Source organism: Cricetulus griseus, chromosome 2 (assembly GCF_003668045.3).
Source record: "Cricetulus griseus strain 17A/GY chromosome 2, alternate assembly CriGri-PICRH-1.0, whole genome shotgun sequence".
In the NCBI taxonomy this organism is placed as follows: domain Eukaryota; kingdom Metazoa; phylum Chordata; class Mammalia; order Rodentia; family Cricetidae; genus Cricetulus; species Cricetulus griseus.
The window spans coordinates 53713432-53830260 of NC_048595.1; the positions used below are offsets into that span (position 1 = coordinate 53713432).

A 116829-nucleotide genomic window follows, 5' to 3' on the forward strand; every position below is an offset into this window, starting at 1 on the left:
CACTGCATGGGACAGTGGCCCCCTGGCAGGCTTTCCTGCTCTGTTCCCACTTTGTCTTCCAAACATTTATGTCTCAGTCAATGTTCTATTGCTGTGAAGAGACACCATGACCACAGTGACTCTTTTTTTTTTAAAGATTTTATTTATTTATTATGTATACAACATTCTGCTTCCATGCATATCTGAACACCAGAAGAGGGCACCAGATATCATTACGGATGGTTGTGAGCCACCATGTGGTTGCTGGGAATTGAACTCAGGACCTCTGGACGAGCAGTCGGTACTCTTAACCTCTGAGCCATCTCTCCAGCCCCAACCACAGTGATTCTTATAATAGAAAGCATTTAATTGGGGTTTGTTACAGGTTCAGAAGTTTAATCCATTATCATCATGGCAGAAAGCATGGTAGCACGCAGGCAGACATGGTGCTGGAGAGGGAGCTGAGAGTTCTTCATACAGATCAGCAGGCTGCAGGAAGAGGGTGACACTGGGCCTAGCTTGAGTGCTTAAAACCTCAAAGGCCAGCCCCAGTGACACACTTCCTCCAATAAGGCTACACCAACTCCTACAAGGCCACACCTCCTAATAGTGCCATTCTCCATGAACCTATTGTGGTCCATTTTCATTCAAACCACAAATTTCTCACCATCTTGTAGCTTGTTTCTGGTTTTGTATGTTTATTTCTCTTTTCTCTCACAAGAAAGTAAGTTCCATGAAAGTGATGATCTTTTTATTGATTTCTGTCACCAGTTCCCAGATGAGTGATCCACAGCAGCAAGTGGCAAGGTCCAGACAGTTAGCATGAGTCCTCGATCTGCAGAGATTCTGAGTGTTGAAGATCTGCCAAGGCAGCTCTAGATGGTTGTGAGTGAGCAGTGGGAAGAAGCCCAGGTTGTCTGCACTGGGTGTGAATGGAAGGATTTGGAGCTTTGGGCTGGAAGATTTTATTCGGAGAACCCTGGACAAAATCGCAGGAGCTAAGGTAGTACTGGGCATCAGGACTGAAGATCAGAGGTAACATGTTTTATCTTTAGGGCATCACCCTCTTTGGATATATAAAATGAGGACCTGGCACACATACTTTTAGTCACTATTTATATTGAAGGGAAATTGTGGTTAGAAGATTGCTGATGCAGTATGGCAAGTGCTGTGAGACTTGGGAAAAGGACCTTCTGTGGCTCCTCAGTGATTGACACACCATGTTGTCTAATGGTCATTTACTATAGTGACTATTAAATGAAATTATGGAGTTGGGGTGTACTGATGAACTTGACTGATAAGATACATGCTGGGCACCTGAGTTACAGCCAAATAATGGTCCCAACCTCTAGGACCTCATGGCAAAGAAGAACATTGAAGTACAATTAGGCAATGACAACATGGTGTGCCAAGGACTGAAAGGCCACAGAAGGTCCCTTTCCCAAGATTCATGGCATTTACACTTTGAAACTATAGTACCCTTTACTCACTTAAACTCTGTCTATTCACAGGAATGGGAGTTCCCAGAATGGCTTCAACCTGTCCACTGTAATATTCCCAATATACAGTAGGTACTCCAGTGTCAGCTCAATGAATACTTGTCAAGAAACATATATCATAAGGATGCACACAATAATGCAACTATCCAGGCCAGGAATGTGGGATAATAGTAACTCCATAGTTGAACATTGTTCAAATTCTACTAGAAATGTCCAAATTATGGCCCATGGGCCACACATAGACAAAGACATCCATGAACACAGCCCAATACAGTTGTAAACTTGCTTAAAATATTATGGGCTTTGTATTTTTTTCCAAATTTTGTTTTTGTAACTCATTTCTTCAGTTTTCAAGCATGAACTTTGCATAGAACAACACCATGTTGTACTTTCAAAAGGTTCAAAATGCATGCCAGATTTTCTTAGATGCTATGGGAGAAAGGACTAAAGTCTCTCAATTCAAGGAGTTGCCAGCCCAGAAAGGAAGGTGGATGAGAACTAAAATATGAGTTCCAGTGGATGTCTACTAAGGTGAGGACATCTCATGGTGCTTTGCAAATGTGGAAAGGAAAATGCCATTTCAGGAAAAGGCCACATAGTGTTCCATCTTATCCAACCGTGGAAACAAGACATAGTAAGGAGAAAAAATGAAGGTTATGGGGTAAAGATAGTGCAAATATAAAGATAATTGGGGCTCAGACCCTGGAGAATTTGGATGACTATTTCAAACTTCTTCACTCACCATTTATTAGATGCTGACCAATCATAGGTTGGTGAAGAAGAAAGCAATATACTATGACCCCAGTTTTAGAATGGTAATGGGATACCAGTATGGACATGCTGGGGAAAGAAAGGAAGACAGGTGGATCACTTGGCACTTGTCTAATCAATCACCTCATAACTCAGGCCTAAAACAAAGGCCAGTTTGTTGTTGCCCATATTCTATGAGTCTGTGGGTGTCTCTACAGCCAAATAGTGGTTTGCTTACCCATGGGTATGGCCTCTCCACTGAGACAGTGGGAGTGAGTGGGTCATATGTCTCTGATTATTAGACTTCTTCTCAGGGCTACCAAGACAAGCAAGAGAGAGCAAGTCCTCATACAGTGGTGCTTTCAACTTTTTGATTCATGTTTCCTAGTGTCTCATCAGCCAAACAGAAGCTTCTAGCACAGAGCAACAGACCTACCTGCCAGTAGCAGGAATAACAAAGTCATCCAACAAAGTGGGTACACAAGGATGGGATGAATTTGGTGCTTGTATTTAGGAGACAGGTTTTTATAATGAGCTCAGAAAAAAAAACTGTTGCTTAAATTAAGAGGCAGCATAATAAATGGAAAGATAATCAGGATATATTTGAGGCATATTTGGAAGATTACTGTGAGGGAGAAGAAAGAAATCTGGATACCTCATGGTTTTTGGCCAGAGTTACAAGGCAGATGTTTCCTTGTACCAGTGAAGGGAACTGATAGGAGAAGCAGGTTGGAGTTGTAAACACATTCCAGTTCAAATCAGTTCTCCTAGGCTATCAGAATGTGCTATCTTCCTTACTTGGAGAAATGCTCTTTTCCTCATCTACTTTCCACTCAGGTTACATGGACTAAATGGACAGTGTGATGTCTAATGTGATCCCGCTTTCCTAACCATGCTGGTGATCCAGTATAGAAAGCTTATCCAAAGTGGGCCGATGAGAGTGCCCATCAATATGCAGCTTGCCAATCAGGTCCATCACCTCCAGCTATGCGGGTCATGTTTCTATAGCAGCATATGCAGCCGAGTGTCCTACACTTCTGTAGAACTGTAGATACCCAGAGTGTGGTACCTTCTTCAGATCCTGCAGAAGAGTTTCTGCTCTGCCAGTCCTCGTGACTAGTCTAGCAGTGCCTCAGACGCCATGATAAATACGCTGATCTCTCCTAGGAATTGTACCATTGAAGCACATCAGGAAGAGGATGCTTCCAGTTTTGTCTTAGAAACACTATAGATGGGACTCTGTAGATATCTATTTCTAACTCTTATAGAGGAATCTGGTGCAACAACTAATGGGGGGGGGGATTGCCCAGAGCTACAACCACTCTTTCAAACAACTATTCTCTTCTTATGATTTGAAAGTTGAGTTTAACCATGCAGTGATGGAGACACCTTGAATCCCAGCACTGGAGAAGCAGAGGCAGGAGGATCTCTGTGAGTTCGAGGTCAGCCTGGTCTACAGAGCAAGTTCTAGGTCAGACTCCAAAGCTACAGAGAAAAAAAAGAGAGAAAGAAAGTTGAGTTTTTTCCCTTCAATGTTGAGACAGTCTTGTATGTTTCTGATTTAAATTCTCTTTTGGTTCTTAGAAAGTTCAGTTGTAAACAATACAGTTTTGAACAATAAAAGAAAGAAGTTGCTGTGCTCAGATTTGGAAAGAAGGGAATGGGCATTAAGGATAGACCTAAAGCTGAATTAAAAGATTACCAGCATCAGTTGGATGAGTCCTATGATGGAAGCATCCTAGCAGAAGGCACAGACTTCAGACACTGGAACGGATGATAGTATTTTGGGCAGAGCTGACAATCTACAACTCTTTGGGGTGAAGGAAGGGAAAATGCATTCCTCAGTATTGGGCATTTGTTGAGCAGTTACTCATCCCTCTAAGCACCAGGGACTCAGCAATAGATCAGGGGATGTGGATATGGATAGTGTCTAGGCATTGCTGACTTATAAACTAAGTAGTGAGTGCCCACTCAGGGCCAAGAACTACATACAGCACCGAATAGACATCCAGGCAGTGGGGTCCAGCAGGCTGCTGGAAGGAGAGTTAAACTAGCATTCCAACTGAGTCAACTCATTGACGTTATTTTTGGGAGAGAGTAATTAGAGAAGTCTCCTTCCATAATTTTTGTCCTTTATACATGGGCTTCGCTAAGGACCTGAAATATGATGATTCTTTGGTTTGTGTTTTTGGGAGGTGGACAGGTAAGAGCATAGCTTTAGGAGTCTGTGGAGGTCATCCTGCCTTTCTGCCCATATCATTAGGTAACTGACCTTGACCTTGAATGAATTATTTAGCTCACATAGAATTCATCCTTTTTGTACAGAGTAAAGACACCCCATGCTAAGGATAAAGGAATGACGTGTATAGAAAAGCAGACACAGGACCACAAACAATTGTTTATCACCTATATACCCAATTCTGAATTAAAAGAGTACCATCATCAATTCAATGAGGCCTGTGCAAGAGGCTGTTCTTTGAGGCTGTCTGCTTGCTGTCCTCTGAAATTCCAGCTTCCTGAATGGCAGCAATGGGCCTCATGAACTATGATGTTCTTGGCAGCCTCCACTCTGCACCTCACAGCCAGAGGCTCACAGTATTATTTGTGGTGTGAGTTACAAGCAAGGGAAATACCCCCAGAAAGCAGGGGAGGAGGGAGAAAACATTGTAAAAGTCGAGAAAATTTTGTTGCCTCCTTAAGTGATGGCAATTTGCTGAACACCTGAGCTCCACAGGATGCTTGGGGGCTGACTGTGGCTTTGTGCTCCAGGGCTCTTGGTCCAGGGTCACATGTAGGGGACTTTTCTTACATTAAGAAAAAAAATCACAAAAATCACTTCTTTTCACTACTAATGAGTACTTTGCTGCATCAATGGTAACTTTGTTAGAGGTTTGGGGGGAAAGTTTTGGGTTTGGGGGTGGTTTTATTCTGAAGGTTGCTACATGAAGTATCTCCCAGTCATTAAATGTATTCCAAGCCCAGCAAACTAAACACTTTAGAGGGCTTTAAGGTCTTAGCCTCCAACCATCTCTTCACACTGATGATAAAAATCAAGGAATAGAGAAATTATAAAGCATGACCAACACTGTACAGTATGTTGTGATAGGAAAGACACCAGACTTAGACCCCAGGCCCTTGGACTATGAAGAACTCTCCAGCAGCTTTTGAGGTAACTCAGAGGTGACATTTCACCTCTAACTATGACTATACACCCCCCTGTGTTGACACTTTTGTGGCAGTAACTTTGAAAGCTGCCTTTTATAGCCCTGGCTTGGGAAGGACAAACACTGTTATCGGTAAAACAACACAGGTGCCTCATAGAACTGGAGCTAGGTAAAGCTGAGCAGGAAGCAAGACCCTTTGCACAGACAGACATGACTCAGTCACTTGTCTGCAATCTAAAGGGTGCTGAGACTCAGGGAACAGCATAAGAGGGTACCATGCAGGTGACAGCCTTGACTTTGGGGCCAGACAAGATGGGTTCCATCCCAGTGATTCTACTCATCTACCTTGACAAACTCCTTGACAAAGCTTCACTTTCCTTATCATCAGAACTGTGGTAACAATAGCTCAACTGCAGGAGTTCCATTTCAGGAGCTCAGTAGTCACCATGCAGTTGTGGGGCTGTCACCAAAGTTGTCCTGGGAAATGGGATCAGGGTACTAGGATACTGTTAGTTCTGGATCTCGCCAATCATTGCCCACTAGAAGTAGGGGGTTGCTCCAAGTTTGTCCAGAGTAGGTGGCTTCCCTCTCCTCCTTGGTCTTCTTAAGCAAAGGATTTGGCCTCCAGGCCTGAAGCTTCAAGCTTCTCCTAACGGAATCCCAGGGAAGGGCATGTGTACCAGATGAGAGGCAACAGGTAGGATGATACCTTACATTAATGAGGATATTCAGAGATAAAAAGCCTTGGGTTCAAATTATCACACACCCACTCAAGCATTCATCACTCCCTGGAATCTTAGTTTTCAATTCTCTGCTCTGTGCCTTCGGGTCGACATACTACAAGAAGGAAAGAATCGGGACAGCACAAAGCATTTGATCATCTGGAAGAATGGGAAACTTCTGTAGGTAGGGAGCCAATTCTTCTCTTGCTTTCCCCCTTTGCTTCATTAAAGGGGCAATTAGCTGTAGACAGATAGTTCTATTTGAACCTAGGTAAAAAGATGTTGTATTTTGAAGAAACACCCCTTGGAAGTCTAGAGAGTAGAAGAATGGGGTATCCGAAAGACACTTTGGAAGAGTTCCTGGAAGAGCATGGAAGTGAAACATTTAAGACCTGCTGTCCCCTAGACGCAGCAACCATCATTGCTGTGTGTGAGAGCAGATAGGGTGATGATGATAGCTCAGTCTGTTGAACACCCTCAGGGCAATATGCACAATTCTTGACTCTTGGTATTTAGTCACCATTTTAACATGAGGAAATGGAAGCACTGTGACATTAAACAAGTCGCCAAGACCACCTGAACTTAAACTAGGTTAAAATCATAGCCATCAGGGTCAGAGCCACCCTGTCCTGCCTCCTCAGTGCAGATGGTGTTGGAGTCTCACAGGGCATACCCACACCATTCAGCAAGGAAACCAAGCCTCTGGAGGGTTAGGTTCCCTCCATGGGGTTATACAGAGGGAGTGGGGTTCCACTGAATGCTTTCCTTTCCCTGACTCCAAAATTATTTCTTGGGGCTGGGGATGTAGCTCCTTTAGTAGTGTGTTTGTCTAATGTACATAGAGGCCTGTGTTTCATTCCCAGCATCATATAAACCATGATGGCACATGCTCATGATCCCAGCACTCAGCGGGTAGATGCAGGAGGATCAAAAGTTTAAGGTCAACCTTGGCTACTTAATGAGTTGGAGGCCAGTGTGGACTACTTGAGATTCTGGACTACTCTTTGGCTATCTCTTTGACTTATACAGAAATGACTGGGTTGGTGCCTAAATCTTTTCTCTATTATTTTCTAACTTCAGTGCTATTCCTCCCCTAGGATTAGAGAAATATGCTGTATTAGACCTCAGAGACCACCCCCACCTAAAACCCATCCTGCAACTTTGTCAACTCTGCTCTACTTCAGGTAAAGGAAATCCAGGTCCTGCCCAGAGAAAGTGCATTGTCACTTTAGTTATTTAATGTTCTAAGTCCTCAGTAGCACACCTGAAGCTCATGTTAGTTCCATGGGCAACTATCCCTGCACTGTTATCAACTGATACTCTAATGTCCAATTTCCTGGCTCAAGAATGAAGGGCTATGGGCTGGTCCTGCTTTTTCAAATTGTTGTAGTTAAGCCAGAAGTTTATGCAGATGAGTAGAACTGGAACACTGTCCTGCTTGACCTGGATTCTCCTCAATTCCCTCCAGTGAGGAAGGCCTATGCCCCATTCATCCTCTGGCTCTAACATGGTGGCATGGAACAGTTGAATGAACTGACAGTAGACTTTGTTATCTGCGTCCATCCTTCTAGATCCAGAAGGAAAAGAAACATTGGTGGCCAGAGTTCAGTTTGGTTCAGTTCTCTGGCACTATGTGACCAAGTCAGATGTTCTCAGACCTGTTGCAGTGACCTTTCTCCTAGACTCTGTAACACAGGCTATTCTGGCTCAGGTGGGTGACAGTGCACTGTTGTGATTGCCCCACCCTTTCCCATGGGCCCTTGAGCCAATCCATCATTAGTTTCCCACACTGAGTCACAGCTAAGGTGAACTTCAGACCTGGGGAGACAGCAGAGCTGTCCTGTTGGACAGGTGTGTCCAGGGATCCTTCAGGTCAGCAAAGACTGCCAGGGAAAGCCCTTGGGGGTGGGGAGGTGGACAGGGGCAAGTACAAACATGTCACAATGGATCCCCTCCCCCACAAGAATGTTCAAGGCCAAAGAATGTCCACATCCTGGCATTGTATGTGGTAGGGTCTAAAACAGAAGTCCCCCATATTCATCCCCAGAATCAACACCTTAATTGTTGGTCTTGAGCATATTATGTCTTGACTAACCTTCTAGCCTTCACTCTTTGAAACTTCTTTGTAACAGTGCTGAGTAGGGCTGGCAATGTCGCTCAGTGGTTATGAACCCTTGCTGCACCCACATTTGGCAGCATATAATTGCCCATAATCCCTGTTCCAGGACATCTGATGCCATTTTCTGGTTTCCTTAGCGCCACACATATACAGTGCACTACAGATAAGCAGGTATACAGACTTGCACATTAATTAATTTTAAAAAAGAATGTTGAGGAACTTGACAGCCATGTCTGCTCTTTTAACAATTCCTCTTGTGGAAACTAAGCTGAGTCCCATGAAAACTGTTAAGCAGTGCCCTTACTGATCTAAACACCTCCTGCTAGACCCCACCTCTTTAAGGGTTCATACCACCTACCAAGCTCACCACTCTGGGAACCAAGTATGGAACACATGAGTTCAGGGACAAGATCACATCCAAAGTATAACAAGTGGCATTCTGAGAAAATGGTCCACTGTCTATGGCAGAAAGCTCATCATGATCATGAGGTTTTGTTCTCTCAACACACAGAAGCCTAACAGGAAGTGATCCTGGGTTGAAACAGCACTCTCTGGTAGCAGAGGCCCAGACTCCTCTTCATGTGTTGCTCTGCAATCTTCAACATGTTTTCAACTTATGGGTACTTCAGAAATAAGGAGGAAAGACAGATTAAAAACAAGTAAGAACACTTCTCAGGAGACTGGAGAGAGGGCTCAGCAGTTAAGAGTACATACTGCTCTTGCAGGTGACTCAAGTTCAGTTCCCAGCAAACACATCAGGCTACTCACGTTCATCAGGCCTTTAACTCCAGGTTCAGAGGATCCACTGTCTTCTTCTGGCCTCCATGGGCACCTGCACCCAAGAACACACACACATACATAGAATTTAAGAATGAAATATTTTATTCCACTCCTAGGCATATACGCAAAAGAAGCACATTCATATAACAAGGACATATGTTCAACCATGTTCATAGCAGCATTATTTGTATGTAATAGCCAGAAACTGGAAGCAGCCTATATGCCTCTCAACTGAAGAATGGATACAGAAAATGTGGTACATTTACACAATGGAGTACTACTCAGCAGAAAAAAAAAAACAATGGAATCTTGAAATTTGAAGGAAAATGGATAGAACTCGAAGAAATCATTCTGAGCGAGGTAACCCAATCACAAAAAGATAAACATGGTATGTACTTACTCATATGTGGACCTGCTTTATGATACATAGTGGTGACCTGCTTTATCAGAACTGTTTTTAATGATGTTGCTCAGAATGGTTTCCTTCCAGATGATGATTGAGAAGTTAATTAAAAAAAAAAATGGTGCCAGGTACCACAAGGGTAACAGAACTGTGCTGTTTTTCTGGGGTTTTGTTTTTACTTTTTTTTTTTTTAATGGAGAGTGCTGAATGTCTCTACAATTTTGTTCAAATGACTGCAGAACCTGGAAAAGCTGTTGCTGCTATTGATGCATAACATACTGCCATTATTGGTATATTATATATATATATATATATATATATATATATATATATATCACCCATTTTGTTCTAGAAATGTTGAACTTAATTTTTTCCCATTTGTACAGGGATAATGCACTATATTAAATATGTAAGGTCTAAAAAAAAAAGAAGGGATTTTGAGAGTCCATCCCATATGAAGGGATGCTCTCTTGACCTGGACACATGAGGAAGGGCCTAGGCCTGGCCCAGGATGATGTGGTAGACTTTGGGGAGCCCCTTTTGAGGGCCTTACCCTGCCTGGGGAGTGTTGGGGGGAATGGCTATGTTCAGGTGGGATGTTGGGGGGAGGGGAGGGAGAGGGAGAAGGGATTGACATCTGAAGCAAGCTTGTTCCTAATTTGAACTAATAAAATAAAATTAAAATTAAAAAAAGAATGAAATATTTTCAAAAATGAAAGAATCCTTGCCATAATTTATACAGACCATGCTCTAGTTAATTTCCTCTTGCTGTGATAAAACACTGTGACAAAAAGCAAGTTGGGGAGGAAAAGGTTTATTTGACTCATACTTCCCAGATCACCACACCCATCACTGAAGGAATTCAGAGCAGTAGTTGAGGCAGAAACCATGGAGGGATACTGCTTACTTGTTTGGTCTTTCTGGCTTATACAATCCCCGATGACCTGCACAGGAGATGGCACCACCCACAATGGGCTGAACCCTCCTATATCAATTATCAATCAAGAAATGCCCCCCAAGGACCAATCTGATGGAGGTAATTTCTTACTCCTAGTTCCCTCTGTCCAGGTGACTCTAGTTTGTTTCAAGATGACAATAAGAACTAACTACTATAGACCACTTCTTTGTAGGTCCCATGGACAAGAACTTAATTATAGCAACATCCAGGTTTAATGAGGCCAGGCATCACAGTTTACTTCCTACAACACATGAGAAATCAAAGGTGTTAGTGTTAAGAAGACCATAGACATAAATGCCCATTCTCAGAATCTACCCTACTCTCCAAAATAGATTCATGATTGGTCAAGTCGTGTGCTTCTAACATACTCTTGGGACTACTGTAGAGAATATCAATACATGTTGAGGTAACACAAGGAACTGTTTATTAAAGACCCAACTTCTAAAACCAGATCATCAAAGAGTCTCGTATTGGGAAAGTTCCAGTTGTGTGATCTTGGACCTGTGGTGTTAGGCAAATCTTTGTATCACTGTAATTCCATTCCATAATAGCTAGCTGGTGCTAAAAAAAATAAAATTACCTTATCAGATTGCAGAGTGGTTTGCATGTCATCTTAAGAAATGCCAAAAAAATTAATCCTGATATTTGATTTAACCCAACATGCCTAAAATTGTATCGATGTGCATAATTGAACTTACCAATGAGATAATGACATTCTGTTTTGTATACTAAGAAATTCAATGTGGATTTTATGTCTGGATTCCAGTCACATTTTATATGTTCAGTAGCCACAGGTGGTTATCAATTTAGATGGTGTGGGTGAGGGCTACATTTTGTTCTGTTTTATTTTGTTTGAGATAGATCTCGCTATTAGCCTAGGCCTGTATAGCCCAGGCTGGCCACAAACACTAGATCCTACTGCTTCTGTTTCCCAGGGCCGGCACTACCACCCTCGGCTAAATGACATCTAACTTAAGTGCCTGTGTTGGACACCTCCCCTAGCTCCCCAGATTTTCAAAGGAAGAGTTAATCTTTGCCATGCAAGTGTCTGTTTACTTAGCTTGTCCAAACAGTTTCTTGATAATATGTAGAATATGTGGCACCCCCAGAGCTTAACGTAGCACCTCGCATAGAGCAGACATTTCAATATACACTTGTCAGACAAATGTTATTTATTTTTCTATCCCCAGTGCGCAGTCCAGTGCCTGACCTTCAGTAGACGTTTAATAAACTCTTGCTAAATGAATGAAGTAATGCCCCCGTGTTTTAATGGTAAGTGAATTTGCAATTTGACAGCAGGTGAAAGGTGGGCCGTTTATGGCAGAGGAGACAATGGTACCTTTCTAACCGTCCAAGTAACACCTGCCATTAAGTCAAATTTCCTTCACTGCCTCCTCACTCTCTGGCAGAACTGGTGCCAGATGGGAAGCCATGGGCATTCACATTGCAGTAAAGACACATCATGCCTGGCTACCATGATAAGTAAGCATTATCTAGTTCCCATAAACAAATGAAATCAGCTCCTAGCTAAAGCCCAATTTTGCCGTTCTGTTGTATTCCTTTCCCCACACATCTGCCTCACTGCAGTAAATGATGAGAGACTGTAAACAGTCCCGACCTCCATCACATCAAACTCAAAGGAATTTTGAAAAGTGCCAGTAGTGATCCTCGCAGAGAAGCCTCTCAGCCTCAACACAGCCCTCCTCATCTGTTTCTAACCTGCCCATGTCTCTGGCACTAATACCCATTTTCTCCCCTGTAGGTTGACAGTACTGACATGTGCTTCTCTAGCCAGGATGCTGCAGGATGCTGTGAACAGAGCCTCCTGCATGCTGTTCTTGGTGAGGGGCAGTGAGTACTGCTCACAGCACCCTGGCTCTGCTCTCCTGAATGATATTCACACAGTGAGACTGAGCCTCATTTTTGTCTAGACAACTAGCCATAGGCCCAATGAGTTTTTAGACTTGTGTAGAGCTTCCCACCCACCCCTCCTTATGGATGACTGAAACACAAACACTATTTAGAGAGATCTGAGCCTAGTCATCCCTTTGGAGCCTGGTGGCAGGCCAGAAGGCTAATCACAAAGGCTGCATTCAGCTGCAACAACAGAGGCCTGATGGGCAGGGGCCTGCTCCCAAACATTCTTGACTGGGCTTCTGGGGGAAAGGTGTTGCTGGCCTCCAAATATTTGTTGCTCTGTTTCTATAGCAACCACAGTGACCATGGTAAAACCCCGAAACTGTGCATCAAAACGGGAGGTGCTAAGTAAAGACTGACAAGGAGAAGGATTTCTTCTGGCCTTTTCACTCTGTGCAGACTGAAGGCTTTTCCAGGCTCCTTTCAAGGTATTCAAGAAAACTTACTTGGCTGCATGAAGCCTACTGTTGTTCTGACAAGAGAACTACAAGACTGCACCCCTAGCCCCCAACTGCTCGTAGGAGTCTGTTTATTGCCTAATGAGTGCATTCTGCCAAGTGTGCTCACGTTGGTTCAGGCATAGGACAGTACCAGTACCAGCACCTCTTTCTCCACAATGTTGGGAAAGTCACTTGCTGTCACTGAACTCTTTCTGCAGCAAAAATATTCAATGAAAGCCAAACTGGTAAATGGAATGCCTACCCTGAGATCTATGCTGAGTTTATAAAGCACAAATAAGCTGGGTATTGTCCCAGGATGCCATGAAGCCTCCCAGGCAGAGCTGTAGCAAATATGAGGTTGGATTGCACCACGTGGCATGCCTGGTACCCAGTGGGATTTGCTATACCATAAAAGTTTATTTCCCTACTTCTCCAAATCAGTCTATGCCAAAGAAAGCCCAAAAAGGTGTAAAGAGCCCATGTACTTTAACAACATTTTTCTGGTAACATATTAGTTTGCCTGTTTGGACATAACCCAGAGAGAATGACTTCCATGGGTTTTGTCCATCATGATTTCATTACAGCACACGTTCCTGGTCCGTACCTCACTTGGCTTTCTTCACTATCTGTTGGAATGGCAAACATGGTTGTTTCCAATGAAGATTGAGGATGTAGAGGTTCTTGGTACGGGGCTGGCCTGAATCACAGGGAATGGCAGGCAGAGCTGAGAGTCAAATACATTTTCCAACTCACTCTTTCAGGCCAATATTTCTTTGGGCATCTGCTAAGTGCCAGTATTGTTCTAGACACTTGGGCAAATAAGAAGTCTGTGTTATAAAGCTTAAGCTGTAAGGGTAAGAAGCAGATTATACGCACACAAATACATACTGTGTTACAAACACAATAATCTCTGTAGGGGCAAGTTGGAGTGGGAAAACAGTGATGCCAAACACTGCTTTGTTTCCAGTCATCTGGAAAATCTTTGCCCAAGATCTGACAGAAATGAGGAGCTAGTGACATGGATGCCAAGTTGAGAGGGGAAGGTGGTGGCTTATAGAGGAACAGCCAGAAGCTCAGCATGTTTAGAACAGAGAGCGCTGGGGACAGAGAGAAAACAAAACCAAGACCAGCCTAGCCCATGAGAACCTCCTAGAAATGAAGGCTGGATTTTACAAGGCTCTGGGAACCAACCAGCCCTCGTGGGAGCAGGCTGAAGGGCAGCAGAGAAGGAGTGGGAGGGTTCATTCTTGTGAATAGAGGCAGCTCTGAAAGGGATGGAGTCCGGGGCAGTAAGTAGCATGACTCAGACCTTTCTCAGGAAGAGGAATTGGGATCCTCTGATGGATGGAAGGTACTAGTGAGGGCAAGAGGAACCAAGGACAGGCTAAGATCAGAGGAAAACAGCCATTTCCAGACGACTCAGGAGGCAAATATGTGACACTGGAGATACATGTTGAAGAGTCCATGGAGAAAACAGAGAAGACAGAAAGTGGTTGACATATATTGGTCATTTGTCAGCCACATGCTGCTGGTTTAAAATTCCCAGGAAAGAAAGTGGGGGCAGAAAAGAACAGCAGGACATGGCCAACTCCAGTGGATGAGGGTATAAGAGGAAGGAACCCAGCCAAAAGGCCACGAAGAAGGGGCTTGTTAAGCTAGGGAGAAACCCTAGAAAGTCCCATCCTGCAGCCAAGCACAAGGGGACATTTTAACAAAGGAGCAAGGCAGCTGGTTCAGGCAGTGACAGTTTAGGGTGGGGACTGGGAACTCAAACTTCAGAGCTGGCAAGTGGCTTCAGTGGCATTCTCTGCTGGATTAATAAAACCATATATCTGGGGGCAATTTTACACTGCTTCAAGTGCAATCACTTCTTTCAGTTGCATAGAAAAAGCTCATGAGAAGGTAGCAAAAATATTGCCCAATGGACCTTAGAGACTATTTCCATGAATGTCACTTGTCACTTCCCCTAATGCTGGATCCCCCTCTTCAGCACACACTCCTCTACTTGTAGGTAATTTGTATGTTGAGGTCCCACAGTTCATAGGCACTCCCCTCTGATAGGGAATGTGTTTCATTCCTTTCTGAGGTTGGTGTTTAGCAAATGTGTCATCCCAAACACTTGGGAAAGGAAGAAGAACTAATAAGAAAGAAGGCATCATCTGAACCCTTTTACTCTACTGAATCTCTTTCTTCTCAAATGAGGAATGAACTCAACAATATTTTGTAAAAACATCTTTCAGCCAGTTGAGCAATAAACAAATTCTTTCTCTTCTTTTCAATGTGTGAAAGACAAGGGGGAATTCAGGAAATCTTGAGGATGGATTTAGTACTCACCATGCACTAGGCACCTTGCCAAGATAGTTAACCAGCATGATGGGGGGTGCTTCATTCCTCACATTGAGAGACCACTACTATCTTTGAATTACAGTGTCACACAATGGGCTAGGAAGCCCACGAAGGAGTGAGCTTCCATCATTGGAGATATGTCAGCAGAATCTGGATATGCAGTGGAACTATAGAATCTAATGATCACAGGACTCTGTCAACTTATGATTCCATCTAATCCAGGGATGAAATTAATCCAAGTCATGCCATCCCCAGGATGTATGATGGATACCCTGAGATTTTTTTTTTTCATCATCAAAATGTAAGCACCTACTATGTGCTACATCAGAAGAAAGAACAGCACACACTCAGCATGCAGATATCAAGGGCAAAATGTGGATATTATTAAAAAATTATTCTCTGTGACTCAGTTTCCCCATCTGTAAGAATAACAGCAGGATACCACTAGTCAGTCTAAAATTCTTTAAAATATTTAGAATAGCATCTGGCACACAGTGTATGCATAGTAAATGTTAGCTCTTACTTATTCAAATCGACTAACTCTTGTAGACTATGCCACCCTGGGACCCATGGGTATCTGTTTAGGCTCATTCTTACACATTAAAGCAGAGTCAACCCCATCTAGAGGGATCAGGCTCAGCAGACAGAAGCCCTTGGGGAACAAGTTCCTTTGATGGGGGCACCAAAAGCCCTAGCCAACTGGCTTTCTTTCTGCTTCACAAGCATACCATCGGCTAGGCCTGGTCAAATGTGAAAAAAAAAAAAAAAAGAAAGAAAGAAAAAATGTTTGTGGCGACCTCATTTGTTTTCCTTTCTATTACAGCTTCTTCCAAAGGCCAGGGACGGCTGAAATTAAACCAAGACAGGGGCCAGGGGAACAGACAGGACCTGGGCCAGAGCCAGGAGTAATGAAGTGGAAAATGTTCACACCGCAGGCAGCATTACAATGCACCTGTACAAACAGAATGGTCCTACCCACCTCTCCCTACCAAGGCCCAACTGCCTCTCAGAGTTCTTTTTATGGTTTTACTCTCTGTTTTGCCCGATCAATATTAAGTCTATGATGAAGATAAGAGACAAATACATCCAGAATGAAGCAGAATAGGGTGGGAGGAATTAAACAAAGAGACACTCAGTCCCACTGTTTCTGGAACATTCCCAGTGTTCTCTGAAAGTCTGGCTGCCTAAAATGGGAGAAATGCAGCACAGTTAGTAACTCATGGCAGGTATTTTTTTGTATACCTTTTCTCACCCCACCCACCCACAACTACAAGTGTAGTTGTGCTTCATTTCACAGACAAAGAAGTCCAAAGAACAGGGCCAGCTGGTGATCAAGCAATGATGAAAGGCCAGGTACCACCATGCTTGTGTTGGTTGTCCGGACTTGAGTGCTGAGTGACTTTCTCCAAGTCATGCTACTAGAGTAGGAAAAGTCTGAGACCCTAGGCTCTGGATGTGGTAGACATGCCTGTGCTAGGGAGTAGGAACGATTTCTAGAGAAGATCAGGTTACAGGATCTTCAAAAGATGACAGTAAAGATGGGGGCATGGCTTCCCCTATACAGACAAACATGGGGTCACATCACTACCATGCGGGAACATGGAAGGAGGGATGTGTCCCATTTTAAGCAGTGTCATACTGATTTTGAGGCAGTGAGAATGTATGGGTGAGTCCTGGATCTACTGGGGCTCAGTTTCTCCATCTGTAAATGGGAATTCAGTGAACTACAAATGGGATGTTGTTTCTAAATATCAACGGTCTGCTACAATTTACCTTCTTGAGGATCAGTTGATAGTAACTTCACTCCCAACCCCAACTGTTGATATAGTCAGAAACCTCCTTGCCACCAGAAGGGGAAAGCAAAGGTGGGCCAGACTCCCTTCTCATCCCCCTTTCTTTTTAACTGTGTGGTTAGAAGAATGAAGAGAACAAATGAATTGGAAAATATACCCCACAGAACTGACACATAGTAGGCCCTCAATAAGCTCTAGCATCCTCGACAAATGGTAAATTCTTTGCAAACCAAAGCATCTCCTTCTTTTAAATTCTCCAACCTATAGCACAATGGAGATCATAGAAAATGCTCCGAGAATGCTTGTTGATTCTGTCTAGCACTTTGGGAGCTCCTTGCCTTGTGCCCTTACTCCCATCTTTATAGTTCATCCAACTAAATTCAGGCCTCTCTAAATGTCAGGGTCTACATGATGCATATCATCAGGGACCAATCTGACACAAATTTGTAAGGGTGAGCTCAACTTTACCTTATTTAGCACTAAAAATTAACTATATTTGCAATTCTTCATTGTGACTTTTTATTGTTGCTATGCATTTTGTAATTATTGCTGTTTTAATCAAGAAAGAAATCTAAGCTTTGCAATGCATAAGAATCAGGATCGTCGTGTATATTAGTCACCTTATCATCACTGTGGCAAGAAACCCTAGCATCATCAACTTAGAAGAGGAGGGGTTTATTTGGGTGAGTGACTTTATAGATTTCATTGCAAGATCAGCTGGATCCACCGACTGTATGGGAAAAGGCTGCTTTCTGCACAGTGGCCAGGAAACAGAAAAAGTAATAAGAATGAGCCAGACCCAAACACACCCTTTAAAAGCACATCCCCAAGAGACTCGCTTCCTCTTACTACACCTACCTTGCACAACTCCTTCACCTCTAATAGTCTATTCAGATTTTGAATCCATCACATGGACAAACCCACTGATGGAGTCAGAGCCATCTTGATGCAACCACTCTAAGGAAATCCTCACAGACAGCCCTGACTGTGTGCTTCACTGATCGCCAACGTGTCTCTCAACCAAATCAAGTGACCTTCCATTTGTTTTTCTGTTGTTACTGTCATTTGGCTTTCTGAGACAGGACGTCACTCAGTCAACCAGGCTGTCCTCAAATTCCTGGAAATTGTCCTGCTTCAGTAAAGCACCATGCCCAGTTCTAACCAAATTGAGAATCAAGACTAATCTTAGTACCATCACTCCAGGAAGTACTTTTCTCTGGTTCCTTGCTGTATGCTAGTTGCCAAAGGGGACTCACTGTCCCTGAAGAAGCAGGCACTGAAATAACACTTTAAGTACACTGCACCTCTTGAAATAATGATGAAGATATATTCTTAAGAGTGGAGCCTGTTGTCCTAACAGTGGTCATATCATCTGGACTTCATGGGATGCTGCCTCCATATACCATATACCCTGTGGGTACATGCAGGATTAAAGGTCCAAACACATAATGTTCTCTAGTCCATAACTACTGTCCCTATAATGGCACCTGATGTAACCTTATTGTTTTGTGACTTCATATGAAGATTTCTGTGTAAAAAGAGCTCCATACATGTTTGCTGACCTATTCAATCTAGATGAAGAAATTGAGTGCATTAAATAAGAGACCCTCAACTCCTTAAGACAGGAGGCAGGTCTTAATTTCAGTCTCTGAACTCAGTTTATTATGACCACATCTCCAGAGCAAGCATCTCCTACTTTTCAATTAAACTGCCTAAGAGAGGCTCCCCACCATCATGTTCTGTGAAAACTAATCTACAGATAATTGCTCTGAATAATTAGTGAGGGAAAGGAAAAACATTTTAAAAATGAAAATACAATATCCAGGGTATAATTTCAGAGATATGCATAAAGTGTGTGTGTGTGTGTGTGTGTGTGTGTGTGTGTGTACATACATGATCCTTATTGTTATACCATATGATTCATGAGGCTCTGGTCAAAAGAGGTGGAGAGCTGGCACACCCCATATTAAAATGCCTAATGGTCTCATGAGAGATTCATGATTCACGAATCTCTAACATGCCATGAAAAACTGATGATTTGGGATGGGTATGGCCTCTTTTACATATATTTCTTAAAGGATACCACTCATATTGCTCAATTCTTGCCCATTAAAAGATGAATCAAATGTGGTCATTTCTGACAATGAATCCATCAGAAAACCTTTGTATTCCTGTCTATTTTAACCTAAATGCACATCACACCTACACGAGTGTTCCTTTAACGTGCTACTTTCTTTGAGTTTTATAGCCAAATAGGTCTAAGGAACCGTTAGCTAGGCCTCTCTGAACTGTTCCTCCCACTCATGGCTTTCCTTGGAAAACAGCAGATTTGGATGTAGACGGTGGGTGGATGGGTGTTGTAGTCAATAAAATGGTGTTCCACAAAAGTTTAGATTTAAAACAACATGAAGCCCTTATAAACCCACCATTAACCAAGGTGGCAAGGGGACTATAAAATGTGCATGGATAAACAGAAATGACCTTGTGGAAAATAAACTGGGTTCAATTTTTAAACAGAATCCAGTGGTTTCTCCTTATAAAAGACAGAGACATGTGAAATGTCACATAAAGTTTAAGATAATAAAGATATAATTTAGAAGTCAGATGAATGCAAACAGAAAGCACAACAAGTATTGCATAAAGCAGACTTGAAGTGGAGGAAGGCTAATAATAATAACTTCATAATGAGAAAATGTGTAATTATAAATGAGGATATAATCATGAGAAGCTCATTAAAATTAAAACATTCAAAACCTTCGAAAACAGTGAGAAAAAAAGATCATTTCAACAGTCAGTCAACTTTTCTGGACTTAATTTGTAAGAAAACAGAACAAATAACATTTTGAATACAAATAAGGTGTTAATAAACCCTCTGTGCTAACAAAGAATAATGGAAAATAGAAAAGAAATATAAAGACCAAAACTAATTCAAATTCAGAAACTGAATATATAGTAACTTCCAATATAAATCCAAGGACTATTTTTGAGGTAAAATTAAAATACATTTTTAAGCCCTGAATAAATTTATTCAATGAAAAAAAAAACAAAATTGAAAATGTAGATAGAGCCAGTAGTGGTGGCACCTGCCTTTAATCCCAGCACTTGGGAGTCAGAGGCAAGAGGATCTCTGAGTTCCAGGCCAATCCCATCTACATAGAAAGTTTCGGGACAGCCAGGACTAGACAAGGAAATCTGTCTTGAAAGAAAAAGGAAAAGAAAAGAAAATGCAGATAGAATATGACACATATAGGAATGTATCTAAAGAATGCTTTATACAACTGTATATGGGAACATTTGAAAATTTTTATTAATTTGGATCATTTGTAGGAAATCATAAGTTGTAAAAGTAACTCAACGAACAATAGAAACAAGCAACTGCATCAATAAAATCAAAGCATGTTCAAGAAAACTGTTTAGGTCAGGTGTTGATGGTACATACCTTTAATCCCAGCACTTGGGAGGAAGAGGCAGACGGATCTTTGTGAGTTCGAGGCCAGCCTGATCTACAGAGCAAGTTCCAGGACAGGCTCCAAAGCCACAGAGAAACCCTGTCATGAAAAACAAACAAACAACAACAACAACAAAACCTGTTTAGTAGAACACACTTCCTGAGTTCCATACTCTTCAAGCATTAGATGGTGGTTCCTTCAGACTGAAAAAAGACCTCTGTTCAGACTAAAATATCCTACCAGAGAGAAATATCTCATTTATTTATAAAGCTTTCAAATTTTTATATTAAAACCGGGATGGAGCCTAAGTTCAATCCCCAGAACCCCTGTGGTAGAAAGACAGAACTCCCCTTGTTGTCCTCTGAACTCCACACAGACACCTTGGGAGGAGTACATGTGCACACATAACAAATAAATGTAAAAGAAAAAACTTGAAATCTGATATTCAAAACAAGATAATTATGGCTCAATCCATATAATGTGAAGTTTTTGAAAATTCTAAGCACAACAGTAGTGAGTTCAACTTTCCAACATACTGAAAATAATAATATATTATGACAGTTAGGCTTAATCTTAGAAGGTAATGCTTCTGAATGTCATTTTAATAAATAAAGAGGAAAAGATACAAAGATGACTTGGCCAAATAATAATTATGGAAATCTGTCCTTGGGAATCTTAGAACACACCATGTAACCATGATTGTTAAAATAGTATAACACCAGTATAAGAAAACAGAAGCAGGAAAACATCTGACACCAGGGGTTTGCTTGCTGGATCTGAGGTCAGCAGCAGGATCTGACACACCCGGACACTGCCGAGGCCCTGGTGACAGTTCCACCTCCATCCACCAGCCCGGGTGGCCTAGGAGCTGTTTCCAGTTCCTAGCATCTGATGCCAGGGGTCTGCTCACTGGATCCGAACTCGGAGGTAGGATCCAACACACCCATACACTGCCAAGGTCCCAGTAACAGTGCCACCTCCATCCACAACAAGAGGACAGACATCAGAGTATTGGAACTGTTTGCATCTGCCAGAAGGGAACCTTGGTCCCATACCCACCAAGAGAGGAAGAGACTCCTGCAACACCCACCAGAAGAAAGAATGAGAAGAGGTCAAGGAAAAAGCACATTCAGCAACAGAAAACCCAATATGACACCATACATCAGCAAGACCTGAACATCACAATGCAGACGAAGCAGAAGAGAATGACCTTAAAAACTTCTTCAGGAAAATGATAGAGGACATCAAAGAGGACATGAGAAAATCCCTTAAAGAAATGGAAGAAACAAGAAACCAAAAAAATGCAAGATATCAACAAATCTCTCAAGGAAACAGTTAAAGACCTAAAAACTGAAATAGAGACAATAAAGAAAGCACAATCAGAGGGAATGCTGGAAATAGAAAAGCTGGGTAAACGATCAGAAACTACAAACGCAAGTATAACCAACAGAATACAAGAAATGGAAGAGAGAATATCAGGAATTGAAGATACACTAGGAGAAATAGCCTGATCAACCAAAGAAAATCTTGAGTCCAACAAATCCCTAACACAAAATATCCAGAAAATATGGAATACCATGAAAAGACCAAACCTAAGAATAGCAGGTATAGAAGAAGGTGAAGAAATCCAACTCAAAGGCACAGAAAACATATTCATCAAAATCATAGAAGAAAACTTTCCCAACCTAAAGAAAGACATGCCAATGAAAATACAAGAAGCCTACAGAACATAAAATAGACTGAACCAAAAAAAAAAAGGTCTCCTCGCCACATAATAAGCAAAATACCAAACATACAGAATAAAGAGACAATATTAAGAAAAGCAAAGAAAAAAGGCCAAGTAACATATAAAGGCAAACCTATCAGAATTACACCTGAATTTTCCATGGAAACTCTAAAAGCCAGAAAGTCCTGGATGGATATTCTACCTACACTAAGAGACCACGAATGCCAGCCCAGACTACTATACCCAGCAAAGCTTTCAATCAATATAGATGGAGAAAACAAGATATTCCATGACAAAACCAGATACAAACAAAACATATCCACCAATCTATCCCTACAGGAAGTTCTGGAAGGAAAACTGTAACACAAGGAAGTTAACTACAACCAGAAAAATATAGGCAATAGATAATCCCACTTTACTAACAGCCAAAAGGAAAAAGGGATAGAATCCCTCACACAATTTCGCCACCATCACCAAATCAAAAACAAACAAGAATGAACAATCAATGGTTATTAACATCCCTCAACATTAATGGTCTTAACTCACCTATAAAAAGACACAGATTAACAGAATGAATAAGAAGACAGAATCCATCCTTCTGCAGCAAACAAGAAACACACCTCAACTTCAAAGACAGATGGTACCTAAGAATTAAAGTTTGGGAAAAGATTTTCCAATCAAATGGACCCAAGAAACAATCGGGGGTAGCAATCCTAATATCCAACAAGTTGGAATTTAAACTAAAATCAATCAAAAGAGATGAAGGAGGTCACTTCCTACTCATCACAGGAAAAATCCATCAGGATGAAGTCTCAATTCTGAACATTTATGCCCCAAATACAAAGGCATCCAAGTTTGTAAAAGAAACATTACTAAAACTCAAATCACACATAAAACCGCACACACTTATAGTGGGAGACTTCAACACCCCACTCTCACCACTGGACAGGAACACCAGACAGAAACTTAACAAAGACACAAAGGAAAAAATAGAAGTTATGGCGCAATTGGACTTAACAGATATCTATAGAACATTCCATCCAAATGCAAAACAAATTACCTTCTTCTCAGCGCCACATGGAACCTTCTCTAAAATCATTCACATACTTGGCAACATAGCAAACCTCAATAGGTTCAAAAAATTGAAATAACCCCTTGTATCTTATCAGACCACCATGCTTTAAAGTTAGAATTCAACAACAACATGAATTACAGAAAACCTACAAACTCGTGGAAATTAAGTAACACCCAATTGCACAATTCCTGGGTAGAGGAAGAAATAAAAAAAGAAATTAAAGATTTCCTATAATTCAATGAGAATGAGGACACAACATACCCAAACCTATGGGACACTTTGAAAGCAGTACTAAGAGAAAAGTTCATAGCACTAAGTGCCCACATGAAGAAACAGGAGAATAATCACTCTAGAGAATTAACAGCAAAACTGAAAGCTTTAGAACACAAACAGGCCAAAACAACCCGGAGGAGCAGACTACAGGAAATAATCAAATTGAGGGCTGAAATCAATAAAGTGGGAACTAGGAGAACAATACAAAGAATCAATATAACAAAGAGCTGGTTCTTCGAGAAAATCAACAAGACAGACAAACCTTTACTCAAACTTGCCAAACAGCAGAGAGTGAACATGTAAATTAATAAAACCAGGAATGAAAAGGGGAACATAACAACAGACACAGAGGAAATCCAGACAATCATCAGGTCATACTTTGAAAACCTATATTCCTCCAAATTCGAAAATCTAAAGGAAATGGACAATTTTCTGGACAGATTTCACCTACCAAAATTAAATCAAGAACATATAAGCAACTTAAATAGACCTATAACCCCTAATGAAATAGAAGCAGTCATCAGAAGTCTCCCAACCAAAAAGAGCCCAAGGCCACATGGCTTCAGTGAAGAACTCTACCAGAAATTCCAGGAGCAGCTAATACCAATTCTCAAAGTATTCCAAACAATAGAAGCAGAAGGGTCATTGTCAAACTCTTTTTATGAGGCTTCAATAACCTTGATACCCAAGCAACACAAAGACACAACTAAGAAAGAGAACTATAGACCAATATCCCTCATGAACATTGATGCAAAAATTCTCAATAAAATACTGGCAAATCGAATCCAAGAACACATCAAATAAATCATCCACCATGATCAAGTAGGCTTCATCCCAGGGATGCAAGGATAGTTCAAGATACCAAAATCCATCAATGTAATCTACCATATAAACAAACTGAGGGAATAAAAACCACATGGTCATCTCGCTAAATGCTGAAAAAAAGCCTTTGACAAAATCCAACACCCCTTCATGATAAAGGTCTTGGAGAAAACAGGGATAACAGGAACATATCTCAACATAATATAAGCAATATACAGCAAGCCAACAGCCAACATCAAATTAAATGGGGAGAAACTCAATGCAATTCCTCTAAAATCAGGGACAAGGCTGTCCATTCTCTCCATACATCTTCAATATTGTCCTTGAAGTTCTAGCTAGAGCAATAAGACAACAATGGAATATAAGTCAGAAAGGAAGAAGTCAAACTCTCACTATTTGCAGATGATATGATAGTCTACATAAGTGACCTGAAAAACTCTACTAGGGAACTCCTACAGCTGATAAACACCTTCAGCAATGTGGCAAGATACAAGATTAACTCAAAAAAATCTATAGCCCTACTATATACCGATGACATATTGGTGGAGAAAGAAATCAGAGAAACATCACCCTTTACAATTGCTACAAACAACATAAAATACCTTGAGGTAACACTAACCAAAAAAGTGAAAGACCTATACCATAAGAATTTTGAGTCTCTAAAGAAAGAAATTTAAGAAGATACCAGAAAATGGAAAGATCTCCCATGGTCTTGGATAGGTAGGATCAACATAGTAAAAATGGCAATCTTGCCAAAAGCAGTCTACGGATTCAATGCAATCCCCATCAAAATCCGAACACAATTCTTCACTGACCTTGAAAGAACAATTCTCAACTTTACATGAAAAAACAAAAGACCCAGGATAGACAAAACAACCCTGAACAATAAAGGAACTTCTGGAGGCACCACCATCCCTGATTTCAAGCTCTATTACAGAGCTATAGTCCTGAAAACAGCTTGGTATTGGCACAAAAATAGACAGGTAGACCAATGGAATAGAGTTGAAAACCCTGTTATTAACCCACACACCTACGAACACCTGGTTTTTGACAAACAATCCAAATTTATATGATGGAACAAAGAGAACATCTTCAACAAATGGTGCTGGCATAACTGGATGCAATCATGTAGAAGACTACAGATAGACCCAAGCCTTTCTCCCTGAAGAAAACTTAAGTCAAAATGGATCAAAGACCTCAACATAAACCCAGCCACACTGAAGCTATTAGAAGATAAATTTGGAAATACCCTTGAATTAATTGGTACAGGAGACTGCTTCCTGAACATTATACCAGTAGCACAGACTCTGAGATCAACAATTGGTAAATGGGACCTCCTGAAACTGAGAAGCTTCTGTAATGCAAAGGACACAGTCACCAAGACAAAATGGCAGCCCACAGACTAGGAAAAGATATTCACCAACCCCACATCTGACAGACGGCTGATCTCCAAAATTCACAAAGAACTCAAGAAGCTAGTCTCCAAAACACCAAACAATCCAACTCAAAACAACTCTGAGATACCATCTAACTCCTGTCAGAATGGCCAAAATAAAAAACACCAATGACAGTTTATGCTGAAGAGGAACACTTCTCCACTGCTGATGGGAGTGCCAACTTGTACAGCCACTTTGGAAATCACTATGGTGACTCCTCAAGAAAGTGGGAATCAGTCTACCACAAGATCCAGCAATTCCACTCTAAGGCATATACCCAAAAGAAGCAAATTCATACAAGGACATCTGTTCAACGATGTTCATAGCAGCATTATTTGTAATAGCCAGAAACTGCAAGCAACCTAGATGCCCCTCAACTGAAGAATGGTTAGAGAAAATGTGGTACATTTACACAATGGATTACTACTCAGAGGAAAACAACAATGGAATCTTGAAATTTGCAGGAAAATGGATGGAACTCGAAGAAACCATTCTGAGCGAGATAACCCAATCACAAAATGACAAACATGGCATGTACTCACTCATATGTGAATTTTAGACATAGAGTAAAGGATTACCAGCCTACAATCCACACTACCAGAGATGCTAGTAAACAAGGAGGACCCTAAGAGAGACATACATGGTCCCCTGGAGAAAGGAAAGGGCCAAGATTCCCTGAGCAAATTGGGAGCACGGGAAGAGGGGGGAGGGAGTTAGGAGAATAAGAAGGGGAGAAGAGGAGGGATGCAGAGCACATGGGGGAGCAGAAAGGTTGAGTCAGGGGAAGAATAGAAGATAACAAGAATGGAGATACCATAATAGAGGGAGACATTTTAGGTTTACAAAGAAATCAGGCACTAGGGAAATGTCTGGAGATCTACAAAGATGACACCAGCTAACAATCTAAGCAACAGAGGAGGCTACCTTAAATGCCCTCCCTTGATAATGAGATTGATGACTGACTTATATGCCACCCTATAGCCCTCATCCAGTAGCTGGTGGAAGTAGAAGCAGACACCCATATCTAACCACTGAACTGAACTGGAATCCAGATGCAGAGAAGGACTAGTGAAGAGCAAAGGGGTCCAGAACAGGCTGGTGAAACCCACAGAAACAGCTGACCTGAACTCTTGCTCCCTAGACTGATAGCTGGGATACCAACATGGGACTGATCCAGACCCCAGGAACATGGGTTTCAGTACGGAAACCTCGGAAATCTACAGGACCTCCAGTAGTAATTCAATACTTATCCCTAGCATACATGTGGACTTTGGGAGCCCATTCCACAGAGAGGGGGTGGGCCTAGGCCCTATCCCAAAGGATACGATAGACACTGATGACACCCTAAGGAAGGCCTCACCATCCAGGGGATATGTGATAGGTAGGGTTTTAGTTGGGGGGGGGGTAGAGGAGGACAGGAGGGAGAAGGGAATTGGGCTTGTCATGTAAAACAATCTTGTTTCTAATTCAAATTTTAAAAATCTGAGAAAAAAAGAAAACAGAAGCAGATAAGTGGAATGCAACACAAGCAAGATGTAAGCCATGTTTTACATTCCAATCGAGCAATTAATAGCAATTAGTCCCAAATCAAAGGAGAAAAAAAATAAAAGGAAAAAACAGAGGCTGGATCAGGAGGAGAAGAAAAGCCTGCTGTCTGTTACAAGCTGAGAAAGGAATCCTCTCAGTTTAAACTTCGAAGGCAGAAGCAGAAAAAAAGGGATGGAATAAAGAGAGGAAGATATCTGCTTTGTTCAGGAGGTAGAAGAGGAATGTGAGCAGTGCCCCTGTAAAGATAACTCTTTCCGCCAGCTCCCTGAGTTCCGCTGCCATGTTAGGACCCCCAAATAACATACGGAGTCTTATATTAGTTACAATGCTGCTGGCCAATAACTAGGATTCCTTATTTGCTAGCTCTGTCTTACATACCAGCCATAAACATTAGTCTATATATTTTATGAAGACTTATCTTATAGAGGACACCAACCGCATGTGTTCTCTCTTCCTGTGATCACATGGTGACTCTTTCCTACATTTCCCAGAATCCTCCTCTCCTAGTCCTGCCTAACTTGCTTCCCTATTGGCCAACAGTATTTTATTTATCAACCAATAAGACAAACATATACACAGAAGGACCTCCCCCATCAGGCTCCAAATGTGGTTTTCAGGAATTGTGAAAAGCCAGTGAGAGATTACTGTTCAAAACCATTAGTCATTTCAAAATGGCAGCCGCCAAGCCTAGTGCAGACTCAGTGTGTAATTACAGGGCTTCAACATGCCTGAGGACAAATTTCCCCCATTGGGGAAGAAAGAACTGCATGGAATCCTGTCAGGGTGCTTCAAGAAAAGGATGAGAATCATGCTGAATGTTTCATTCCCAGAACACCAGCAATAACCTCTCTCTCACTCATTTCTCATCAAAATTAAGAGACATTATACGGACGCACCCACAGCCTGCCATTTGAGAGAGATACAGTTCCCTGCAAAAAGGCCAGAATGTGTCAGTTGTAAGTATATACCCCCTGAAGCATAAAGTCTTGTTTTGTGTTATACAACATAACAGCATTTTCATATGATTTACCTCCTAGTTACTTTTTAAAGTTTAATACTTATTTATTTTTGTTTTCAGTACTGAGGGTAGGGCCTAGGGCCTCATGAACGTTAAGTAAGAGCTATATCACTGAGCGACATTTCTCAGCCTGTCTTAGGGTTTCTGTTGATGGGATAAAACACCAGCAGCAACTTGGGGGAGGAAATGGTTTATTTTAGATTACAGTTCCATATCACAGTGCATTACTTAGTGAAGTTAGGGCAGGAACTCAAACAAAGCAAGAATCTGGAGGCAGGAACTGAGGCAGAAGTTATAGGGGAAGGCTGCTTACTGATTTGTTGCCCATGGCTTGCTCAGCCTGAGTTCTTATAGCATTCAGGACCACCTGCCTAGGGGCTATACCACCTACAATGGGCTGGGCCCTCCCACATCAATCATTAATTAAGAAAATGTACCACAGACTTGCTTATAGGCAAATCTTATGGAGGTATTTTCTCAGTTAAGAGTCCCGCTTCCCAAATGACTCTAGCCTGTGTCAATTCGATATGAAACTATGCATCATATCAGCCTTTTTTGACTTTTTGTTGTGAGATAGCAGCTCACTAGGTTGCTGAGACTCTCCTTGAACTCATTCTATAGTCCAGACTAGTACAGACTGATCTCCCAAGAAAGCAGTGTGTGGTGAATAGTGAGAACTAAGACATTCCTAAAGCACCATCATTTCAGACACAAAGCATCTAGGCTGTTCTCTTGGCACAGGTAGTGTTGGGAAGATGTGGAAAAGAAAACAGAATACCTTTATCTGGAGAGGAGAACCAAGGCTATCTTCTTCAAAGGGTAATTTTGACCTAGGCTTTGCATTGCATCTAGGTGACCAGTTTGGTAATGAAGAAAAGCAGGAGCTCTCAGAAGGCACCACAGCATCTATGTTGGTCAATCGGCAGCTTTTATCTCTAAATTCCTCCTCCGGAGAGCATGAAAAAGTCACCAACCGAGAAGCATTTGTTTCAACTGGGTTTATAAATGCCTTGGCTTTTATATAGTCTCCTTCCCCTTTATGTCTCTAAAACCTAAGGATAATAATTGAACTGGAGGAGGAATTCTAGAACTCCCCATCTGTTTCCAATAGAGAGATAAGATCAATTTGGCATCACAGAAGTTTTTGGCATCAGTGTTTTCAGACAGGGTCTCACAATATAGCTCAAGCTCCCCTTGAACTCATGTTCCTCCTGCCTCAGCTTTTTGAGGATTGCAAGATTGCCACCATCACCAGCTTGAATCACAGTATTCCTTAGACTAAGATGCCATTAATTAAAATGCACCTTTGATTTGATAATCATGAGTTCGAAGGAGGAAGATGACATCATATACACATATCCCTGGTTAGAGCTATCATCATTTTTTAAGAAATGAAATTTGAATAATGTATGAATTTTGAATTAAAGGACAAGTGATGTAAGGTGTGACATCTGTCCTTACATAGCAAGCAGTACAGTTGACAAGATAAGACTGCAGGGATTAAAAAAATAAATAAAAGAAAAAGGCTGTACTTGTTCAAAGATTCCTTTAGCATCTACCACTTGGCAGCCCGCAGTCCAGGTACACTGCAGTGCTGAAAGCAGCAGGAAGACCCAGGCCTTGTCCATCCCTACAGTCTCCAGCAGTGCCTGGAGAGGCCCATTACTCACAGGTAAGGACTGCTCTTTACTAACCTATTCAAACTGACTCCATTCTCTAGATGAAGTCCAAGTTCTCATTCGAATGAATGCATCGGCTTGTCAAAATATCTATGGTAAAAGACCAGGTGCTGCTGGGCAGTGGTGGCTCATGCCTTTAATCCCAGCACTCAGGAGGATCTCTGTGCATTTGAGTTTGAGGCTAGCCTGGTCTACAAAGACAGCCTGTTACCCTGTCTTTAAAGGAAAAGCTATTACCCTGTCTTTAAAGGAAAAGAAAAGAAAAGCAAGACAGCGGGTTCTATTTCTTACTCTGCTATTTTTATGTCAAGATCATATGCTTTGATACATGGGGATGTCACACTGCTGTGAAACTTCCCAACACTCACTTCATCTTCTAGACTCACCTCAGCAAAAATTCATGAAGGCTACAGACTAATAGCAAGACACAGACCACAACTGGAATATCTCCAGTCCGTGTGATTTTAAACCCTTGTTTTCTGGTAATCTCAGAGTGGATGGGAAAAGAATCCATCAACAAGTTTAAGAAAGCATTTCTGACAGGGGCCACGCAAGCACCCATCTTTTCCATGCTTTCGACCTAAAAGGTGCTACTGAGGATGAGGGCGAACTTTAGCTATTTCTTCTCACTGAAGAGACTGCTGTGGTCCTGGACACAGTACCACAGAAGGTATATCCTTAGTTCTTTTTGCATTGACCTTACTCTTGTATTGCTTACAGCTCACATAGATAGGTCACATATTGTGATGCTATGGGTCAAGATTAAAGGAAAAGGCATTATTGTCGCTAGAGAATACAGGGGCTCTAGAAGTTAGGCCACCATGGGGGAGTACCATCCATATGAATCAAGACAGCGTCTTCCTGCTCCTGAACAAAGCCCAAATTTCCATTCTCTAGGCACCCAAGGGTCACAATAATTCACGTTGTTTACTTTAGATTTATGATGGCTTGCTATGGTGTCAAGGTAATCTAATGAGGGACTTCTGCCTTTGAAATAACAACAGACAGAAAAGTTCAGATGTGACCAGCAGGAATCTAAACAATCTCAAAGTCTGTCTAATGAAGACCAGCTGGGAGACAGAAGGGACACTTGGCCTTGAAAAAAAAAAAAAAAGAATTCAGAACGACAATAGAGCGGCCTTCATTTCAAAACAACCCTTACATACTGAACATCAGCTTCTTCTGGGTGGTCCCATGGAAAAGTTTTTGGCCACCAGAGTCTGCCAAAGAAAGAAGGGTCAGTTTGACAGGGATGAGCAGCCATGCTGTGTAGAGCCCCTGTCCACTTGCCAGGGAGCCTATACCCATTGACTGTAGCCCGAGATCAAAGACTGGGATGGGTGGTCTCTGGTCCTTTCAGAGTATCCTTTATGGTGCTAAAGATCCATCAAGGAACTTCCTCTGTATGAGAAGACTCCTGCCTTCTGTTTAGTTGGGGACACAAGGCACAGCTTGAGACATATCAGTCAGTCCATCAGAGCAGCGAAAAATGGCAGTTTCAGTATTGAGAGTGCGTCACAAATCCCTTTCATGCATCTAACCTTGCATAATATATTGACCATCTTTACAGATTCCTCTTCCATGACCCTGGTAGGGATTACTACCTCTAATTGCAGAGATGGAGCAAGGAAGGAAATACCATTGCTTAGTTCAGCAAAGAACCATCACATGGTGAAGTTGACACTGGAGCCTCAAACCCATCCTCTGATTTCACATTCCAAGTTCTTCCACTGCCTCCCCTCAGTATCTTTCTATCCTATCCTAAGTCCCAGTTGTCCTTAACCGCCCCTGCTCCTGATACTTAAGGTGCCCATGGAAGTGAAAAGTAGCAAGGTATTTGATAATGGTTTGAGTAGTTATAATGATCTCCTTGCTGTTTCCATCTTCCTCCTCCCTTCTTTCCTCCTCCCTCCTCTCTTCACTTCCTGTCTCCTTTCTGTCATTCACCACTTCCTCCTTCCACCTTTCTTCTTTAAGGTTTACTGAAAATAAAATTGATGTTCTCAGTATTTATAACAGTCAGCTGATAGGCCAAGGTAAATGATATGCTGCTTATGTACCTGAAGGATATGGACATATTTAAGGCAAATCACAGTTTAGTAGTAAAGAGCAAGAAAATGAAGGAAGAATGGGCCAAGAACTTATAAAAATATTCCCCCAAATAAGGTATTAAAATGGACATGAGACTTTATGAAAAGGTGCTCAACACCAGGCAGACAGAAATTAAAATCAGTATAAAATCATTTTATTGCATAGGGTTGCATTTATCAAAAAAAATCAAAAGAAAAATGTTGGCAAAGGTATAAAGAAAGTGGAATCCTTGGCAACTATTAGTGGGAATGAAGTTTACAGCAGCCACTTTGGAAAGATACTAAAACAAGAACTTCAGTATGTAATTATACACATATATTGCACAGTTCATTCAACAAGGCCTCATCTCACAAAAGTGCCACACCCTTTGAGACTATGGGTGCCATTTTCATTCAAACCACCACATTGAGACTATCTAGGGAGTTCCTTTACAACAAGATTAAAGCTGTGAAAACTATATTGTATTTGGGACTCCTGTTGAATAAGTACATGTTAGCTGTTCTTGTCACAAAAGTAACTGAGGCAGTAATCTTCTTCACTATAATAACCATTTTACTATCTAAATGTATCTAAAGAATCACACAGTAAACATCAAGTAAATGCAACAGATTTTATGCCAAATAAAGCAGCAAGTCACAAAGTGTGTCAACACTAGAAATATAGAAACATGTACAGTGGATGCTGCTTGGAGGCAGGAGCCAAGGGCTGAGATACTCGAAGACATCCTCCCAGAGCCCACATCTTCTGAAGCAGGTCTGGGAGGAAGAGTAGGTCTCCAGGTAGTAAGTAGAGGCCTTTCAGAATCCCAAAGAGGGGACACTGACCTAAGCCATGGTGCTTTGAAAGAGCGTGGTTTACTTTGAGTGTAACAGGGAGGTCCTAAGAAGTTCATATTGGGGAGAGAGATCATCAGATGCTACAACATGGACTCTTTACAAGAGTATAGAACTGGGAAGGAGGACTGGTTATTCTCTGTCTTCTTCTTTCATGTCTTCAGACCTATTCTCAGCCTTTTTCTAGCCCTGATCTATGCCCACATCTACTAGACTCTGGAACCAGCCTCTGGGTTCAGCCAGAAGATGGAAGGAGGGTAGGTGGAGAGTCCTGTTGGTTTCCCTCATACATTCCCCTGCCCCCACACCTCTTTGCTGTTTCCCCTGGCACTCAGCCCTCTTCCATACTTCTAACTCCCAATGGGGTTCAAGGTTTCTGTATATTTTCCTTGACCCTTCATTCCTAGAGGTGACATGGCTTCTGACTGTGCTCTTCTCTAGCCCCCTCAACATCCTTTACTTGTTCCTTTAACCCCTCTCCCAGCTCTCTGTGTGGTCCTTTAAGTCATGTCTCCTCTTTTGAAGCACTGAGGTGACTCCTGCTATCCATGGGGGTAAAGGTTAGATAGAGCAGCCTTGTCAGGAATCTGAGCAATCATGCAGAGGTGTCAGGGTAAAGAAGAGGTGGCTAAGTGAAGTGCCTTCCCCAGCAGAGCAGGTCTTTGCTTGTAGCTTTCTGCAGATCTCAGAAAACACATGATTCTGGGAGCTTTCTGACTTGCTAAAACACTTGATGAGGCCCGAATTGTGGACAGCTCAAAGGAGATGTGGGTCTCTGAGGCTGGTGATATCAGTCTTGATGAGCTGTTTCCCAGGTGCCTGTGGGACTTCAGCAGCTATCTGAAAATGCTGGGGGACCCAAGAATCTGGCCCCAAGCTTTCACCAAGGCCCAGTGCACAAAGCTTAGAGGTTAAGGTCCATAAACAATGAAGATATGAACTGAATTTCCCTTATGCACATCCAACTTGTTCTGTGTTCATAATTAATAGTAAATGACCCAAGATCTCACAGAAGCCTCTGTATCAGAAGCCTCCTTCCTTGTACCTTGATTAATTGCCTCAACCTTAAAGACATGGAGATTTGTTTTTCAAACCCACAGTTTTTCCTGGTGTTCCATTTAGTCATTCCTATTTTTCACCACCAGATTGTTTGCTGGGGAAAAGCACAAAAACAGCAACAGATGTCTTTGGGGGGTTTGCAAAACTCTCTGGTTAAGATAACACTTTCAATTAAAGAAATTATATCATTCAAATACCATATGCCTATAAGCCCTCAACTACAAAATTCACCTGTTTTTGAAAACTGAAGAGTTCTAACCACCAGTCAGATACACTGAGACTCTAAATAGGGCACTTAGTGTCTGTCCTTAGGGTTCAGAATGGCTCTATCAAAAAATCTGGGCAAGGTAGAAACCTTGTGAGTTGTCCTCTGAGACCTAGAGACATTCACAACCAATTCCTCAGTCTTGGCACAGGTGTATGCATACATACAGACAAACACACAGACACACACACACACACACACACACACACACACACACACACACACACACACACACCTGAATGTACATACCCTGCATTATTGTATATGTCTCTAAACACCTGGCCCATTTTAAGCACTTAACATCTAATTGTACAATCAGTTTATCCCTTTTTACCTTCCTGTTTCATCTACAGCAATAGCTTTTGGAAGGCTACTCTCCTGAGTACTGAGAGCACAAAGATGATTGAGCAGTCTAGGGAAAGACCAAGTGAGAAAACACTTATGATCCAAGGAAGAACAGAGGTTCCTAAGGAAGAAATGAGCCCCATTCCCTTGGTGGTCCTTTCTTTGCACAGTGCTAAGAACCCAATAGACATTCAATAAGTGTTGAATGAAATATTTGCTGAATAACATATGCCACATCCAAACAAGCAAGCACCGTGCCTCAGAAGCACAGGGAAAGCTCTGTTGAAGCTCTGGGTGGAAATGAGCAGAGAAGAACCCCATGTGCAGATGCTGGTTTTCATGGGAGCAGGCAGAGGAACAAGGTCCCTAAGCTGAAGGATGCGGACTCACCAAAGCTCACGGGCATGGCTTTAAAGAGGAACTGTCAAACAAGAGCAGGATAACCTGGCCACACCTGCATGTGCAAGGAGGATATTCAACAGAACCCAGTGTGAAGGTTCTTCAGGATCTACTTTGAAGAGGCTCTGTATAATTTTGGAGGACATCAGCAGGCTGTCAAATTAAAGTAGCATCAAATCCAGGTCAAATCTACTGTGCTGTGCTCATTACACCCTGTTCTGTGATGTGAACACTTGCTGCACATGGGCCGTGAGCAACTCCAGAGTGCGGACATGGCTTTGATGTTTACAGATTATCTGCCCATCTACTTCCTACCTTGTGTTTATCTGTTTTGTCACCCAGATGCTGATCTTTACCCTAAGTTTCGATGGAGTTCTACCAGCAGGTGAAAAGCTAAGAGGAGAATGAGAGTGAGGTATCGATGCTCCTTCTCTGCCAGGTTTCCAAGTCTTCTGTATTCTTCCATCACTGAGGACAGGTCCTGGAAGGTTTCACCTTCTCTTGTGGCCCTTCCTGGTTCCATGACTGCACCCTCTTTACCCTTCAGACCTACAAATGGTACCCATCCCTTTTGGCCATTATCCCTGGAACCTAACACTGACCCTCATTGCATTTTCTACCCAATAATAACTCTCCTTAAATTACCCCAAGTGTTTGAGACTCTCACATAAGTATCTGGCATATGCCAAATGCATTCAGGGTACTTTCCATATGTTTTTGGTATAATCTTCCCAAAGTTTTGGGTAAATGACACTGTTCTGTTTCCAGGTTTGTTTGTTTGTTTTTTTATTTGTGAGTTTTCCCAAAACAAAACAAAAATCCAACAACTATCTGAAGTCACACAGCAAGTCAAGACTGTCATCTCCAAGTTGAAATCCCCAGCTAGAATAGCCCCTTGCACATGATAGCTCACTGGCTGAATGTTTGAATAAGTCAAGGCAGTGAACGCTAAAAGTCTAACACAAAATGGTAAAGAGGGTTAGAGCTTTTGAAATGCTCTGGCAGCAAGAGTGTTTTTCTAAACAGAAAAGACAGAGTTAAAACTTGAACTTGAATTCTTTCTGCAGGAATATGGACTCCTAATTCCTAACTCATTAAATGATTTTAGGACTTAAACAAGATAATATACACACAGTACTTGGGATACCTTGGGCATACTTCATCACTTCATCAATGATAGGTTTATTTTACATGTACTCAGAGCATGGCTGAAAACAGACTCAATGAAGTAGTCTTTTGTTGTCTTATAAAGTATTGCTCCAAAGCACACATGAATATGAGCACAGACATATCGTCATTGGTAAGAGTTAACTACCAATGTTTGAAACTGCCTATTTTAACCATTGCTGTCTCACTTGTCCATATCAGAGATTCACTGTTGGAATCAGTGTAAGTGGGAGGGATGTGCCAAGCTCAACCCTGAAGGAAAAAGACACATATGACAGTCACCATGTGCCAGGCACTTTCATTTCCCCTAGGGAAGGACTAAAGCTTTTCCACTTATGATCTCTTTTACCTGGGTTTTTATGTACCCTTAGGTATAAAGGTATATAAAATGGTCATATGCGTTAAATATTTAATATTTAAATACTAAATCATAAAGAAATGTATTTGAAAACTGAAAACCATTCTTTGGTGTGTATACACACACACACACACACACACACACACACACACACACACACATTGCTGTTTATTAAAGACAAACTTGGTTACTATTGAAATGAATGTGCTTGTTTGTTTGTACATAAAGATTTACACCCTGTTGAATATTTTCTGAGTTGACTGATATTTTGATTTTTTAATCACCAATGTTGAGAATGGTATGTCCCACAAATATATTATACAAAGTGGCAGAAGCATTTCATTTAAGGAATTATTGGAAATTCTGTCCTAATCCCAAGTGAAAATCAATTTAAGTATTTTTTTTTAAATGAAACTGAAGTTAGCAACTCAAGTAGCAATCTTTGAAAGAAAGCATTCTAACAGAATACAATCCAGACATGTACTGATTTCGTACTTCACATTCTGGGAAATGCTGATAGGAAAATACCATTTTAATTTTTCATAATTTAATTATGTTTCTTTAAGATCAGAAAACTCAGTAAGAGCCAGGTGGTGGTGGCACATGCCTGTAATCCCAGCACTCGGAAGGCAGAGGCAGGTGGATCTCTGTGAGTTTGAGGTCAGCCTCGTCTACAGAGTGAGTTCCAGGGCAGAGAGAAAACCTGGGGGGCAGGAGGGGGGAGAAAACTCAGTAAGTACAGTAAAGAAAAACTCTACAATTAACAACATGTACTAGTCATGAATCTGATCTGAGGCATTTTGATTAGCGTTTGCTGGCACTGCATGCACAGTGCAAAGGGAACATGTGTTTTCATTACAAAGGCTGCAAAACACAGCCCAGGTGAGCGCTGCTGGAAACACCTCTGATTCATCACACATTTGATTTTCAGTTAAGGTTTTGATCATGGCATGTAGAAACTTTTTACCATTGCCAAATTTTCATGACCCCCATATCTAGTTACATGACCCCCCTACTCCCCGTATGCAATTTAAGAAACTAGACCCTAGGAGTTTAATTTTCATTTCAGCATATATTGCATAGGCAAAATTCCCATGTTCACCGGCAAGCTTGGTGTAGGTCTGAGAAAATAAGTACCTTGCTCAAGATCCTCACACAACTAGTACAGAAACTGGTAAGGGTTAACGCTCAGGTCTTGCGGTTCCCACATCTTACTCAGTTCTCTCAGTGCCCTGCTGCAGAGTGGCAGCCACCTCCTGCCTTCCTGTCCCTCTTTCACGTCACTAGTGGGTATGTTCTTTCCTTTCCAGAGCTCAGACTTCAACTGAAAGCAGCAAACCAACCATTCCAAGATGCATGCCAGGCGCCCACGTAGGAGCAAGCCACTGGTCTCTCTACTGGTTTGCCAAATCTTTTCATTGTTTCTATGGGGACTGGGAAAACTCCATTAATGGAATTCCAACAACAAACATGACAGTGACAAAGCAGAGAGAAAGTGGGGACAATGGAAGGAAATGGTGAAAGATTCCTAAGCCAGCTTAGGGTTGCAGGGGTCTACTTCCTGCAATACAGTCCTAGGACAAAGGCTCCTGATGCTGAGAAGTTCACACTTGAAGATCGCATTCCGTTTTGTGTGGATATGCACAAGCACCTGGTACATGGGTGTGTGAATGCCTGGGGGGCGGGGGGTGGGGTGTCAGGTGGAAGCTAGTTTCTAACCTCAAGAGCTATTCACCGGAGAGTTGCCTGTTCAGTCCTCAAACCCCTTCCCCCATCTCTCTCCAAACCCTACCAAGATGACCTCCTCCCCCAGAGATGTTTGAGATCACTCCCACAGGGTATTTAAACTGTCCCCCTGAAAACAGACACATGGTTTTTCCATCTCTCTACCTGTCTCCTCTTGGTGTTGGGAGTGTTTTATCTGTTCTTCTTCTTCTTATTCTTTCTTTTTTTTCTAATTCCATTTGATTTGATCTGACTAAACCTGGGTTTTTCTAATTCAGTTTGATTTGGTCTGAATTGGATTGATGAGTCGTCTGAGAAGCTTATCGAGGTGCAGAAACTTTTCACTGTTTTCATTGCCCACCTTGTTTTTTGAGATGTTGGTTGGGTCTCAACAATTTTACTAGACAGGCTAACTAGACAATCCTCCTGTCTCTACTCCCTTCTGGAAGCACTGGAAATGGATACCACCATACCCTCCTTTTAAACATGAGTTCTGGGGACTGACCTCAGGCCCTCATATTTGCAAAATAAGCATTTTACTAACTAGCTGTCTCTCCGGGGCTTTTTTTTTTTTTTAATATTTTTCTGACTAGGTTTTGTGGGGTTGAACATAAACTCTTCTCACGTTGTTGCACCCTTGCACACTTTCTACTCTCCAGTCCCAACTAAGGGCTCGGGTGAGACTATGTCTTGACAGAGCCTACCTTTGAGGTTTGGGGGGGGGAGGGGGAGAAGTGTGTCAGGACAAAACCGGCTCTCTTCTGCCAGTGCTTCATCTCCAGGACAACTCTTTGAGAGGCTGAATGGGGGAAACGGGACAGAAACTGACATGTGAAGGCAATGTTGGAAGTTTTGCTTGGAGCTCTGGCTACAAGAGATTCAGTATCTGTTGCGAGCCATTCCACCCTGATCCCTTCCACCACCTCTTCTGATTCCAGGGTCTTCTGCAATGCACTGGGGGCAGTAACACCTGCCTCTCAGAGCTGTTGTGATGAGTCAAAGGGTTCTCTGTCCCATGGTTTACATCCAGGGTTGGTCTGTTTGGGACAGGGTTAGAGTACATTAACAGGAGTGGTACTCTGCTCTCCCCCAGCCTTCTGAGAAAGGGAGGATGCCTTCAGCATAATAAGCACCTAGCTCTAATCTCCTCTCCTCCTGCTGAGCCCTAGGGGCCCAGTGTACTCAGATACTGGGGTATTCAATTAGAGTATACAATTTTCTTCAGCTCCCTGTGTCCCCCACTCTATTGTTAAGCCTTGGAAAAGAGAATCTCTACAAGTGAGGCATAGAGGAGGGGGACTCGGAAGAGGAAGCCAATGTGGGACAGGATCAGGTCAGTCTAGCTGAAGGGACTGGTAAAACAATCGCATCAAAAGAGTCTTCTAGAAGAACTGCTGAACAACATAAAGATCCTACTAATAGTGATAATGCAACCAGGCAGTCTGCGAGGGATTGGGACCCCACATATCCTAGAAATATATACATACATACGTATGTATGTATGTATGTATGTATGTATGTATAAGACACCGTGCCGGGAGGGGGGCTAGGTACAGACATTAGCTCTCTGTCTCTCTTAACTGAAGGGATCCCAGGTTTCCTGAGGCTTATTTTGTCTTTGGTCTGAAACCAACTCCTTAACTGTATCCTCCGTAGCCAGGCCAGTCTGTCTTACTTGTATAATGCAAATAAAACACACCACCATGGCTATCATTTCTCGAATATCTACACAGGAACTGGGGTGCCTGTGAAGAACTGTCTAGTTGAAGCGTCCGCACTAAGGTCTCTGGGCGCACAACCACACAAGTTTCCCCAGCACCCACTCCAGGGGGCCTCAACAACCCAAGTCCTACAGTCGGTTCATTCTATCCTCCAAGGAGAACACGTGAATCACGTGTGGGGTCCTTCCTCAGCCCAGGCAGCTTTTCCAACTCTTCCAGCCACATAGAGTTCTCTGCCTCAGAGAAGTTCATCGCTTCCGGATGCTTAATCCCCTTGAACGCAGCTGAGCCCTTTGACCACTCAGCGGCCAGACGTCTGAGGCTGTTTCCAGGGGAGAGAATGGCTGAAGCTAAAAGAGGGTGGGCTGGGGCCTGGGTAGAGAAAGGGGGAAGGGAGGAGGGGGGGGGGCAGACAATTGTTTCTGGGTGGAATTTTCCAGACAGGGCCACAGTCAGAGAACAAACGTGCTTCTGGAGTCTCACTGTAATTGTCTCTGACCTTTACTGAGATGAGCAAAGGACTCCCCTATTCCCCTCCACCCCAACCCTCTTTACAAGATTGTTTTCCTGGCTTTTCGAAAATGAAGTTTGGCAAGCCCTGATGGCCGGACTGTGGGCTGTGGAAAAACAATGCTTCTCCTTATGGCCCCGAATGGAGCCTTTGCAATTAATCCATTGATCTCAGTAGAAAACCCTATTGTATCAGGGCCCACCAGGAGAAAGCTGCATCCTGCCACATTGGGCCTGCACAGAATGCTTATTGAAGTCAGCCCCAAATTGATGACAGGATGTGGTCCCCAAAGGCTCCGGATTAAAAAGAGTCCAGAACATAAAGACAATAGGGCAGTGAAAGCTGGGGAAGTGGGTTGCAGGAGGGGGCAGGGGAGTAGCCTCTGAGATCTGTAACAGGGTCTACTTGTGCCCAGTGCTTTATGGCAGTTTCTGCAGCTCTTGGCTCTGAGCATCTTTCTTATTCTCTTCCACAGCTTCAGACCCTTAGCTTCCTAGTTTGCTCATTTTTTTAAACCTTTTTAATCCCTGTCTAATGTTACTGTTGTGCTACTGATAAATCTGCCAATAATAACATGTAACGGAATGGACACAACACCACCTGGAAACCAACCCCTACCCACCACACCTTCCTTCCCTTGAAGTTCTTCCTCAGCCTTGGGAAGATAGGCAGTGTGGCACCATTCTGTTCTTCATGGAGTAGTGCATGTGATTAGCTGGCAGTGGAAAAGGGTGAGCTTAGGGGAAAGAAAATCCTACTGTTTGTGGGAAACCTTGACTCTTGCAGCATCTATGACATCCTGAAAATAGTGGTGACTTCGAGATACACCAGGCTCCCGTCTCTGGATCTTGATCTCATATCCACCCCACCCGCACCCCCACCACCACCACCACCTCCCAGCCAACATGGAGGACACAGTAGGCATTCTACAAATACTAACTTCCCTCCCTACAATGTCTGAAAGCTCTGGACTGAAAAATGTACGTCTGGGTTTATCATTGGGTTAAAAGTCCACAGGAAACTGTGGGATAGTCTAGTGACCACTTGTTCACCCCACTCAAGTGATAGTCAAGGAAAACAAACTAGTAGCTGAGGGGAAAAAAACAGAAGAAAAACCCTCTTCCTCTATACTCTAAAAAGAATGACATCCAGAAAATCAACTGTTTCTCAAAGAATCAACAATATTTTTGATGATGGAAGTATGAATAATCAAGCATATGGATTACATTTCCTTAAATTGTATTGCACCTAAGATCCGAGAGGGAAGGGAGGGTGCTAGCAAAAAATGTTTTTCATGTTTTATTAAAACCTCAAGTTTCTGAGAACTACTTTTATGACTAACACACAGACACACTCACATGGGGCAGGGGGATAGAGAGAAAGGGAGAGGGAGGAGAAGAGAGAAGGGAGGGAGATAGAGAGAGAGGGAGAGAGGAGAGGGAAAGAGAGGGAGAGAGACAGCCAGCCTCTGTCCAACTGCCAAAGAATGACCATGAAAACGTTTTCCTCCTCAAAGCTCCGTCCTTGCTCCACCAGCCCCAGTTCCTTGGCACTGGCTTTAGACATTAGAAATCCACGAAGCACAGTGAAATTGGCTCTCAAGTTCCACACACTCACTAAGTATGGGACCTTGAACTGTGCCTTCTGTTTTAATAGTAACTTTCCAAGTTTCACAGAGTATGAGTGTCAGATGGAGTAGGACGTGAAAATACATGTACAGTGTACTTATACATACATATACAGTGAAAATACATATATAGTGAAAAACCTGTACAGTGTAGTGCCTTTAACTTCCTGGGATTGCTTGCTGTACAACCCACCTGTTAATTCTCATTTTGCTCACACCATCCCATATGTCACCAAGCAGACAACTGAGCCACTCTGCGTTCAATGCAGCTAAGCCCCCACACTGAAATGGATAAGGGCTATCATTCAACCAAAGCCCACCAGTTCTGTCACCATGCTGCACATGAGCTGGCTCCAACACCCTTGCCTGAAGACATTCTGTGTCCAGGGACACAGAGTGACTTATTTGCAGGTGGAACGGTGCTGATAATAATAGTGCCTGCGCTGCACGGTGGAAATGAGAATGAAATCAATAAAGAATTATGAAGTACATAGGACCAACTGTGGTAGACTTTACCTTGAATGGAAACATAAGAGAAAGAAAACCAGGCATAGAGATAGGAAGGGAAGAAACGCTCCATTTGGGGATCTAGAATGCTGCTGGGGCCTCTGTTCAGTCTCGATGTGGCCTCTCCTCTTTTCCAGGAAACATTTCTGAAAACACAAACATTCCTAAAAGGCAGGGGATAGCGTTCAGTTCAACATGCACTTACTTACTGTATACATAACCGCACACTGAGCGGTTAAGACTCATACTTCGGGGAAACCTCTGACACCCTGGAGGGTAGTGTCGGGGTGACATGAGATGAACAGAGAGAAACCAGGGAAACTGAAGCTAGGGGCCTGGAGAGATAATCCCCTCCTGCAGCTTTGACCCTAGGCAGACTGTGTGTGACCTGGAGAGGCATTCACCATCAAGTTAGGAAAACTGTAGAGAGCAACAATAAGGTAACAATGTGTGTAATCCCCAATCTCCTCCCCCTCCACTTCAGGTCCAGGGCCTCCCCTGACTGCTGAGCCTGGGAGCAGACAGGAACTGCCAGTGAACGAAAGAGGAAACCAGCAGGCCACTTCCTCTGCTCAATTAAAAAAGAGGATTTTTGTGGAGACCATACTGCACTCACTCATCCCGAGTGCATTTCCTCCCCGTGACAGTGCCAGTTGCCAGCAGCAGCCCAGTGACTAACTCTTCCTCCAGCAGCAAGAGCCAGCCAGCTCCCATCTCAGTGCCCAGATTCCCACTGGATCCAGGTTCTCTGAGAAATGGGGGAAGTTTTTCAGCTTTGGCTGCATCCATCAGCCACTAAAAGAGACAGGAAAAAGCTAAATGAAAGAGAGAGACTACAAAGCCCTCTTCCTGGTCCTGGCAGAGGCCAAAGAAAGAAGGCAGTGAGTAAATGCACTAGCCATCCAAATGCTGCCACTAGAAGTTTGGGCCAAGAGGGTGGTGTGTGGGAGAGGTGGGTGGCTCTTAGGCTGCTTCTCTGGGACAGGGGACAGCTCAGTGTGAGTCAGTTCCCTCTACTCCAGGCATCTCTGGCAACTGGCGTCTTCATTCTGGAGAGCCCCTTCATGAGGGAGCCTTTTTTCCCTGCAGGGGTTCAGGCACATTAGTGAAAGGGTAGTGTGTCATCGGTTTGATGACACATACAGCAGTCTAAGCACCTGGCTGCACAAGAAAGAGGCTCCAGCACACAACAACCAGGTCTGTGCTCAAGGCTGGCTGCAGCTAAGCCCCCACACTGAAATGGATAAGGGCTATCATTCAACCAAAGCCCACCAGCTCCGTCACCAAACAGTACATGAGCTGGCTCCAACATCCTTGCCTGAAGACATTAAGCATCATGATCTCTCAAAAGAACAGTAAATCAGGGGCAGTGTTGAATTAGCAGTTTCTCCTCTAATTGCCTCCACTTCTCCACTACAAAATGGGGATGATGCCCACATCAGTTGCGGGCTCTTTTGAGAACCACAGCAAAATTCTGGGTGAATGGTTGTAGCCACTGATAAGCCACCCATGCTCGAGTAAATAACCAAGACTGTGCTTGTGCAACAACACTGATTAAATGAAGTGGGTCAAATAAATAAATAAATAAATAAATAAATAAATAAATAAACAAATACTAAAGGAGGAAGGGAATTTGTTGGGAAAGAGGGGTTTGGCAAATTGAAAAGGACAAGAAATAATGGGGAACAATGATCAAAGTCTATTATCTCTCTAAATATATATGTTTGCAAAAGTTGGTGAAATAACATATTATCCTTGTACAAAAATAATCTAGAATCGGAACCTGGTTTGAGTCCTTAACTCTGCTTCTAGTTTGCTGTGCAAACTTGGGCCCATCCCTTAGCCCTTCTGAGCTTCAGTTTCATCACTTGTTATGGGGATCATAAAACAGTCTCAGAGTTTTATGACAAAGATCGCATGAGAGAATAACAAAACCTGCCTCCTTATTTTTAAGTCCAAGAAAATAATATACATCTTCTCACTGCAGTGAGTAAACATTTAAAAGTCGCTTCATGAGCAGAGCCTGATGACACCGGCCTGTTCTCACAGCTGCTCTGCAGAGGTAGGCAGGAGGGTGGCATGTTTAACACCACCTTGGGCTACTGAGTGAATTCAACAGTAGTCTGAATAAATTGGTGAGACCCTGTCTCAAATTAAAAAGTAAAAAGGGGCTGGGGATGTAGTTCAGTGGTACAGAGCCCTTGTCTATCATGTGTAAGGCCCAGTATAGGGAGAAGGAAGGAAAGAAACAAAGAAAGAACTAGAGAGGGGGGAGGGAGGGAGGGAAGAAGGAAGGGAGAAAGTAAGGGAGACAGAGAGAGAGAGAGAGAGAGAGAGAGAGAGAGAGAGAGAGAGAGAGGAGGAAAGAAGGAAGGTATGCAGGAAGCCTAATATAGTATTTCAGTCATGGATATTATCATTAATGGACATAATACAGAAAATAACTGGTGAACTTTCTAAGTATTTTGACTAATTCATTTTCTTCAGTACAGGCTAATCTCACTGGATCTCTGAGTTCTTTCTCATGAGATCAGACTACCCTAGGGTTCACCCTTAGACAGTGGACTTGGGGTCACAGGGGTGATCATCCACCTTCCAAAGATGCAGAAGTTACATTCTTGTCACTAATGTCATCTTCCACAGCCTTCCTAAGGATCCATATTCCATGCTGTAGGCTGTGATTGCGGTAGATTGGGATGGCTCCAGGGGTCCTCTACTGCTCACCAGCATCTCCAGTTTACTGAAGGGTACACAGTGGGTCCCTTTTCCTGGTGCCAATGGGCTCTGAAGTTAAAAACCCCTAGGTTCCCACTCTCAAATTATAAAACTTTATTCAAGATGTACAATTCCTAGTACATCGATCTCCTCATCTGACACCCATGACTAATAGCTACACTGCAACACTAGCTGTGTAAGAAATATCTACATAAAATACTCAAGCTCCCTCTCCATAGTCATCAGTCCCCAGAGTAAGCTCAATTATCACTAACATTGCTGCCAATTGCAGTGAACACCTTCCCTTGATGGAACATTGTTGGTCCATGGTAAAAACTGGAAGTATTTTCCAAATGAATTTCATCCTAAGACAGAAGAGAACCCATATGTGTCGCCAAACACCCACCTCATCTACCGTGATAGGAGATTAAGTATCCTACAGAAGAAGAACCAAGGTTCCTCCCTGAGGTCCCCAAAGTGTAAAACTAGCCAGTGGGAGAAGACCAACACTAAGATCAGTTTACAGACTCTTTCCATTCTACCATGAGGATATCAAGAAAGTATTAACTTAAGATAAACTCTTGCACAGAGGTTGAAAACCCTTAGGATAGGTTTACAGAGCTTGGTGAAGTGGACATTCATCTCTGCTACAGGTGTAGTATGAGGATGGTCCAACTAGCATCCTGCATAGCCGGAGTACAGAGTGAGATGGGCAGAAGAGTCAAGTGATGAGGCAGAGTGATGAGTCTCCTTGGAAAGGGAACCCTAACAGTCCCTGCGTAGGAGCCAGAACTAAGCAGACATGGCTCACCCCTGTAATCTCAGCACTCAGGAGGGTGAGGTAGGTCAGTCCAGGGAGCATAGAATTCAACCTTGCCTTATAAAAACCAAATCTCATCATTAGAGTCACTGAAGATGCTTATCCAAGGGGGTGGAGTAATCAACTCTACAAATGTTATTTATGCTGTTTTCCATTTTGACTCCAGACATGGTAAAGGTTTCGTTGCATAGATTTTTATTTGTTTGTTTGCTTGGCTTCATTTTTTTCTTTTTTTGAAACAGGGTCTTATTCTGTAGCCCAGGCCAGTCTAGTATGTATTCCAGGCCGCTCAAACTCACAACAGCCCTCCTACATCTGCCTCCTAGATGCTGGGGATATAGTCATGTTCCTCCACATCTGACTTCTCTGATATGCTTGATCAGTCATCCAAGAGCTTCACCTATCCTAGAAAATTTGGTGACAATGATAATTAAAATGCTAATTTCACCCTACAGTTATACTGAACATGATGGTTTTTCCTTGGTAAGTGAGCAGGTAGTAAATGGGCGAATACCCGTTTTCCCTGCTTGACTTGCCTAGTGCTGCCATGGACTCCTGCACAGTAGGAGTTCTGAGTGTGCCCATTTCATAGACGGAAAAGCTTGGACCAGAGAAGAACAGGAGTTCCTACAGCAATAGGGACAGTGTAAAACAACGTGTGACCCTTGCTAGAAAAGACTTCGCACTACTACAGAATACAGAGGTAGTTTACTGCTAGTTTCACAGACCAATAAAAGTAGCATGAGCTTAGCCATGAAGCTAGTATGTGCTCTGGACATGCCCCCTTTAATACTGGGTTTGCACCTCAATATTTGGAATGGTTTACTGAGCATTCCCATTGTTCACACTGTGCTGCTGGCTTGATCTCACAGTCCTCACCAGAAAATATGAGTCATAAATACTGTCTCCAGGCTCCATGAGGATGAGAAAACAGAGCCCAAAGGGTAAGGCGTGTGGCCATGTTTCCACTACTACCAAGCAAGGAACTAGTACTCAGACACAGGACTGTTTGAGGCCAAAGCATTGTCTTCACAAATAAAGGACCGTGAATAGATACAATTACCTCAGACGACATCAGTGAGCATGGGATATCTCAAAGTGACAACCCATGAGCACAGAATGCAGAGGAAAAGGACTTTTTTTTTCCCACTACCACATTTCACTTCAACTCCATGAGGCTGAGAGAGGGGACAGTCTACATTCATGACATCAGCATGCAGTAAGGACAATCAAGTGCTGGATTGACAGATGAAGTGTCTGAGCAGAAGGTAAGTTTATTTCTCTCAAGCTGTACCCAGTGACAAGCCAGAGGTCCTCTCTGGCCATTAGTGTTCTTACTGTAGAAAGAAAGAACCAAAATGAAATGATAAATTCTCAAATCATTTCAAACCTGAGTCGCCATGACTCATCTAGAGTATTGGTGAGTGTTTTTATTCTTTTAAGTCTAGACAACGCTTTTCTATTAGAACTTGCTTGTGTATTATTTTACAAGATTTGCCTAGCCCACACTTTAAGTCTCTTATTTCTTCCCAGGGGAATCTCAAGTGGTTTCTAACTGATGGCCAATGCTTTATTAAAAAATCAAAGTGAGTAACTGTTTTTCCACCCTGGCTACAAAAAAAAAAAAAAAAAAAAAAGAGTTCAGCTCAGCCTCCTTAATGAGAGGCTCAGAGCCCTGGATCATCCCAGATTTCTTACCTGCAAAGGCCCTGGCCTCAGAGATGAGGTTGTTCTGCTTTTAGAGGCTTGGCCCATAGCATTATAGGTAAAAGGAATCCATCGTGGACCTCAGTTTCCTCCTTGTTAAGGGGAGGATTCTCAGAGTGCTTGCTCTGCCTACTTCACAGCACTGCTCTGCAGATAAAAATAGATGATGCCTGCAGAAGCCATGTTAGATTCAAGGGGGACAAAGATGATCATAATGTCTTATTTATCATGGTTCTACAGAGATATAGCACCGGGGAGAGAGAGACAGAGACAGAGACACACAGAGAGGCAGACAGACAGACAGACACACACACACACACACACACACACACAGAGAGAGAGAGAGAGAGAGAGAGAGAGAGAGAGAGAGAGAGAGAGACAGATGTGGCAAAAGGAATCAGCACATGTGACATGACCACAGAGGTAGGAAAGTCCCAGGATTTACAAGATGAGTCAACAGTTTAAAACCTGGAAGAGTCTATGGTTTAGTTCTGATCCCTATCTGAAGGTCCGAGATACAGAAGGAGTGGATATTGTGGTTCCAGTCCAAAGCTGGCTGGCCCAAGACTCCTAGAAAGGGTCATGGCTGCACTGTGAATGTGAAGATAAAATACCAAGCAACTCTCCCTGGACCTGATATTTAATTCAAAGCTAGAATTCCTTGCTGGCCAGGTCATCTTGTCAATTGACTGGAGGAGAATTAGCCACATTAGGGAAGACAATCTGTGCGACTCAGTCTACCAAAGCACATGTGGGTTCCATCTAGAAATACCATCTCAGAAACAAACAAACAAACAAAATGTCTGCAGACAGATCCCTGCACCCTGTGGCTCAGTTACGTTGACACATAAGTGTAACCATTACAAAAGCAAAAATAAACTAATCAGGGACCAAACTTTTGTCTGGTCCCTGTAGTGCCCTCCATGTCTAGACTAGAAACCTAGCACGCAGTTTGGCCTTAAAGCAAGATGAATGAATGGATAGACAAGGTGAACAGGCAGAGGAAGGAAGAGAAAAACTCGAAGCCAGGGAGGAAAGCATCTTCTGTGTCACTATTTGATAGGCACACTTTCATCAGTAATTACGTACTAAACTCTCAAGCAGCTGCCTGAGTTAGATATTATTCCTGTTTCTAGGTAAGGAATTTGAAGCTCGGAGGGTTTAATAGGTGTTTTATCTCCCCTCTACCACTTTGTAAACATCTTTTTCTTACTCCCTACAATGTGCAATTAGTCATCTTTTGTTTGTTCTCTTACGCTTGACCCTTGTGATGAATGGGGTCCAAAAGGCTTACTGATGTCAAATGTGTGACAGTAATTGTATTTGGAAAGGGTTCTTTGAAGGTAGAGTTACACGTCTCAAAATGACACAGTCCTGGATCCTGGTGGGCCCTAAATTCAGGGACAGCTGTCCTTATAAGGGTGGGAAGTGGAGAAGGCAAAGAAAGACAGAGCTGAATAGTGAGGTGGTGCTCTGTGAGTACTTTGAAGGCCAAGGCCAAAGTTGCAGGAGCCATGGAAGATGGGAAAGAAGCAATCAGGCCTTCTCTCAGAGCCTCCAATAGGAAATAAGACTCACAGACATGTCAACAGCAGACACATCTCCAGAGCTGTGAAACAGTCCAAATGTGTCACTTTAAGCTACCCAGTTGTAACCTTCATGATAGCAGTCAGAAAACTAATATGCTTCTCACCTGAATCTGACCTCCAAATTAAACTGCAAGTATATTCCACAAAATACTTCCCAGCTGCCACCCAAAGATGCAGAATCATTTCAGGAACATGACACACATTTGATGAATAACTAAGAAGATCTCATATGGCCAAAGACCAAAAAGGGGCTCTGAGTGGAAGGCAGCATGCCTGGGCTCTCCGCTCTTGTGTTCTTACCACCCCTACAGCCCTTGAGTAACGTCTCATCGCTATATGAAGTCTGCTGTTTCTTCTCCCTGTGGTCAAGAGCAGGCAAAGGTGACCATTTCCCAGCTTACAAAATGTCTAGGGACATCTCCAGGAAATTCTCAGAAAAGTCTGCTGTTTCTTCTCCCTGTGGTCAAGAGCAGGCAAAGGCGACCATCTCCCAGCTTACAAAATGTCTAGGGACATCTCCAGGAAATTCTCAGAGCAGCTACCAACTCTAGCAATCTACAGGGTCACAACTGTAGGAAACAGGCTAGTGTGGGGCCCAGCTTGTCCTTGCACATGTGTCCTGGCAGAACCCTGTTGCTTCCCACTGATCCTTCACACACTGTCTGCTTAGCCCAGCTGTGCTCAGGAGTGCTGCTGGCCTGAGACTTCCTGCATGCTAGCAACACCCAAGGAGGCTCAGCACCCATGGGGAGCAGACCCGAGGCCCTTTCTAACAGCACAACTGGGCTGGAGGCCTTGGCTCCACACTTGATGCGGCAAGTTTCACCCTTTCCTTAAGCCTGTTTTATCTTCCAGAGGATATATATTATAGTACCTAGGAGAGATGCTCCAGTGCTATTGTGGCTCCTTTTCTACCTTCTTTTCCAAAAGCAATCCAAGATGCTTGCTTGCTTTGATGCATTCAGTTAACACCAGTGCCTCCCACAGAGCTGAGCCCAGTAAGTGCTTCATTAAAGGCAGCTGCTATTTTTCACTCACTGAGCATCTGCGAACACTTTTATGATCCAAGTATCAGAGAGCTCTAGGGGAGTACACAACCTGCTCGCCATTCTCCGTGTGAAATATGAAACAGAGGATACAAGGCATTGGCCGAGGCTGCACAGCAAGTAAGCTCTGAGTTAGGTCTCTACTCACAGCCTGCATGTTCAACTACCTGACTTCTCTTCCAGCCTTGGGCACTGGCGAGAGAACATCTCCCAGTAACCGCAGTGCCCAGGGCAGCCTCGCCACTCAGGAGGCCCTAGGGGCTTGTTGGGAGTCACCAGAAATGTGGAAGAGATTATGAGACTGGCACGTAGGAAGCGGTCCCATTCCAAAGCAAATGCATTCTTGCTGTTCACTCACATCCTAAAAATTGTTATTTAATGTACCCTCCACATCCGAACATGACTCACCTTCTGAAATGGAAATCTGGGTAGTTACCAGCTAGGGACAGGACAGCACCGGTTGGTAGCCCCACAGGCAGTGTTGACCTCAGGCTGGAGGCCACCCTGCAGGCTATGGGGACTCCGAGGCTGATGCCTTTGCCTAGGAGAACCTTGACCTCGTCACAGATGGATCTGTTTCTGATCCGGTGTGGCAAATTTCTAAATCTTGGCTGTGGGATGACATTTGCTCCTCTCAGAAAAAGTGCAGGGGGGCCCAGGAGGTTCCAATTGACTCCAAAGGAGAACCAGCTGTAGGAATTCTACCACGCACTGATTAAGGAAGTTCATTTCCAGGTTGTGGTTTCCAGTGGATGGGGCCCCTCTTGTTCCTAGCCCTACTCTGGGCTGTCAAAGAAACCTTGGGAAATCAAAATTGCCTCATCCATTCATCTAGAGCTAGAACTCAGACAAAGCTGGAAGGCTCTAGAAACAATGGCATTGGTCTCCTAAGGCCCTCCTAAGTTCTTGACATTGGGGTCAGTGCTTTACAACCATGACTTCTAGCATGTCAACTCATATGGAAAAGCAGGCCTTCCCAGACTGACAAATAGGACAAGAGGTACAAACCGTTAATGGGTCACAGCTCTCATGCCACCTGAATCCTTATCCCATTTTTTTTTTTGAGCAAATAGTAAATCATCTTCCAGTCACTTTTAGGTTCATTTAATAGAGAAGAAAATTGAGGCTTACAGAAGTTAAGAAACCTCTCAATGTCCCACAGCTTGAGGGATCCAGTGTACAGCTGTTAGTGCCTTCTCTGCCATATACATCTAGGTCTTTCTGATTATAAAATCGGTAATAACCGATTACTAACAGAATGCTTAGTGTTTTCTAACACGCATTACCCCATCCAATCTTCACGGTGATCCCATGCTACGTGTTATGTTTTCACATTTTCACAAGTGAAGAAACTGAGGTTCAGTAATAAGGAGAAGCAGAATCCAAATGCAGGTTTGTGTGAGCCAGGAAGGCTGCTCTTAAAGCCTCCCTACTTTCCCAAATCTCACGAGGGCTCATGGTGCTTGAGCTGAGTTTCTGATCGTCTGTCTGCTGCTGTAATTTTATCATTTTAGGGGAACATTGGAGCCTCAAACCTGGCTCCAGGCTTGGTGGGGACTCTTCTGTCATTCTTTCCACCTTGTCCTTCAAAAGCTGCTGTAAAAATGCATTTGAGATTTGAAACTTTCCCTGCAAGCTACAAACAGACGATTAATTTAAACTAGTGTTGATTTTTGTAGACTATTAAGAGTGAAATGAGTTTCATATTTACTAACTTAAAAGAACATGGAGTTTGTGGTTTTTAAATTACTGTAAAAATGATTAGTAGTATTTTCCCCTTCTATAAAGCCGAGATGAATAGCACCTTTGAGAAGGTAAACACTCTCAAGCAAGGGTCCACAAGGCCTTGCAGATCTCTAAAGCAAGGTGAAAGTGACACATTGAAAGGAGACAGAGTAAGGACTGATGGCATGTCTTGTCAATCAGCCAGACACTGAACACCATTGGAGCTGTCTGTCTACCCAGCACTTTCTAGGAGCTTCCAGCATGGTCAGATTTATTAAGTGTGTGTGTATGTGGTATGAGTATTCTTTCATTAAATACCTCTGAGTGCTGGAGACCATAGCAAGTCCTGAGCACACAAGGTTTCTCCAGAAACCTTCTCCAAGTTTGAAGGGAAGCTAGGCAAGGAAAGCCATGTAGAGATTACACTCACACAATGGCACAGTCTTAGCATCCACTAGGACCATCATCTGGAGGAAATGTTTTAGCTGATAAGTAAAGGTTGAGGTGGAACCCCCGGGAAGAGTCTGCATTCCCCTGCAGGCTTTGCAAGGACTTGGAGTTGTCAAAAATGAGCTTCTATGGAACTTCAGCTGGAGGACACAGGTGTCAGACAGAGGTAGAGGATGAGCGGACCTGAGGAATTGTATAAGCAAAGGCACCAAGGAAGAGAGGAAGAGGTCAGGCTCAAGGGCCATGCTAAATAGATGACCCGGTACTAAAGGATGTTATACACTCAGTGCGCGCCCGTGTATACTCCTGTCCCCACCATGGCCAACACTCTGGGAGCTCTGTGATGCTTCAGGCCTTCCTTGCTGGGAAGCGGATCTCTACGTTTCTGCACATTTTGTGAGCAGAGCACCAACTGCCTGCTTTCCAGTCAGTCTTTCCAAAGGAGTTTGTAAAGAGGTAGACATCTCCCTCTAACGCAGAGGGTTTACCTACAGCCTGTTTCAAAATGCAGGTTCCTTAGCTTTGAGCTCCCCTCAGTAGTTGCCAGTGTTCATCAGACAAACAGAAATCAACTGGATCTATGTAATCTTCAGAGGGGTTCTGCTGGGCTGGCTCCTACGGCGTGAGGCAAAAGAGTCCTGCGATGAATGTGCCGGCAGGCTGAAAAGACAGTGAACCCAGTAGCTACTGAGTCCTAAACTGGAAGCCTTAGAATAAGACAGAAGCTTACAATGCAACTCCAGGCTGAAGCAGAGAACCCATGCAACCTAGGAAACCTCTAATGTAGGACTGCATCCAAACACTCAGGAGCCGAGTCTGATGTGTGCAGCCCATAGCTGCAGAAAACACTCAAGACAAGTGGCAAGAGCGAGTCTGTCTCTCATTTACTATTTCGCTCTATACAAACTCCCTGCCCATTGGATGGTACCACTCATAATCAGGGTGCATCTTCCTCCGTGAGTCATCGAAAATACCTTAAAGGACACACCCAGACATGTGTTCCAGCCAATTGTGCACGCATCTGTGTTGGTCAGTTTTCTGCCATTATAACACATTACTTCAGGTAATCAATATAAGAAACAAAAGACTTGTTTTGGCTCTTGGTCTGAGATCAGGTGTAGCCAGTTATCAGAGCTCTGGCTGGGCTTTCACATGGTAGCAGCAAGGAATGAATGGTGGAAGAAAAGCTCTCCCCTCATAGCTAGGAAAAACAAAACCAAAAGGAGAGGATTAGGGAGTTCCAAAGTTACTTTTCAGAATATGTCCCAACAACCTAAAGACCTCCTATTAGGACTCATGACCACAGCAGTGAACAGAATATTAGTGAATGTTTCCTGATCCCCAATTCCCATGACAAGAACTGGCTGAGAGCGTAATGGTTGGCTTCTGGGTGTCAGCATCGCTAGACTAAGGAATACTGCTGAAGTTCAAGTTTGAATGACCCTCAAATATATACACATTCAAAGTTTGCTCCAGTGAGAGGTGGCTGTGATGGACAGAACCTTTAATCCCTGACCTAGCAGCTGTGGCAGAGTGGCTGTGGGCTAAGCCATCAGCAGTGGTCCACCATGTGCTAAATGCATTTCTGATTGAACTCACTTGATCCTTTCAGAAATTGTGGACATGTTTACCATCCGCATTGGGTCCTAAGAAAGAAAATAAAACAGCCTGAAAGCTCACTGTTGGTTTTTGAAACACCGTGGGTGTTGGCTATGGAGTTTGAATTTCACATGGTCAACAGCCAGTAAAGCATTTTGAACAGGAAAAGAACACAAGGAAAACAGCCTTTTCAGCAAACATCTCTGACTCTAGGGTATTCCATGGATTGGGCTGGGAGGAAATCCTGATAGGAAACTGGCTAGGAAATATTAGGAAGCAGAAGCAAAATTCAAGATGGTTTTGAAAGATGGGCTAAATGTACCCACAGTGGAATTTCACAAGCCTAAATGTCAGGCCCTGGACAAGACTCTACCATACCAACGGCTCCAGGAAATGGCTGAGAGACGTGACTTAGCAGTGTAGCCCTTGAGAAGGAAGCCAAAGCTTCCAAGGAGGAGGCAGCTAGGGTGGAGATGGGGATGGGGGTGTGGGGGTGGAGGGTGAGTCAACGGAGGGTGTGTCTGCCAAAGGGATCCTTGCTCCTCAGCTTCAGAGAATGCCAGTATTGGGGAATAAGGGAACAGGGTGGCTCTGCCTAGATTTCCCCAAGCCAACAGTGTTCCCTTCAACCCCCACAGTTTGAATATAGCTATATTTATGATCTCTTGTGTGTCACTATTTTACAAGCACGCACACTTTGCTATGAGCCCCTCAGCAAACCTGTGGAGCAATATGGGCCTCTTGTTTCACAAATAAGAAAACTGAGGCTCACAGAAACTTGTCTAAGACATACTACGTAGCAAGAGGCAAAGCTGGGACTCAAACCCAGGTCTCCTATCATTATGAAGGCCAGGTACCTAAGCAATACTCTAGCTTGCATATCCTGAAGGATGACGGCAGAAGGAAACAAGCTCAGAGGAGGCACACAAAGATAGTCGGGAGCCAAGCCACTAGTGGGATGGGGGTGGAGATTCTAAGCATGGAAGTTGTCCACACAGAAGCCATACAACACACCTGTGTGGCTCTGTGAGGACCGAAGAGTACTTAGAATCTGTCAGTAGGATAGCTCCCATCTGTTTGCATAGAAAACCCCAGGTGTCCTTTAAGACCAAGCCCCTCCTCACCACCCTCCCCTCTCCATACACAATTCTCTGACTTTGTGGGTACCTCTGTGCACTTACAATCCCTGGGCTTCTCATCCAGCCTCTGATTCTACCCACAAAGGCATGGGCTATACTCAACACCTAGGTGCCTGGGATGTTGAGGATAACCAGAGTCCACTAGTAAATAAGTCATGTTCCTCAGAGACACAGACCATGAAGTAAACCTAGAAGAGGAGATCTGTGAGGAGGCTAGGGAAACAGGGGCCCAAACACTATAACTCTCTGGGCCACAGAGTTCTCCTGATTGGTTGTACGGCTGTTCCAGTGACAGGCCTGGAAGAACCAGGGACAGGAAGAAACCATTTACCTTGGGCAGTCAACATTCATGACATCTTTGTTTGTTTCAAGACAGGGTTTCTCTGTAGCTTTGGAGCCTGTCCTGGATATCACTCTGTAGATCAGGCTGGTCTCAAACTCAACAGGGATCAGCCTGTCTCTGCCTCCCAAGTACTGAAATTAAAGGCAGGTGCCACCACCCCACCTGGCTAGTTCTGACATGTTAACATGCTGGTCTTTCCTGGAGTCACTCGGATGGGAGATACAGAACAGGTGTCCCGGAAAGACCCACTGTGCTCCAGGTCACAATGCCAAGGACAAAATGACTTTTTCTCTCTGCATGGTAACTCCAAGAAGAAAAGGTAAGGGGGATTTGAGCATACCTCCTAGAGGGCTAAAGCAGCCTACCCGAGCGAGCGCTTCCTGATTGCTCAATTCCCTGGAAAATAAGCGTTTTCTGACACCCAGACTCCAGGTCTCTGCCTCTTATCAGTCCTGCATCCCAACAGCATGTGCTACGCTTCCAGCCCACTCCTGTGTTTAGCTTTCTGTTCAGGATGACATGAAGCTCACTTGCCACCTGCCCCTCTGCCCACCTGAAGTGCAGTGACCTGGAACCAGACCAGCCCTTAAACGTGCAGCTTCCAAATGTGCTCAGCAGACTGTGGAGTGCTCTACAAACCTCAGGAATGCAATGCTTCTCATTAATTCTGTCATCCTGAACATAAAACTTTCTACCTAAAGAGGTGTTCCCAGACAGAGTGGGCTGGAAGCGCAGTAAGTGTGCCACAGGCATTCCAGAATGCAGGATTGAGAGGAGGCCGAGACCTGCAGTCTGGGGTATCAGAAGGCTTCTTTTCTGGAGTATTGGGCCACCAGGAACTTGGCTATGCTTCCTTAGCTCTCTAGGAGGTCTGCTTAAATCCCCCACGCTGAGGGTCAGGTTGGGAATAGCTTTGCTCGGGGTCCCTCAGACTCTGAGCTTCCCTCTCTGAAGTCATAGCACCTTGACTGGTATCTGCCCATTGAGGCTTCTGTTTACCCACAAACTAAAAATTTGGGAGCCAAATTCTTCTACTGCTTACTCAAAACTGCCTTGCTACCTAGGGAATGCCGAGCCATTGCATCTGAAGAAGATACTGGCAATGGCACAAAGCCAAAACTCAAGTTCCTCCCAGAGCTAAGCAAAACCCTAAGCAAACAGCCCGAGCCCTTGGAGGCTTGCAGTCCAGGGAGCATGTGTCCTCAGTATGATGCATGTAAGAAAGAACAGTTTGGACTAGTCAGCCACCCGTAGGGCAGACAAGTGAGGTCTCACAGGACATGCTTGCACGGTCACCCTGAGGGGCTTGAAGTAGGGAAGGGAGGATCTCAGCCACTCTCATGAAAAGTGTACTCTAACCTACTAATTAAGCTTCTCCAGGACCTCAGAGGCCATGGTCACCTCCTGCCTCTCCCCTCTCTCCCCTGTCTGTATCTCCCTTCGACAGTGGGAACTAGATGGGCCTTGTGTAAAAGACATGGCTCTTTGCTAAGAATGGGCTGGGGGTGGGGGGATCTGGTTTCCTGGACTTTATGGCTCCACACCCTGTACTCAGACCCCAATTTACATCTTGCATGGGGGAGCTAGGAGGGGTAATTACTGCCCCTGAGCTTTGAAGGTCGGTTTGCTCTGTGGCAACAGAGGTGTCAAGTGCGATGATTAGCATTAATAATAATTCTTATTAGCAATGGGGCTTAGTTCTTTTGAAAAGTAAAGTAGTCCTGCAGTGATTTCCCAACTTCTGAGGTTCCCTCCAGCATTAGGTTTTGTTCTTAAAAAGGGCAACACCATGGCAGGAGGCAGTGGAACTGGGAGTTGAGCCATGGGGCCTCCTGTAAAGATCATAGGCCACTTCTGGTCACAGATGGAGAGAAGGCGCTGGCAATGCTCACTGTGAATGAGACATTTGAAGATGTCTCCAGGTGCCGAACCTGGTCCTGCCTCTCTCCCTGGAATCTCCCTCCTCTCTTCTCCCCCTAATGCTCTGCAGCAGGGCACACTGGGCCTCATGCACTCCTTCAGCGGTGCTTTCCCAACCCTGGACATCACATATGCTAGTCTATACACCCAGAAGGCTTTCTCCCACGGTGGCACTTGGGCATCCCGTGGGTCTCTCACATGCTGCTAGGTGCTCCAGATACCTGTCTGTCCCCTGCTATGCTGGGCAGTTACTGGGTGTTGTTGTCAGTTCATTTGCTGCATTCTCTAACGTGCTTTAACAGAGGGAAAGAGCAAGGGCCTATTCTGTCCTTTACCCCTGGCCAAACCTACAAGATTTCCCATCAGTGCAACCTTCCTCCAGAGACCTGAAGGTAAGAACCAGGACAGGTTGAGGGTCCAGATTGTTCTGGAACTTTTATTGTTTAAATTCTGCTGTGGCTACAAATAGGAATGGCCACATCTCAGTGTGTTTTCTCCTCCTCTTAGACACACTAGGAAAAGCTAAGACCCAAGACAAGCCAGTTGTAATTCCCACCTCTGGCCAAAGTGACTTACCCAAGGCACACATGTGACCCAGCCAGGCCAATTGCAGAGTGGCTATGGGCTGGCCATTCCTACCTGATCTGTAGGAACGAACCTTCCTTCGCTCATCAGACTGAAAATGGAAAGCTACACTGTATGTATATTACCATCTACTCTTCTATTACACATATCCCTTCCCACAAATTTGCATTAGACCCACACAGCACTGGCAGGCAAACCTGGAGCACTGACAATCATACTGTTTGCCTTAGGTAGGAAGCCCATGAGCAGTATGGTGATTTGAATGAAAATGGCCCCCACAGACTCAGATATTTGAATGCTGGAGTCCACAGTTGGTGGAACTGAGTAGGAAAGATGACCTCGTTAGAGAAACTGTGTCACTATGGTGGGCTTTGATGTCAAAAGCACAAGCCATGCCAGTCTTGCTCTCTCGGCCTACTGCCTGCGCACCAGGACTTAAGCTCTCAGCTACTGCTCCAGCACCAGGCCTGCCTGGCAGCCACCATGCTCCCCACCATGATGGCTATGGATAGACCCTCTAAAACTGTAAGCAAGCCCCCAATTAAATGCTTTCTTTTGTAAGTTTCCTTCATCATCCTGTCTCTTCACAGCAGTAGAACGGTGACTAAGACAAGGAGTGTCAGAGAGAAATCTGAGTAGATAATAAGTAGTGGTGGCCATAGGTAGAGTGGCACCAGTGTGGGACACTTGGAGCTAGTCCCCTGTGAGTCTGGATCCGTCCATGCCCTTTTCACCATTTATCTGAGCTTAAGCTAGATTGTGTTTGGGTTTCTTTAACTTGAGCTTACTTGACATCAGGAAATAACAATACCTCTAATTGCATTCATGTCCAATGGGCCCTGCAAAGGATTAAGTGCTAACACTTTTCAATGGTCTTACTCTCTGATATATTACTTATTACTATGGGCAAGCTAATCTTTCAATATTATTTCCTCAGTGAAACAAAGTAAGTAAAATCCACCCGTTTTAGAGATAGTCTAATTGAGGCTCAGAGAAGCACAGAGACCTGAGTCCCACAGCTACTACAGAATGGCAGATCCTACATTAGAATCTCTATGGCATTGTATTTGTTCATGCTATAAGTCATGGCTACATGCACTGAAAACAAGGCAGTTTGGCTACCTGGCCTCCTAAGATTCCCTCCACTTCCTGCTGTGGGAAGCAAAGCCCTTCTTAGAAGCACATCAGATGGGGGGTGTCCTTCTGTATGCTGTGAATACATATTTCTCTTATTGGTTGATGAATGAAGCTGTCTCATCCAATGGACAGTCAGGAAGTATAGGTGGGACTACCAGACTGGGAGAATTCTGGGACAGGGATACAGAGAGAGAGGCTCAAGGGAGACGCCATGTAGCTGGAGGCTTGGGTATCACTGGTAAGTCAAGACCACGTGGAGACAGACAAATTAATAGAAATGGGTTAATAATTAAGAGAGAGCTAGCCAATAAGAAGCCTGAGCCATTGGCCAAACAGTTTATAATTGATATAAGTCTCTGTGTGTTTATTTGGGACTAAATGACAGTGGGGTCAGATGGGACAGAAACTTCTGTCTACACACATTATGTCACTTTTCCCACTGTTGTGACAAAATGCCAGGCAAACTTAGAGTTCATTTTGGCTCACAAAGGGAGTGCATAGTCCATCATGCTGGGAAAGCATGGTGGCAGGAGCATGAGACAGCTGGTGGCACTGTATCTCAAGGAAGGACAGGGAGAGATGTTTCAGCTTGCTTTCTCCTTTGTATTTTGTCCAGGACTCCAGTCCAGAGAGTGGTGTGGCCACCTTAGTTAACCCAGCCTAGAAATGCCACCATAAACACAACCAGAGGTTTGTCTCTTATCACATCCACCCCAGATCCCAGCTTGCTTCTAAGGGGGCTAATGTGCATCACCTTTACATCTCCACACAGTGGCCACTCAAGACCTCCTTGCAGGGAATCTAATCCTGCCACACACTGCTTGTCCTCAGCAGCTTCCAGGAACCTTGATGCAAGTTTCTATGGTATTGGGATACTTGGTGTGGTGATTTGACTAAGAACAGCTCCTGTAGGCTCATATATTTGATTGCTTAGTCACCAGGGAGTGGAGTGGTCCTACTTGAGAAGGATTAGGAGGTGTCACCTTGTTGGAGTAGGTGTGAACTTGTTGGTGGAACTATGTCACTAGGTGTGGGCTTTGATGTTTCAAAAGCTCAAGCCAGGCCCAGTGTTTCTCTCTTTCTTCCTGCTGCCTGCAGATCCTCTCAGCTTCTCTCCAGCACCATGTCTGCCTGCATGCCACAATGTTCCTCACCATGATGATAATGGACTAAACCCCTGAAACTGTAAGCAAGCCCCAGTTAAATACTTTATTTTATAAGAGTTTCCATGGTCATGGTGTTTCTTCACTTGGGAAAGAAGGCTCCCAGTAGAGGCAGAAGTAACAACAGGATGTTGCAAAAAAAGTTCCACTTTCATTGGCAGAGATGTAGATAGACCATGCAAAGTTGGAAATGATTTTTGTGAAGCCATACAAAACTGGTGTTAAATCTGGACCAGCTGCTAATTGACATTTGGGGCAAGTCACTACATTTCTTAGTTCTCTATGTCATCATCTGTGAAGTAAAGTTAATACCATCTTTTAAAATGTATGTTTGTGTTGCGTGTATGTATAAGTGTGTCCATATGTGTGTATGGTGTTTAATGTATGTGTGAATGTGTATACATGTGTGTTTTGTGTGTGTGCTTGTGTATGTGTGTATGTTTCTTGTGTATGTGTGGATTTGTGTATGTTTGCAGTGTATTGTATGTTTGTGGTGTGTACATGTGTATCTCTGTATTTGCGTGTGGTGTATATGTGTTGTGTGCTTGTATGTATATGTTTGTGTGTATGTGTGTGAAGAGAGTGTGTGCATGCCTGCGTTCATGAGTACTTGTATGTAAGCAACCAAGGAAGCCTGGCATATGGTAGTTGCCCAGTACAATTTTCTTTCCCTTTCCTTTTTTTTTTTTTTTTTTTTTTTGCCTCATAGTAATAATCACATTTTGTTCTTCAATGGAAATCCGGAAGGAAAGAGCTGTGTGGCCCAAAGCTATACTCACTGTACTTCCCACTAGTACCACTTCCTCCTCAGCCATGATGCTCCCTCCCACCTCTGCTGTTCTAATTACTTTTCATCCTTCATCCAAGTCTCACCCTCCCAACTCTGTCTACAGAATATTTTCTTGGATGATTAATTTGCACCTAGGTTTGGCCTGAAAGAATGTCTAACGGCATCCTTTCTCCAGAGAGTATTGTCTTTTCCAGCAGAGAAAATGGAAAGAGGCCAAAATGGGGAGGGTAGGGTCTTGAGGATGGAAAAAAAATACAGAAAACTTAGGAGACTTATTGTTTCAAGGGCTTTCCCCAAGAAATATATTAATAGCCACAGGAAAAGACTAGAGCACACCAGACATTATATTTACCAGTCACTGCACCGAGGTTCTCTGTTTTTACCATCCTGCCCTCACATACTTCTTTCTCCTAAGGTCAAGATTCCTCATAGCCTTCAAGGCTCAGTACAACTGCCTTAACTGACTTAACATGACTCAGTTCGTGTGTTTGACAAATCCCAACAATGGGTTCTGTAAATACAGGCAGGCAGGAAACTTAAAAGCTTCTTAGGGGACTGTCAGAGATCCCTTACCCACTTTTAAATTACTTATGTATTTATTTTTGGTTTCTTAAGATCTTGCCTCATACCAAGGCTGTACTTGAACTTGTTATATAGCCTGGGCTGACCTTGAACTGATGATAATCCTCCTCCCTCAGCCTCCCTAGTACCAAGATACTTGTGTGTGCCACCAGGACCATGTTTGTTTGCTTGTTTGTTTGTTCATACTGGCGATTGGTCCCGAACCTTGCACAGACTAGGCAAGTGCTCTACCACTGAATTACCTCCCTGGAGCCTTAGAGTCTCCTTTAATATGGTATTTGTCTCCTCCCTCTGCTCCCACAACTGTTACCACTGCTGCCACAATTACTTTTATGTCCTTCTTCCTTTTTTAAACACCTTACAGCAGGATCTGCAGAGATAGCTCAGTGGCTAAGTGCACTGGCAGCTCTTGCAGAAGACCTGGGTTCAAGTCCCAGTACACACATGGCAGATCACAACAGTCCTTAATTTCAGTTCCTAGAGATTTGATACCATTTTCTGGCTCTATGGGAAAACACACATATGGTGCACATACATGCAGGCAAATCATGCATATATATATACCTATAGAAATAAAAATAAATTTAAAAGAATTTAACATAAGACTTTATAAATCAGTTTGACCAAGTTACCAGTTTGCCTGGTCTTAGCACGGGAGTACTGCTTATTGAGAACCTGCTCAGTCTCCAATGCACTGGGCAGTAACAGTACCAATAAGAGGGGTGGGGAAAGACTTTTACAGTACTTCTCTCAGCTGCTGATCTTCACATATTCACTGGATACCAAGTTCCTCAATTGCTCTAGCTAGTAGGATCTATGTGATGCTATTTCACTGTCCTGTGGACCCATGTTTTTTTCGGCTTTTCCTTGCTACGCCCTGGAACAATATCTGCCCATGAGATTAACTCCATTTTATGAGAACTGCTGTATTTATATTGAGAAGCATTACGAGTCTGTGCAAAAGGTTTTAAAAGTACATTTGTCCAATTTCTTAGTAGAGATTTCTGTCTAGAGACTGGTTTGGTGTGGTCAGTAAGTAATAAAATCCTTCAGCAGCCCACCCTGCCTTGTTCTTTCCAGCCTCTGCTAACCTCTAGCAGCTGTGGTATTTTAAACAACATTTTCACATATGTGGGTATCAGGGCCACCTAATACAATTCTATTAGCACCTTAGACATTCCTAGTTAGTAAGGATCTTCCATTAACATAGTTGGAATAGAAGCCTCTGAGCCTGCAAATGGAGCTCAGTGGTACAGTGCTTGCCTAACATGTTCAAGGATCCGAGTTAAATGAACAGAACTCCCCCAAAACATACATACATACATAATACATACATACATACATACATACATACATACATACATACATACATAGAAAACATTTGTAGCTTCCACTAATTGGTTGTGTTTGTTCTAACAAAGGACACAGAAAGCCAAACCCACACTCACATATTCAGTTGCCCTTCAAGTGTTGAAGAATGTTTACAGCCTTTCCTCTTGCCCTTCTCTTCTAAGAGTTCTTTCAATTGGGCCAGGGTAATATGATTTTGGAATCTTGGCCACATCCTTTAAGTCTGTTTCACTTCACTTCCCTTGCAAAGTGCTTGACCTGAACAGGAGTGTAGAACTAACCTTCTACCCTCTTGCTTCTTGAGTAAATTCCTAACTTTCTGACTAGTGTGTGTGTGTGTGTGTGTGTGTGTGTGTGTGTGTGTGTGTGTGTGTTGATACGTGAACCATCATACACAGATTCACTAGGTGAATACAGAATGAAGATAGTTGAAACCATTTTTATTTAACTTGGGGTTAAAAAGAACCTATCTAAAATTTATATCTGCCGGGAAACTCAGAATATAATATTACATAAATAGCGATTCCAGATGTAAGTTAAAGCTCTCTACTATGAGGGCCCTAATCCATCTTGCAAGTGAAGAAAACAGAGGAGACTGATGCAGAGGAGAGACAATATGAAGACCCAGGGAGTGTCTTAAGTAACCTTTCTGGGTGATGTAACAAAATACCTGACAAAAGTAAATTGAAGAAAAGATTTCTTTTGGTCAGTTGGAGAAAAGATTTGGTCCATCAGGGAGAGGAAGATGCAGCACAAGGGTGTGAGGTGTCTAGTAGTGCCATCTGTAGCAAGGAAGCAGAGTAACGAATGCTTGTACTTAGTTCCATGTCCCCAGCCCATAGGATTATACCATGAAATAGTGGGTCTCCCTTCCTCTGTCACACTTTTCTGGGGACACTCAAGGAGAGACAAATAGGTGATTCAAAATCCAGCCAAGCTGAAGGTAAAAGTGAACTACCACAGCAAGATACTATGTAATGGAGGCAGAAATTAGAGCGTACGGAAGCTTGTTGGGAAGGACAGTGTCTCCTTTGTGTCTTCAGAGAGGGCTTAGCTGCTTTCCCCCTGACTCCAGATTTTTAGTCTCCAGAACTGTGAGAATACAGTTCATGGTGTACATCTTTTGGCTTGTGGCAACTTGTTACAACCTCTAATAGGTCAGCACAGGAATAGCACATCTTCAACAGAAAAAGAGAAACACAAATATGTGGCACACAGGATTAGTTCAGTGACCAAGGTGAGGAGCAGGAAATTTCATGAACTTCTCAGGTACCAGTTATTTTATACTTCTTCTTTCCCTGCCCCCCCCATTGTTGTTGAGCAAGTTTTCTAGAGGGTTCTATTTTGTTTTCCTATACATTCTCTATTAATTCTATGATTTTAGTGGTTTTCTAATAGCTTTTTAACCTTGTACAATTTTTTGGTTTTGTTTTCCAACTTGTCTTGGTTTTATTTTGCATCTCATTTTCTAAATTCCTTGGTTAGAGATTTAGTTGCTTACATCCCATTCATTGTAATTTTTAGGTGTAAACACAAAGGCTAGGAATTGACTTTTGACTATGACATTAACAGTGGCTGTATTCTGTTTTCATATCAAGGACTTTCACTTTCAGTTTATTTAATGGTTTATAATTGCATATTTGTATAGTTTTCTTTTCAGAGTTACTGTTAGTGTACTACCTCACATTGTACCTTGGTCTAACTGATCTTGGAACTTGTTATCATTATACAGAAGCTATAAAAATTAGGATTTCAGTAAACAGCTTTCTTTATGGCAACTTTTAAGTAAAGTTTATCATAGATGATTATATATATGTATATATATTTACATATACACATATATACATACACACACATATATATGTATATATATATATATATATATATATATATATATATTTCTTATCTAGAAAGCAGCAACCACAGAATGTCAGCAGCTTTTGGGATTCAGATATTCTTCAAATAGTTACACCACTAAAATGTCTGACTGTATTACACTCAGAAATTAAAGAAAAAAATACTAAAATCCTACCCATACCCTTGACATACCCATACCCAATGACACTGACTTTGGCTTTTGAATTATGTTCTCCAGATTCCAGAGTAAGTATCAATCATTTGTAAGGTTGAAATCAAAGCCCATTCCTCTGTAAAGTCTTCACAAAACACCCTTTTCATACCATGTGCTTTGCCCACTGTCTAGAATTCTACTCTGCCTAACAAATCATACTATGAACTCCTTCTAGTTAAGACTGTGTCTCATACTTCTTTCTATACCTTCAGATCATCCCTGGCTTCTCCCTTCTTTAATCACATAACAACAAACAGCAAACACCATGAGGGTTTGATGCCACGTTTTACAGGACACCTATGAAAGTGTCCTCCAAAATATTAGGTCAAGTGTTTGAAGCTGGAAAAGGGCACAGTCAAAGTCAAATTTCAAAGCTTAAAGTCAATGCCTGAGAGGCATGATATGAATATCCCCAAATTTAAGAAATACACAGTTGGACCACAGGAAGCAGGGGAGTGGGGAGTCAGGCTGACATGTCTGCACACTACAGCACCCACAGCTCATGTTCTGACAAGTATAGCAGTTGTGTGATTTACTTTTTGCATTGCTGTGGCAACGGCAACTTAAAGGAAGGAATAATTTCTTCTGGCTCACAGTAGAAGAAGGAATTCAGTCCATCACAACAGGGAAGGCATGGCAGCAGGAACATGAGGCAGATAGTCACACAGCTCTACAGTCAGCATTCAGAGAGCAGGCAGGAAGTGGGGCCAGGCTATCCGCCCTCAAGGTTCACCTTTGTGACTACTACTCCACCAAGATTCAGTCTCCTCAAGGCTCCATGACCTTTCCAAATAGCACCACCAGCTGGAACCCAAATGCTGCCACATAGGAGCCAGTAAGGGACATTTCTCTAAATCCCAGCGGTGATGATGGCAACAGGCTCCAAGAGAACTGATTCAAAGAATAACCAGCACACAGATAAGACAGTTGCCAACTTGGCACACCCCCTGTGTGAGCTCACTGATGCCCATGGCAGACCTGTGAAGAAGACAAGCAAGACCATTATGTGCATTTTGGAAAATAGGTGTTTAGGGTTCAAAAAAAATTAATTAACTTTCCCAAGGTCATAAAACTAGCAGACAGTTGAAGCAGAAGCAAGCCAAGATCTTCTGAGTCCTGTCCACAGCCTCTATTCTTTAGGCTACAGTGACTCCAAATTGACTTAGGAACTCTAGACAGAAGTCTCTGCATTTCATCACCAACCTGAATGACCAGATTGCCACCCGTGGAATTCCCTTTGGAGCAACATGTGCTTGGAGACGCTAGAGGATAAACACACAATCCCTGCCCTTAAGAAGTCCACAGACTTGTCACGCGATAACTGCAATGCTCAAGACAAGTCATATCTACTGCGAGTGCTATGACAGAATTGAGGTAATTAATAAGAATATTAAGCAACATTTGTTGAGCATTTACTATGCACCAGGTTTTGTCCTCAACACTTAGCTATGCCGTGAGTAGCATGATACACCACAATGCTTAGCACACAGCCAGAGTTTAAGCACTGGCAGACATTTTGACTATATTCTTACAAATAAAATCGGGGGTTCTCACCCACAGAAAAAGGAAAGAATGCTTTACACGTAAATTACCTAGAATAACGTTGAGGAGAAGCAGATGGATCTCCTGAGACATGGGATCTGAGGGAGAGATGGTGTTAAAATAAGTAGACGCAGCCGGGGCGGGGGTGGGGGGCAGATATTATTCTACCATCATGGGAGCAAAGGGTTGGGGCATGAGCAGCACCAAGGTGAGGGAGAGGTATGGAGAGTAAACATTATGTTAGGTCAGCCAGAGACTGGCTACAAAAGCAGGGCCTGCAGCTAGATAGCCCAGAGAGGCTGAGCCCTCCCCAGCCTTGACCTGGCTCCAAGGGAGGCCCAGATGGTCAAGGCTATTTGTTTGTAGGTTACATTTTTTTCCTGAACAGACTCCAAATCCTAGTTTCCAAAGAAAAGAGAAAACAGACTTATTGGGTCAAAGGCTTTCCCTGAGAAATGTCCTTGTGGCTATGTGCCAGCACAGGATTCCCCCATAGACCAGACCAGCAGTCGGCAGGCTGGAGCCTTCCTCAAACCCTCCAGTAAGTCAGGGATTAGAAGTCATTCCCTGGGAGACTTTCGGCAGAGTCATGTGCCCAGCAGCTCTGCCCCAGTATTTAAGCCCGCCCAGCTTTGGCATGCATCCTGGTGACGTCTCAGTGCCTCACAGGCCCGCCCTTTCCTGTTTGGCATAGCCCTGTGCTTCCTGCCAGGCCACATCTCCTCTGAGTGTTCCCTAAGAGTGGTGTTCCCAACCCTTGACCCCAAAACCAGGGTACGTTGTGGCTTTGACTTCCGCAGCTGGACAGAGCCATGGAAGTGCCTCTGCTGGCAGCCATTCCACTGCCCTGTAGGGGCAGCACTGCCTGTCTACTCTCATGCCCCAGCACCCCCTGCACACCCCTACACACCCCCTATCTATGAGCCTGTCCCAAACAAAGGGTGGGAGGAGACGGGCAATGTACCTGCGTGCAGATGATAAAAGGACCTAGGGGTATTATGTGTTCCAAACTTCAAAAGGTTAGGCAAAATTCAATGGGTCAGGTTTTGTTTTGTTTTAATCACACACAGGGAGCTCTGCAGTGCCGCAGGAAGTGGAGGGTGGGGAAAGGATATTTCTTTCCTGACTTGTGGTTAGGGAAGAACTAGGTCTTCTAAGTCAGAGACCTCTGCTCAAATCCCTGCTCTGCTGGCTACCATCTCCTGTGTAACCCTGGGTGAAACGCCTAACCTCTCTGACCACTGCAAGCTCAGGTGTTCAGTAGAGTCTGTCTCATCAGGAGGGCGAGCATTTGGTATGTATTACCGGCATGAGGGGTGAGTTCAACGCTGTCCATTACTTCTTCTCATGCCACCCCTTTCTCCCTGGGATCTGAAGACAGCTGTGCTGGAGCACGCTGGTCTGTTTTACTTCACAGGCTGTTTGTCACATGTGAATCTGAGTCACCCTGAGTTCCTCCTGCCTGGAGGCTGTGCTCTCCTGGAAAGGATCTGGGGCTGTGCCAGAGTGGACATGCTGTTCTGGGAACCCCGCAAAAGCTGACAGGGGATGTGAGATTGCTCACAGAGGCCTAGGCTTCTGTGGCCCCGGAGCTTCTTTGTCCTAGGGCATTTCCATTGAGGATACAGACATGTGAGCCTATAGGCTGCTGGGAAGAGCACAAACGCTCATGAGAAGCAGCATGTGAGGTATCCGGCACCCTGGTGGCACCCAGAGAAACCCCAGTGTTCTTTTAGTGGAGAAGATAGACTAATGACCAAGAGACAAGGAAGAAGGAAACTTGTTCTGCCATGCCCTTCTCTTAGTACCTTATAAGATGGCTTTCATCCCTGCTCTCAAATGTCTACTCATTTGGAAGGGCAGGGTTATTGCCACTTCCAGATGAAAAGTACCATCGTTAGTAAAGTGACACCATTTCCTGAAGTCACACCATTTAGCTGTGGTCTGGTGTGGCCTTGTCACCTGCACTCCTGTGGCTCACATAAAAAACAGGTGTGACTGCCCAGTGTCCTCGTGGCTGGAGCACAACGAAAGGAAGGAGGTGGGGCATGAGGAGACCTCTGCCTCACAGACAAAGTATCAGAATTCAGGGAGACCTGGAGGACATGAGAAAGAGGGACAGAACTCAAGCCTCAAGAACTCAATCCTCTGGTATAGGGGGATGGGTAATCATTCACATACCCTTTCAGCATCAAGCTTCAGCAGGGCTGCCAGACACGTGGAAGTGGCCTGCCAATTAGTCAACCCCCTCAAGTAGCCCTGATCCCCCATTAAAACACAATTCTCCCTTGCTGTAATGCTGCATGGTGAAATCCCAGCACTTAAGGGATAGTGGCAGGAGCAGCTCAAGTTTGGGGCCAGCCTGGTCTACATAATGAGATACACAGGAAGAAGGAAGGGAGGGAAGGGATGTTAGTATTCAGGCATCTGTACTGGCCTGTCAGGATACGACCTCAGCTGCAGCCACTAAGAGCACCACCTGTGCATATTCACTATGTTCCCTTCTAAAAGGGCACTGCCCACCTCTCTCCCCCCCTCTGTCTGTTTCTCCCTCTCTCTCTTCTCTCTCTCTCTCCCCTTTCCTCTCTCCTGCTGCTCCCATCCCTGTAGGCTCATCTCCCCTTTCCCCTTTTTATGATCCCTTTTCCTAATTAAAAAAAAAAAAACCCTCTGCTTGAACCCTTGCTTTTCTTAATTTACAACAGGGGGATAGGGTAAGGGGGAGGGAAAAGAAAGGAAGAGGAAAAGCAAGCAAAATGGGGAAGGACACAGGACCAAAGATTGATGAACAGGTTGAAGTGATGGTCAATTGAGTTGGATATGGAAGGCAGAGGCAGGAAAGTCAAGAGTTCAAGGTCACCCTTGACTTTTAAATTGAGTTTAAGGCCAGTCTGGGCTAAAGGAGAGAGACCTGCAAAGTGGGGAGAAATCTGCTTTGGGAACAGGGATGGGAGCAGCAGGAGGCTCAGAGCAGAGAAGCAGCTCATGGAAACCTGCCTAACTTTGCAGAGGTGTACAGACAGCAAGAACCCAGGCCCTCCAGGCTTTCTACTGGTAGCCTGCCCTTTGGTGGCATATCTATCCTCCCTCAAAGGCAAAAGGTGGCAAGCCTCTGGAGCCCAGTCCCCTGACCATCTTCTTCCTGCCTGGAACCCCACACTTGTTCTAGCATAATAATAGTTACTGACATGCCGCCATCAGAGACACATGAGCTTCCACAGTGTGCCCTTGATTGGGAGGAGCCTTTCAGATGTCACACCTCACTCAGGTTTTAGTGGGATTCTTTTTTTCTTTTTATTTCATTCTAAAATTACAGTTATTTGATGGGGGTGAGGGATGGCATATGTGCCATAGGGCATTTGTGGAGATCAGAGGACAACTTTTAGGAGTTGGCTCTCTCCTTCCTCCATTGGGGACCTGGGGATTGAACTCAGGGCAGCAGGCTTGGTGTTAAGTACCTTTACCTGCTGAGCCCTCTCCCTGGCCTGGGGTTTGTTTTGTTGTTAGGAGTAGAGGATACTTTAGGGCTATCTTTAGTGACAGGCGCCTGTTGCTGTTCTGGAAGACTAGCAGTTAGTTGTCTTGTCTCCCTGAGCCAATAGTGGGGGACTCCACACTCAGGTATCCATTGCAGGACCTCTGTGTTACACTGACACTTCCCAGATTATGGTGGAAGCAGTGTTTGTGACTGCTTCTACCCCTGTCTATGCAGTCACTTCAGCCATCCTGCTATTGTTCCTGTCACAAGCCTAGTGTGTCCCCACATCACAGCCTTTACATTCGATGTCCCGTCTACTTCAAATGCCCTTCTTCCCAATCTTCAACCCAACCAAACCACAACCACACTCAGGCCTCTGCAAATGCCATTTCCTCAAGGAGCCTGTCCTGAGTTCATCATGCAAATGGCCCCTCATGCTACCCATCTGGTCACACATAGCTGTTCTGATGATACGAATTACTACATGAACTGCTGTATTATTTACTGCTTACTCATCTACTGTGCTTCTCCTCCAGGAGAGAGTGAACTCCACAGAAGACACATGGTCTGTCTGCTTCCCTGCTAAATCCACGGTATGAATGCTTGCAGGGACTGTGTCCCTTCTGGTAATAAATAAACAAAGAATGGAGGGAGAAAACTTGTCTTATTTTACTTCTTATTTATGAAATCAAACCTTTCTGGAGAAGGATTACAAGGATGAATGCTTGAAGCCAGGGAGACCTGCCGTCACTGGGGAACGCTCAACCTCAGAAGCCAGCAATTATTCTCTATGGCTTCAACAAAGAACAGCTGCCCTTCAGAAGACAGAACCTGGGTGGAGACTTAAGCCATGAAAATAAATAATCTGGCTGTGTGCAGGGGCCCAATCTGGAGGCTGAAGCCAAAGGAAGTAGAGTTTTGAGGGCATTGTGAGTTACATAGCATGTTTGAGGCCGGCCGGAGCTACATGGTAAGACCCGATCTCCACAGAACAAAACATGAAAAAGTAAAATCAAATAATGTGCCTGGGGTGGTGTGTGGCATATATGGTGTGGGGTATGTGTGTGTACTGTGTGGTATGTGGTGTGTAGGGATGTGTGGCTGTGGTGTGTGTGTGTGTGGTGTTGGAAGGTGAGGGATGTGGAGGGTATGGAGTGTGTGTGGTAGGGGTGATATGATGGGGTGTGGAGTCAGGGGAGTTGAAGGGGGATAATATGTGTGTATGTTCAGATACCTATGGATGTCATGGGCAGTTAAGAGAGATTTGTAAACAACTTTTAAGGCACCAGCAGGCTTGAGAGATGGCCTTACACAAGCAAGAGGATCTGTCCTCTTCATTGGGACCTAGACTCAGAAAGAGTTCTGTGACGAATCCAGCTGACCAAGAAACCTGTGGAGGAGGAAGAGAAGGTATTCCAAGCAGTGGAGTAATCTGGGCAAAGTCATGGAATGATGACAAATTCTGGGACATAGAGGTGACAGAGTCAGACTCCTGTGTGGTCCCTATGCTAGTAAGGCATAATAGTGACCAGCTGAGAGGTAGACAACCTCAGGTGGTGTTAGACAAACCCAAGTTCAAGAACGGACACTGCACCAGTTCCATCTTTCTGGCTTCACTCCCTGAAAAGCAAGGGCTGGGAGGAAGATGGGAAGAAGTATCCTCTCCCTCAGGGTGCCCTCGGCAAAGATGGAGGATAGCACCCAGAAGCTCTGAGGAGGCTTGTGTTTAAAGAGAAAACACTGAAACGGCTGTGTCTTTGCTTCAGCTTGCTTGAACCACAATATTTATTTGGAATTTGAAACTCATTAAGAGTGGCTGTGAAGTGTTTACCCAGGGTAACTTGGGTTATCAAGAGACTGAGAAAGTTTGACTGAAATGACCCTGAATCCCTTCTGAGCCTTCAGTGTGCCAGAGGTCTGCAACACAGGAAGCACAGGGAGACACTGTGAGACTTGGAAGTTGCTGTTGGTCTCCAACTCCAGCTCACACTTTGCCATTCAGTCCCTGTGCAGGTTAAAGTCCTGGGATATCTGGAGTGTCAGATGCTTCCTTCATAACAACCTGGTATCACAGACTTGTGGGCTTATTTCAAATAAGCAGTACTTGGCACATAACAGGTCCCAGCCAAGTACAAAGCTGTGCACAAAGCTAGCCAAGGCTTCCCTCAGTAGCCTACTCCTTGGTCAGAATAAGGTCCTTTTGAATGCTTCCCATGGGATGTTCCCCTGCCCCCAAATACACTATCAGGTCTCGTTTATAAGGAGATATAATGTGGGTTTGGGCCTCAGAATATAGCTTCAATGAATTTTGGGAATTTAGGTATGTGCTTGGAACCACTCCAAGGTTAAAAATCTTTTAAAAACTAAAGCATTATTAAAATTATCCTGAAAATCTTATCCACTGTGTTTTGATGTCCATCCATTCCCAACCCTGGCTATCTGCATCTAACTGGAAACTTCAAATGCAAAAGTCAAAGTTGAAATGACCAGAACATTTAAGCAGCAAGCATTGAGAGGTGCATCTGTTTGCACTGCCAGACAATCTACAGTCTATGTTTCCTAGCTCTGGCCACAAGAATTAGGAGAGGGCTCCAGACAGGGAGGAAAGGAATGAGAGAGCTCTGGCCCTTAGTTGTCAATGCAGGCTGTTTGGGAAATGATTGTGTGATAAACACAGTGATTGCCCTTAGTTCTGGGACCCACAGTGAGGGTAGTCTTCGAGGCAGTTAGTGTGAAAGGCCTGAACCTAACCATGAGCCAGTTCAGCCTATTTCACAGGAGTTCACCAGGCACAACAGTAAAGAGCTCAGGTTTGGGCAACTCCACTAGACCAAGTGTACCATCCAGAGCCATCGCCATTCTCCAAGTAAATAAAGCATAAAGGCAGAGAGACTAGCACCAATGAGTACCTACTGTGTGCAAGGTGCATTATGTAGATCGTCTTACAGTGAGGCTCACCGAAACCTGTAGAAGAAAGAAGCCCCTGTGTTTGCTGAAGAGGTGACTCTGAATTGTGCCACTACTGGCTGCACCCCTATCTCCTTCCTCAGCATCTCAAGGCCTGTGGACACCAGGACATCCTACTTTGTACCTGCATGCCTTTACATAAGTCACTTAACCTCTCCATGCCTCTATGTCTGCTAGTGAAACAGAATGTTAAGACAGTGCTGGCCAATGGTTTCCATCCTGTGCACATAGCTTGTGAACCTGCCAGATGCTGGAGCTCACCTTATCCTCACCGCCACCACCCAGTGTCTGAAGCAAGTGCACCTGGCAGGGTCATCCGGTTCTTAATTGGCCTGAGAGTTCTACTTAGACCTGTCTACTAACAATAACAAGTGAAACAGAACATTTCATTAATTGTTTTTTAAATATCCTAGGCTTTATAGATATGTATATATTCAGTTTTCAAAACAATTATATGAGGTAAGTGCTGCCAACCCCAATTTAACGATGCAGAAACTAAGACTGAGGGAGATCAAGTCATGTTCTCAAGATTATAGAGTTGGTGACTGTCCTACAGAGACTGAAGAGCAGTCAGGCCCTACCTCACCCCCTGGGACTGGCCATAAGACTCAGAATCTGGGCTATGCTGTATTTAGCCAGCCTGGAGCAGTGACTGCACCAGAGACAGACATACAGCAGGAACGTACACACACACACACACACACACACACACACACACACCTACCTGTGTATCCTACACCAGGGAGGTCTTGGAGGAGGAAGCAGGCAGGTTCCCACAGAAGGAACTTTCTGGAGAAGGACTGTTGCCCACCAGCTAAACCTATAACACTAGCCACCACTGCTCTGGTTGTTCAGAGTCGTGTCCCCCGCCCCCCGCCCGGCCCCCAGCCCGCCCCAAAGTACCTGAGAGACTGAAATCTCTACTTCTCTCACTCCTCTCTTGCTCTCAGCTCATATGGTTAAGCCTGGTTTTAGGCAACTGTGCACAGGGCATCAAGTGTATTTACAGCATGGAGGAAAGTGTAGAAACTGCCAGGATTTTCTTTATATCTCCTATTTTCAGCTAAAATAATTTTTAGTTTTACAGTCTTTCTCATTACTATTTTAATAAGAATGTACATTTATAACTTGAGAACTAGATTGTCACACAGGGGGTTCAGCCTGTGGCCTACAATATGGCTCAATCCTCATTTGGGGTACCCACGAGAGCTCAGAGAGTCCTGACATTCTGGCTCTAGTCCAGCTCTTAATCATCATGGGCCAATTTTTACCTCCACTCTATACCACAGGTTAGTTAGTACTTTTGCAATGCCATTGATAAAAAGCACACAGGGTGGAAGAATGGCTTGAGCTCTGTAATCATACACATTCAGTTAGAATTTCTCACTCTGGAGTGTGTGAGGGAAGGCAGCGGCAGGAACTTGGTAGCAGTGCAGGAGTCACGGAGCTGGAGTCACAGAGCCAGGAGCCAGACTCTGGCTCTACCTCCTGCTTGGCTGGCACAGAGGGCTAGACCTGTGGGGACCTGCCGCTGAAAGCCCAGGCTTTGTTTACATACGGAGCCAAGGGTGGAAACTGGCCTTGTAAGGATGAAACGCTGGAGGGCCACTGGGGGAGGCAAAGAGAAGCAGCCTGATAAGAATCTGCGAGTGAGTACGTGAAAGAATGCACTGAAACTCCCTCCCAGGATCACAGAAACCCGACCGAAATTCGACCTTAGGGACCCGCCCGCATGCCCCATCCTGCTGGCTAGACAAGCAACCCGAGGCTAAAATGGCTTTTGAATTGTCTCCAGGCCAGGCCACCTGCCTCCTCTGTGGGCGCGACTGAAGGGCAGGGGCTGTAAGCCTGAAAGAAGGGAACCTCGCTTTACTGAGCACCTACTAGAAGTACTGTTTCAACTGTTATGCTATTTTGATTCATTCCCGTTTTTCATCTTGGAAAGCACGGTGCCAGATGGGATAAGTCGCTTGTCCAATGGAATAGCTTGGGTCCAAATTTAACGCTGTCTCCACCTTTCCCCACCCAATGGCGATGCCCAGAAAGGCGCCAGAGCAAACATACGAGGTGCCAGTGTCTCTGGGCACCACCGCCCCCACCCCGCAGCAGGGTCATTCACCTGCGGGTCCACTGGTCTACTACTTACTGGCCCCACCCGCTCGGCGGATTTCCGGAAGCGCCCAGTGACTGCTGACCCAGAGACGTTGGTCCTACCCCTGGCGAGCTTTGTTCAGAAAAACGTACAGGTGCACCCCCTGGGCGCAATTCTCTAGTCTCCGCCCGGATCGCAGCCCTGCATCCGGTCCGGAAGCAATGGAAACTGGTCCTGCCACAGAGTTCTGGGTAGGGCCCTGCCCACGCCCACCCCACTGCTGCCCCAAACAGGTTTCTTCACTTTCCCTGTACTGACTCTTGCCCCAGGAGGGAAAAGAAAGCCGATTACTCAATGTGCCCTAGGATTGTTCTGGTTCCCAAGAGAACTAGCCACCAGCCAATCAGCCAGTTGGACCCTAATGAAGCCCTGGCAGGTACTAGGGCTACAGCTCCTTTGACTACCCAGCAAATCTTTGAGGGTCCTCATATGACTTCCATGCTCTGTGCTCAACGTTAAGTCCCACGAAGAAATGGGCGGGATGTAAGGGACCACAGCAGTCGATGAGATCCACCTGGCTGTAAATGATGCCAGAGGCCAATAATTGGCTTGCCAAGCCAACCTGTTACTGGACCACCATCAGTCCTAGCCAGCTACACCACAGCAGCTTTCCTGGAAGCTGCAGCTCCTTTGTTTCAGTGGGCTTGGCTTGAAGAAAACCCAAGCAAGTAGTGGAATGCATTTATTCCAGAGTATTTGTAACACAGCTGTAGGCACCATGGCTACCAGCTTGACTCAAATATACCCATCCTAATGAGCAAGAGAGGTTTCGAGTCATTTTGAAAGGAAGTGGTATACACAGACACAGTACCCAGACCTCCCAACACACAAGATTGAATTACAAATACTACTTAGTAGGTTTACAGCACCTAAAACCAGCATAGATGTGTAAGACACATCATATCCGATGTAGCATTTACAATTGGGATGTTAGGAGGTGAAAAACTGGTTGAGGGAAATGTAAAGCTTTGCCCAATATTCTATCCAGGTCTTTCAAATCTAAGGCAGTCTCCATCTTAGAAGCCCAGCTTCTGTTACAGAGTTGCCTGATCACAGCTCTGAGGCTGGTGCTCCTGGCTATACACTCCTCAAGATGCCCAGAGCCCCTCTGATGAGATGAAACAGCACTCTACAACTTGCAAGCGTCCTCTGGCATTATTCCCTGGCCACTCTTCTCCCCTTGAGTCCCAGCATCTGCACCTGCTCCAGCCTGGGAAAGAATACAGCATGTGAGGCCATCCCTGTTCCTGTGAGTGACCCTCTTGAGAACCAGGCATGTAGGGACAGGTCCTGTCATCCACAGATGTCTCAACAAGCAAAACAGTTTGGCAATTACATATACCCTTTGCCGAAGTTCCTGCAATCTCCCTGGACTCCAAGGAGTCAACCCACTCTAGTGTCACCACAAGGGCTGCCTAAAGGTACTTGCATTGACTTATTTACCTAACCTCTATTTTAGCTCCCATGACATGCCTGTCATGGAACTCTGAGCTACTGATGCTCTCTGGGGCCTTAAAAACTTCTTCAGTCACCTGAGATGAAGAGAGTCCCTCGAACTATACTAACCTAGAAGTCCCACAGGGCCAGGCACCATCACATGGTAACTGCTGTGCAGGGGTGGGCTGACACATGCTGTCCTTACCAAATGTGTGTTATGTTGGCTAGTTTTTGTCCACTTGGCCCTAGTCACTTGGGAAGAGGAAACCTCAGTTGAGTAGCTGCCTTCATTAGACTGATCTGCAGACGTCTGTGAAGACATTTTCTTCACAGAAAGAAAGAAAGAAAGAAAGAAAGAAAGAAAGAAAGAAAGACAAAGGCCTTTTTCCCCAACTTCCCTTCTTTTTTAATGGAGGGAGATTCAGCCTCCAGAGTCTGGAGACAACTCCTGGCCACTACCTTTGCCTACATGTTGTCCTGAGTTGGCCCTGACCCTAAACTGTAAACAAATTTTCATCTCATTCCCACAGCTGTCTTCTGGGCTCTGAGCACAAGGAAGGAGGAGGGCAGTGACTCTACTGTCAGACGGTTGAAGAGAAAGAAGCTGAGAGAAGCAGAGTGGAATGGCCTGCCATGGTCACTCAGAGTCCTCAGTTTCTCCACCCCAGGGCAGAGCACACTGAGGGCTCCAGTCCAGTTGCAGGCCCACACTGTCCTTTGACAAACTTAAGAGAAGGACATAAGGATCTGCCTGGGCTGCAGAGCTTTGGGGATTGCCTGCCTACCTCCCCCACCACTCCTCACAGGCGAATGGCTGTCCTCACTGTACACACAGGCTGGCGTCATTTGCAGTGGCTCATCCTGATGCACTCCTGTGTCTTGAATGCTTTTCTGCACATAGGTTAGACTTGTTAAAAATGAATCACAAATATGATTTTAAAACATCTTAGAAAACCACTTTTCTCAACAGGCTTTCTTTATTTTATTATTGTACTTTAATATGCATGTCCAGCAATATCACTTCCTGGGTCCTTCTGTGGCTTTCCAGTCCACCTAGATGGTGTACGACACCCTCTTTTGGCTGATTCCCTTTCCACCTCTATGTTTGGGACCCACAGGGCCAGGCACACTGTCCTCTGTTCCTCCAACCTTCATAGGCCTCTTCTGCTTTTTGGCCTGGCTGGTTCCTATTCTCTCAGTCTTGAAGCCCCAGGTGAGACAGCCCCTCCTCCAAGAAGCTCTCTCTGGCCACCTCCCCTCCAACCCACTCTCATTATTTCTTTTCCAAGCCCCATTCCTACCTCCACCTCTGCCATGTCCTTCCATGCTACACTGGCAGACCTACTTTTCTGTTCCTCACATGGCTCCATGAATATTTGGGGGGGGGGACAGGGACTGCATTTTGTCATTTCTGCTTCCCAGCAAGGACTCTGTGGATTGTACCCTGACCAAAACTTACAGAATAATCCCTCTACCCAGGGGCATAAGGGTTTGTCTCACTCTTGCTTAGAATACTGATTGCTAAACTGTGTCTGTCCCATCCTCTGATTAAAAAGTTCCTGGAAAACACTGTGATGAGTTAAACTGTGTCCCTAAACAATAAGACCAGGTGCTAAGCTCCAGCCCTTACAAAGCGACCTAATTTGGAAGCAGAGTCCTTACAGAATGAAGTAATTAAAGGTTTTAAGATGAGACCATTTGGAGTTCCCATTGAAGTTTCTATTCACTGATGTGTTCTCATCAGAAAAAGGAGATGGATGGAGATTTGGGATGCAGAGAGACAGAGAAGACAGTTTGGAATTTGCTGCTGCAAGTCAAGCAATCCCTGGCCCCCAAAAGGGGAGGCCTGAAAAGGAACACAGCCCTGCTAACACCTTAGTTTCAGATGTTCTGGCAATTAGAAGGGTGAGAAAATACATTTTTACTGTTTAAGCTACCAAACTTATAGTCATTTGTTATAGGAGCCACAGGGCAAAAAGGCCAGCACAAACTGTGCTCTTCATTGTCTTGATGCCCCTGAACCTATCTTGCACACAGTAGGACTTCCATAGAAGGCCTTGCCAGTAGCCATCTGCTCAGTGGGCCATGTAAGGTCTGGAATTACCTATAGTATCCTGTACTCTCCTCCCTACCACTTCATAAGTGGCCACACACATTCAAACCATAATAGGTATTTATTGAGCACCTACTATGTGCCTTGGTCTGCAGAAGGCACATACAACCTGTTTTTGTAAATTCACATGTTACCTGGGTGGTGGTGGGGGAGAATTAAAAAAAATAAGTGAATCACACTGACTTAGCTTGTATGAGGCTCTGTCTTCGATCCCCACCCCTGAAAAAAAGAAAAAGAATGAATCCATACATACTGTATCACCTAGAGGTGAGAAGGAAGAAAACAACATGAATGAACTGTGGCATTGTTTTACATAAATCATGGAGGAGGGCTTTCTGAGGAGGCAGCCCATGAGCTGAGGCTCGAGGAAGTAAGAGTGCCAGTCAGAAGGAAGAAAGGACTACAGGTGCAAAGCCCCATACCTAGAATGTGTTGGGAACTTCCAGTCACAGCCTGGAGGCCCTCGTGTCTGGGACATCCAGAGGAACCCAGAGCTGGGGATGGTGTTAGAGGCACAGATCTGATTCTGCATTCAGGTTCTTGTGTCCTACAGCAAGGAGTTAGACATGGGACTCGGGGTTAGAAATAGAAATAGGGATGTCTATTAAGAAAAGGAGAGGCATGGGGGGTTGGCTAGTGAGCTCTGCCATGAGCAGCACCTATAATATGGCCCATGTAAATTTATTTCTTGAGCCTGCTCCATTTGTTGTATGAAGGGTGTTCAGTCTTTTTCTGTTAACTAGCTTCTTTCATATGTTAATTTTGATGTGGCCTTTTCAGTCTCTACTATTCTGGCATCATAAGGTCAGAGAGTTTGCCACAGGATGTTCAGATAGGCAATAGGCCATTGTTGAGTGACAGGATCTGCCCAGGGTTGTGGAAGGAGGGACTGAGAGAAGCAAGGCTAGTGAGAAAGCTGCTGAGCACCCAGGGACAGGAGTTGGTCCAGACAGGGGACCTCAGTCACAGCAGAGCTGAGCAAGAGGGGAAGACAGGGAAGTAAGAACGGGGAAAGAGGAAACGGCAGGCAAGAACAGAGTATGTTTGACAGACCAGGTGGCAATTCAATCAGCTGTTGTTGAATGCAACACCCCAGGATGGAGACTAGACTTTGGGAGAAGCTAGCTTTGCCAGCACCTCCTCTGTGCTCTCAAGCCTTTGTTTAACCCATCTTATTACACAATAATCACTTCAAGGAAGAATGACAAACCCCTATTTTATAGGTACAAAAATTTCAGGTTCACAAATATTAAGTAATCTCTCCAAGGTTGCACAGCCAATTGGGGAATATTAGATTAAGAATGGAAGTGTTAGCTGAAGGCCAAAGGCTGCTCAGCTCAAACCTCATTCTGGCTGAGGGCACAGTAGTATGCAAACATAGTTCCTGCCCTCAGAAACCTCCTAGCCTGTAGGAATACCATCAGGTCAGGACTGTTATTATCCCTATTTTTAGAAATGAGAAAAATCAATACCCAGAGAGATTAAGTGACTTGTCCAAGGCATAGCAGATAATAAAAGGTGGAGCCAAGGTTCAAACTCTGGTCTATCTCTATCTTTTCCTCTCTATATTGTTATAGAATGAACTTGTTCTAAGATTTAGTAGAACATACCTTTAACCTCATTCCCAGAAAGATGGTAGGCTTGTTAGTTAGCTTTCTGTTGTAAGAGCTGCTGTGACGAATCAGTCAGTTTGAAAAAGGGCTCACAGTTTTAGGGATTTCAGTTTGGGAGTGATTGGCTTCCTTGCCTTGGGCCTGTGTTAACATGGACCATCATGTCAGGAGTGTATACCAAAAGAGGCCCATCTACCTCATGGACAGGACAAAAAGAGGAATGGACCAGTGTCCCACTATACTCTCGCTATTAAAGGATATTCCAGATGCACCTTCTAGCAGCAGCAGGCTGAGGGCTAAGCCTTTAACACATGGTTTTTGGGGAACATTCAGGCTCAAGCTCTGGCAGTGATAGGAGCCAGGTCATCTACCCAGCACTACTCTAAGACTTCTGGAAGAACACAAACACACACTGAATAAACTCATTGACATATATACCCACACATATGATATGGGCACACCCATAAAGCACACAAATGCACAGCATTCCAAAGCCAATGACTCCCAAATTATCCTCTGCTTTCTGTGGAAGTTACGTCACTTACTCAATTACGACGAATTACCAAAGCCACCTGTCTCTTCTCAACAAGTAGGCCGAAGTCTTCAAATTACTTAACATATCAAGCAGAAAACATTGTGACTTGCGTCTAACTTAGTTTGTGTTTGATACACTTACAAATAACTTCTTGTGGAAGCTCAGGAAAGAAGGTAGAGCAGCTAACATCTCAAGCACTCATCTTTAAGAAATGGCGAATGCCACAAACACGTTTTCTGGTGCCTGGCAGGACCCTGCTACTACACAGCTCTATTTAAGTATCAGAAATATCAGTGTCACATAGGAGGATAGCTCAGTGGTAGAGCATTTGACTGTAGAAATATCAGTGTCCTGGTGAGGGGTGCAATGGCCTTGGCATTAATTGTTAGTTCTGAGTTCCAAGCCTGTCTCCTCTCCCCCTCGCTCTCTGATGTCAAGCAGCTGACCAGGCTTTCTCAAACAGACCTAGGGTAAGAGAGTACCTGCTTCTATGCAACCATGAGATTACAACAGATGCTTCAGAACCTGCATCCTCCCTCTCTGCTTCCAGTAAAGAGTCTGATGAAGAGCAAAGTTCATAGGCTTGACCTTTCCCCTACATGGTAGACAGCAACTAGCTCCCAACCAATCCAACCTATAATTACCGTCTTTGGCCATCACAGGAAGAAGTTGAAAAAAAAAAAAAAGTCAGATGTTTTCAGCATAAAGGCAGGCCTGGGCATCATTACCGTGTTGCTAGGTGTTGTTAAGCCACCCACCTCGCCTCAGAGTGGGCAGCAATTAATGTAATTAGCACAGTGATGAGTGTCCTCCACAATGATAAACAGCTCAGCCCTGCAGAACTTGACAGACCTGTTGTTCCCACAAGGATCCTGACCTGGAGCATCACCTGGGGAGTGGTGCAGTGCAGTTGAGTAGAAAGAGACCTGCCTTGGAGTCACGTGGAACCAGTTGTAAATCCTGCCTTTGCAAAGTCCTACCTGTATGGCTGTGTGAATGCTCTGAGCCTTAAGTTTCCATATCTGTAAAATGGGGATAATAATATTCTCATAGGACTATTATTGTTATCTTTATCATCAGCACCATCATCACCACCACCTCCATCATCATCATCCTTGTTCCAGCCTACACCAGTTTGGCGTTGAACTACAAACAGCCAAGAGCTGGGGTAACCCAATCTCTTTTTTGGGCTCAGTGAGAAGAGGGTTCTAATATAAATGGCTTTAAGAAAATTTCTGGAGTTCTAAATTAAAAAAATATTCAGAAGTACTCTTTGATCTGAGTGAGCTGATGTTATAAATAATTGCCCTGGGTATTCCTCCTGACAGAAACCCAGGCACCACAGCAGTTGGGGGTTGGTAAGAGTGTGTATGAGACATGCTTAGAACCCAGTCTGGTAAAACCATGTTGAGAATGAAGAGCCTCACAAGTGACATCAGATTATCCAAAGTCAGTGTGGATGCAGATGAGATCACTAATAAACACTGTTTTCAGATCCACACAGCTAAGTAGACAAGTGAGGAAGACCTGTAGAGTAGAGCAATACAAGCACAGCTAGAACCCATTGAAATGAAAGCTCTGAGGTCTGTAAGAGGAGAGGAAGCCAATGGGAGGAGGACCAACAGCAACACTAAAGGGTTTACCCTCAGTTTGACCAGGGGCATATAGACTCTAAGAAGCATGGGTGCTGGCCAGTGATAAATGACAAGAGACAGAGAAAAGCTGCCTCAGTATCCTGAGAACTTCACATCTAGAGAGGACCGGAGAGTGGTGTTTCAGTTTGGGATCCCACCCACAAAGACTCCAGACAGTGAGATCCTGGTGGCCTGTGACTTTGCAAGGAAAACTGTAATAAAATTCCCAGCTGATACGTGTCCCTTTACCCCTTTCTCTTTTATCATAGAGTGAGACTGAAACTATTAATATTAAAAGACAACCCTGAACCCACTTTAATTTGTTTAGTAAAACAAGTTAGAAGTCTACATTACTGGTGAAGACCAATGATGTCACTCTAGCACATATTCCTTGCTCCATCCGTATGAATGTCTAAAAACCAAATGGCAAATGAGAAGAGTACTCAAGGTTACCCACACTTTTGTCTCTGACACCAAACACTAATTTAGACATAGGGATAGAGACCACAGTATCTAGAAATCATTGTTTATTAGATTCTATAATGGGCTCAGATATAATAAACACAACAAATAAGCCACCAACACCTCTACCACCACCACCAAGAAATCTAATAGCTCAGTGGATTTAGTAGCACAGAATATAACAGGAATAACAGAAGGGTCCTAAAAATATCTTGTGTGGAGTTCTGAGTCCTCTAAATATGGAAGGAGCCAGTGCCCATGCAGTAATAGCAATGGAAAGAAAGAGAGAAAGGAAAGAAGGAAGGAAGGAAGGAAGGAAGGAAGGAAGGAAGGAAGGAAGGAAGGAAGGAAGGAAGGAAGGAGCAAAAAGAAAAAATCCAACAGTCTCCAGTGACACTGGAACATGTAGTGAGAAACAAAGTTTCTTTAAGAGTATTGGCCAAGTGCAGACTCTGTAGAGGAAAGTGCTCAACATCTGGTCACTGATGGGCTATTTTCTTGCCTGGGATTATCACTATCTCACCTCTGGCTCACAATACCTCTTGTCTGTCTGTTTTGCTCATTATATTGTAACCCTTCCTTGATGATTTTCCTTAAAGATGGTCCTTATTGTTCATCTTCAGGGCCAGATGGGAATTTAGAAATCTTCCAGATCTACAGGTGCAATTACTCCCAACTCCCATCAGACTCTGTTTACATATTCAACATAATCATATCCTAAGTGCTTCCTAGTCAGAGGTCAGAGGCAGTTCCCGCCCAGTTACTTCTATTCATAGCATTTATTTACTATTGTGGTTTATGCTAATTGGTTGATTTCTCATTTCTACATAGAAACTATAACTCTAGCAATTACACTTCATATTTATTAGGTATTTGCTATGTTGGGTACTATGATATGGGCATAGAAACAAACTCATTGAACATTCACAATCTGAAATAGATTCTACTATGAGCCTCATTTTATAGATAAGGCTCTTTATGAGACAGAGAGGAACTGAGTCAAATCTGTATACTGAATAAAGGATACAGCCAGAAATTCATTCCCAGCAACCTGGAGACAGAACCATAGGAAACATGTTAAGCTACATGCCTACTGTATACCACTCCATCCTTGAGACCGTGTCAAAACCTTCCATGGAACAGTGCTCAGTGGACAGTTGTTGGGAGGTAAGGAGAAAGGTACAGAGGGATGGCGAGAGGAAGGAAGAAGGCTGAGGAGGCAGATGTGCATTTAACTCTTTATGAAGAAAGATAGAGATCCAGTGATCCATCTTGTCATACTTGGAGCAACAGGTGCATGCCTAGATATAAAGTATCATACACTGTCCCTGAGAGAGCTTCCAATCCTCATCTTGTGTTGCCTACAGATGAACCCTGGTGCTACCTCAAAGGGTCCAGAGGTTTACCTTGGCTACTAAAAGTTCAACAATGCAACAGTTCTGCTCCAGGGATGCTATGCTGAGCCCTTAGAGTACAGAGATGAATATCAGGCACCCTTTTCAAGGAGCTTACAGGCTAGTAAAGAAGAGGAACCCTAAGACTAAGGAGAAGAGAGGACAGACCCTGATCAGTCTGAGAAGTCTGGAGGAACGGGACACAGATACATCTCTTACTGAATACTACTTCTAGGATTGATTGCTTATCCTGATAATGAAGTCCATAAGTTTATGGAGGCCTGAAACATGGCAGCTACCTATGTGGCCCACACTGCTCTAATGAATAGTACTGTAACCTGAACTACAGCAAGACAGAGTTACTGCAAGGCTGATGACCAGTGGGATGACAGCAGTATAAAACTTTTCCCCCCCAAAGATGATAAATCTTGGAAAAGCTTATTGTGTGGTACCCCCCCCTGTCTTTGGGCATATTCTCTGGCTTCACTCACAAGCCTCATCATTTCTCAGCCTTCTGTCAAGCAAACTTTGCCAGCTTCAAAGTAAAGTCCTATATTAGCTGTAGCATGTAAGTGTGGATGCATTTCCTCATTCTAATTTAACAGGTCTTGGTAATTCTTTCTTTCGGTTTTATCTTAGCATTGTGGCCATGGTTTTCTAACAGGTTGTATGGTCTGCCCCATACTGTGCTTTGTGAAAGACCAGTTGTTTTTAATGTCCAACTCTTCAGAACACGAGCTTTTCAAACACATAATAAGCTACAAGTGTGTGTGTGTGTGTGTGTGTGTGTGTGTGTGTGTGTGTGTGTGTGTATGTGTGTGTGTTAAAAACAGAAATGTTACCAGTTTAGCAATGGCTTTTCCATTAGGTATTGTGACATTCCCACTGAAATTCTCTGAGGTAAATAACAATCACCATAATCATTTTTCAGATGAGGAAACAGGCTGAGAGCTGTTAAATGACTTAGATGGTGATAAACCAAGCCTTTGAGCTCATGTTTTCAACTCCATCTAGTCAACCTTCATTTTACCCTCAGCACTTGAAACAGTTCTGGTATGTGGTCAGCAATGGAATGATAAACTATTCTAAAAAATTTAATACTGTCCTTATCATCTATCTAGTGATACAGTTTATAAACACTGTCTAAAAAGCAAAGCGAGAAACAAACATCGAGGAAAGGAGAATATTAGGTTGTCTCTAAAGTCCCATACTAGTTAGGAATGCCACTGAGTTTTTTTTTTTTTTTTTTTTTTTTTTTTTTTTTTTTAACACCAGTAGGTGTGAGACAGCTTTTATTATGCTGTTTCATGCATGCAAAATTGGTTGTCAGTCACTGAAGAAAATTATCAAAGTTAAATAAATTACTGAGAGGGAAATGCATTTCAAGTTTATTATTATTAATTATTATTAGAATTTCATACAGGAGTGCCATATTTACATAATTTTCTCCTCCTTGCTACCCATCAAATTCCTCCAATGTCACCCTCCCCAACTCCTCTCAAACTCATGATCTTTTATTATTGTTTTTACACACACACACACACACACACACACACACCATTTAGTCCACTTGGTGTTGCTTGTACATGTGTTTAGGGCTGACCATTTGGGACCTGAGTTTTAGTTTGACCCTAAGTCACCCTGATTCCAAAGTTTGTACATTTCCACCCTATCAACAGAGAATTTCTAACACTTTTCCAATAAGAGGCAATATTCAATCATACATGAACAAATCTACTTAATAGTTTTGTATTTGTATTTACACTTGCTTAAAGGTTTGAGCAATTGCCTGTTACCAACGAACTGCAGTTCCCAATACAATCCAATAACATCGATTCATCATTTCCCATGAATATCTTTGAGCTTTCAAAAAGACACATAAAGAGAAGAATTAACTGGATTTTAGATATGTAGGTGAACACATGAAATGGAAAGGCTGATGGGTGAGTGACTGAGATTTGAGCAATCTGATCCCGACAAATCAGTGTCCAAGACATTTGTGTCGGGAGTGTATGATTGATGTTCATAAGCTATGTCAGCCCATACTTTCTAAACTACTTGGGAAAGGATGGAAATTAGAACATGCTTAACTTCCTGGCCAACATTTTAAGGAAATTAATCTCTCTCTCTCTTCTCTCTCCCTCCCCCTCACCACCTCCTCTCCCTTAGTCTTTGCCTACCTGATGCCTGTGGAGGCCAGAAGAAGGTGCCAGAACCCCAGCAATTGAAGTTACAGATGGTGTGAGCTGCTATGTGGGTGCTTGGAACCAAACCAGGGTCCTTTGCAAGAGCAGCAGGTGCTCTTAACTGCTGAGTCACCTCTCCAGCTCTTTAATGTTCTGGATCACTGGGTGTGCTGATTCAGGGCTCCGGTGTGGCTGCTCTAAGAAGCACTTGGTTCTCTTTGGCTTGAGGAAGCAACAGCAGATGACACTGCAGTTTTCAAAGAGCTTCTCAGAACCTAGTGAATATTCCCAACTGACCAAAATATTTGCTGGCTGGGTTATGCAAAGAAACAATCAAAGTCTTGGGTCCTCCCATGATACCTGACTTTCCATTCCATTTTTGGCCAGTGAGGTGCTGTGTCATTCAGTTAACTCACATCTGGGGATTTCAGTGACAAATCATTTTCCAGAAGTGTAGACAAACCCTACCCAGAATGAGCATCTTGGCAAAAGCATCTTCTTTCTAAGTTAGGAGACACCTGCTTATCATAACGCCTGAGCCTGGAAGTTGGGACTGACTTTATGACAAGTAGCAACAATAGAAGCAGACACATAAGCCAAACTGGGTTAAACTTTTACTGATCATGCCAAGCAGTGAGTACTCTGGCTGAATGTCCATATTTGCATCACTGTGTTCCCTGTAATAACAGAGTTTGTCTTTTTTCAAAATGCAGAGTACAACTTCATATAATGCTGAACACAAACTCCTTGGTATTTTTTTTTCTTGCTTTATTGTCTTTGTGTCATGTTTACTGTGGTAGACTACTATTCAGAAAATATCCCCTCCTTCCTTTTACAACCTCCATGACTTCCCAGTTCCATAGACATGAAATTTGGCCACATGGCATGCTTCAGACAATGACAACACACCAGAGTTAAGCCTGGGCCTTGAAAAGCTCTGTGTGTTCCCACCTATCATGTTCTGTGCCCTATCATGTTCTGTGCCCATAGAGGCTGCCTCTCTAAGCAGAGTTCCAGAATGAGGCACATTAGGAAGTCCTTATTTTGACCCAACTTATCCAGTTTGCATATTACATATACGTGAAATACTGCATCAAGCCAGCAATTCCAGGAAAAGCCATCATGACTTAGAAACCACAAGGGTGGTTGGAAGGCATGGTAGACAGCAGAAAAGACTGGATGGGACCTGGGGAAGGCTAACCCACTACAACCAACTACAGGCCAATGAGCAGTAAATAAAGTGCTCAGGGCTGGATGAAGCTTAGATTTTGTGGTGGTTTGTTTCCTGATAATTGCTAGTTAGTTGACCCATTTCATACAACACAAACTTAAAGAAATCATCTCAGTTTTAAAGAAAAATCCCCTTTCCCATCCAAGCACTAGTCAGGCCCAGCCCTGCTTAGCCTCTGAGATCAGACAAGATTAGGCACATTCAAGGTGGTTTCGGATGCAAACTCTCCTCCCCTCCAATTAAAGTGGCTAATAACCATCTGGTGCAAGTTATTTCCTTCTCTTTTCTCTAATTCCAGGATTAAATGAGCAAATATATGTTAAAAACAAAAACACAAAACACTTAATACAATGCTGTCCACAATAAGTGCTCACGAGGCATTTTTATTAATAATCTCATACCAGTACACTCATACATACACTTTAAGTTGGTTTGATTTGGGTTCTGTTTTGTTTTGTTTTGTTTTTTGAGAGCTTTGAATTCACTGTGTAGACCAGGAAGGCCTTAAACTTGTAGCAATCCTTCTGTCTCAGCCTCATGAGTGCTGGAATTACAGGTATGTACCACCATGCTTGGCTTATGGCTTTTTCAATTTATCCAAAAATAAAACCAGCTTGCTTTGCTCACTTAAAGCCATCAACGGGCTCCTCCAGGTCAGCTCACATGTTCAAGACAATTCACTTTTCAAAGTGGCTACATGAGACTCCATGGTTTGAATTATAACATTCAAACAAACTATATATCTAGTTTGTTCAACCTATTTTCATGTTCTAGATAGAGAATCCAAGATTCATATTGCTAAATATCAGCTGACCTCCTTATCAGATCCCACATTCTTCTCCTGTGTCAGGCCCATCTTTGTGACATGCTTTAGCCAATAGAAGATGAAGGGCAGTGACCTCTGGGCAAAGATTGAAGTGTCACTCGGTGATATAACTTCTCTCTCTCCTGTTACACACAACAGCAGTATCTCAGGCAGGGCTCTTCCAGGCAGTGTCTCAGAGTGGACATTTTGGCCTGGATGAAGCTGGACATTGGCAAGCACGGAAAACACGTTCACGTTGTTCTAAATCTCTGAGGTTGTTCATTGCTATTCACAAGACAGAAAATGTTGATCCAGAGCTTCCAGACTTCCAAGCGTTTGGATGTTCATCGGAATCATTCTCATGGTTTAGCCATGTACCAGAATGCTGAAGGAAGATATGGATTGAAAGAATTACTGGCAACAGTGGCCTTCCTGACATTTTATAACATCAACAGTTGTCCTCCTCCCCTCAATAGCCAAATCAGTAGGAAAGGACATAACAGTATCACAGAAAAGATAAGTCCCTGCACCCCAGTGGACTGAGAACCATCCTCTGTGTAGGGAAGTATCATGGAATCTTTGTCCTGATTTTTCCAAGTTGCACACTCCATATACACAAACACACCAGGCATTGTCTGTGATTAGCAAAACCACCATCATTCTTTAGAAGCCACACAGAGGCAAATGCAATGAAGAGATGAAGGGAATGAAAGGTGTCTCCCACAGTTTAAAGCCACCGTCACTGTGAATGACTTCTGCACCCCAGCTCTCTCAGAAGACTTCTTTAAAGACCCATCAAAGGATGGAGGAGAGAGTCACAGCTAATCAGATGGAAAAAGGTTTTATTTTTAATTGTAAGTGTAATACATGTTCACTGTAGAAAACTCTGAGACAAAGCAGGTAGCATAATGAAGAAAGTAGAAACTAAACAAATATCACAAGTGTCAACATCTTGTTGACTGTGAACATCTGCACCTAGGGAAACAGACACTTTACATATGACAACCGACCACATTACAAAGTCTGCTAGATAGATGGATAGATAGATAGATAGATAGATAGATAGATAGATAGATAGATATCCCAAGTCCCCCCTTCCCATTCATTTTACATTTTACACTGGTCCTAACATTTACTAGGCCTTCGTGAACACATCCCCTCTTCCTCTTCTCTTTCCTGGCTGTTTCCACTTATTTTGGAAGATTCTTATTAACCAGTTTCTCCAAAGCACTTTCTTCAACTTCTATCCTTGACAGAGGCCCTTCCACCCAGGAATCCTGTAACTCAGAGCATTATCAAGCTGGGCTCATCTTACCTTCCCTCTTACCCATTTTCCTTGCTATTCCCCAACCAGCGAGCAGGCCCCGAAACTGTTGTTTATCAATGCTTGCCAGTTGTTAGACAATAAACACTAAAAAATATTGACTGTATTAATAAAATATTTAACAGTATATGATACTTGTATTCTGATATCTCCCTCTCCCCCGAAAAGAACCTGGCATTTCAATCCATGCCCACTCAAAGATTAAATCCAGAAAAAAATATCCAGACTAAAATGTCTCATGAAGCTTATAAACTCAACAGGAGCTTAACAGAATATATATTAGTACCATCTTCTTTCTTTTCAAGCTGGGACAGACAGGACAAAAGCCCCAACTTCAATCCAGCACTTCTTCTTATGGGGGATGTCCTAATAGCACCAACTGGAATAAGAAGACATTATCACGTTTACTTCAAAATTCCAGTGGACCAGTACAGTGAAATTGATTGCTCATTCAAAGTCCAGCAGGACTACTTTAAATCAGTGAACATCCTTCCACTGTGGCTCAGTTCTTCTGTGTGTCCTTGAAGTCCCTTGCATTACCAGGGACTATGAGGAGAAGACTTTCTGAAGCAACCCTGTAAATGTATACACATTACATTTGTCCTCTTTGTACTGGCTAAAACACCTGTTCAACAAGAAGCCCACAACACAGACTAGCTGTATAGACCAGTGAGAAAGGAGAAGGACCATCTGCCCCAGGGCAGATGGACAAATCCAGTCTTCTTCAGTGATTTTAAATACATGGAATTTTAGTTTATAGATATTGAAAGTAGCTGCTTTGATATAAAATGTAAACAGGAGGCTTTTCTCTGTCTAGCTCAGTCCCACTTGACAGGTTTCTCTCTGCCCACCAGGTTCCCACAGCCACTTATGATATAACCACTCAGAGACTTACTATATATTTATAATTGTTTGGCCAGTGGCTTAGGATTATTGCTATCTCTCTCTTATAAATTCACCCATTTCTACTAATCTGTGTATCACCACGTGGTTGTGGCTCACTGGTGATGCCTTGTCATCTGGCTTCCCCGGCGGCTACACGGCATCTCCCCTACTCTATCTTCCTTCTCCCTGTCTCTTTCTTTGGATTTCCTGTCTAGCTATATTCTGCCTGTCCATTGGTTGAAACAGCTTTATTTATGAACCAATAAAAGCAACACATATTCACAACATACAGAAGGACATCCCACATCAATAATGTTCAGTCAGCATGAAAACACCACCCAGATTTATACATTTTATATTAAAAAGAGGTCAGATCTAGAACCACGAATATTGGTGAACATCACTGGATAGACTATGAACAAGACTATGTGAGACGACTTCTGTGAACAGGACAGTGGTGAGAGTTGCTGTAATTAGTATGGGCTCACAGAGAAGATCATAAAGGAGTCTGGCAGAGTATCTTGGACACAGACAACAAATGTGTCTAGTGTCAGAACTTCAGCTCTAGGTGTATGCAACTGTTCTACTGAGTTCAAACTGCTCCAGAAGTTCTTGCTTGAACACAGCAAAGGCTTTCCACTAACTTCTAACCATTACCCCAGCTGTGATCTCAAACATCTAGAGTAAGTCAATTCTCCCACAAGACCACTGCCTCACTATCTGAAAGCTCTTCAAAGGGCTCAATCATTCCCACAGTCCTCCCAGCTAAGTAAGGCCAGTTTCTCCTAATCTTCCCCATGAAACACAGTTTCAGGCCCCTCACTACATACCTATCTTTTCTTCAGAGCTCTACTGGTCAGCCATAATGGCTTCTAACTTTTCCACCATGGCTTCTGCTCAGCAGTGCTTACTTAGAACATCACTGCTCCCAGGATCATGTCCTACACTTCAAGACTACAAGCACTTAAGCATGAAGATGCTACCTGTACTGGGAGGTCAGAAGTTGGAAGACGATGTCTGGGACTTGGGCTACTTAGTGGGTATGTGGGTTTTATGAATATTCTGTGTGGACTTCGATCACCACAAGGGCAATGGTGACTGTCAGTCATACAGACCTTCTTGTGCCAACAGGAGCATTGATGAATCACCAGGATTTACTTAATACTCTGTGCCCAGCACCATGCTAGCTGCCCAGCATACTAAAGACACCAAAGGCACTGTTTCCTGCTGGGTTAGGTTAAAGAGATCACAAGAGAAAAATTAGAAACCCAATGATACAAAGAAATGCCAAATAACAAACTTCATTGCTAAGAGGAGATCACCATCATGGTCATGGCCTCAGCTTTCCACATTGTCACTTCGCAATGCCTACTTACTCCCCAAGGCCAGGAAAGTGGTCGACCAAATTGCTGAGTGCAGAAGGACCCAAGCATATTTACCTCAGCAGATAATTCTCACTTCCAAGGCAGTTCATGCAATGCTACCCTGTCCCTTAGGAATCACTTTGTATCTACCCACCCAGACCCAACAAGCCAGTGGTAAAGTACCAAGAAACCTGATGTGACTTTGTGCCTGATCTGCCCTCCAGCTAGGGAATCTATCCCTTGCCCTGTCCATCTAATCCCTGGGTCTCACTTCCATCTGGCCCTACACTCAAGAAACAAAGAAAGAAGGGGAAACCATAAGAACTTTTGAAGAGTATGTAAATGGGGAGGGGGCGCTGAGGATAGTTTAGGTTGGAGGTGATCACATTAGGGATGCCACTGAATGCTTCCTCATCTAGACAAATACCCAAAGAAAGAGAGAAATCAGTTGAGGACCAGACAATCATGGGTGGGGTACGATATAAAGACTCTTGGGGGAACAAACAACTTGTCACATTTGGGGAACCCAAGACCAGAGTGGAAATCATTATTACTGGTCACCACATATTACCAGCTCTTTGCTTTCCTGCTTCCCTGATAGCTGCATGGGCTCAGGGACCAGATTTAGCCAGTGAAACTATGAAAAGTGACATGTAACATTTTACAGCTAAGGCATGTAATTGTTCAGACACGAGTCTTCAAAAACTCTTTTTCCCTCTATCAAGAGATTGTTTGGGTTCCTAGAAGTGGGGAGTCCACCAGCCTGGGTCCCAGAGGAAGGTGATATAACTAGAGACCCTACCAACCTTGATAGACATGAAGCAAGAATAAAAAAAAATCAACCTTTTGTCACAAGTCACTCAAGTTTAGAAACTAATTTCTAATTGTGGTGTAACTGATGTAGCAGTGGGCAGTGTGGCTGAAGAAAAACAGGTTCAGAATAAAGTTATGAGGAGAAGTTGGAGGGTGGTAAGGGTATAGCAGTATAGAAAGACAGAGGAAAGAAGGAAGAAGGGTAGTTAACGTGACAAAGACAAACAGGGGCAGAAGAGAGGCCCAGACTAACCTGTCCAGGTAGGGAATTTGCCATGATCCAATATTACCAATTAAGTCCAGGGCATACTTCTACTTCACTATTAAAGCACCCCATAATTCCACATGCAAAGGCTAATTTTTTTTTAAAAAAATCCATCAATAAGCTTTTACTAAGCATCCTTTATCCTTCCATGTGCCAGGCACTTATTAAGCACTAGAGATACAAAATAAGAATGGCACCATTTCTGGGTTTCGAGTCAGTGATTGAAGAAGATATTCAAAAGTGATGGGCATTCTCTCTTCCAGGTACGTACCCACTGTGGTGGCAGCCAGAGAGGATAAAAAACTATTTGAGTGAGCTGGGAGATTGATAGGGAACGTTTTCAGCGGAGTGATGATTTGGTCTTGAAGAATTAATAGTTCATATAGAATATAATTTATTTGTGTGTGTGTGTGTGTGTGTGTAGGTCAAATGACAACTGGGAGGAGTCCATTTTCTTCTAGCATTTGGGTGTTAGTGATTACACTAAGGTTGTCAGGCTTGATGGCAAGCACCTTTAGCCACTGAGCCACGTCTTAAACCAGTTCACATTTTGATTAAGACTAAAAATATATAAAAGGAAGGATATAAAATGTTTGGAGTAGCTGAGACTCTGAGGAATGGATGGAATGTGGACTGTAGGGTGTGGTGGATTGCATCTCTATTTACAAATACTTGCTTCTCTTCTACATGACGTCAGACTTGACCACGTGAACTGCTTTCAGTAGAAGCGTTAAGATTTGTGTACTCTTTGCTTTCAGCAATGTTTAGAATGAAGATGCTGTTGGCCTGTGTCCCAGAGCCAACATGTGTGTACAAGTACAGACAGAGCTGCCTTCTGTAGACACGTAGCATGAGCGAGAACTAACCCTGTGGCTGTAATCCAGCAAGATTTGTGGATGGCTTCCACAGCAATAATCTCACCTAGACAGAAGTGGGCACTTCAAGCTCCTGACTTTTAGGTATACAGTGGGACTGCATGTCCCTGCACCCTTTAAGGCATGAGTCCTGTGACTCATATCAGCCTCTACTCTATGAATTCAATAATGTGCATCACATCTGGAAAAAGCTCTTAAAGTCAGCAGGGACCCATGCATTCTTTCCCCACCAAGGTAATTTTGATGATTCTGGAAGCACAATTCAGGATGAAACCTTCTACAGACTAGGTGAACACATTAAGCACAGCCCTTCTGAACCCAGTCATATACAGTGTGCAAGAAGTAAATTTCTTTATAAGCTACTGAGATGTTTTAGGGCTATTTGTTATAGCAGTATAACTGCACTTGACCTGACTCATTTAAAACATGGCAAAACAAAACAAAACAAAACAAAAAACAAAAAACTTAAAAGCCAAACATTCATCTAGACTAGAAAAACAGCTAAGAACACAGGCTGTCACAAGAATTTTCCTCCCACCCACGTGGTGGGGTAGTGGATGTGGGAGAAACTAAGCAGCACCAACCTCCAACTTCTAAGGTTCCACCAACAAATCAAAGTTCAATTCTACCAGATTTCACCGGGGAAACCAATTAGTTCATTAGGCTTCCTTACAGAACATGATGGCGCGTTACAGGCAGGATTGTAGGAGATTCTAAAGCAGGTGAGCTGCAAGGTCTGCACCAGCATTGATGATAGCTACCGCCATGGCTGCACAGACTCTTTCTTTCCCTAAGCCTTCCCCGGCCTATATAATCCATCCATACCCTGAGACCCCACGGCCACATGCAATTAGGGTAAAACTGCATTCAAGTGACAAGAAGGAGTGACTGGGTACTCTGGTGAGGGTCCAATGACACTGTCCATGCCTCCTTTGAAGAAGGGAATGTCAATAGTCCACACGCCCAACTGTGATGATCTTTCCCAAGTTGGCACAACTTATCTTACAGATAGGGCCGGCCTTATGAGAACAAAACCTAATGAGAGAAAGCAATAGGTTGTAACATCAGGTCAGGAGCATTGGCAGGTGACTTCTGAAATGAGTTCAAGGTAAATGGGGCCACATTGTAAATAGGAACGAAAGGGAATAGGAAATCAGAAAATTTGGGGTTTGCAGGTTGAACAGAGGTAATCCCAATAAAATAAAATAAGGAAGGGCCTAGAGAAGTCAACCTTGAAGCAAGGATCTGTTTAGGGGGTAAGAACCTATTGTTAAAACTCTCAAGATACACAGAGCATGATGGTGAGCACTGTGATCTCAGCGTTTGGGAATTAGAGGCAAGAGGGTGGCCTTTAAGGCCAGCCTGGGCTGTAACAAGACCCTGTCTCAAACCAACCAAAACAACCCCTCAATATACTCTAAGATGTTCATTAAACTCTGGAGAGGAAAAGAAAGGTACAACTTCTAAGTCTAACATACTCTAAAGCAAGAGGAAAGAGATGAGTAGAACATGAGGCCGAAGAGTAAGAAAGCAAAGAAACAGGGCAAACCACTGGAATGGGACCAGAAAAAGAACAGTTGCTGTGGCTACTGAAACATAGTATATCTTGTATCTGACAAGAAACTACACTTGTGTGGGAATTACAATCAACCTGCATTACAAAAGACCATTGGACTTAAACAATGGATCCCTTATATATATATATATATTTAAAGTCCAGGCCTTCATTAAGTCTTTGGAAGACTGAAGGCAGACCCAGGGTCACAGAAACGGACCATATAAGCAGAACCAGGCCCTATTTGCAGGAGTGGATGGAGAGGAATCCTGAAAACACTCAGGGGCTAGCATCTACCCTGACCTCAGTTCCATTCCTTCCCAAGTGGAGCAAAGCCTCTGTCTCTGTCCCATCATATATGCTGAATGGGATCCAGGGGTGGGGCGTGGGGGTGGGGCAGGGTAACTAGCTCTCTATACACTGTCTCTCAAAGCCTGGATGTGAACTTATGCTGTAACTGAAGGGGAATTGGGGTTGATTCCCTTGAAGAAGGAAAGAAGGCAGGAAGGACCCCTTTCAGACCCTCAGTCTCAGGTATGGCCCTGTGACTGACTTTGGCCAGTGGCATATGAGAAAGAAAGGTGCCACTTCCAGGTGGATACACTGAGAGCCAGTCAGAGCTTTGCTGAGTTCCCACTTCAGTCACAACCAGTGAGAAGCAGGACAGTGGACAGAGTTCCCTGCTCAGTCACAATGGGCAAGCAGTGGGAGGGAGCAAGAAACAATAACACACTGACTGAGCCTCTGGGATGATGGGTTTAGGGTAGCATAGCCCAGCCCTTCCCAACTGAGCTTCCAGTGAGATGAGACTAGAGAGCATTGGCTGAAAAACCCCTTCTCCCAGGCAAAGAGGAAGTTCACTGCGGCTGGCAAGCAGAGGCATTGACAAGAGTACATCCTTTTCGCCTTGAATGAAATGTACTATTTCTTAACCTAAGTAGAAAATTAGCCTCCTAAGCAACAGGAGGCAGACTAAGCCTGGGAGTTTCTAAATACAGAAACAAGAGAGCAACTTCTATGGCATCAGCACCACTTCCCAAGCAGATAACCAAGGCTGTGAGGGAAAGTTTGCCAGAGTGGAGAAAATACAAAGGAATGTAACACAGATTTAAGGTCACTTTCCAGCCGTCCGTGTAGCCCAAACAAGATACATGTACTTTCTGGAATTATTTCCTCCTGTGTAAAGTCGAGGTAAAAATGTATGCCTCTCAAGATGGTTGTGGGGAAAAAACAGCATACTTAAACTGCTTGGACTAACTGGTAGATAGTGGGTGTTTAATGGATAAAACTTATTTTTATTACTGTTGTCATAAATCATGGAGAATATGAGCTCCTTGACAAAAACGATTAGGGGAACTCGTTCTCTCTTTGGGAGAAGTAAATGGATCTGGACTTCACAGAAACCTTGCCCTACCCTGCCCCCACAAAGGTCAGTGCTTGGCTGGCAGCAACCAGTTAGTTACCCTCTGCAGCCTGAGTGAAAGCAAAGTGAGCACACGGAGTGAAAAAGAGCTGGCCAGTTTCCCACCGATACCAGCTGCTATTGGGTTCTGAATTCTCAAGGCAAAATATCTTAGGGCTCCAGGATACAAACCCTGGGCTGAGTTCTGAGGCAGCAAAATCCGAATTAGAACCTCCGGACTTAAGGTCCAACTCCAAACCTCAAGTCCTGGGCTGTAAGGAGGCTTGGGGAAGAGCTGGCTAACAGCCCTTTGCTACCTTGCTCACCAGTTCCTGCCAAATCACAGCCCTGTAGCCTGGTACGGCGGGAAGGCCCAGGGGGAATGCCGAGGCCGGCAGGGAAGGGGACAGTGAGTTGACCAGCTTCTAGTACCGGCATCAAGGAAGGTAATACTAACGCCTGGCAGCCCGGTACGGTGGACCTCATCCGCTCTACTTGCAGATGAGGCCAATAAAGCTCAGAGAAGTTCCGAGATTGCAGTTAGGCCATGAGAGAACCGAGCTTGCCACCTCTTTAGTCCTAAGTGGTGGAGAATGGAGGTCGGATAGCAGAACCCTAGGACAAAAACCACTTACATGTGTCTAGCGCTTCCTAGAGGCCACACAGGATATGAATCCACCAGCGGGCGGGGAGGGGAGACTTTAGCCTGCTTCTACCAGGGACTCCCGCTTAGGCAGCGTGACTTTCGGGCGAGTCGGCGGCGGCTCTCAAGACTTGTTTTCCCAGAAGCAAATCAGGAGCTGGGGGGTGGGGGGTAGGGCGGGCGCGGGTTGCGTATGCGCGAGACGCGCCCGGGCAAAGGCGATCGCTGGGGTTTCCTGAGTTTTGAACCCTTAAATGTTGATTTTGACCCCCATGGATGCTGGGGTCGCCCCTTTATTTCACGTCTAGAAAGCGCGTCCCTCTGAGGCAAAGCGAGCCCCTCCCCGCATGTCTCCAGAGGGTGAAGTGTTGTGCCGAGGACCCTGACGAGTCGGTTCTTAGTACCGCAAATCTCTAGCTTCCAGGTAGAGCACACAGCGGCACAGATCCTCCTCTGGAACTTAACCAAGAGATAAACTTCCACGCGTGCTCAACGTGGGAGGGACACTCAAGCCCGTTCAACTTCAACACACTTTCTCGCTCCCGCACCCGGGGCGCACACAACCATCTTCACCCGCGCCGCTGCCTCCCGGAAGTGTGGGGGTGCAGAGCCTGCTGGAGCTCAGGTCGCTCAGCCCCTTCACGTGTGTGCGTGTGTGTGCGTGTGTGTGTGTGCTTGTGTGTGCGTGCGTGCGCGCGCGCCACCTCCACTCCCCACCCAGGCCTTCCGCCCGGGGCCACTAGCGAGCCTCCCCAGCTTTCTGGATGCCGGTGTCTCGATCCCCGTCCCCAACCCTGAACTTGAGCCCGCCTCCGACAGACGCCGCAAGGGTCCAGCCGACCCGGCAGCCTCCGTCACTAGACAGCCAAACCAAGACGTCAGCCCACAATGCACCGGGCGGGCCGGGAAAGACGCGCCGGGGAGGGAACCCGGGAACACAAGCCTGAGCGCCGCGCGGGAGGGGGAGGGAGGAGGAGAAAGAAGGGCCCAACTGTAGGAGCGCAGCGGAGCATTACCTCATCCCGTGAGCCTTCGCGGGCCCAGAGAAGAATCTTCTGGGGTGAGGTCTCCATGGCGACAGGCGGGCCCGCCCCCCTGAGAGCGACGCAGGCCAATGGGAAGGCCTTGGGGTGACATCATGGGCTATTTTTAGGGGTTGACTGGTAGCAGATAAGTGTTGAGCTCAGGCTGGATAAGAAGGACTCAGAGTTGCACTGAGTGTGGCAGAGACGTCCTGGCAGGAACGCGCTCAGACAGAGAGGCAGAGAGAGAGAGCGGGACGGACGGAAGGAAGGACGGACGTTCTCGGCCAATCTGGACGGCCGCGGACTCCGGGCTGCTCATCTGTTTGTCTTCATTTTCTCACCGACTACCTGGACCCAGCGCCCGCGGCTCCAGCACCGGTGTTTTGGGGAGCACTTGGAGAGTCCCTTCTCCCGCCTTCCCCGGAGAAGCAGCTCGCAAGTCCCTGCGCTGCTGACAGCATCGAGAGCGGTGCCTGCCCGAGCGAGGAAATAGGCGAGCGGCTACGCCGACCACCAACTTTCCTGACCCAGAAGACCGGGAACAAGTGGCCCGGAGCGAACTTTTGCAAACCTTTTCAGCGCCTTAGGCTGCCCCCGAGACCGTAAAGAAAGGGGAGAAGAGGAAGAACCCACACTCAGCCCCGCTCGCACAGGCGGCTGAAGTTGGGCGAGCGCTAGCCGCGGCCGCCGAGCGTCCCCCTCCCCCTCACAGCGGAGGAGGGGACAGTTGTCGGAGTCCGGGCGGCGGAGCCCGATCGCGGGCTTCCACCGACAGTTCCGTGACGACTGGTCAGCGCCGCCGGAGAGCTGCTGTCGCTGGAGCTGGTCTGCGGTCTCCGAGGAACTGCTACTACCCGAGAGCGCTCCGCGAGTGACCGCGACTTTTCAAAGCCCGGCAGCGCGCGGGAGCCGACCAACGTGAGTGAAGGCGGTACCTTAACCCTGCGCTCCCTGGAGCGAGCTGGGGAGGAGGGCGCAGGGGGGGAGCACTGCCGACCGGAGCGCGCGCTCTTAGACAAACTTTACTTGTCACAGACGCAGGGACGCGCGGGTGTCCCCCGCTTCCCAGCGCGCTGTTGCGGCCCCGAAACTTCAGCGCGCAGCCCAGACGAACCCCGCGTGAACTGACCGACCGTTCTATGACTGCAAAGATGGAAACGACCTTCTACGACGATGCCCTCAACGCCTCGTTCCTCCAGTCCGAGAGCGGCGCCTACGGCTACAGTAACCCCAAGATCCTGAAACAGAGCATGACCTTGAACCTGGCCGACCCGGTGGGCAACCTGAAGCCGCATCTCCGCGCCAAGAACTCGGACCTCCTCACGTCGCCCGACGTTGGGTTGCTCAAGCTGGCGTCGCCCGAGCTGGAGCGCCTGATCATCCAGTCCAGCAATGGGCACATCACCACCACGCCGACCCCCACCCAGTTCTTGTGCCCCAAGAACGTGACCGACGAGCAGGAGGGTTTCGCCGAGGGCTTCGTGCGCGCCCTGGCCGAACTGCATAGCCAGAACACGCTGCCCAGCGTCACGTCGGCGGCACAGCCGGTCAGCGGTGCGGGCATGGTGGCTCCCGCGGTGGCTTCGGTAGCCGGCGCCAGCGGCGGCGGCGGCTACAGCGCCAGCCTACACAGCGAGCCTCCGGTCTACGCCAACCTCAGCAACTTCAACCCGGGTGCGCTGAGCAGCGGCGGCGGGGCGCCCTCCTACGGCGCGGCCGGGCTGGCCTTTCCGTCGCAGCCCCAGCAGCAGCAGCAGCCGCCTCAGCCGCCGCACCACTTGCCCCAACAGATCCCGGTGCAGCACCCGCGGCTGCAGGCCCTGAAGGAAGAGCCCCAGACCGTGCCCGAGATGCCGGGAGAGACCCCGCCCCTGTCCCCCATCGACATGGAGTCTCAGGAGCGGATCAAGGCGGAGAGGAAGCGCATGAGGAACCGCATCGCCGCCTCCAAGTGCCGGAAAAGGAAGCTGGAGAGGATCGCCCGGCTAGAGGAAAAAGTGAAAACCTTGAAAGCGCAAAACTCGGAGCTGGCGTCCACGGCCAACATGCTCAGGGAACAGGTGGCACAGCTTAAACAGAAAGTCATGAACCACGTTAACAGTGGGTGCCAACTCATGCTAACGCAGCAGTTGCAAACGTTTTGAGGACAGAGTGTCAGGGCTGAGGGGCAATGGAAGAAAAAAAATATAACAAAGACAGACTTGAGAACTTGACTGGTTGCGAAAGAAAAAAAAAAGTGCCCGAGTACCGAAGCCAAGGGTACACGAGATGGACTGGGTTGCGTCCTGACGGCGCCCCCAGTGTGCTGGAGTGGGAAGGACGTGGCGCGCCTTGCCTTGGCATGGAGCCAGAGAGCGGCGGCCTGTTGGCTGCTAGGCTTTGCGATCGGGCTGTGCCCGCGAGACCAGAACGATGGACTTTTCGTTAACATTGACCAAGAACTGCATGGACCTAACATTCGATCTCATTCAGTATTAAAGGGGGGCGGGGAGGGGTTACAAACTGCAATAGAGACTGTAGATTGCTTCTGTAGTGCTCCTTAAGAACACAAAGCAGGGAGGGCTAGGGAGGGGAGGGAGGCTCGTGAGTGCCAGGCTAGACTGCAGATGAACTCCCCTGGCCTGCCTTCCTCAACTGTGTATGTACATATATATTTTTTTTAATTTGATGAAAGCTGATTACTGTCAATAAACAGCTTCCTGCCTTTGTAAGTTATTCCATGTTTGTTTGTTTGGGTGTCCTGCCCAGTGTTGTTTGTAAATAAGAGATTTGAAGCATTCTGAGTTTACCATTTGTAATAAAGTATATAATTTTTTTATGTTTTGTTTCTGAAAATTTCCAGAAAGGATATTTAAGAAAATACAATAAACTATTGAAAAGTAGCCCCCAACCTCTTTGCTGCATTATCCATAGATAATAGTAGCTAGATGGAATAACAGCTGAATGTCAAATTCGCTAGAGTAAAAGCTGTGTTCTCTGTTTGATTGTAGGAATAGATGCCCTGCATGCTATCATAGGGTCATACTCTCTCCCGCAGCAACTCACAAGTCCAGACTGTTGACCAGAAGATGCTATGGTGTTTCTAGAGGCTGGAAAACAGGGATGTTGCAAAGGGAGAGAGAAAGCAGGCACTTCAGTTTAGAGCTATATCAAGTGGCATGTGCTGTGCTCGTTTATAATCATAGAGATTTAGCAATAGATGCTTCTTCTCAAAGCAGAAACCCATGCAAGTTTTTACAGAAGATGTCTCCTTCCAACTTGGAATCTGACAATTCCTAGAGAAAGATGGCCTTTGCTTGTGCATATTTATAACAGCGTTCTTGTCACAATAAATATTCAAATAATGGTTTCAAAAAATCTTGAATTCCTTTCCCTTTGGTACTCTTATTCCTAAACTATATACTGAAGGTTTTCTAAGTTTCTGGGGTTAACATTACTGTATTCTAAACTTAGTAATTTAGAAGCAAAGACTTTAGGAAGAGTCAAACTAAATTGAAGCCTGGGTGATCTTTTCTTCCAACCCTCCCTCCTTCCCTTTTCCCTTTTGCTCCCACTCCCACCCCTCATCTCTCCCCAGTACCAAGGAAGTGACCCATGAAGTGAGTCCATGTTTATTTCTTAGTTTGTTTCAAAATAATCTGTCTGGCTTAAATAATTATAGAGCCAGTCTAGGAAGATGCTATAATAAATGCTATGGGGGCAAATTCACAAGAGAAGTGTGGGCCCAACACTGATTACATCTGTAATGGGCCCAATGCATCCATAATCTAAACCTCAGCTCTGGGGAGACTGAAAACTTGGGTTGTGTCTACAGATACAATAGGTTATCAACAAGTTTGTATTTAACAAGGGAATAGTTTTTGCCTGGTTCCTTTTCTTCCTGTGAGCTGCTGAGATTATCAAGCAGCAAAAGCAATTTGATACCCAGAAACACTTCACCAACCACTAATTGAAGCCTGGCTGTTTGCTCATTAGCAGTGCTCCAGTATTCAACAGGTTCAGGAGTGCCTGTGGTGGTAAATCCAAATACAGTTTCTCAGGAGTACATCTAGGTCTGCAGGGGCTTGGACGGGCTCCATACTTTTTAAACAAAGACTTACTGGGAGCCAAGGCACTTTTGTCAAACAGTAAATTTGCTGGTGTCAGCAACCCGGAAGGTGAGTTGATTTTGACCATATTTAGGAATAGCAAAGGGACAATGAAGCACTTCAGGGTGGGGCTCTGGAAGTTAAACAAGTGCAAAGTAGAAAAGTATACAGGCTGGGAACTGATAGCCTACAGTGCTAGACTAGGCCCAGACAACAACAGCACAATGCAGAAATGCCACGCCACTCATCTGACTAAAAAGGAAAAAAAAAAAAAAAAAAAAAAAAAAAAAGAGTCCTCAAGGTTATCCACATTTGTCCCTTTCAACTAATATTTTGAATTACATTCTTAAAATTCTGACTATTCTAACCCAAAGAGGTAGAAAAAAAATAATGGCAATAGAAGAAATTCAACAATGATATCCAGTAAACTTTAAACAGCAGAAAATCAGCTAATTACTGCACACACAATTCTATTATGAACTTTCAATGTGTTATACTTCAGGCAGCACTCAGGATGAAGCCAGTGGCATATAAAGTCATTAGTCACTTCTTAGTTATATAAATGTATATATGTATTATTAATTGATAAACTATTAACTATTGTGACAGAGGGTTTGTTCAAGCAATAGGGATGTCCACATGGAGATAGTATTATCTTTTATTTTACCCTCTAAGAGCTCTGACCCAAATCAGATGCCACGTGGTCATCATCTGAAGTTTATTTGTCTGAGTCTGGGTCTTGTCATTTTAGATTTCCAAGCTTCTGGTCATATTATTCTGCTCTTCCTTTTGGTCAGACTTTCATTCTGGTTCCCTTGATCACTCTCACCTGTTCTCTTAAGTTTACTTTGGTGTCCTGGTATGAGTTGATGCTTTGATTTTTTTGACAATGGGTTACAACCTACAAGTGCAGCCAAAATACATCTTTTCTCTCCCCAAGTTGCTTATGCCCAGAGTGTTTTATCACAGCAACAGAAGAGTAACTAGAACACTTGTCTTAAGTGGTACCTTCTCTATAAAATGTTCCTTTATGATTCCATGTTCTTGTGGAATGAATAATCCCCCTTGGAGCATCATCACACTTAGAAAAATGTGAAAATCTGAGCATCTGTGAATGTCTGTGTGTCAAAACTAAAACTCTGTCTATTAGTCAGACGATCCTTGTGTTCCTAGTATAATGCCCAGCACATAGTGGGTGGTCATAGAATAATGTTTTGATAACTGGATAAACAAGTGAACTTAAAACCTTCCTTCAACCTAGTTCCAGATCTTAATTTATTCTAATGGAATATACTTCATCCATGCCCTAGTGCATAATACAAAAGGAATCAAAGATACTCCCCCAAAAGCTGAACTTGGCCCATAACAAAGTCCTAAAACCCACTTCTCAATTAGTGTTCCTTAAAAAATTAAGCTGTTGGATTAGTCATCCCTTCCTGTCTTCACTAATGCAAGAGGTCTTCTCATATAAAACAAGTCTATCTGAAACATTAGGCTTAGCAGTGGGGATCAGCAAGGATCCAGGAAGCAGAGAGAGTAGTTCCAGATGCAACTTTACTACATGCAACTAACTTTATTGGTAATGACAAAGGGGACTTTCTGTAGTTAGCTGCATTGCTGGGGTCTAGGAGTTAATATTCAGTATTTGCTCGCTGAGACAGGAATCACACTGATCATCCAACACATGGGTCCTTTGTCGTCAGAAAGAACTGTACTGACCAAGCAGAGGAAAAACAAATACTCTCCAATCCAACCTGCCCTTTACCTCTATAAACCACTTTTTGCTGGATCAGTTAGTCTCCTGGAAAAGAAGAGGAAAAGAAGCTGAGAAGGACCCAGAAGTGGAAGTACTCTTTTTTAACTTTGTAAAACAGATTCTTTTTTGGTTTTGGACTCTCAGACATCCTAGATCAGGTGCTCACTTGGGCCTGGATCTCTTTAAGGCCCTATCAGGGGCCTTAAATGTTGAGGCCCTACTAACGTTGAGTAGGCTACTATCCTTATCTGCAAGAAACTCACTCTGGAGAGAGGGTACCGGAGAGGGAGGTATGAAATGCCTGCTATAAGGAAGGAATGACAGGTGAGGGGCGAAGAAGCCATTGTAAAGAAAGCTTTCACAGAAGTGACATTTGGACCAATCCAGACAGAGAAATGCGGATTCAAAGCATGAAAGCACCATGTGATGGGGGGGGGCTCACAACTTGTGGGATCTGTTTGAAGAGGCTGGAAAGCAAATTGTGCAAAGAGGGGGTGAAATGAGAGAGAGTTAAGGGTCAGCTTATACAGTGGCATCCAGTCCACGGTGTGCTATGAATAATGGGCAGGGACATGGTCAGTATTGGAAATATGTATACCAGATTGACACACAAGTGGGAAAGAGGCTCGGTAAACAAAACAGTAACAAAAAGGTTTAATTTAGATCACCAGTGCTATTTCAAGCAGCCCGAGAGTTGATGAAAAAGTGGGAACCAAGACGATGTCTTGGGTCAGGCTACATCATAATCATACACCTGTCTTGTTCTTAAGTCACCTGACAAATTAAACCTAAAGGGTTCTGTCAGGGGGCTTCTTATCCTTGCTGCTCTCCCTACTTGTTTTCCTATCCAGTGTCAATTTGACCCCATGAAGGAAAGCCATCTTTCAAAATGCTCAAATAAAAGAAATGGACTTGCAATGCCTAGGCCAGGCCACTAGGGTGAGAACTCAGAGTTAGTTAGTCCTTAAGGTAGCAGGGCACAGCCTGACTTTGTCTAGCCACCCAGGACTGACCAAAACTATACAGACTCTTTGCAGTATTAGCAAAGAGGCCAACGATTTTATTAATGTCATGGGAATTGAATGTTTTACATTCAATTCAACAAGTAATACTGCATGCCTGTTCAGTGTGAGGCACTGAGAACATGCTGGAGAAGGAGACTGACAAGAAACCCCCTTCATGGAGGTTATAATCTAGAAAGAAAGATCATAATAAGGAAAAAGTGCAAGTAAGTGCATGGCTGTACATGGCTGTACATTCACTGAAGAACTGGTTGCTAGCAACCAGAAAGACAGTCTGAACTGGGTGAGGAACAAAGATGGCCTCCATAGGGGAAGTACCAGTGCTAAGGATTCTTAGAGAACTAAGAAAGAGCCGGGCAGGTGGAGAACAGGAAGGAAGACTTAGGGAAGTAGGGAAGTCCAAAGAGGGGGTCAGCATGAGAGAAAGCTGTGGAAAAGCTGTAGCACACTGTGGGGCCAGGTCACTGAAATGAAGGGAGCAAAGGGGAGAATGGAGAACTTTATAATGGGTGATCCCCAATATTTCTATCTTAATATGTGCCCCCCACACACACACACACACACACACACACACACACACACACACACACACACACACACACACACACACACTTCTCTGGGTACCAATAGTAGTGCTGTTTCATGAGACTAGAAGCCAAAGCTCCCAGTGAATACTGAGTACCAGTGTTGAGGCCACGTGTCCCATCACAAAGTAGGGTAATGATTCTGTTGTGAGGCATCAACAACTATATTCTTGCCCTGTTTTGTTACAGGCAGCAGACACCCCAGTGGCCCTGAATCCCCCACTGAATACACATGTAGGACCCTGAGGAGCTGACTTCTCCATGTAGGACCCTGAGGAGCTGAATAAGTCATCAGAAGGTTCTTTGATGTGCATAGCATCAGAGAAAAGGTAACCAGATAGTCTCCTGAGAGAGGCTGTCCATGTCTCAGCAGTGTCTAATGAACTTTTTGTGCTCTGCTGCAAACCCTCCCTTCCTGGAGGGAACCAAATACCCAGTGCCGTGAAGCCCTGGTGGTTTCTTGCTATGTAAGCTTCCTTCATGTATGCACAGTCAAGTCTTGCCTTAGAGCTGACTCATTGTTTCTTCAGAAAATTGGGTTATCAGATCATTGATTAAGTTACTGCCTTCATAAGCTGTGTGTACTTGTGAGCCACCTGGATAGTATTTGGAAATTCCTCAAATCTCAGAACCATCTGTCTATCAGCTCCTACTGATGGCTAATCTCCTCCAGAATGTATTAATTCACTTTGGGCAGAACTTTGACTGACCTTATCTCAAATCTCGCAAGAAGGCGGACAGACTGCTGAGTTGTGATTTGGTTGCTTACAGGGGCCAGAACAGAAGACAAAATTTAAATTAAATATCCAAATAGGAAACAGGTTTAGGGATGGCAAACATAGTAGCTTGGCAATATCATGGCCCAACTATCTTTAATTGCTTTATTCTACTGTTCTTGGTGTGCCAGGGGAATTTCTTCCACGGAGTCAGTTCACCCGTGGCTATTCCTAGCTTTCAAGTAAATACAACAATTACCAACAACACACAATCTTTACTTTCATCTCTCTATTCTCCGTAGCCCTTTTCTACCCCAGTAGATTTCTTCTCAGGTCCCACTGGACAGGAACAAATCATGTGTCTACAGACTTGCCCCAGACAAGAAAATAAGCCCACCATTTCCCTTCCCTATCCTAGCTCCTTGAACGAGGTGGAAAGCCTTCTGAATTGTGTTAGCTATTCAATTGAAGCCATAGTGACATACATGTTATCCCAGTAGAGCCTTAACAGTGACTATGAGATTTAACATGTTCTTTCTTTCAATGGTTTAACAGACATGAAAGCACAGAAATGGGGTATTTATCTATCAACACAGATTAAATAATACTGATATTGATCTGAGTTCCCCCTTCCCTTCAAAGTTCTTATGGCAAATATTTATTAATTGTACAAACAGGAAAATAGAACTTGTTGGTTTTGAATACTGAGATTAGAGGGCTGCATGTACAGTAGCATTTTAAATCCTATTCTAACTCCATTGAGAACCAACCTTTTGGAGCAGTAACCTCCAGTAGGAACCAAAATTATTAGCCATAGTATTTTATACTAGAAATTGACATCCATATGCTATCCATAGTAGATACCATTTTACAAATTTCTATTTAGCAGCAGATGCTGTGCTAGGACTTACCATGATGATGCTAGGTTGTTTTTTTTTAATTTATGAGGAAATGAAGGTTTTCAATTTACTTCTTTGTGAAATAATAGGTACAAACTAGAGCTGAACCTAAGTTGACTCCAAAGAACTGGCTGTGTCTACATATGGCCTTGCCCAAAAGTATACTTGCCATGTAAATGTCTACCACTGTTAATCTCATGACTTCTTTGTCAAACAAATACTTTGTCATTCCATTTTGTATATGTTAAAAAAATTAAAATTCAGAGAAGAAAACAAGCTTGCTGAACTTCACAGAGCAAGGAAGATATTAGAACCCCCGTCCCTCCAGTGGCTCCTTAATACTATGTTGGATTCACTAAATAAATAAATAAGTAAGTAAGGAAATAAATAAATAAATAAATAAATAAATAAATAAATAAAAACAAAAACAAAACTGAAGCATAATGATGTAGAGGGGAGAGTGGGGTTAGATCTAGCAGTGGCAGGTTTGGGATTTAGCACTGCTGGGTTATATGTGGTCTCTGCTGCTTGTGGCTGGGGAGTATTGAGCAAGTACTTTAATTTTGCCAAGCCCCAATTTTTCCTCCTGTAAAAAGGAAACCAACCGTAGCTCCCACAAAAGGCTGTTGGGAGGATCATTTATAGAAAACACCTGTCTATAGCAGGCTAGTGACCATTAGTCATTTTTCACTGTGGGTTTCTTAACTCAGGAAGAAATGACCATGAAAACTCTCTCTCTCTCTCTCTCTCTCTCTCTCTCTCTCTCTCTCTCTCTCTCTCTCTCTCTCTCTCACACACACACACACACACACACACACACACACCATGATAGCTAAGTTGAAACCATTTCCTATTAAAATCCAATGAGGTCTCCAAGGGCCCATGTCTTGATCATACAAGGGCTGGCAGGTCCTCTCCGCAGGTTGGAGAAAGTTTTGTTTTGCCAGCTGTACTCAAAGGGGAATATTCTCCAGGCATAGCATTGTGAACCTGTTTGCTTTGGCTCACAGGCATGTCAGCATATTTAGGAAGTGAAGTCAGAAAGAGGCAGGGTTTCAAACACAACTGGCTGCATACAAATGCCCAAGCAACAAAATGCCAAGCCCAAGCAGGGTGCCTATCAGCCTAGGTTCCCCCCACCCTACCCCCTGCCATCCAGATGTTGTCAGAGAAGTCCCCAAGAATAGATGAGTGCCTGAAAAGAAAGAATTGTCATCACCCAGTGTGTTGTCCACGAGTACAGTGGTCATTAAGGCCAGCCCCCTGCCTCCAGAAGAAGAATGACTAACTCTAAGTGAATAATGTCTACTCCTTGTGTTCCTGAAGTCAAAATGTAGGAGCAGAGAGGAGAGAGAAGGTGAATTAGGAGTGGTGAGAAGGGGAAGAAAGGTGTGAAGACATGAAATTTTGAGAAAGGGGCATGATGTTGTAACACTAACTACAACCCATGCCTAGAGAACAGTGCAGAGGTTAGAGCTGCATTTTAATACAAAACACTAGCTGGGAGTGGAAAATGTTTAGCTTTTCTGAGCTTCAGTTGCTTTAGTTACAAAATGAAGTTAATAACACCTGTTCCTCTTGGATTATCGTAAGGATTAAGTAAACTAATATGGGGAGAGGGGCCAAGCCTAACTAACACAGGCAAAGCACAGATGTATCCATTAGAACTTTCTGATTGCAAGTGGCAGAAAATTCTGTTTCAGCAGAGGAATTTCACTGAAAAGGCTTTGGTGGAGATAGCTGTACATCTAACTATATACAGGGCTCAAATGGCGGGATCAGGCCTTGAGATGTCTCTATCTCCACTATAGGGAAGATCAGCTTCAGCCTCATCTCCTGGTGGCAATGACCAGCAGTTCATCTCTCTGTCAACACAAATGAGATAGTTACAACATTTGCTCACATGCTCCCAGGGTTGTGTTTCATTGATCTCTTAGGTCTTATATCCATGTGGGGCGGGATGTGTATCAGTTGCCTTAAATAAAGGTTAACTACCCACCCACCTCTGAAACCAAGATACAGAGTCTCTGAAAGCTATATGGCTAGATAGGGAGGTTAGAGGAGATCTTCAAAGAAAAGTAAAGATCTAGGAGGGAATAGATTGGGAATTAATCTGGAGGGTCAAACAGAAAATGTCCAATACCTGAGCTTATCTATTTGGTGATTATTGTATTTGTCATTAGCAAATATTTGCAGACAGGATGGGGGTGGCTATATACATCAATACTGGGTCAGAATTCACTATCTACTCTTTGGTCTCTCTTAACTAGTTACTGGCTTATTCTTCTCTGATGGCAAATACCCAGGAGGGTTGCATTAAATGATTCAAAATACATAAAATTTTCAGTAAAGAGAGTTGAACTTGGTTGTTGTGATGGTTACTTTGCCATCTCAGCACAGTCTAGAATCACCTGGGAAGGGAGTCTCAATGGGAACTGTCTAGGTCAAGTTGGCCTGTGCACTTGTCTATGGGGCACTATCTTGATTTTGTTAATTGAGATGGGGAGACCTGCCTACTGTGGGTGACACCATTCCCTAGGCAGGAGGCTCTGGATTGTGTTAAGAGTTGAGAAAGTGAGCTGAACACTTGTGCTCAGGCATCAGTTCCTCACTTTCTGCTTTCAATTATAGATACAGTGCAACTTGCTGCTTCAAGTTCCTGCTACCCTGGCTCCCCACAAGGATAACATGGAATTTGAATTTTTCTCTTAAGTTGATTTTGTCAGCAGACTTTATCACAGCATTGAGAAATAAAATTAGGAGAGCTACTGTTATAATGCTTACTATTAAAATGGATTAATTTAGACAAATTAAGGGAAAGAGTTGAATGTTCTTTAGACAATAATTTAGAAAACCCCATTCTGGGCTTACCTGCTTATCTCGTGTCATCACGATCAATGTCTCCATCAGTATTTCCACAATCCAGTGACTCAAGCAGTCAAAAAGTAAGAGAGAATGAAACAAAACTACTATCATGACTGAAACACTAAAATACAATAATTACCCCTCCTTGGGATCAATCAAAGCTCATGACACCCAGAATCCAGGATATAAGAGAAGTATCAAAAGATTCCTAGTAATAAACATTGGCTTTAAGCATATGTGTCTGTAGGTCCAATGTTGCAACTATGAAAATATATTCATAACTGATTGATCTCTATTGTATGTCTTGAGACCATTTTAGGCTACAATGGGAGTAATCTGTGGCAAAACAACCTTACAGTCTTTCCATTTAGGATACTGTCAATTTGACTACATGAGAAGATATACCTCTAGGCATCTCTTTTGAAGGTGCTTCCAAAGTTATTTAAGTGATGGGGAGGGAAGATCCACCCTGAGTGTTAGTTAGCTTCGTCATCCCATGGGCTGAAGTCCATCATGAAATGGATGAAGCCACATGACAACACCCCTTTGTTGCTCAACTGTGGACACAGACACAGTGTGACCAAGCAATTCACACTTCTGCCACCATGCCTATCCACCCCCATAATAAACTATATCCCTTCAGACTGCAAGCCAAAATAAATCACTAACCCTCTATATTCTTTCTTGTCAACTATTTGGCCATAGCAATGAGAAAGGTAAAGTAGACATTAATCAGGACTGATTTCTCATCATGCCTGCAAAAAAAAAAATGCTGTTAATTCTGTTCCATCACCTCATGTTTATTGAATTCATCCTAAGAGGTAAACTCCAGAGGATAGAAGCAATGTAGACATCAAAAACTAGTGGTATTAGGCATGTTGATTGCTATCACAGCAGTGGATACAGTGAGACTTGAGAACAAAGGCCTGTGAAATAGAGGCCAACAACTTCTCCCTTGCTGTAGAAGCTACTCAGGCTTATATCTTAGAGGAATGAGTAAAAGCTGGACATTAAAATGGGATGGTGGTATTTTAGGGGTAGGCAACATCAGGGACTAAGGAACATATGATCACAGCTCCTGTCAGTCAAACCTCAACTGTTTTCAGACCAGTTGGACAAAGTTGAATTTATTTATTGTCAGATAAGGAAAGGAGCTCTTTCTATTTATTTATTCGTTTATTTATTTATTTATTATTTTTATTTATTTATTTATTTATTTTGGTTTTTCGAGACAGGGTTTCTCTGTGGCTTTGGAGGCTGTCCTGGAACTAGCTCTTGTAGATCAGGCTGGTCTCGAACTCACAGAGATCCGCTTGCCTCTGCCTCCCGAGTGCTGGGATTAAAGGCCTGCGCCATCAACGCCCAGCTAGGAAAGGAGCTCTTAAAAAGCTGTGACTCACTGGTTCTTTGGAGCTTGGCAATTTACAAAGGACTGCAAGGATAGAGCAAGCAGTGTCACTGCGGATGTAGTAAAAGCACTCACAGAGTTTTCAGGAGGGGCAGTAAGGGAACTCACTCAGCCTAGTCACTACAAAAGGCTTCCCCAGGAAGTGACCTTTCTGCCGAGACCTGAAGGAATTAGTCATGTCAGGGTGAGGACCTGTCTTCAGGTGTTAGAAGTAGCAAGGAGACCTGTATGGTTAGAACTTAGTGTTCCCTCAGGGGTAGGAGCCACACACAGGGCAGGGATTCTAAGAATTCAGTCTAATTCTCCATGACCATATTTAGTGTCCAAACCCCCAAATCTTCAACAACCCCAGAAGTTATATGGAAGTTAACAAAGAACACTTGTCCCGAAGGCCACACTTCCTCATATTAATGTATAAACTTGGGTCCCTGGCTCTGAGAAACCGTTGCTGCTTCTGTAGCTCTTGTGCCAGGGGATGTTTGCATTTCCTCATACAAGCCCTAGAGATTCTGTACCAGATAAGGAAAGCAATGCAGTACAGTTATAGAAAAGGCCTAAAACTCTAAGGGACAGGGATGGGATTTGGCTTGAAGACAAAGCTCTTGGTCACTACATCTAGCTACCTCTGTAGAGGAAGTTGTCCTGTTTTTCTTGTTGATGTGACAAAAACCTGATGGCAATAGCTTAAGAGAAATATTTTCTTCGGTTCATAGTCCTTCATGGCACCTGGGACAGCCCTGTCCTCATGGCTGCAACATTCACATCTTAGTAGATCAAGAAGCAGAGGACCTCAGCTTCTAAAGCCCCAATCACAGTGTGATCATTTTAAACATCTGAGAAACAATCCAGAATCACTGGGGAAAGGGAATGTTAATTGAGGGATTATCTAGATCAGGTTGGCCTGTGGGCATTGATTGTTAATTGATGGAGAAAGACTCAACCACAATGTGGGCAGCACCATTTTCCTATGCACAGGGTCTTAAAGTATATAAGAAAGGAAAAAGCTAGGTAAGAGAAAGCAAGCTGGAAGTGTTCGTTCCTCTCTGTCTTGACTGTGGGTGTAAAGTGACTAGCTACTTGAGTTCCTGCCTTAACCCTGCCCCCCTCAATGATGGGTAAGCCTAATAAACCTCTGCTCCTGGCAGTTGCCTTTTTATCAGAGTATTTTTAATCACAGCAGCAGAAGGGAAAATAGGATGCCCATGAATCTCCCGATGCTGGTAGGCCTCCTTCCTGCTCCAAAGGTCCTACAACCTCCCAAAACAGCCCTGCTTGTTGGAAATGAGACTGTGGATGACATGTCATATTTGAACTGCAACAAGGACCAAAAGCATTAGAAATGGCAAAAGATTCCAATGTCTCCTCAATGGCATACCCCTGGGTAGCAGGAAAGACATAGTGGGCTTACAATGAATAGCAGTCTTTTCCTTGGCACAGATGGAGAATGGGAAAGCCCAGAGGCCACATTTTTTTCTCTTCTGTCTTTCTCTGGGCTTTATGCCCTGTTGTTTGAGATTCCATTTCAGATGAAAACATCATCAATAACCCACTGTTTGCTCAGCCACTGAATTTCAAACATCTGATAGAAACCTAGAAGAAGTCAGATTCTCTAATATACCAAACATTGCAGTTAGCTGGCACCCCACAGAGCAGCTTGGCTGCATTCTGTAAGGAGAGAAGGCCTTATTTTGACACTGGGGGGCGGGCAGGCTTGACATTTCAATTTTTTCTGGTGTCTTGGGGTCTGAACTCAAGTCCTGCTTTTGACCTGACAGGTCTGAGTATCAAAATGTGATTTTTTCCCCCTCCCCAAAGACTCTTAGAAGCAGCTCGCTCCCAAGCACCAGGACAAAGAAGCACCCCTTTGAAGATGGCCTGGGTCTTAGTGGGGTTTGGTGTTCACTGTGAAGTCACAGTAACAGACTCAAAACTTAATGTGTTTCCTTACACCACAAGTCAGCCAGAGCCCCTGTTTGCTATACAGTTCCCTGATGTCTATACAAAAATAAAATGCGTATTTTTAGATGAGAGAACTGGTAAAGGAAAGTCACATTGCTGGAATGGGAAAAGTAGTACAGAGTGTCTTTAAAGCAAAATAATTAGATTCAGTATATGCTCTCTTTTCTATTTGGCCAGTCTGTGGATTAGAAGCACAAGTCAAATGAAGTAGCAAGAGTCACCCAATGTATTAGGTAAACACATCACAATACTCCTCCACATGGTCCTTGAATTTGAATCAATGCCTGTAGATGGTGCCAGAGTGCAGTTCTGTTCCTCCCACCCACCAACCCCCTATTAAAGATCAGAAGGCCTAACCAACAAATTCCACTGGGTCATAAGTATAGGTGCTGTCAGCCTTAGAGGACCAAGTATATACACATTTTTTTTTTAACAGACTGGTAAAGAGTATGCATCGGAAATGCCCTTTTCCACTAGCCAGAGGCCAGGAAGTCAGACCAGACTCTATTTATAGGACAGTTCCTATTTCAGGAATGAAGAATGAGACTCAGAAGGTAGAGAGGCCCTGAGAACTAGGAATCCAGAGAACTCAAGAAGAGGACTGGGCCCATCACATTCATCTTCAATGAGATAAAGGAAACTTGCCTTGTTAGGATGATGGCTAGGGTACTCTGGTGGTACACTGGGGGAGATTTCAGGTTCTAGAGTTAGAAGAACTGAATTTGAATATTCAATATGAGGCTCTGGGGAGGTCTCTTCCATTTGTTGAATAATAAGTTAGTCATTCACTGCACTGAAGAAACAGTTGTAACAATGCAAAGAGGGCTTGATGTATGGAAAAGGGTCCAACACGAAGTATTCTGCAACTTTTCCACTCATATTGCTAAAACCCATTGTTACTGGAATCAGGACCAAGTGAGAAAAAAGCTTTCTCATTTGTGATACATATACATATCTGTATCTATATCATCTATACACAAATACACATACACACACACACACACACACACACACACACACACACACACACTGGATACAGATTCTCCTTATCTTGAAATATGTGTGTGTGTGTGTGTGTGTGTGTGTGTGTGTGTGTGTGTGTGTGTGATATTTCTTTAAAGTAAGGACTGTACCACTAAGTTCTTTCCACATCCTCTAGGCCTGTAACTGTCCCAATTATTGATAACACTATTGAATATGTGAGTTTTTCTTGTGAACAAACCACTCCAAACCAAAAACCAAAATAATTCCATTTCAGTATAATGACCATATCTCACTTTTCCCTTGCTGTGTGCAACAAGTAAAAAAATAAATATTGCAAATTCACTTTTGATGAAAATGAATTTTGGGGGTGTTGTGTTGGTGTTGTTTTAGCCACAGACTAAATAGGAGCCAGATGCTAAGTAGCCATTTCACCAGTGGACCCTTGGTTAAGACCCAAAATAAATTCCAAGAAAGAATTGAAGATTAGGAAGAATTCTATGATTTTTTTAATGCCATAGTTTACATTTCTGTCTATTGATGCCAAAGAAAGAGAAGAGAAGAAAAGTTGGAAAGACCAAACAGAGCTGCCAAAGCAGGACATGTCAAATAGTGTTCAATACTTAGGAACACATAGACTATAGAGCGTGGCTACCAGGACTTAGATTTTGTCATTCCTTAGCCCTTTGGTTGGCGTATTATGCAATTACGAATAGACTTCTTCTTTCCATCTTTAAAATGAGGCCTATCAGTCAAGATATAATTGTGCTGAGTTAACAGACTGAGATTTCAGGACATATAAAAGTTCATTAGTTTATTTATTCAAAGTGTCAAAGAAAGTCAGGTCAAAGGAAATCTCTCCACATTCACTGTCTCCAGCATCCTGTTTTTTTCTATATTCACTGTCTCAGGCATCCCATTCTTTCTACATTCACTGTCTTGGGTAGTCATTCTTTCTCTCATGTGACATCCCATCTCATCAGTTGACTTCCACTGTTACTATGGCAGAGAAGAAAGGGCAGGAGGAAGCCCCTCGCCTCAACTCAAAAGTGTGATTTCTGTTTGGAGTCCATTGCCCCGGCCCAATCCCCCTGCCAGGAATATTGGGAGATGTGGAAGGGTGTGCAGATATTCAGTGAACACCAGCTGTTATCACATGGGAGAAAAATTGAGTCAATTAGGATCAGATCACCACATAAAAATGTGAGCATCAAGCAGCAATAGCCTTAAGGAGTTATCGATATATTTCCTCTTTGTAGAAGGAGTCTGGTAAAATAGAATGACTTGGGGGGGGGGGTCCGGGTTTAACTTCCATTTGCATTTTCAGAACTGGAATCCCAAAGAAAAGTTAGGGGAGATGTAGTTATTTCTCAAGATTAGCTTTATCTGATATGGTGAATTTATGCTGGGTTTATGAAAAACTTCCAAACTAAACTTTCTGTTGATCCCTTCCAAAATCTCAGGAACAGAGGAAGGATGAGGAACTCCAGTGGCTGAAGAAAGTAACCTAAAAGGAAAATGGGGTCTGAATACCAGATGCTGAGCAATGTCTTCAAAGGAATCTACACAGTTCCACTCCAAGGCCAGAGTTTGGTTATAGGGGTGGGGCCAGTGAA

The 116829-nt window shown here is 44.0% G+C and overlaps 1 protein-coding gene and 4 long non-coding RNA genes across 8 annotated transcripts; 2 read left to right on the plus strand and 3 right to left on the minus strand.

Moving 5' to 3' along the window:
- Positions 1 to 8414: 8414 nt before the first annotated feature.
- Positions 8415 to 27663, minus strand: LOC113831258. 2 transcript variants are annotated; one of them, XR_003482241.1, is made up of 4 exons: positions 27636 to 27663; positions 13336 to 13428; positions 9002 to 9065; positions 8415 to 8856 (listed from the first exon to the last, which is right to left on the minus strand). It is a non-coding gene; the product is annotated as an uncharacterized LOC113831258 (long non-coding RNA). The 2 variants fall into 2 exon arrangements; XR_003482240.1 differs by lacking the exon at positions 27636 to 27663 and having other exon boundaries at positions 13336 to 19888.
- Positions 27664 to 46898: 19235 nt separating this feature from the next.
- LOC107977883 lies at positions 46899 to 72652 on the plus strand. Of its 3 annotated transcripts, XR_004768197.1 has the most exons (3): positions 46900 to 47307; positions 70792 to 71225; positions 71538 to 72652. It is a non-coding gene; the product is annotated as an uncharacterized LOC107977883 (long non-coding RNA). The 3 variants fall into 3 exon arrangements; XR_004768194.1 differs by having other exon boundaries at positions 46899 to 47307; positions 70792 to 72652; XR_004768195.1 differs by lacking the exon at positions 46900 to 47307 and adding an exon at positions 66208 to 68071 and having other exon boundaries at positions 70792 to 72652.
- Positions 64745 to 68322, minus strand: LOC107977884. The gene is made up of 3 exons (XR_003482239.2): positions 68083 to 68322; positions 66828 to 66875; positions 64745 to 66213 (listed from the first exon to the last, which is right to left on the minus strand). It is a non-coding gene; the product is annotated as an uncharacterized LOC107977884 (long non-coding RNA).
- A 15678-nt stretch (positions 72653 to 88330) lies between the features above and the next one.
- Positions 88331 to 98794, minus strand: LOC103159410. Its single transcript, XR_003482237.2, has 2 exons — positions 97903 to 98794; positions 88331 to 89169 (listed from the first exon to the last, which is right to left on the minus strand). It is a non-coding gene; the product is annotated as an uncharacterized LOC103159410 (long non-coding RNA).
- A 190-nt stretch (positions 98795 to 98984) lies between these two features.
- LOC113834001 (transcription factor AP-1) lies at positions 98985 to 101817 on the plus strand. The gene is made up of 2 exons (XM_027400431.2): positions 98985 to 99853; positions 99971 to 101817. The coding sequence occupies exon 2, from the start codon at positions 100075 to 100077 to the stop codon at positions 101077 to 101079; it is 1005 nt and encodes a 334-aa protein (XP_027256232.1). The 5' UTR covers positions 98985 to 99853; positions 99971 to 100074; the 3' UTR covers positions 101080 to 101817.
- The last annotated feature ends 15012 nt before the right edge of the window (positions 101818 to 116829 follow it).

Coding starts and splice junctions, on each gene's coding strand:
- LOC113834001 (XM_027400431.2), top strand. CDS start 100,075: ATGACTGCAAAGATGGAAACGACCTTCTACGACGATGCCCTCAACGCC.